The sequence below is a fragment of the Oncorhynchus clarkii genome, unplaced genomic scaffold, assembly GCF_045791955.1.
Source record: "Oncorhynchus clarkii lewisi isolate Uvic-CL-2024 unplaced genomic scaffold, UVic_Ocla_1.0 unplaced_contig_7861_pilon_pilon, whole genome shotgun sequence".
Taxonomy (NCBI): Eukaryota; Metazoa; Chordata; class Actinopteri; order Salmoniformes; family Salmonidae; genus Oncorhynchus; species Oncorhynchus clarkii.
Window position 1 is genome coordinate 534 of NW_027261113.1, and position 112097 is coordinate 112630.

The 112097-nt window shown below is 44.1% G+C and overlaps 4 protein-coding genes and 1 pseudogene across 5 annotated transcripts; 2 read left to right on the plus strand and 3 right to left on the minus strand.

The window, feature by feature from the left end:
- Positions 1–5869: 5869 nt before the first annotated feature.
- On the plus strand, positions 5870–17195 carry LOC139404897 (2-hydroxyacyl-CoA lyase 1-like). Its single transcript, XM_071147438.1, has 17 exons — positions 5870–6136; positions 6470–6574; positions 6677–6717; positions 7322–7402; positions 7566–7638; positions 7826–7903; positions 8072–8166; positions 8473–8585; positions 9415–9550; positions 10107–10212; positions 13935–14018; positions 14870–14971; positions 15056–15210; positions 15853–16011; positions 16155–16262; positions 16416–16602; positions 16720–17195. The coding sequence occupies exons 1-17, from the start codon at positions 6086–6088 to the stop codon at positions 16750–16752; spliced, it is 1707 nt and encodes a 568-aa protein (XP_071003539.1). The 5' UTR covers positions 5870–6085; the 3' UTR covers positions 16753–17195.
- A 5757-nt stretch (positions 17196–22952) lies between these two features.
- LOC139404902 (acetylcholinesterase collagenic tail peptide-like) lies at positions 22953–43688 on the minus strand. The gene is made up of 16 exons (XM_071147445.1): positions 43452–43688; positions 40857–40975; positions 39671–39787; positions 37445–37489; positions 37240–37266; positions 29595–29666; positions 29036–29098; positions 28911–28937; positions 28671–28751; positions 28327–28407; positions 26121–26217; positions 24866–25002; positions 24611–24730; positions 24329–24455; positions 23952–24054; positions 22953–23801 (listed from the first exon to the last, which is right to left on the minus strand). Exons 1-16 carry the CDS (start codon positions 43546–43548, stop codon positions 23732–23734), a joined length of 1383 nt encoding a protein of 460 aa, XP_071003546.1. The 5' UTR covers positions 43549–43688; the 3' UTR covers positions 22953–23731.
- Positions 43689–44644: 956 nt separating this feature from the next.
- On the minus strand, positions 44645–57077 carry LOC139404898 (pleckstrin homology domain-containing family A member 8-like). Its single transcript, XM_071147439.1, has 13 exons — positions 56897–57077; positions 56511–56627; positions 55789–55944; positions 54161–54273; positions 53792–53950; positions 52648–52679; positions 52039–52175; positions 51166–51499; positions 49569–49654; positions 48834–48892; positions 47868–48069; positions 47672–47733; positions 44645–46105 (listed from the first exon to the last, which is right to left on the minus strand). The coding sequence occupies exons 1-13, from the start codon at positions 56934–56936 to the stop codon at positions 45908–45910; spliced, it is 1695 nt and encodes a 564-aa protein (XP_071003540.1). The 5' UTR covers positions 56937–57077; the 3' UTR covers positions 44645–45907.
- A 408-nt stretch (positions 57078–57485) lies between these two features.
- Positions 57486–59257, plus strand: LOC139404903 (peptidyl-prolyl cis-trans isomerase FKBP14-like; annotated as a pseudogene).
- Positions 59258–67361: 8104 nt separating this feature from the next.
- LOC139404901 (beta-chimaerin-like) lies at positions 67362–111118 on the minus strand. Of its 2 annotated transcripts, XM_071147443.1 has the most exons (13): positions 110636–111118; positions 99128–99166; positions 95943–95998; positions 94090–94121; positions 93424–93537; positions 93049–93322; positions 83445–83534; positions 78463–78547; positions 71495–71668; positions 68980–69057; positions 68611–68748; positions 68322–68427; positions 67362–68205 (listed from the first exon to the last, which is right to left on the minus strand). In XM_071147443.1, exons 1-13 carry the CDS (start codon positions 110682–110684, stop codon positions 68034–68036), a joined length of 1407 nt encoding a protein of 468 aa, XP_071003544.1. In that variant the 5' UTR covers positions 110685–111118; the 3' UTR covers positions 67362–68033. The 2 variants fall into 2 exon arrangements, with proteins under 2 accessions (XP_071003544.1, XP_071003545.1); XM_071147444.1 differs by lacking the exons at positions 95943–95998; positions 99128–99166; positions 110636–111118 and adding an exon at positions 95545–95650 and having other exon boundaries at positions 67784–68205.
- Between the last annotated feature and the right edge of the window lie 979 nt (positions 111119–112097).

Genomic DNA, 112097 nt, shown 5'->3' on the forward strand with positions numbered 1-112097 from the left:
GGGAGCTTGAGGCCATATTGGGTCCTCTGGCTGGACAGGTTATAGTCATCATCATAGATAGCATCTTTAAGGCTAAAGCCAACGGAGGAAACAAGGGACGAGCGACCAGCCCCTTGACCTATTTTCTCACTGCCATTTCGGCAGAAATACAAAGCCTAGTTGTTCAGAGATCGGCTAGCAGACCGTCCACCAGACTGTCCAACAACAACCCACTGCTGAACATTTCCAAGTCAAAGGTCTTAAGATCAGTTCTGCTCAAAATGGCAGAACTCTTTGGCCAAGGTCCAAGTGAAACCTGTCTAGTTCCAGTAATCCAGAGTCAGTCCGACAACTCTGTTTGCGACTGGACTCTGAATGCAGGCACCGTTCATCCAAGTCAATTTCTGTCCCACAACAGAATGTCAGAAGTGTCATCCGATGTTGTGGATCTTGTACTTGAGGTTTTTGGGATAACAGGATTTTTGGATAGCAGGAGCTCGTCAAGGCCACAGAGTGCCTGCTCCTACAACTCAGCTAGTGGAGCAATAGATATGAGAGCTCTTGCTGGGGACTTGGTCAGACAGGTGTCTGTCAAACTCAGACCCTTTGTCTCTGAGAGTCAACTCTCCACCATGTCCATGACAGATCTGTCATCTATTTCTGACTCCACCTTGAAGCAGTTGTGTTGTAGCTCTGCTGTTGCTGCAGCAACGGTCTGTCAAGCAATCAAAATGGAGCTCGAGAACCAGAGACCAACCGACCTGTCAGCCAGAGACCTACTATCGTCTCTGGTACAGAGCATTGAGGACATGGATATTTCTGACATCCTCCAGGGCCCGTCGGCCATTTTGGAGGAGGCTGCTATGATTAAGCACCCAGAGATCTCCACCTCGACAATATACAGGTCTCTGCTTCTCGACTCATCTCTCGCCTCCTCTAACATGGTCACTGAGAGCATTATCTTCAACAGCCCACCCCCATCAGAGGAGAATGTGAGTATTCAGAATGTGCTCCCTGTTGATAAAGTTGACATCCTCCATGGTCAACCAGTGGAGGGATATATCGTCAAAGCTGAGCAATGCATCACTCAGGTCATTCAGGATGCAGCTGTGACATATACTAGCGTGCTGGATAAAACCGACACTTGTGGGAAACTGTCGGAAGTTCTGTCTGTCTGCGTTTCCGCTGAGAATATTGAGGATGCATCCTCTGATCTATTTGGTGGAATTATTTCCGACCTGCATGAGGTATCTGAGGTCAATAAGACCTCCATGCGTACGAAATCAGGTCGCAAAATGTTCTGGATGGAAGTGAGTTCAGGTTCCCAGAAGATTTATACCAAAACCCTGGACAAACTGAGGAAGCTTTTCACCTCTCACCTTCTCACTGAGGGAAAAAATACTCCTGTGCAAATTGAGTTCTATGACACTGGACTACTTGTAACTGAGACCACTGTGGAGGTATCTCCTGTACAGAAGACAGACAGTAATACCTCTTCAATGTCCTCAGCCCACCAGCTCACCCTCGACACCTGCACTAAAGGGGTCATCAAACAGGTGATCTCGGTGCTGAGGGTGGAGACTTCAAAGGAAGTCAAATGCGAGAGCATGTCAAATGCATCCTTCGACTTCAACCAGAAGTTGGACTCTATAATTTCGAAATTGGAGAGCCTCACCATTTCGAGTGACGTGACGTCAGCCAAGATTGCCAGGCTCACGCGATCTCGTAGTGCAGCCAGCAGATCCTCTAACATTTCCATCCAGAGCTTTCACAGTGCTGAGTTCCAAGCTACGGCCAAACTGATTGTGCGTGAGGCCATTCTCAGAGCTGCTAGCGAAGCCAACTGTTCTTTGTCACAGAGCATGACTAGCAGCACCTTCTCACACCATGTGGTTTCTACAACTGAAGATATAGTGAATATGATCATGCAAGACCTTGGAAGTCTATCCCGGTACACAGTGGAGGACGCAGACTCCTTCCCACTAGGAGAGAAAAAGCTGCAGTCCCAGCTCAATCCCAGAGTTGTCTTTGACACCTTATTGGATGCTGCTCAAACCATGTACCACAGAGTAAAGGATAGACTGAACGTCTTTTTGTCTTTTCCACCCGTGTCAGTCACCACAGCCAAAGATGTGCTGGACTCCACCCCTGTGGAGACACTCAGATGCTCAAAGTCCCCTGACACTGCTCTTGTTAAGGACAGGAGCCGCACTCCGTCTGTGAGAAGTGAGAAGCCATTTTCAAAAGTCAGTTTGACTAAAAGGTCTAAAGCCCTTGTGTCTTCGAGTGGCTCCTCCACAGACCACCATGTAATTGACACATGCAGTGAGGATGTCACTCTGCCTACCAGGAGTATGTCAGTTGTGAGCGACACCAGTTTGAAGAGAACCTCTCCTCTCCATGGTAGTGGATTGAGTGCAAGTTGTGAACCTCTTGTGGCTCTACAAGACGGAACAGTGGCAGTCAGCCAAGAAGGCTTTAGCAAAACTGCAAAGGAGACGCTCAGCTTGATCCTAAATGTGATCAAGTGCAGATTGGCCAACTCTGAGAGTTCATCTGTTGGGCAGAATGCAAGGGAGGAGCGTCTGATAACCACTAACATGTTAGACTCTCTACTGGAGAGCCTTGACCTGTTGCCTGACATGAGTGCTGCCAATGAGATCACAAGGACAGAATGCCATACCTCTAACGCAATGGACAAGACAGGTTCACAGTCAGCGCTTGTGAGTCAACAAGAAATAAACATATCTGACACCAGTCTCATAGTGAAAACTATAATGGACACATTGAAGACAGACGACCCAGAGATGACTTCAGCAGAAGAACATCTGGATAGGCTCCTGTCAATTGAAGCCCTTCAAGATGCGTCTGGCAACCTGATCGCAAAGGTCCATGGTCTCATTCAGGAGACAACCATAAGCCGCCAGCTTCAATCCACGACTGGCCACAGAAGCCTCTCTCAACCAGCGCTGCCAAAGCCAGCACTGAGGAAGCTGTCAAAGGACGATGCGTCAGAGCTCGTTTACAGCTTTGCCCAGACTTCTGTTAGCAGACTCCTGGGGCAGTGTTTGGTTAGGCCTATGCCACCCACCGCTGACAGGGTTTTGGATCAGGTCATCAAGTTGATGACAGACATGGTGATGGACAGCCTGACTGATCTGTCCAAGTCTGCAATGGAGGATGGTAAGTGAAAGTACCTCTTCATCTGCATAGGACTTCATTGTAACATGATGCTCACTACATTGCGTTTTATGATGTGAACTTTGCTGTTTGCGTCCAAAATGGCACCTTCTTCCATATTTAGTGCACTACTTTTGACCAGAGCCAGACCCTATGGGCCCAGTTCAAAAGTTGTGCACTATAAAGGGAAGAGAAGGCCTTTTGGGACACAGTGACTGATTTCCATTGTTGCGTCCTCTTCTCCCAGTTATTGTACCCAGGTCGGTCACACCAGCTTGCTCTTCTTACTCAGACACCAGCAATGCCGCAAGTGACATCACTCATGGTATTGTAGCTGACCTTAATGCTACTGAGGAATTCCCTGCCAGGGGCCTTAGCCCGGCTGATGTAAAGGCTGACGGCATGGCCCGCCTTCCCTCTGCCAGGGGGGAAGAGACTAAGAAGAACAGGAAGTGGCATTTCCTACACAAAATTGTCAAGATTCCAAAGATCAGGATTAAGGTAGAGGGCTCAGTGTCTTTAGATTACCTCTGTAAGGCAGGGCTGAAATGTACCCTACAGATTCACTAAACCCCTATTGTCTCTGCATTAGAACAATGCTGTTGTCATTGTCTTTAGGAGGTTGAGTGAGGCCGCTGTAATACAATCCTAATACACATGGGAGAGAGAGTCAATGCATGTGTTCCAAATTGCACCCTATTCCCTATATAGTGCACTACTTTTGACCAGAGCTCGATGGGCCCTTGTCAAAAGTAGTGCCTTAAGTAGCCAATAGGGTGCCTTTTGGGATCCATACCATATATTTTACACAGGCTCAGTTGTCCTGATGTGTTTTGTCAACAGCTGTTCAAGACAAAGGGGGAACCAAAGAGCCACCCTGAACAGGATTCTCTGCCTACCAAACGTCTCAGAGAGACTCGTATTTCACAGGGTAAGTGATAAGCATCGATAATGTCATATTGATGTATCACCCTATGGCCAGCTTGTTAAAACGGTGACTACAGATACAGGCGGACAGACAGATACGCACATTCATTTTCTGATTATGAAATATTATTTTCACAGATGCTGAGTGTGAGGTTCCATCCACTTCCCCACCCAAAGAGGACCTGACAACCACACTGGCCCCTGCTCCCCAGGAGTCCCAGTCCCGTAAACGCCCTCTCATAGTCAGGGTGTTACGAGCTATCTCCAGAGCCGTCTCCAAACCATTCAGAGAAGCTTTTGGGAAGAAGAATTAGCCAAATGCCAGATTTTATTACTATTTTAATCAGAGCCTTTATTTAATAAAACATTACTGCATTGATTTCTGTCTATAGTCGTCTTACTGTTTGTGCAAGATAATGGTACTTCAAACCACATCGTCAAACGTAGTTATAGTGAAGCACTGTTTATGATTATTGATTGTGGAAATCACATTTTAATACAGAAAAGATGTCGTTACATAAAGACAGACATATAGGAGAAAACTCTGTCGACTATTCACATGATCAAGACACAACTAAAGCCATGAATGGATCATATTATTATACCTTTATTTCAACAAGGAACACAGACTGAGACCAAGGTTTCTTTTACAGCTGGGCCCTGCGTAGACATGTTACACATTCAGTTTAGCTACAATGATTAAGAAACTACACAAGAAACAAGACCATCACAGATAACACAAAAATACAGCAGCAGATTATTACGTTTGCACACAGGTTATTCCCCTAACAACACAATAACTTGCATTACCCGAAAGTTACAAGCAATACAGAAATAAAAATCCTCCAATAATTATTTAAAATGGGCAACAGGGGGACAAGAGTCTCAAATTTAAGTTTAGTCTGCAGGCTTTTCCATTGGCAAGGAGCGTAACAGGAAAAGGCAGCCATACCCAACTCTGTGGAAATCGCATGGACCTCAAGTGTAATCCATGCTTGAGACCTGGTTTTAGGAATTCTAATTCTAATATTGATGAGTGATGATAAATAAGATGGTAGTTTATTTAGAAGTGCTTCATAGACAAACACGAGAACATATTCTCGTCTCATGGACAGCGAAGTCCAACCCACATTTTGATACAAAACACAGTGGTGAGTTCTGTAGCTAGCGTCCGTAATAAACCTAAGTACTCAATGATAAATAGCATCCAGCGATGTAAGTGTGAATGCCATAGCATGCATGTAGATAATATCCCCATAATCTATAACAGACATAAAAGTAGCTTGCACAATTTGTCTTCTATTTGTACAGGACAAACATGTCCTGTCTCTAAAGAGGAAGCCTAGCTTGATTTTTAGCCGTTTATAAAGTTCGTCAATATGCATTTTAATAGGCAGTTCATCATCCAACCATATCCCTAAGTATTTATATGCAGAGACCTGATTCATTCGAGAACCATGTAAGCTCTTGTAAGTGCAAGTGTATTTTCAACCAACTTTTTGAACCTATTAAAAATCATAAAATGTGTTTTCTTTGTTTCTTGTTTTAAATGTACATTTTATTTTAACAATTTTAAAACAAGATGAACAGAGAACAGTTGTTACACTTTCTACTCAAGTCATACACTCATAATTACTTAATTGAGTTAAGTATAAGTGCAGTTATAAACACATAATGAGACCTTGTTTTGTATTTCTTGCAATAAAAAAAGAAAAAGGCTACTAGGTCATACATATTCATAACTACTATCGTACGGCTCATGTGATTGGCCCTGAACCCGGAAGTCGTATAAACGGGTCATGCTTTGGGCAGCAGTGCCAGAAGTCGTTCCGTCACTCAAATTTGCACTCTGTGGAGTAAGTGGCTATCGAAATATCTATCGATTGTCGCTACTCATATAATGCATTTTGTAATGCGGACAAAAACCAATGATTTGCAAGAGATCTAAAAACGACGTATAAGCTATTGAGTATCACTAACAGATTTCTGGACAGTAATAATGGAAGATGTGACAGGCGCTCAGCTCATTGCTGAGGCACTAAAAGCTCAGGTGAGATATGTGCAATTTATATAAAAGAGTATTACACTGTATAACGGTATTGCTACGGTTTGGTAAATAATATATTCGTCGCTGATCATGTCCTTGGCAGTGACAATGTAGCACTAGGAGTTGTGAAAGTGTGTCAAAGGTCATTGCACTGGTATAGCGAACTATTCATATTTGTGTAGCAAAACATTTAGATGTTTATGTGGATGTTTGTTAACATATGGAATGGCATATGTTAACACCCCTGTTGATGTATGCCAAAGTGTGTGTCAATGCAAAGAACATCTACACTACACTGTAACAATTCATACTGTATCCACATGTATCTCTCTGCAGAATGTAGAGTATATGTTTGGAATAGTTGGTGTTCCAGTCATTGAAGTGGCTATGGCAGCTCAAGCCTCAGGAATCAAGTATGTGGGAATGCGCAATGAACAAGCCGTAAGCCACCTTTTATTTTTAGGAATCTTCCCATGACATTTTTTTATGTGAATTGGTTGTGGGTACACCAGTAATACTGATGTGGTGTGTGTCATCCAACAGGCTTGCTATGCTGCGTCTGCTGTTGGTTACCTCACTGGACGGTAGGAGGATTGTCATTATAAGAGAGCTCTAGAGATACTGTCTCTCCTCTCTGAAATCCCTGACCTATCTCCATACATTGTTAATGTGGGAAGCAACCCATCTGCCTAGGGAGACTACTCTCTCCATACAATACTAAACCATGGGATATTAACTAGCCATACACAGACTTGTGTGTGAGGGTCAGTTTCATAGCTGTTTTACATTGCTAATTCTGTCTGTCTCAGTTTGTTTTCCTGTCTTACTGCCTGTTCCTCTCTGTCTGCTTATCTTCCTGTCTTACTGCCTGTTCCTCTCTGTCTGCTTATCTTCCTGTTTGTCTGCCTGTTCCTCTCTGTCTGCTTATCTTCCTGTTTGTCTGCCTGTTCCTCTCTGTCTGCTTATCTTCCTGTTTGTCTGCCTGTCTGTCTGTTCCTCTCTGTCTGCTTATCTTCCTGTTTGTCTGCCTGTCTGCCTGTTCCTCTCTGTCTGCTTATCTTCCTGTTTGTCTGCCTGTCTGCCTGTTCCTCTCTGTCTGCTTATCTTCCTGTTTGTCTGCCTGTCTGCCTGTTCATCTCTGTCTGCTTATCTTCCTGTTTGTCTGCCTGTCTGTCTGTTCCTCTCCAGTCCAGGGGCGTGTCTGGTTGTGTCTGGACCGGGACTCATCCATGCTCTTGGTGGAATGGCCAACGCTAACATGAACTGCTGGTATGTTAGAACTCTACAAACAGAAGGCCCTTCTACTCATGTTCAGTGGTCCTTCCTTTCAAAAGAAGGGATGCTATCCCTACACTGCAAAAAATGATCTGAGGACTCCAAACTATCTCCGCTTGTCAGTTGATGTCATTGTGTGATACCACTCTCTCTGTAGGCCTGTGATTGTTATTGGAGGCTCCTCCGATCAAAACCAGGAGACCACTGGGGCGTTTCAAGAGTTTCCACAGGTACTAATTCAACCATGAGGTTTCTGACTATTGAACATTAGGGGGTGGTTTCCCGGACACAGATTAAGCTTAGTCATGGCCTAAAAAGCAAACTCAATAGAGAATCTCTGTCCAGGAAACTGGTCCTAGTAGTTTAATTGCTGAAAGAAGACATAATTTGTTATTTGTGGTCCTCTTTCTCCGTCAGGTGGAGGCGTGCAGACTGTACAGTAAGTTCTCAGCTAGGCCCAGCAGTCTGGATATGATCTCCTCAGTGGTAGAGAAGGTATACAGTCTCCTCTGACTCCCTATGTTTAGTCCTCTTCATATCATTTGGTATCACCTGCAATTGTTTTCTGAACTCTAATTTTCCAGCTTAGCAAGGTAACTTAAGTTCTTCAGAAGAACACCGCCTTAATTGATAGTGAATGGAAGGGTATTTGGTCTGTCTTAGGCAGTACGCACTAGCATGTATGGACGTCCCGGTGCTGTATACGTAGACATATCTGGGGACATGGTCAATGCTAAAGTGGACAGGAGCAGAGTCAGGTTGGTGGCTATCACTGTCTCTCATCCATTTAAAATGTATACTAATGTGTTACTGTTGAATATGTATACCTCTGACTTCACATCACCATTTAGATTTTATTTTGTTCTACCTTTTAACGTCTGAAGTGAACAAGAAATTACCAGATTTTGTTAAATTAGTTAGAAAATATAGCACTATATCAAAGTATTCTCATCAGAGAATAGCAATAAGCCTAGATAGACCTTCATGATTTATTTACCTATGCAATGAAGTTGATAGGTAACATGTTTAATGTTTGACCAATTCTTTCCTATTTCCTTTGTCAGAGAGGTGCCCTGTTGTCCACCTCCTCCAGTGAGTATGGCTGACCATATGGCGATCACAGAAGCACTGGCTGTTCTAAAAGGAGCCAAACGGCCTTTACTTATCATTGGGAAAGGTAGGTCAAACAGCCTTTACTCATCATTGGGAAAGGTAGGCCAAACAGCCTTTACTCATCATTGGGAAAGGTAGGCCAAACAGCCTTTACTTATCATTGGGAAAGGTAGGCCAAACAGCCTTTACTTATCATTGGGAAAGTTAGGCAATGCTTTTTAATAGCCAAACCCAGAACTGACATCTTGTGGAATTGCGTCAGGTACTTGATTCAGTTCTGTGGGGAGATATTAAGAGAAAGATACAAAGATACAAACATGACTCTTCACCCCCCCCCCCTAAACAGAAACTTTCTGCAAGTTTCAGGCAAGTTTATGGGCCAAATGTCCCCATCCCCTTCTGACATTGAAAAGATGCGAGCACCTGTGAAATCGTGATTTGTCCAAATGATCAGTAGTGAAATATCAGCGTACCAGAACAGAGTTCCTCGTTAGTGGAAGGTAGCCTAGTGGTTAGAGCGTTGGACCACTAACCGAAAGGTTGCTGGATCAAATCTCCCGAGCTGACAAGATAAAAATCTGTCGTTCTGTCCCTGAGCAAGGCACTGTTCCCCGGGTGCCGAAGACGTGGATGTGGATTAAGGCAGCCCCCGCACCTTTCTGATTCAGAGGGTTACATACGGAAGACACATTTCAGTTGAAGGCATTCAATTGTACAACTGACTAGGTCTCCCCTTTCCCCAGTTCTACCTGTCAGAGAGGCATGTTTGTTCTACATGTTATATTTTTATCTGAACGTTGCACAACGTTGTGTTCAGCTGAATGCATCCCAGCTGGGAAGGTCAGTCTGTTGATATCAGTGTGGCGGTGCCCTCTGTCTGTTTCCCTCTGCAGGTGCAGCCCATGGAAGAGCAGAGGGGGCTCTGAGGGAGCTGGTGGAGGGGTGTGGCCTGCCCTTCCTACCCACCCCCATGGGTAAAGGGGTGCTGCCTGACGACCACCCCAACTGTGTTGCTGCTGCCCGCTCCAGGTCAGCCACTCCTTCTCTCAGCTGGCATCATATTCATGTACAGACCTTTGACTGTATAAGTAGGACCAGGATGAACAGACCAGGAGAACTCTGGGCCTTCCTGAAATCCCCATCTATAACTAGTCTCTTTTCATCACATTTTGTTTAATCTGATTGTGTTCTTTTCCCTGCTCTCTTCCTCTCTTCCTAACCCTCTTCATCCCCTCTTTCTATCCTCCTCCTCTTTTCTTAACCCTCCTCCTTCTCGCTTTCTATCCACCTCTCTTCCTATCCTCCTCCACCTCTCTTCCTATCCTCCTCCTCCTCTCTTCCTATCCTCCTCCACCTCTCTTCCTATCCTCCTCCACCTCTCTTCCTATCCTCCTCCACCTCTCTTCCTATCCTCCTCCTCCTCTCTTCCTATCCTCCTCCTCCTCTCTTCCTATCCTCCTCCTCCTCTCTTCCTATCCTCCTCCTCCTCTCTTCCTATCCTCCTCCTCTCTTCCTAACCCTCCTCCTCCTATACTCCTCCTCTCTTCCCATCCTCCTGGTTCTATGGTCTTGGTGTGGACTGCAGAGCTCTGCTCCAGTCTGATGTTGTGGTCCTACTTGGTGCCAGGCTCAACTGGATCCTGCACTTTGGCCTTCCCCCCAGGTTTGACCCCCATGTAAAGGTCATCCAGGTAGGTCAAAGTTCACCAGTAGGGTTGCTTTTTAAATGTTATTTTCAGGATTCCAGATTGTCTGCTTATTACGTCAGATTTTCTGATTTCTGGAATCTTCCAACAGGGATTTCTGAGAATTTTGGGAAAGTTGCCATAATTTTGCAACCCTAGTCACAGGTCATGTCGTAGTGTACTGCAGTTCATTGTAATCAGGTATAAATGTCTTTGAGTCAGTCTATTGGATTTAGTCTATTACCTATATAGCTTCTCTATAAGTCTCTTGTGGTCTCTCTAAATAATGTCATGGCTGTCATAGTGCTGTACAGTACATCTGTAAGGTGGTGTGGTAAATGGCCAATATACCACGGCTAAGGGCTGTTCTTATGTACGATGCAACGCAGAGTGCCTGGATACAGGCCTTATCCCGTGATATATTGGCCATATACCTTAAACCCCAGAGGTCCCTTATTGCTATTATAAATTGGTTACCACCACATTCTAACAGTGAAAATATTTTTGGGGTCATACCCATGTTAAACGGTCTTTTATACGCCGGGTGGTTTGAGCCCTGAATGCTGATTGGCTAACAGCCGTGGTTTATCAGACTGTTTACCATGGGTATGACAAAACATATATTTTTACTACTCTAATTATGTTGTTAACCAGATTATAATAGCAATAAGGCACCTCAGGGGTTTGTGGTTATGGCCAATATACCATGGCTAAGGCCTGTATGGTATATTGGCCGTATACCACACCCCCTTGGGCCATATTGCTTAAATATACAGTACCTCGGCTTTAACCCAATCAGCATTCAGTACTCAAATCACTCGGTTTATAAAAGGGAACGCTATATACATACACACACACACACATGCATACATACAGTGGCAAGAAAAAGTATGTGAACCCTTTGGAAAAACCTGGATCTCTGCATAAATTGGTCAAACTTTGATCTGATCTTCATCTAGGTCACAACAACAGACAAACACAGTCTGCTTAAACTTATAACACACAAACAATGATACATTTTCATGTCTTTATTGAACACACTTTCAGTTAAAGCTTGGTCGCACATGGGTCTTCCAAATGGACAATGACCCCAAGTATACTTCCAAAGTTGAGGCAAAATGGCTTAAGGACGACAAAGTCAAGGTATTGGAGTGGCCATCACAAAGCCCTGACCTCAATCCTATAGAAAATTTGTGGGCAGAACTGAAAAAGTGTGTGCGAGCAAGGAGGCCTACAAACCTGACTCGGTTACACCAGCTCTGTCAGGCGGAATGGGCCAAAATTCACCCAACTTATTGTGGGAAGCTTGTGGATGCAATGTTTGACCCAAGTTAAACAATTTAAAGGCAATGCTACCAAATACTAATTGAGTGTATGTAAACTTCTGACCCACTGGGAATGTGATGAAAGAAATAAAAGCTGAAATAAATAATTCTCTCTACTATTATTCTGCCATTTCACATTCTTAAAATAAAGTGGTGATCCTAACTGACCTTAGACAGGGATTTTTACTAGTATTTAATGTCAGGAATTGTGAAAAACTCGGCAATAAAAATAAACGTCCCTTTTTCAGGACCCTGTCTTTCAAAGATAATTCTTAAATATCCAAATAACTTCATAGATCTTCATTGTAAAGGGTTTAAACACTGTTTCCCATGCTTGTTTAATGAACAATAAGACACTAACAGCTTACAGACAGTAGGCAATTAAGGTCACAGTTATGAAAACTTAGGACACTAAAGAGGCCTTTCTACTAACTGAAAAACACCAAAAGAACGATGCCTAGGGTCCCTGCTCATCTGCGTGAACGTGCCTTAGGCATGCTTCAAGGAGGCATGAGGACGACAGATGTGGCTAGGGCAATAAATTGCAATGTCAGTACTGTGAAGACGCCTAAGACAACGCTACAGGGAGACAGGATGGACAGCTGATCGTCCGCGCAGTGGCAGACCAAGTGTAACAACACCTGCACAGGATCGGTACATCCGAACATCACACCTGCGGGACAGGTACAGGATGGCAACAACAACTGCCCGAGTTACACCAGGAACGCACCAATCCCTCCATCAATGCTCAGACTGTCCGCAATAGGCTGAGAGAAGCTGGACTAAGGGCTTGTAGGCCTGTTATAAGGCAAGTCCTCACCAGACATCACCGGCAACAACGTCGCCTATGGGCACAAACCCACCATCGCTGGACCAGACAGGACTCGCAAAAAGTGCTCTTCACTGACGAGTCGCGATTTTGTCTCACCAGGGGTGATGGTCGGATTCGCGTTTATCGTTGAAGGAATGAGCGTTACACCGAGGCCTATACCCTGGAGTGGGATCGATTTGGAGGTGAAGGGTCCGTCATGGTCTGTGGCGGTGTGTCACAGCATCATCGGACTGAGCTTGTTGTCATTGCAGGCAATCTCAACTCTGTGCGTTACAGGGAAGACATCCTCCTCCCTCATGTGGTACCCTTCCTGCAGGCTCATCCTGACCTGACCCTCCATCATGACAATGCCACCAGCCATACTGCTCATTCGATGCGTGATTTCCTGCAAGACAGGAATGTCAGTGTTCTGCCATGGCCAGCGAAGAGCCCAGATCTCAATCCCATTGAGCACGTCTGGGACCTATTGGATTGGAGGGTGAAGGCTAGGGCCATTACCCCCAAAAATCTCAGGGAACTTGCAGGTGCCTTGGTGGAAGAATGGGGTAAAATCTCACAGCAAGAAATTGCAAATCTGGTGCAGTCCATGAGGAGGAGATGCACTGCAGTACTTAATGCAGCTGGTGGCCACACCAGATACTGACTGTTACTTTTGATTTTGACCCCCCCATTGTTCAGGGACACATTATTCAATTTCTGTTAGTCACATGTCTGTGGAACTTGTTCAGTTTATGTCTCAGTTGTTGAATCTTGTTATGTTCATACAAATATTTACACATGTTAAGTTTGCTGAAAATTAAAGGCAGTTGACAGTGAGAGGACATTTCTTTTTTTGCTGAGAATATTTTTGTGTGTGTGTATATATTTATATATATATATGTATATATTTATATATATATATGTATATATTTATATATATATATGTATATATTTATATATATATATTTATATATATATATATATATATATATTTATATATATATATATTTTTATATATATATATATTTATATATATATATATATTTATATTTATATATATATATATATATATATTTATATATTTATATATATATATATATATATTTACATTTATATATATATATATATATTTATTTATATATATATAAATATATACACACACACAAAAATATTCTTTATTTATTATTTATTTTATATATAATATAATATATACTTGACAACGTTCTTTTTTTTTTTTTTTTTTTTTTTCAATTTCATTTAACACAACCGATAAGTAAGTGTACCAGTTCGTTTTTATTTAGTTTTCTTTCCTATTTATATATATATATATTATATATTTATATGTGTGTGTGTGTTAGCCTTATCATTATGTGGTGGAACCTGGTTATTTCTGTTGTGTTTGGCCGGTCTTCCAGCTGCTGTTACATGTGTCGTGCACGGTGCTCTTCCTGTCATGTGTTGCGCACGGTGCTCTTCCTGTCATGTGTCGCGTACGGTGCTCTTCCTGTCATGTGTCGCGCACGGTGCTCTTCCTGTCATGTGTCGTTGCTGGTATGTTGTAGTAACGTTCCACATACTTTATTTATGTCAAGGTTGATCTATGTGCAGAGGAGATGGGGAACAACATGCAACCTGCTGCGGCTCTCCTAGGGGACGTCAATGCTATTGTCAAGCAGGTAACACAACTCAGTCCTGGGGGATATCAATGCTATTGTCAAGCAGGTAACACAACTCAGTCCTGGGGGATGTCAATGCTACTGTCAAGCAGGTAACACAACTCAGTCCTGGGGGATATCAATGCTATTGTCAAGCAGGTAACACAACTCAGTCCTGGGGGATATCAATGCTATTGTCAAGCAGGTAACACAACTCAGTCCTGGGGGATATCAATGCTATTGTCAAGCAGGTAACACAACTCAGTCCTGGGGGATATCAATGCTATTGTCAAGCAGGTAACACAACTCAGTCCTGGGGGATATCAATGCTATTGTCAAGCAGGTAACACATCACAGGCATCTAATATGTGCCCCATATCTGTATGTTACTGTATTGCTGGGTCCTGGTGGTCTGTAGTGTCTTGTCAAGTCACATTTTATTTACAGTGCATTTAACAAGTCTCAATACACATTTTTTTAAAGAAACAAGCATTGATTATCCTGTCTGTAACAACTATTTGATTTTCAGCAAAGTATAAATAGAATTAAATTGGTAAAGATGTAGGATCTTATTTGAACCAGTTTGCTACAGCAGGAAAATAATCCTGCAGCAACAGGAATGTGAATTATTATGTGGATTATAATAATTTGACATTTTCTGTAGGGGTTGATACATTTCTCATAGGGGAAAATCAAGTCTGAAATGTATAAGAGTAAACACTTCAGAAGCCTTTTTAAACCTCAAATATACAACACATTTTACATGTCCTGCATTGCAGGAAAGTTCTCCTGCTACAGGGTGCTCAAATTAAGATCGTACATCTGTACTTGATTCAGTTTGCTTAGTTTCTACTCCTCATCTTAACTTTCAGATCCTAGAGTATGTTCGTAAAGATGGCTGGAAGTATCCAGCTGATACAGAATGGTGGACCACATTGAAAGAGAAGATGGCTGCTAACGCAACAATGACAAAGGTGTGTTGGTGTGTGCGTCCATGACCTGTGACCTAAGCAAGCTAGCCTATCTACCACCCCTGATTTGATTGTGTTTCTCTCCAGGCATTAGCTCTTCAGTCAACAACACCCATGAACTACTACCAAGTGTTCCACCACATCTCCCAGCTGCTGCCCCACGACTGTGTCATCGTGAGTGAGGGGGCCAACACCATGGACATTGGGCGTACCATGTTGAACAACTACCTTCCTCGACACAGGCAAGGCATGCTGCCTCACACAAGTCTTTCCCTGTAGGCAAGTAGGAATTAGTTGTTGTTGTCCAGGAACCTGACAGGTTGACTGGATGACTTCTCAATGTAGTGCTGCCTGACAGGTTGACTGGATGACTTCTCAATGTAGTGCTGCCTGGCAGGCTGACTAGATGACTCCTCAATATAGTGCTGCCTGACAGGTTGACCTCTCAATATAGTGCTGCCTGGCAGGCTGACTAGATGACTTCTCAATGTAGTGCTGCCTGACAGGTTGACTGGATGATTATTCAATGTTGTGCTGCCTGACAGGTTGACTGGATGATTATTCATTGTAGTGCTGCCTGACAGGTTGACTGGATGATTATTCAATGTTGTGCTGCCTGACAGGTTGACTGGATGATTATTCAATGTAGTGCTGCCTGACAGGATGACTTCTCAATATAGTGCTGCCTGACAGGTTGACTTCTCAATGTAGTGCTGCCTGACAGGTTGACTAGATGGACTCTCTTAGTATCTTACCCCCCCAGATATTGTTCCTTGCTTCCTACTTAACACACACGCAAACAAAGATACCTTTTTTTACACACTCTGAGCTCTTATTAACACAGCCGTGTGTGTGTGTGTGTGTGTGTGTGTGTGTGTGTGCAGGTTGGATGCTGGCACCTTTGGGACGATGGGGGTGGGTCTGGGCTTTGCCATCGCGGCTGCAACAGTGCAGAGGAACCAGAACACAGGCCAGAGAGTGGTGTGTGTGGAGGGCGACAGTGCCTTTGGATTCTCTGGGATGGAGGTAGAGACCATGTGCAGGTTGGTACAGTCAAGGTCTCTCTCACATAGCAAAATGTGGTTGTAGTAATCAATGGTCTGGTGCATAGGATAATTAAAGTGTCAACACCCTAACCTAGTCATTGATGCTTTCCCTCGTTATTGATGCTTTCCCCTCTGACCAGGTATAAACTCCCGGTGGTCATCATCGTGGTCAACAACAACGGGATCTACAGCGGCGTGGATGCAGAGACGTGGGAAATGATGGGGAAGATGGGAGATCTCACCACTGTGTGAGTACAGAGGGGTTTGGGTTTAAAGGTCAATTTGGGACTGGGCCTACTCTGACTGGTCAGGATTACCAAGGTCAGGATTACCTCTAGTGATGGTATGTTGGTCATCTTGTCCTCGGTTCTCCCCCCTCGGTTCTCCCCTCTCCTCTCCAGAGCCCCCCCTGTGACCCTGCTGCCTGAAGCCCGCTATGATGAGGTCATGAACGCCTTCGGAGGACGAGGGTTCCTGGTGCGGACAGAGGAGGAGCTGCGTAGTGCCTTACAGCTCAGCCTCAGTGACTGGGAGAGACCTAGTCTCCTCAACGTCCTCATAGACCCCTCCTCAGACAGGAAGCAACAGGTAACTACAGGACAAATCTGACATGACACCCCGTTCCCTGGTCTATACCAGGCAAATTCAAATCTGGACGTCAAAGCCAGTTCGACTGACTGTCCATGGTCTGTCTCTGTCTCTTAGGAGTTTCCATGGCTAACTCGTTCCAACCTGTAGGCCAGTGAGGAAGACCTGCTTCCTTCTGCCACCTGATGGACAAATTGGGTACATCCCAAATGGCAACCTCTTCTCTATAAGTTTCATTATCTATGGGCCCTGGTTAAAAGTAGTGCACTAAATAGGGAATATGGTGCCATTTGGGATGCAGCCCTTGTCAGTGAAGTTTCTCTCTATAACGTGGTGTTTGGAGACAATGACAGCTCCTCTCTCGACCATGAGAAGGCTGCATGTGTTTTTGTATCTAAAAAATAATCATGTTTCTATGAAATGTTTTAATCAAGTCACATTTACTACACGGTAGTATTACATTTTCGATTTTGGAAATTTATACCATGATTAAGATGAGAAAATGTGAGAAAATGTCAGGTATAATATTTGTCTTTGGCTTGTTTACTATATTTGTACAAGTGTCCTTGAAAATAAACTTTGTTGCAGACAAACTGAAAGATATTAGTAGTTATTTTAGAAAATTCTAAGTGAATTCAATGTCTTTCAGAGCAGTAGACTAGAGGACTCTTTGCCACTTCCTTTTGAAGTAAAGGAAATGATTCTGTGTCCTGTTCATCTCTCCAGTCCCTCAGTCAGTGTGCCTTGTCCCCAACAGTACCCAGGTAACTGCTGATATTACAAAGTCCTCCAGCTCAAAATAAGCTCATGTGTAGCATGTGGTCAACGCAACTCCTTCCTCAAACTAACCTCTTACCCCTCTTCAGGGTTCCTCTGCCAAGGAAACATCATGGCTGACATTAGTTAATGAGAAATGTGTGCAATGTCAGTCTGTGTGACATTGGGTTGGAATCAGTGGAGGCTCCTCGGGAGGAAGGGGAGGACCATCCTCCTCAGTGAATTTCATAAACATAAAAACAGTGAAACATTAAAGTGAACCTTTTTAGATAAAACTAAATATATTAATGTCGCCAAATAATCTATTAAAATACAGTGTTGCAATGAAGGTCGACAGTAGCAATAACAGCACTCTGTAGGGTAGTACTATGGTGTCGCTGGAGGACAGCTAGCTTCCTCCTCTGGGTACATTGACTTCAATATAAAACCTAGGAGGGTCGTGGTTCTCACCCCCTTCCAAAAATGTACACATATTCCAGAGGACTTCCTTCAACCTATCGGAGCTCTTGCAGCATTAACTGACATGTTGTTGACCCAATCAAAGGATCAGATAATGAATCTAGTACTGAAAGCATAAGCTACAGCTAGCTAGCACTGCAGTGCATAGCATGTGGTGAGTAGTTGACCCAAAGAGAAAGACAATAATTGAAGCTAAACAAAGGAATTTATTTTAAAAATTAAGCGAGAGAGAGCTAGCTATATATTTTTTTCCACTTTCACTTTGCTAGCTAGTTTAGCCTACTCAAACACCTGGCTCAAACAGAGAGGGATGCTATGTTACCTAGCTAGCTGGCTAAGGCTATCCAACACTGGAACTCTTCCAAGTCACGGTAAGCTTTTGGTTTTATGAATTTATTGCCACTGGGGCCGCCAGTGTAACTGCTTGCTGACTATACACTGTAGTGCAATATTGTAGCGGGTTTACTAACGTGTTAGTTCTAGTAGCCATGTTGACTTGATGTGAGCTAATATGGTGACAACGATGTAGGCTGTGTAGCGGTTATGATATGAAGGTTTGGCTTGGAATGTTTTTTTTTCGCCTGACAGCTGATGTGTTGTGCACTGAAGTCCACAAGTGAAGGGAAAGGTGAGAGGAGGAGAGCGCGTAGATGCAAGAAGGAATTAGCCAATGATCAAAGTCACACTGTGTGTGTGGCTGCTATGGAAGTGAACTGTGTTTGTGTGAGTGGGTGTATTCATTCCACCTACTCTGTTAAAAAACATTTCTTAAACAGAAGCAAATAGAACAAAAAGGGATAAACATACCTGAATTTCTCCAATAGAAACTCTTGTTTGCAACTGTTGGGCTAATGATTACACCCTAGATCAGCTCGATGCAGGCAAGAGTGTGCAAGGCGGTATTGAATGTGTCACTGTCTGTCACCTTGATTACTGAAATTTCTCTCGACCTGTGCACCTACATTGTAAACTTTCACTCATAGGCTAGGTTGTAGCATCCTCATGATGGCTATAGGGAAAACGTGAGTATCCTAAACCTATCAATGTTACATTGAGATAGGTGAACGGAATATGAATGACAGTCATCCAATATGCTGTAATAGGAAAAAAAATCATCCCTCATCTTAAACAGTACCGACCTCCACTGGTTGGAATAAGGCCTGTGTGTGTGTGCGCGTGCGTGCATGCATGCATTTCCAATGTGTGGCTGTGTCCCTGCCTGACCAGCAGCACCCTGCATGCCTGTCATTCCTCTCTATAGGTCAGGGATTTCCACTGGGACTGGGAGGACAGCTGGGTCCCTGCCTGCTTCCTGCCCTGAGGCCTCCCCAGCCCAGCGTCCTCCCCAGCCCAGCGTCACCCCCCACGCCCTCCTCCCCTTACAACCGTAACTAAACTCCACCCCAACCTGCACTCAAATAACACATTTTCTATTTTGTGAGGGAAACATGATGTATTCACCTTATTTGTTGAATATGTAACAATTATTTACTTAACAAACAAAGATATTTCTGTCCTGCTAATGCTGTGTTTTATGGTCTCCACTCTAGCACCCTGCAGCTAGTCTGGGTGTTGAGGACATGGGTTCTACGAGAGAGCTTGAACCTGACAAAAAAAAAATATATATATATTTTTTTTACCTTTATTAAACTAGGCAAGTAGGTTAAGAACAAATTCTTATTTTCAATGATGGCCTAGGAACAGTGGGTTAACTGCCTGTTCAGGGGCAGAACGACAGATTTGTACCTTGTCAGCTCTGGGATTTGAACTTGCTACCTTCCGGACTTGTGTTGGTGATAAAAACCTAAAAGCTAGCATTCTATAGACAAGATGTGGTCTGTGTGACTCGAGAGAGAGAGAGAGAGAGAGCCTGGAAGAATTAAGAATAATGTTGTCTCATCTTCCTGGCATCTGGGAAACTAAGTAAAATACCATCCTGTGTAGATAACCAAGGTGGCTTATGGGAAGGTTAGAAGTGACTGACTAAGCAATCTTGGTATCAGCTATATAAAAACTGTGCTTTGTCTGTAAAGGCTAGACTCTCAGCCTAACAGTCAGTCAAGACTGGTGGGCTGACGGTCTCATTATTGCAATAATTAATTTATGTTAAATAAAGATGATTGTTTGAAGAAATGACTAAGACCAAGTCTCTCTCAGTACTGAATTTCCACAACACTTTTCTGTGGGAACGAAAGGCCAGTGACTGTGTTCATTATTTCATGACCTGCCACCACTCCTGTCTCACTCAGGCATCCTGATGGGTCAGAGGTCAAAGCCCCCCCCCCCTCCCAGGATAAACTGATGAAGGTCACCCAGACTGTCCCTCTCAAATTATATTTTAGGGTCACACAGAGCACAAAATGGCCTCTGTATTATTTTATCAACTTCAGAACTCTTCATTAAGATAATAGAATGGGCTGCATTTCTAAAGGCATCTACAGAGAGACATCTGTACTCTGCCCACAAATCACATTGGTCTGGTTAGGGAACCCAGAGTGGTAGGACAAAGAAAAGCAGAAGTAAGCTTTTACTTGGGCATCTCTGCAGGCAAATGAACCTTAATGAAATCATGGAGTGAAATATGACATGGTAATTGAGTTACGGAGAGGGGAGGGCAGAACGGCAACCAACTCTTACCTACTCCTGTCCTGTACCCATGGCTCCCTGCCACAACCTGAGCCCTCAATCTTCTGCCTCACGCACGCACGCACGCACAGAGCTCATTCTGAGAGATCATACAATTCCTTTGTTTGCTTTTCAGATGATTAGGGCATTTACAAAATAGTCCCAGAATAATGATACTGCTCGTGAGGTAGACCATCAGGCTGACTATAGAACACTAGGCCAAATCCGGGAGAGTTGATGACAATTCTAGCTGTGGTGTGTTCAGTTCAAGACTCTGTCTCTCTGAGGATATTTATGCCCTGCCAATACATGAAATAGTACAGACAGTCACAGCACTTTGTCAGCAGCTGCCTGCTGACAGAGTCTTTTCTCTGCTTGATGCAGGTCCACTGCTGTGTAATGTGTTCTCTTCCTTCCTGAGAGAACGTCAACAGAATTTCCGTAACTGTCAGTCTGCTCCCCACCACACACCAACCATCCAATCACTGTCAACGACAGAGGAGACTCCTCTACTCGGGGATGCTGACAAACCCCTGACTCCCAGCCCCATGTCAGACCAACCAGATGCCCTGACACTAACTAGAGAGTATTGACTCTGGTCAAAAATGTGTATGCAACCATTAAAAAAAAAAAGTGGATTTGAACATTTGATGTGAGTTCCTTGGCTGAGTAAATAGCTTGTAGCAGTCAACAGCTTCCATTTTCTCATCTTTATTTTGTTCTCAATAATGCATGTCTGTGTCAAACATGTCTTAATTATGAAATCAGAGGAGTTTTGAAATCCTGATATGCGAGCGCATTCACCACCACCACCAAGCATTGTGTAATGTTATCACATGCTACCAGTGTACCTACAGCATACAGTACACTCATATTAGCCAAACAAATGGATATTTCACGTGTTTATACACGGTGCAATGGATAATACATTTATACCTGTCATATAAAAGTTGACGTAATATTCAGTCCTTACAGTTATACAGTTACATTAACAAGAACCATCAATATTTCTTTAAAAGCATATACCTTGTCGAGAGTTGACTAATATTTACTTACAGCATGTAGGCTTCATTCACAGCCTCCTTTGGCAAATCGGTTGCATTTTAAACTTGTAAATTACAGTACCACTAACATGCAGATGTAACATTTAGAACAGTCTTGAAATGACATATTTTCATACTTCCACTTTTACGTGAGCAACAATATTTTCCTAAGTGTGGGTGAGGTTAAAGGTCGGCCTCCGTTGGCACGGCGACCTATAGCTTGTGGTAAAGAACAGCTTATCCTGAAACGTTCTCTTAAACTACTGAGGGAATACAGGAAGTACTGCAGACTACAACCATAGTGTTCAGTTCTCCACTGAGTGGTGCAGTAGTTCTGCTCCAGTTATATACCAGGCAGGCTGGAGGTATCAAGAGGAGTGCTGCTATAAATACGAGACAGGAAGATGTCCAGAGCTTTCTAACTGATGCACCGTAGACTGTCATAAGGTTTCCCACCCTAACTATCGGAATTCACTTCCTACCAATTAGCAGCTAAACAAGCTTCCTGTTCTGCAATGAGGAAATGATTTAAGAACATGTAGTAGTAGCAGTAATAATAACAGTTTGCCTGCCTTCACGTGTCATATCTCCCTGCGGACAGTAGTTCACTGAGGTCCTCCTCTTTACCTGGAGGACTGATGGCACGAGTCATCAACATGTACAGTAAGCACATCTGAGTGAGGAGGGGGACAGTGTAACAGTCAGTGTGCAGCATAGACTCATTGGTCTCATCTGTGTTCTACAGTGGATATGAGGGAGGATTTCTCTGAAAACATTATGTTAGAGGTTCCTGAGTTAAACCGTGGAAATGTCAATCTAAACTAAAGCAAAGCTTGACCTTGCCCACAATGTCCACATTCTGAACGGCCCTCTTCAACTACAGTACAGTGCCATCAAAAGCTAATAGAGCGCACGGGCCTGGCTGTCCAAATGGCACACTATCCCCTATATAGTGCACTACTTTTAACCAGGGCCCATAGGACTCTTGTCACAAGTAGTGTACTACATAGGGAATAGGGTGTCATTTGGGACAACAGCTGTTCAGTTCTACCAGAAGGTGAGGGTTCCCGGTCTATCAGCTTGGCTGCTATTTCCACAGGCAGTCATCTTGCCTTAATGCTACTACTGTACAGTACATAGCTTTACTGTTCTTCTGAAGAGGATCTGACCAAGGCTTCAGATCTGCCTCTACAGTACAGACTGACCAAGGCTTAAGATCTGCCTCTTCAGTACAGACTGACCAAGGTTTAAGATCTGCCTCTACAGTACAGACTGACCAAGGCTTAAGATCTGCCTCTACAGTACAGACTGACCAAGGCTTAAGATCTGCCTCTACAGTACAGACTGACCAAGGTTTAAGATCTGCCTCTTCAGTACAGACTGACCAAGGCTTAAGATCTGCCTCTTCAGTACAGACTGACCAAGGCTTAAGATCTGCCTCTTCAGTACAGACTGACCAAGGCTCTCAGAATCCTCCTGAATACTGTATCATTATAACATGCCCCTGCTGTCCTGATTAGTACAATTATAACATACAATATACTCCCTACGTACAATTGGATACCTACTATATATACACAGTACGAAGCTCATGACAACGATAGTAAGTATTGTGATTGGTTAAATGCCTAGGTAATGACATCTGTGGCCATGGTCTCACAGCAATCTCAGCCTCATGCAAATGCTACAGTACATGACGTCATTGACGTTGCAGTAAAATACACAGCACCCTACTTCTGATTGTTCAGACCTGGTTCTCTCTTCTTTAACAGTTCTACGTCGAGGTAAATATGGCTTCCGGCTCCACCCACGAGTCTCTCACTTTCTCAGAGCTTTCCCATTGGCTGTCTCTCCCTTCCTGGCTGTCTCTCATTTGACCGCCTCTCGTTCAGCGGCTGGTCCTATCAGTTGGGCAGAGCCTCTTCAGTCTTGAGTTGAGTTTTATTTAAGACAAAGTGAAATTGTCCAGTGCGAATGGATGAGGGGGCGTTTTACTGGCCCCGGCTCCCCTCCTCGGGAGCTACATGGCTTCAGCAGCGATACAACAGAGTTAGTGTGTGTAGTTTTAGTTATTTTGTCAGGCTTAGTCCAGTTTGTCAACACTTCCTTTTTGAGTCTCTTGTTTGCAGTGTTGTTGTTGATCTTTTATTTGCATTACCGTCATCCTGTTCAGTACCAAGGCAAACAAGACAAGAAGGATCCCACTGCTGTGTCCAGGGTCCTCCTCATGTGAAATACTTGCAGTTTGTAGAGTCAATGACACAGTACGGAGTGCATCTGAGACGACCATAAGACCTGGGAATCAAGGAGAATTAGAACCCTCTGTCAACTAATCATGACAATGGCAGACAGTTACTGCTTCATAGGGAACACAAAGTTATGAGGTTACCTACAGTAAGATATGGAAAGCAGACAATAATGGATCAAGCCAGTAAGCCTACTAACCCTGGGAGATATGAGTTGCATGTCTGATAGCCAAAGTCCTTTCCATCACATTCCTCGGCCCCGTCGTAGCGATAACCATCTCCACAGTAAGCATGTTTACACTCTGAGGAGGAAGGGATGGAGAGAGAAACAGAGGGGGAGAAAAATAGAGACACGCGGAGAGAGAAAGACACAGAGAGACAGGGGGAGATCAATAGCCATTCAAACCAGACCGGTGCTTCTGTATGTCATCAATAGCATTATCATTTAACAAGTGCATTTATCCAAATCAACTTCCCATGCGGTAACTGAACCCACAACTCCAGGCTCCAACAAACAGAACCATCAGCAGAACCAAACCACGAATCTGGTTCATCCACTCTGATAACATGACTTACTGACGCAGCCGTCGGTGACAATCCTATTCCCGTCGTCACATTCCTCCCCATTGGGAATCTGAACGATCCCGTCGCCACAGTAACCCTCCTGTTCCGGAGCGTTCTCCGTAGACTGGAACGGCGTCAGCTGGAAGAAAGAAGTCTTTTACAGAGATTAGAAACTAAAACTAACAAAATGAAATAAAACTGTAATTTAAAGACGAACCTTGCCAGGCTGTAAGGCTGTATACTGTAAGCACTTAGACATATCCCGTTTAGAAGATAGTGTATCAAGTGAGGTACCTGAATGGGCAGCCATCCGCTGGTGTCTTTGAAGTAAAGCGATCTCTGGTCTTTCCGGAAGGCTAGGGCATTGTCCGTATGAAGACGATCTAGTTCTTCTTGATTGTTTACCACAAATATCTGTATGAGAAACAACAAAATACATTCTGGGTGAGACACAATAAAGACTAATTTGGCCTATTAAGTGCCTTAGCTGAGGCAAGTTTCTGATTCGCAATAAATGTTGATCATGTGTTACTTGTGTTGCCTGCTCACCGCCGGCACTTTGGCGTAGTCGCTCCTGGAACTATGTTCATCAAACTGTGGACTCTTCACACTAATGGAGTTACAGCTGCAAGGTCCAGGAAGACCTGGTAGCCCCCTCTCACCTTTCGTTCCAACCACGTAGAGTCCTGAACAAGAAATAAACATTTAGATCATATATTATCAATGTAGGCATATGTACAAAAAGTGATGTACACATGAAACCATCTCTATATCACAGAGTACCACATTCAGAGACAGCCATGAGCGAGGTCACAGGGACTATATGTTATAAATACCTCTGCTGAAATGCACTATCCTGGCCCCCTCGTCTATCTATGAAGTTGGTAAAGCAATCAACTTAATTTGCGCAGACACCTGAACAAGACACCGGCTGTCACAGTTTAATTACATGGTGACATAATGTTTGTAAATATGTAAGGAGCTTCTTGGCCCACTATGAATTTGTTTTAAGGACATGATGTCATGGCTTTAGCATCCGTCCCATCCCAGATCCCCCCGCCACCCCCCTCATGGTATCTGTTACACCTCAGGAGGGGGAGAGAGGGGCGGTGATCAGGTTCCTCTGAAGCTAAATAAGCTCTCTGGTGTTACCTCCTGCTGTGTTTTAATGTCTGCTTCCTTTCGCTGATGCTGCACGGGGGGCTGCCTGCCTGAAGCTTCTCACACCCATCCCTGAAGCTTCTCAGACCCATACCTGAAGCTTCTCACACCCATCCCTGAAGCTTCTCAGACCCATACCTGAAGCTTCTCACACCCATCCCTGAAGCTTCTCAGACCCATCCCTGAAGCTTCTCACACTCATACCTGAAGCTTCTCACACTCATCCCTGAAGATTCTCACACCCATCCCTGAAGCTTCTCACACCCATCCCTGAAGCTTCTCACACCCATCCCTGAAGCTTCTCACACTGACAGGACCTCATATTAAACCTCAAAATGTACTTTCCAGTGAGATTCTCCATTTTGCCTTTCTTTTAATTACAGGACAATATTTTAATAATCTAGGTCTGAGAAACTAGCCTTCAGAGTCCAGAAAATGGGCAGAGCCTCCAACAAAGAACATACCAATCACTCTAAATCTGACTCGATGTTCTTCCCTGGAATTCATCCAGGTACACACTCAGCCTGCATATCACAGACTGGCAACAGATTAGCATGTTAGCCCAGCCACACTCCCTAGCCCTACAGCGGTCTCTAAAGAAGCGAAGCTCAGATGGGAGAGCTGATGGAGGTAGAGTCCTTACCTGAGGCTGGGAGACCTGGGGGACCAGGGTGGCCTGGGGGCCCCTGAGGACCTGCTGGACCTAGAGGGCCGATAATCCCATTGTCGCCCTTCCCTCCCTGTTTAATCAGACAAGAAAAATACCACATGTAAAAACATCGACAGACAAACATATGGTAAACCTTTAGTGGTCGAAACATGTCACCACATCATAGTGATTTGAAGTTACAGTATGTTGCTCAAAGAGGGCAGCAGGTAGCATAGTGGTTAGAGCGTTGGACTAGTAATCGAAAGGTTGCTAGATCAAATCCCCGAAACATGTCACCACATCATAGTGATTTGAAGTTACAGTATGTTGCTCAAAGAGGGCAGCAGGTAGCATAGTGGTTAGAGCGTTGGACTAGTAATCGAAAGGTTGCTAGATCAAATCCCCGAGCTGACAAGGTCAAAATCTGTTGTTCTGCCCCTGAACAAGGCAGTTAACCCACTGTTTCTAGGCTGTCATTGAAAATAAGAATTTGTTCTTAACTGACTTCCCTAGTTAAATAAAGGTAAAAAAACTTTTTTAAATCACAGCTTCTAACAGCATATGATATTAAGTAATTAAGATCCAAGTAAGATCCTAATACAGTATATCTCTCACCTGTTTAATAAACAAAACACCTCTTTAATACAGCATCTCTCACCTGTTTAATACAGTATCTCTCTCACCTGTTTAATACAGTATCTCTCACCTGTTTAATACAGCATCTCTCACCTGTTTAATACAGCATCTCTCACCTGTTTAATACAGCATCTCTCACCTGTTTAATACAGCATCTCTCACCTGTTTAATACAGCATCTCTCACCTGTTTAATACAGCATCTCTCACCTGTTTAATACAGCATCTCTCACCTGTTTAATACAGCATCTCTCACCTGTTTAATACAGCATCTCTCACCTGTTTAATACAGCATCTCTCACCTGTTTAATACAGCATCTCTCACCTGTTTAATACAGTATCTCTCTCACCTGTTTAATACAGTATCTCTCTCACCTGTTTAATACAGTATCTCTCACCTGTTTAATACAGCATCTCTCTCACCTGTTTAATACAGCATCTCTCTCACCTGTTTAATACAGCATCTCTCTCACCTGTTTAATACAGTATATCTCTCACCTGTTTAATACAGTATATCTCTCACCTGTTTAATACAGTATATCTCACCTGTTTAATACAGTATATCTCACCTGTTTACTAATCAGGTATATCTCTCACCTGTTTTCTACAGTAACTCTCTCACCTGTTTAATACAGTATCTCTCTCACCTGTTTAATACAGTTTCTCTCACCTGTTTACTAATAAATAATATCTCTCACCTGTTTACTAATCAGGTATATCTCTCACCTGTTTACTAATAAAGTATATCTCTCACCTGTTTACTAATAAATTATATCTCTCACCTGTTTACTAATAAAGTATATCTCTCACCTGTTTACTAATCAGGTATATCTCTCACCTGTTTACTAATCAGGTATATCTCTCACCTGTTTACTAATAAAGTATATCTCTCACCTGTTTACTAATAAAGTATATCTCTCACCTGTTTACTAATAAAGTATATCTCTCACCTGTTTACTAATCAGGTATATCTCTCACCTGTTTACTAATAAGATATATCTCTCACCTGTTTACTAATAAAGTATATCTCTCACCTGTTTACTAATAAAGTATATCTCTCACCTGTTTACTAATAAAGTATATCTCTCATCTGTTTACTAATCAGGTATATATCCCATCTGTTTACTAATCAGGTATATATCCCATCTGTTTACTAATAAAGTATATCTCTCACCTGTTTAATGATAAGATATATCTCTCACCTGTTTAATGATAAGATATATCTCTCACCTGTTTACTAATAAAGTATATCTCTCATCTGTTTACTAATAAAGTATATCTCTCACCTGTTTACTAATAAAGTATATCTCTCACCTGTTTACTAATCAGGTATATATCCCATCTGTTTACTAATCAGGTATATATCCCATCTGTTTACTAATAAAGTATATCTCTCACCTGTTTAATGATAAGATATATCTCTCACCTGTTTAATGATAAGATATATCTCTCACCTGTTTACTAATAAAGTATATCTCTCATCTGTTTACTAATAAAGTATATCTCTCACCTGTTTACTAATAAAGTATATCTCTCACCTGTTTACTAATCAGATATATCTCTCACCTGTTTGCCCCTCTTTCCTGGTCTGCCCGTCGGTCCTCTATTCCCTGAGATTCCAGGTTCTCCCTTTGGACCCATTTCCCCCTGAGGACATAAACCACAGCACTCCATCAACAACAACATATGCCGGTACGTCATATAAATAACTGTGGTCCAGTTTAGAATTGTGTTCTTCAGTTATTATGGAGGGCCAGTTGATTCTGGTTCTATCCTGTTGTTCAATGAGCCTCCACTACACGTCACCCTACAATGACCTCCTCCTGCTCCTTCTCCCCTTCCTCCAGCTCCTCCACATCAACCCCAGCAGCCGATAAACATCAGATCATGTTACAAGATGTATGTCTCACTTTCTGTCCAAGCATTCCAGGGAAGCCCATTGTGCCCTTGTCTCCCTTCATCCCTCTCTCACTACGGTCACCACGGGAACCCTGATGAGACAGACAGGAGACAAAACAACTGTAAACAAAACATCCATAAACACACTGAAAACACACACGTTGTTGAACCAACCCAGAGGAACTAAAATATGGTTTGTAATGTAATAGAATAAAAGAAAGCAGTCAAAAACATTTGAAGTAATCACCCACCTTTTCTCCTTTGTATCCAGGTAAACCCTAGGAAGGAAGATCAGAAGTCTGAAGTATAGAAATTATGAATAACATGATGGTTGAAATCAGACAATTTTCTCAGTAAAGGATGAAGGTTCACAGACCTTAGGTCCAAGAGGTCCTCTTGCTCCAGGTATTCCCATCAATCCACCATCTCCCTTCTCCCCCTGCCAGACACAAACGCACGCACGCGTGCACACACACACACACACACACACACGGCTCTGACAACACAGTCTTCATCTACCTTTACAAATAATATCATACAGATGTGGTATCTTAATTTTGATCACTCTGTCGCAGAGAATTTTCCTGCACCATAGGAAATTCAAATGAGCCTCATGATTTACATAAATTCACTGAAAACCCACAGTTCTCTTTCCCTTACTAGATTTTACTGCTAATATATAACCTGCTGTGGCCTATCAAAACTACAGTCCATTCTCATTAGAAATGATCACTTAAAAAAAAAAAATCAAATCCTCCTGCTGCAAGATTATTTTACTCCTGCGACGAAACTGGTCAAATTAAGATCTAACACCTGTAGGTACAGGAACACACATATCTTATTGCATAATTTGTGTTCTATCATTTTTTTTCCATACTATGATACGGTATAATATCATATTGACATTTGGGCACCATGAAATAGGACTTACTCACCTTGGGCCCATTTGGTCCTGGCCACCCGGCTGGTCCCTGGCGCCCCGGGAGACCTGGAGGCCCCGTCCGACCCTGGTGGGCCACAACATAATTTCTTTAGCACAGGGTTCCCAAATTGTTTTTTTTGCGTGGGTGACCCCTTATGTGATAGCAAATTCATCAGGGACAACCTCATAATATCAGAACACAAGTCCTACTTCAGAGTGGACTATAACTAGCATAGAAGCAGTTTTACTATGACTTCAAGTCTTGGGTTCCAGGAAATACATCTTTAAAGGCCCCTTTTAGCGTCAGAGAAGAAATGCTCATTACCTGGAATTCTACACATTTTGCCTTTGGGCATAGAGGCCATTTTGCCATTTTAAAGTTGATTTCTTGCAATTCTAGTACCAGTGTAAATTTCGCCAACAACAACTACAGTGGGGCAAAAAAGTATTTAGTCAGCCCCAATTGTGCAAGTTCTCCCACTTAAAAAGATGAGAGGCCTGTAATTTTCATCATAGGTACACTTCAAATATGACAGACAAAATGAGAAAAAATAATCCAGAAAATCACATTGTAGGATTTTTAATGAATTTATTTGTAAATGATGGTGGGAAATAAGTATTTGGTCAATAACAAAAGTTTCTCAATACTTTGTTATATACCTTTTGTTGACAATGACAGAGGTCAAACGTTTTCTGTAAGTCTTCACAAGGTTTTCACACACTGTTGCTGGTATTTTGGCCCATTGCTCCATGCAGATCTCCTCTAGAGCAGTGATGATTTGGGGCTGTTGCTGGGCAACACGGACTTTCAACTCCCTTCAAAGATTTTCTATGGGGTTGAGATCTGGACTCCTTCGTTGCCCGGGCGGTGTGTTTGGGATCATTGTCATGCTGAAAGACCCAGCCACGTTTCATCTTCAATGCCCTTGCTGATGGAAGGAGGTTTTCACTCAAAATCTCACGATACATGGCCCCATTCATTCTTTCCTTTACACGGATCAGTCGTCCTGGTCCCTTTGCAGAAAAACAGCCCTAAAGCATGATGTTTCCACCCCCATGCTTCACAGTAGGTATGGTGTTCTTTGGATGCAACTCAGCATTCTTTTTCCTCCAAACACGACGAGTTGAGTTTTTACCAAAAAGTTATATTTTGGTTTCATCTGACCATATGACATTCTCCCAATCTTCTTCTGGATCATCCAAATGCTCTCTAGCAAACTTCAGACAGGCCTGGACATGTACTGGCTTAAGCAGGGGGACACGTCTGGCACTGCAGGATTTGAGTCCCTGGCGGCGTAGTGTGTTACTGATGGTAGGCTTTGTTACTTTGGTCCCAGCTCTCTGCAGGTCATTCACTAGGTCCCCCCGTGTGGTTCTGGGATTTTTTCTCACCGTTCTTGTGATCATTTTGACCCCACGGGGTGAGATCTTGCGTGGAGCCTCAGATCGAGGGAGATTATCAGTGGTCTTGTATGTCTTCCATTTCCTAATAATTGCTCCCACAGTTGATTTCTTCAAACCAAGCTGATTACCTATTGCAGATTCAGTCTTCCCAGCCTGGTGTAGGTCTACAATTTTGTAGCTTTTTGGTCTTGGCCATAGTGGAGTTTGGAGTGTGACTGTTTGTGGTTGTGGACAGGTGTATTTTATACTGATAACAAGTTCAAACAGGTGCCATTAATACAGGTAACGAGTGGAGGACAGAGGAGCCTCTCAAAGAAGAATATACAGGTCTGTGAGAGCCAGAAATCTTGCTTGTTTGTAGGTGACCAAATACTTATTTTCCACCATAATTTGCAAATAAATTCATTAAAAATCCTACAATGTGATTTTCTGGATTTTTTTTCTCATTTTGTCTGTCATAGTTGAAGTGTACCTATGATGAAAATTACAGGCTTCTCTCATATTTTTAAGTGGGGGAACTTGCACAATTGGTGGCTGACTAAATACTTTTTTGCCCCACTGTATGCCAAAAAAATACTTGACAACTTATTTTTCCTGACTAAAGCTATGATAATGAGATGCTCTGGAAAAAAACGATAACTGTAACCTGATTTTAGTTGATAAAAATGTGACCAGATGAGAATTCCACACGAGACTAATGGACATTTCATTTGACATGAAGCTCCTTTTCATCCGTTTTGTCCAATCAGAAGTCAGGATATTTCATGCAACCCTCTCATTGGCAGAGTTGACATCTTTCAGTTGCGCGATCTGATTTAGCTGATCTGTCCGACTCTCCCACAAAGCTCCCAGGTGGTCTCTTCAGTCCATCTTTTGAACTGATGTGAAGCCAAGACACTTCACTTGTAACTAACCTCAACCAGAAACAATCATGTTTATTATCTTTCTTACTTTCATGTAGGGAAGTTCTGTTTTGATATCATCAGAAGCTCTATTTTCCCATACAATAATATTTCTGGAAAGCTAAAATTCTCCCCTTCAATGAAACAATTGTTATTTACCCCTTCAACAGTCACGATGGGGAGAAAATCAGAGCTGTACATTTTATTTACCTGTAGCCCAGCCTTTATGGTTAATTATGGCTGGCTTTGGTTACAATCTGCCACAATATCAATGTGGCTAAATTATACCAGGGACAGTAGGCCTAGTGGGACAAGGCCACCTGAATGTAATCTACACCTTCATTAGGTTGATACACACTGAGCATACCAAACATTAAGAACACCTTCCTAATATTGAGTTGCATCCCCTTTTGCCCTCAGAACAGTCTCAATTTGTCGGGGTATGGAGTCTACAAGGTGTCCAAAGTGTTCCACAGGGATGCAGGCCCATGTTGACTCCTATGTTTCCCACAGTTGTGTCAAGTTGGCTGGATATCCTCTGCGTGGTGGACCATTCTTGATACACACAGGAAACTGTTGAGAGTGAAAAACCCAGCAGCATTGCAGTTCTTGACACAAACCGGTGCGCCTTGCTCCTACTACCATACCCCATTCAAAGGCACTTAAATCTATTGTCTTGCCCATTCACCCTCTGAATGGCACACATACAAAATCCATGTCCCAATTGTCTCAAGGCTTAAAAATACTTATTTAACCTGTTTCCTCCCCTTCATCTACACTGACTGAAGTGGATTTAACAAATTACATCAATAAGGGATCATAGCGTTCACCTGGATTCACCTGGTCAGTCTACGTTATGGAAATAACACTCTCTTCAAACAATAGCATGGTATTATTTCACTGTAATAGCTACTGTAAATTGGACAGTGCAGTTAGATTAACAAGAATTTAAGCTTTCTGCCAATATCAGATATGTCTATGTTCTGGGAAATGTTCTTGTTACTTACAACCTCAGGCTAATGTGACTAGCCTACGTTAGCTCAACCTTCCGGAGGGGGACTCACCAATCCTGTAGAGGTTATGGAAAGAGCATAATGTTTTGTCCACTCAGTGTAAATTGTTATTATGTTGTTTGAGTGTCATTTCTATATAGCCGACACTTTCTCTTTCTGAACTTCTGACAAGAGTGGAATGGATGTGGCTTCGTGAAAATGACCACATGAGCAGCTGCCTCTCACCGCTCACAGCTCTAACAGAGTTACATCTCTGACACCGCCAAAACATCAGCTATGCGGGTGTCGGATATCGCCTGTTAACACTTAATCTGATTAAATCTAGGTCTAAGACTAAAACAGGAGACCAAATTAGTTCTACCCATTTTGCCATGGACACAGAGAAAATGTGAAAATAAATTACAGTGCCATTATGTTCAAAACAACATTTTGGGGAATACAAGAAGAATTTAGTTAAAGAAATGTATAATTGATGGAGAACTGTGGATATCTATATACCGATGAACCTCCCAGTCCCAGGCTGTGCATCTAAGGTTTAACAGAAATTGTGGTTGAATAATATATTGTATTGTATTGCACCCTCTAGTCTAAACACTTTTCACAGATCCCTTCTGCAAAATGTGTTTAATCGGTTGTTGGTAGCAATATTAATACAAAATATATTGTATTAATGAATGTATTATTATTGTTAAAAAAATAAGAATCATGCCGCAGACCCCCTGCAGTACCTCCACTTTGGAAATGCCTGATTTAGCAGATTTTTTACAGTTATCACACAATAATGGTTGGAGCAGACTTTTTACAGTTATCACACAGTAATGGTTGGAGCAGACTTTTTACAGTTGTCACACAGTAATGGTTGGAGCAGACTTTTTACAGTTATCACACAGTAATGGTTGGAGCAGACTTTTTACAGTTATCACACCGTACTGGTTGGAGCAGACTTTTTACAGTTATCACACAGTAATGGTTGGAGCAGACTTTTTACAGTTATCACACAGTAATGGTTGGAGCAGACTTTTTAAATATATTTTTTTACCCCTTTTTCTCCCCAATTTCGTGGTATCCAATTGTTGTAGTAGCTACTATCTTGTCTCATTGCTACAACTCCCGTACGGCCTCGGGAGAGACGAAGGCTGAATGTCATGCGTCCTCCGATACCCAACCAGCCGTACTGCTTCTTAATACAGCGCGCATCCAACCCGGAAGCCAGCCGCACCAATGTGTCGGAGGCTACACCGTGCACCTGGCAACCTTGGCTAGTGCGCACTGCGCCCGGCCCGCCACAGGAGTCGCTGGTGCGCGATGAGACAAGGAGATCCCTACCGACCAATCCCTCCCTAACCCGGACGACGCTAGGCCAATTGTGCGTCGCCCCACAGACCTCCCGGTCGCGGCCGGTTACGACAGAGCCTGGGCGCGAACCCAGGGACTCTGATGGCACAGCTGGCGCTGCAGTACAGCACCCTTAACCACTGCGCCACCCGGGAGGCCGGAGCAGACTTTTTACAGTTATCCCACAGTAATGGTTGGAGCAGACTTTGTGGAATGGTATCAAATACATCAAACACATGGTTTCCATGGTTTCCAGGTGTTTGATGCCATTCCATTTGTGGCGTTCCGGACGTTATTATGAGCCGTCCTCCCCTCAGCAGCCTCCTGTGTACGGTACATAGGGTATGTGTGGGAATAGCTGAGCCATATCAGAACTGTTAGAACACAACTTTAAGCAGACCAGAAGTTCTGAACTGACTAGAAAACACAGGGCATGAAGACTGCCGTATACAAAGAAATGACCAGCTGACCTGGCATCATTTAAATAAAGAAAACAAGTATTGAATGAATCAGCAGCTATCCATGTAAGCTGTGTAGTGTACAGTATAATAATTCCATGTGTAATATCATAGACGTAGCATATAGCAGGAGTTACAAACATGATTGTTCTGAATAGTTACAGAGAATTCCATAAGCCGATCGGGATGTTGACATGACAACCTGTGTTCTGTATTTACCCTGGTCCGCCATGTGGAGAGAGAGAAGGACTTTAACAAGGTCTGTCACTCTGTCCGCTTTAATTAAATGATAGGCCGTATATATAGAACAGGAAGGCCCTCTGCTTGTGGGAAATAAAATGATTTATGGTCTGGCTCGAGCACTAAGCTAAATTGCACTGCAATGCTGCTGCTGTACACAGCCAGCCCTGCAGCTCAGACAGAGCAGGGCAGTGACTGAGGACACGTTCCAAATGGCACCCTATTCTCTATATAGCGCACTACTTTTGACCATGGGTCCTGGTCAAAAGTAGTCAACTATAAAGGGAATAGGGTGCCATTTGGGACGCATTATGAAGCTCTCCCAACGGAACTGTTTTAATACATAACTGCAGCCACCAATTGATTAAGACCACACTTCTCTTCTGACAGGTCTCACTCTTCCCCTGTCCCTCCGACAATCTTCTATTTTCTATGCTATACATCTCTATGTGAAGGTGCTGTAACGCTGCACCCTCCTGAACAGGGCCCAGTGAATCTGGATAGGTTTCAGGAGCTAACAGGGTGACCATAAGTTCCCCATCTGTTAGAGGAGACATGGGACGGGGTGGGAGGTTTATCCACTCTCCTCTACAACTCAGCAGAATGATTCTATGCATCTTCTATCTCAGCGGCTCTCTCTGTGTCCTAGCTGTACTGGCATCGTGTCAAGGTTGTGCTGCTTGTCTTTCTCTCTCTGTGTCCTAGCTGTCCTGGCATTGTGTAAAGGTTGTGCTGCTTGTCTTGCTCTCTCTGTGTCCTAGCTGTCCTGGCATCGTGTCAAGGTTGTGCTGCTTGTCTTTCTCTCTCTGTGTCCTAGCTGTCCTGGCATCGTGTAAAGGTTGTGCTGCTTGTCTTGCTCTCTCTGTGTCCCAGCTGTTCTGGCATCGTGTACAGGTTGTGCTTCTTGTCTTTCTCTCTCTGTGTCCTAGCTGTCCTGGCATCGTGTCAAGGTTGTGCTGCTTGTCTTTCTCTCTCTGTGTCCTAGCTGTCCTGGCATTGTGTCAAGGTGGTGCTGCTTGTCTTGCTCTCTCTGTGTCCCAGCTGTTCTGGCATCGTGTACAGGTTGTGCTTCTTGTCTTTCTCTCTCTGTGTCCTAGCTGTCCTGGCATCGTGTCAAGGTTGTGCTGCTTGTGTTTCTCTCTCTGTGTCCCAGCTGTCCTGGCATCGTGTAAAGGTTGTGCTGCTTGTCTTTCTCTCTCTGTGTCCTAGCTATCCTGGCATCGTATCAAGGTTGTGCTGCTTGTCTTTCTCTCTCTGTGTCCTAGCTGTCCTGGCATCGTGTCAAGGTTGTGCTGCTTGTCTTGCTCTCTCTGTGTCCCAGCTGTTCTGGCATCGTGTACAGATTGTGCTGCTTGTCTTTCTCTCTCTGTGTCCTAGCTGTCCTGGCATCGTGTCAAGGTTGTGCTGCTTGTCTTTCTCTCTCTGTGTCCTAGCTGTCCTGGCATTGTGTAAAGGTTGTGCTGCTTGTCTTGCTCTCTCTGTGTCCTAGCTGTCCTGGCATCGTGTCAAGGTTGTGCTGCTTGTCTTGCTCACTCTGTGTCCCAGCTGTTCTGGCATCGTGTACAGGTTGTGCTTCTTGTCTTTCTCTCTCTGTGTCCTAGCTGTCCTGGCATCGTGTCAAGGTTGTGCTGCTTGTCTTTCTCTCTCTGTGTCCTAGCTGTCCTGGCATCGTGTAAAGGTTGTGCTTCTTGTCTTGCTCTCTCTGTGTCCTAGCTGTCCTGGCATCGTGTCAAGGTGGTGCTGCTTGTCTTGCTCTCTCTGTGTCCTAGCTGTCCTGGCATCGTGTAAAGGTTGTGCTGCTTGTCTTTCTCTCTCTCTGTATCCTAGCTGTCCTGGCATCGTGTCAAGGTTGTGCTGCTTGTCTTTCTCTCTCTGTGTCCTAGCTGTCCTGGCATCGTGTAAAGGTTGTGCTTCTTGTCTTGCTCTCTCTGTGTCCTAGCTGTCCTGGCATCGTGTCAAGGTGGTGCTGCTTGTCTTGCTCTCTCTGTGTCCTAGCTGTCCTGGCATCGTGTAAAGGTTGTGCTGCTTGTCTTTCTCTCTCTCTGTATCCTAGCTGTCCTGGCATCGTGTCAAGGTTGTGCTGCTTGTCTTGCTCTCTCTGTGTCCTAGCTGTCCTGGCATCGTGTACAGGTTGTGCTGCTTGTCTTTCTCTGAATGTCATAATGCTCATAACCAGGCAGCGGGCGGACAGACGGGCGGCGGGGACGTGAGTTACAGCCCACCAGACAGACTGAGGAGGGACTGGATCTCATTTTTCAGCAAATCCACTTAGCAGAGCTAATAGAATGATCAATGGGTGCTCTCACCTTTTGTCCAGGTCGTCCCAGTTCTCCCTGGCAACAAGATCGTTGGATGGAGGTGGAGAGAGAGAGCAAAGAAGAGAGACAAAGAGACAGAGAGAGATATAACTGCTGATTTTTTATACAAGGCCTTTCCGCTTCGTATAATGGTAGTTTTCAATCATTCACTAAACATCTAATGCAAAAACAACTGTTTATAAATTACACTTACCTTTTCACCTTTTGGTCCCGTCAGACCTGGTAGCCCAGCTGGACCCTGTAGAAGGTCAACAATAATCAGATATCTAACCAATCAGAACATGGGCTTTTTCTGTCTTTATGCCATCAACTGATTATTTACAATCCTTGTAATATTCTAAATATTATTTCCCTTCACAATGTCATGTTAATGAGTAGGTACAGGATCCATACGGACACCAAATGTGTTTGTTGTTAGCTTCCTTAGCAGTCAGCTAACTCCGGTGCCATACTGTATAGGCTAAACTGTGTATGAATACAGATGTGAAAAACAAATCTGAAGAGTTTACCAATCATGCTCTCCTCTCCCTGACAGAATGCCATCTAGGCAAGTGGCCATTTATAGGACTCTGGAATTACTATAGGATCTTCTGCATTACAACACCACCACCACCCTCCACACAGCAACACCACCACCACCCTCCACACAGCCACACCACCACCCACCCTCCACACAGCAACAACACCACCACCCACCCTCCACACAGCAACACCACCACCACCCACCCTCCACACAGCAACACCATCACCACCCACCCTCCACACAGCAACACCACCACCACCCACCCTCCACACAGCAACACCACCACCACCCTCCACACAGCAACACCACCACCACCCTCCACACAGCAACACCACCACCACCCTCCACACAGCAACACCACCACCACCCTCCACACTGCAACAACACCACCCACCCTCCACACAGCCACACCACCACCCACCCTCCACACAGCCACAACACCACCCACCCTCCACACAGCAACAACACCACCACCCACCCTCCACACAGCCACCCACCCTCCACACAGCAACACCACCACCCACCCTCCACACAGCAATAACACCACCCCCCACCCTCCACACAGCAACAACACCACCCCCACCCTCCACACAGCAACAACACCACCACCCACCCTCCACACAGCAACAACACCACCACCCACCCTCCACACAATAACACCACCACCACCCTCCACACAATAACACCACCACCACCCTCCACACAGTACCATCACCACCCACCCTCCACATAGCAACACCCCCACCCACCCTCCACACAGCAACAACACCACCACCCACCCTCCACACAATAACACACCACCCACCCTCCACACAGCAACACCACCACCCACCAACCCTCCACACAGCACCACCACCCACCCACCCTCCACACAGCAACATCACCACCCACCCTCCACACAGCAACACCACCACCCACCCTCCACACAGCAACAACACCACCACCCACCCTCCACACAGCAACACCACCCACCCTGGTGGGAGATACAGGAATTGACTCCCTCCACTCAATATGTCTTTCCATGCAGACTGTTTGGGTTGTTTCTAAGAATGGTGTGTGGAGGGACGGAGAGTCGTGGCAGTCAGTGGAAAAAGTCTATTTGCGTCGTGTCTAAATGTGGAGCATTAATGTGTTGCAGAGCTCCATGTAATCCCCATTCCTGTCCCCGTCCCCGTCTCCGTCTCCGTCCCCATCTCCGTCCCAGTCTCCGTCCCTGTCTCCGTCCCTGTCCCTGTCCCCGTCTCTGTCCCCGTCTCTGTCCCCGTCTCCGTCCCTGTCTCTGTCCCTGTCCCTCTCTCCGTCCCCATCTCCGTCCCTGTCTCTGTCCCTGTCTCTGTCCCTGTCTCTGTCCCTGTCTCTGTCCCTGTCCCCGTCTCTGTCCCTGTCCCTCTCTCCGTCCCCATCTCCGTCCCTGTCTCTGTCCCTGTCTCTGTCCCTGTCTCTGTCCCTGTCTCTGTCCCTGTCTCTGTCCCTGTCCCCGTCTCTGTCCCTGTCTCTGTCCCCGTCCCCGTCTCCGTCCCCGTCTCCGTCCCCGTCTCCGTCCCTGTCCCCATCTCCGTCCCCGTCCCTGTCCCTAGCTCTAGAGGAACAAGAGGAAGGAAGGAGAAGGAACTCACATGGGTCTCAGATGGTAAAGAGCTGATAGAGGTCTATAGAGGACTTAGCCAACCCCCCAACACCTGTCTACCACCATTACTGACAAGTAAGGAAGCTCAGGCAACTAACCATTGTCTCCACCTGATAAACCCTGATTAAATACTCTTCCAAATATCTGCATTATAACCGTATTATAACTGTATGGGCCATTATCGGGCTTAAAAAATATATATTGAATTGATGAAGCCAGTGGGATGACAACATTAACAGAGACATTTGGGGGTGGATAGGTTTACCTACCTGAGGACCGGGGGGTCCGTTGGGGCCAGGGGGTCCTGGGACACAGCTGGGCCCTTTCAGCTCCGTCCCTGTATCTGGATCTGGTCTGTGATCACCTCCCTTACTGGTCTCCTCATTCTAAACCAATCAAACAAAAACACTCTTCCATTCAATCAGTGCTCTATTTTATAATAAAATGATCAGTAGCTGTTTGTGGTACTGAAGTACAATTACAGTGCAGTTAAGATTGTGGATCACTTATGCTCACTACTTGCCAATCAAAATGACAGCTGTGTGTCATGTCATCTGTCAATTTGAATTTGAGATTCTACACAATTATTCAGTGTCAACTCCTGCTCATCACCCCTCTTGAGTTTACAGTCCAGGCTCGAGACTGAGGGTTGTATCTCTGGGAAAGGGAAGGGGGATACCTAGTCAGTTGTACAACTGAATGCATTCAACTGAAATGTGTCTTCTGCATTTAATCCAACCCCTCTGAATTAGAGAATTAGAGAGGTGCAGGGGGCTGCCTTGATCAACATCCACGTCATCGGCGTCCGGGGAACAGCAGCTGCCTTGCTCAGGGCCAGAACGACAGAGGACCCTCTAACAGGATAGACAGAGTTGTATCTCTGAGAGGACCCTCTAACAGGATAGACAGAGTTGTATCTCTGAGAGGACCCTCTAACAGACAGAGTTGTATCTCTGAGAGGACCCTCTAACAGGATAGACAGAGTTGTATCTCTGAGAGGACCCTCTAACAGACAGAGTTGTATCTCTGAGAGGACCCTCTAACAGGATATACAGAGTCGTATCTCTGAGAGGACCATCTAACAGACATAGTTGTATCTCTGAGAGGACCCTCTATGGTCGTATCACCTCATCAACCCTGATCTGCAGTCAGCACTGTTGGGAGACCAGTTAATCCATTGCTTCCTGCACACACCTACTCTATCATCAGAAATCCCTACTGCTCTTAGTCAGTGGCGGAGGAGGGCAAGAGTGAGTCTAAGTCAGAAATGACACACTGTTCCCTATACATTATAGTCCACTACTTTTGACCACAGCCCTATCAAATGTAGTACGCTAAATAGGGAATAGGGTGCCATTTGGAACGTAGCCAGGGAGTGAGGGTTGGACAGCACCCAAGGACAAATAAACAATCATACACCTGTCAAATGGGCAAGTCACATGACTTTGGACTCACATGACCACCGGGGTGCCACAGTGAGGGAGGAGGAGGGAATAGGGGGGGCGGGGGTGGACTCAGTAAACAGCAGGGGTTGAATTTCCTCTGCTGGTCCACGGCAGGTTGTTGTTGGAGAGCTGAGGAAAGTAGTGGACAGTATGGTAAGTCAGTCACATGGGAAATAAATACACACCGACCCTGCAGAGGATGCCCTTGTAATAGACATATTTCATTTGTTTGTCATGTTGACATCAGTGGGAAATTAAATGAATAGAGTCCGTGTCAAAACTAGTTGAAGGGGCTTAAAGAAAACTCAATGTTGGCTTATTTCTAACAGCATCAGAGTGGATGGTAAGGTGTGTAATAGAATCTGTATGTTACTGCATCCTGCAGAGGCAGAGAACAAACCCCTCACTAACAAGCCACGAAGGAAAAGCTCCTGCATAGGGGCATTGGCAAAGAAGTGGTGTTGCAGCTGCCAAGTTAAAATCCACTCAATCAGCAGATCCTCCCCTTCACAAAAATCTGTAAATGTATCCAAATGTACAGTTGTGGCCAAAAGTTTTGAGAATGACACAAATATTAATTTTCAAAGGCTGCTGCCTCATTTTGAATGATGGCAATTTGCATATACTCCAGAATGTTATGAAGAGTGATCAGATGAATTGCAATTAATTGCAAAGTGCCATGCAAATGAACTGAATCCCCAAAAAACATTTCCACTGCATTTCAGCCCTGCCACAAAAGGATCAGCTGACATCATGTCAGCGATTCTCTCGTTAACGCAGGTGTGAGTGTTGACGAGGACAAGGCTGGAGATCTCTGTCATGCTGATTGAGTTCAAATAACAGACTGGAAGCTTAAAAAGGAGGGTGGTGCTTAGAATAATTGCTCTTCCTCTGTCAATCATGGTTACCTGCAAGGAAACACGTGCCGTCATCATTGCTTTGCACAAAAAGGGCTTCACAGGCAAGGTTATGGTTGCCAGTAAGATTGCACCTAAATCAACCATTTATCGGATCATCAAGAACTTCAAGGAGAGCGGTTCAATTGTTGTGAAGAAGGCTACAGGGCGCCCAAGACATTCCAGCAAGCGCCAGGACCGTCTCCTAAAGTTGATTCAGCTGCGGGATCGGGGCACCACCAGTACAGAGCTTGCTCAGGAAGGGCAGCAGGCAGGTGTGAGTGCATCTGCATGCACAGTGAGGCGTAGACTTTTGGGGGATGGCCTGGTGTCAAGAAGGGCAGCAAAGAACCCACTTCTCTCCAGGAAAAACATAAGGGACAGACTGATATTCTGCAAAAGGTACAGGGATTGGACTGCTGAGGACTGGGGTAAAGTCATTTTCTCTGATGAATCCCCTATCCGATTGTTTGGGGCATCCAGGAAAAAAGCTTGTCCGGAGAAGACAAGGTGAGCGCTACCATCAGTCCTGTGTCATGCCAACAGTAAAGCATCCTGAGACCATTCATGTGTGGGGTTGCTTCTCAGCCAAGGGAGTGGGCTCACTCACAAATTTGCCTAAGAACACAGCCATGAATAAAGAATGGTAACAACACATCCCCCGAGAGCAACTTCTCCCAACGATCCAGGAATAGTTTGGTAACGAACAATGCCTTTTCCAGGATGATGGAGCACCTTGCCATAAGGCAAAAGTGATAACTAAGTGGCTCGGGGAACAAAACATAGATATTTTCAGTTCATGGCCAGGAAACTCCCCAGACCTTAATCCCATTGAGAACTTGTGGTCAATCCTCAAGAGACGGGTGGACAAACAAAAACCCACAAATTCTGACAAACTCCAAGCATTGATTATGCAAGAATGGGCTGCCATCAGTCAGGATGTGGCCACGAAGTTAATTGACAGCATGCCAGGGCGGATTGCAGAGGTCTTGAAAAAGAAGGGTCAAAACTGCAAATATTGACTCTTTGCATCAACTTCATGTAATTGTCAATAAAAGCCATTGACACTTATGAAATGCTTGTAATTATACGTCAGTATTCCATAGTAACATCTGACAAAAATATCTAAAGACACTGAAGCAGCAAACTTTGTGGAAATTAATATTTGTGTCATTCTCAAAACTTTTGGCCAAGACTGTACAGTCTGGTAGGTTGTTGACAACACTAGACGCTAGAACTGGTATCTACATAGATATACAACAACAAGTAAAATAGCTCTACAAATCTAACACGTAATAACTAGAATCCAATAAGAACAGCAGAATATTCCGACTGGGAGCTGTAACATGATACGTGGAGTCATCCACACCGGAGAGAGCTGCTCCTGGCTCTGACTGAATACACATATGAAGCACCATGCGCCTCCCTGTCAGGAACTGTCCACAGACGCTATTTATAGAGACATTTCCATTCTGACAGCATTTCATATTTCATAAATGAAGGGAAAATACACAGGAACACACACTTCTTCAAAGTGCAAAGACAATCAGGATAAGACACGACATGGGGTTTACCCAGGGTCGGACTGCAGCTTGTCAAAACCGTGCATGACATATTCCTGCACGCACACACACATACACACATATAAACACACACACATGCATGAGTATGCGCATGTACACACACACACACACGGCTGGCTCGCTTACCTGCTGGGAATGAGAGAATATTGTCCAGGAAAGAGGACTGAGACAAGACATAACAAAACAATAGTGGAAGATAGAGTCCAAATGTGATAAGGATCATGCTGCTGTCAATACAATGCCCTCTGTCTCCAACTTGGGTTTACTGAGGAGACACAGCAAAACGACTCCACTCTCACTCTCTGACTCTCTCTTGCCTACTGCCCTCAACAGCCCGCTCTCTCCTCTCTCAGTATCCCTGCGTCTTTAGGAGGGGAGTGCCTGCCAACCATTGCCCATTAAATCTCCTGCCTCAGTGAGCGCTAAATTTACAGGAGGCATCGTGTCAGCTGCTCTTTGTGACAATATTACAATCTTACTACTGCAAGGGATGCCTTTCTGAATCCTTTCCCCTCTCCTCTCATAAGGAAACAAGACGACACAACGACGACACAACATACTACATGGCTGGAATGTCATTGGAAAGACAAAGACCATACATACTATGTGGTCACTTCACAACTGTAGACAAATAAACAGAACACAATTTCACAAGGTATCTGATCGTGTACATGTTGCACAAGACAAGGAAAAATAAACACGGTTCTGTCATGAATGCAAATCGCAAAGCACCTGTGTCGGGTTGTCACCGTAAAAAATATAGAATCTAAAACACCACAACATCGGTCTCTAGGATATATCAATTAGACCCCCATCTATTTATCAGCCTCTGCCGCAACATTAATGGTCAGGCATTTATAAAGAGGCACTTGGATCGTGGGCTGGCAGGGGATCAATATAGACGCCAGTATCAATTTAAATAAATGAATGTAAAAGTTTTGAATTATATTTGCCATTTTCCCAATTAGAGCAATCAGTTGTTTGCATGTGTAGGTGATTGCCATGACTTGAATTTTACGTTCAGTTTTATCACCCCAAATGAAGTGAACAAATGAATTACTCTTACAAATGAACATAACCTTGTTTGACAATTATTTCTCACTGATATGAAAGGTCCTTATGCTTCCAAAACCATGCTCTCAACAAACTCAAGTGTCAGGACTCTTAAGAAAACCCCATGGAGAAGATGCCTTTCTCCAATGACTTCTGTGTAATGGAGAGTCATAATCAAGGGCTAGGAAGAGGGGATTTCACAGGGTTGTAATGGAAACTGAAATGCCCTAGGTAGAAATAACATCCAAATGACCAAAACATAGCCATTCACGATTTCATCAAGTTTAATACATATGTAAAAATGCCATCTTATGTACATTCGTATAAAATGTGTTCTGAAATTGTGAGATACAAAAACATTAGCATTAACACTAGAAATTATTCACAACAAGGAATCAGCCTATTGCACATCGGTCAGATATTCCTGCTTTGTCCAAATGGTTCAGTGCATCTATAACAAGACTGAATTAATGTCCAGAACTAAGAGGCCAAAGTTAGACTGCCTCTATGATGATCCCCGTTGTATTATTCTTAACCCACAACATCAGTCACAGAGAGGAAAGTCAGCTAATAGAAGACAATAACAATCTATCCACCATGATTGTTAATACATTTTGAATCAAGGCCTTGCTATACATTCCACTTCAGTTGGCACCTCAGTCGAACCCTATACATTAAAACATGGACATTTCCCATCCATATAGAACATGGTTTATTCCATAAGTTACTCATAAAGACTACATTTCAATGATTACGATAATGAGGAAAATAATAGTTCATGTTAATGTCACTTGGTAAACAATACATTTGTAGATGAGACAATGTGAGAGAATGAGAATGGTTCTGGAGGGAGGGAGGTGGGTTCTGGAGGGAGGAGGTGGGTTCTGCAGGGAGGAGGTTGGTTCTGGAGGGAGGAGGTTGGTTCTGGAGGGAGGGAGGAGGTGGGTTCTGGAGGGAGGGAGGAGGTGGGTTCTGGAGGGAGGGGGTTGGAGGAGGTGGGTTGGTGGTGGTACGCAGGTCATCCATGTAGATACAGTATATTGGTGTAGGAGTTCAGCAGGGATCAATACTAACACCGCTACATTATACTCTTCAGTGTTGTATGCAGTTCATTACATGCAGCCTATGTAGGCTGTCAAATAATGCTGTCAATAATAACAATATCAGCCTCAATTTAAAGTAAAAGTCCATATTTGTGCAATCTCAGCCACCAATGGCGCAGCTGTTCATAATGGAAGTGACTTCCAGGAGGGAAAAGAGCCTGAGTCTAAAGTACTGTACACTACATCAAGTACACCAGAGCCACTGCTCTGCTGCGGCGGCTCAGACCGGGCTCTCCTCTTCTACCTCCTCCACTTCCTCCTCCTCCTTCGTCACTGTATCCCAGATGGTCTGAGTCTGAGGGCTCTCTTCCTCCTCTGGTGTCCCTCTCAGGCCACCAGTTGGGATCTCGTCTCCTCCTCTCAGACCACCAGTTGGGATCTCGTCTCCTCCTCTCAGACCACCAGTTGGGATCTCGTCTCCTCCTCTCAGACCACCTCATCTGACTCCAGGTTGTATTCTTCATACAGGGCATCCAGGATGGCCAGTTGTTTCTCCATGGCAGGCAGGTAGACCCCCAGGTCCCGGTGCATGCCTGTGTTGAATCCTTCTTTCAGTTCCTCCCCCTCTCTGGACACCAGAGCCGCCGCAAAGCTGCTGTATGATGGCGCTGCTCGGAGGGCCAGCTGGGAACGGAGAGACGAAGTGTCACTAAGTCTCTTTTTTTGTCCATTAAAATAACATTGTTTATGTTGTAAATGACTATTGTAGCTGGAAACGGCAGATTTGTTTAATGGAATATCTACATAGGCCCATTATCAGCAACCATCACTCCTGTGTTCCAACGGCACGTTGTGTTAGCTAATCCAAGTTTATAATTTTAAAAGGCTAATTGATCATTAGAAAACCCTTTTGCAATTATGTTAGCACAGCTGAAAACTGTTGTGCGGATTTGAAGAAGCAATAAAAAAACGGACCTACTTTAAACTAGTTGAGTATCTGGAGCATCAACATTTGTGGGTTCGATTATAGTCTCAAAATGGCCAGAAACAAATAACTATTCTTAAACTCATCAGTTTCTTGGCAATTTCTCGCATGGAATAGCGTTCATTTCTCAGAACAAGAATAGACTGAAGATCTCGTACAACCACGCTGTGGACGTCCTGGGCTGGTGTGGTTATACGTGGTCTGCGATTGTGAGGCCGGTTGGACGCCAAATTCTCAAAAATGATGGAGGGGGCTTATGGTAGAGAAATTAAGATTAAATTCTCTGGCAACAGCTCTGGTAGACATTCCTGTAGTCAGTATGCCAATTGCACGCTCCCTCAACTTGAGACATCTGTGGCATTGTGTTTGACAAAACTGCACATTTTAGTGGCCTTTCATTGTCCCCAGCACAAGGTGCCCTTGTGTAATGATCATCCTGTTTAATCAGCTTCTTGATATGCCACATCTGTCAGGTGGATGGATTATCTTGGCAAGGGAGAAATGCTCACTATCAGGGATGTAAACAAATTTGGGCACAAAATTTCAGAGAAATAAGCTTTCGTGCCTATGAAAAATTTCAGGAAACTTTACATGTTGCATTTATATTTTTGTTCAGGATAATATTATTTCAGTTTGTGTGTGATATAGGGGTTATATACACATTATAAAGAAAACCTTTTTTATAAACAATGGAATCGCTGCCATGTTGATCTGAGCCTTGCTGTTAGAGAACATTAGTGTCTGACTTTCAGCTGTCGCAAATGCACCTCCCCCCGACTCCAGTCCTTGACAGTTGGTTGTTTTAGAATTACCACTCAAACGCGCCCAATATCTGCAGTGCTGCTCCTCGTCTTGCGGAGTCTCCCTTTAAATTATAAAGTCCATCTCAATGTGATCCGCAAGATTCAGAAGCTTGAAAACCCCATTAGAAAAAAAATCCTTAAACCCCATTTGTCTCCCAAAAAAAAACTACATTTTAGTTTTTATTTCAGTTTGTTTTGGAGTCAAAGATAAGTTTCAGTATAGCTTTTCAAACAGGTTTGTTAATTATTTTATTTCCGTTTACTAAATAGTTTTTGTTCCTTGATTAGTTTGTTTCAGTTGACTATAATAGCCTTAGTGCACGCACGCACAGACACACGCACGCACAGACACATGCCCGCCCGCCCGCCAAAGTGGGCCTAATCTTATGATGGGATACTTTTTCCAACTATAAACTGCTTCCTTAAAAAGAGCTTGAAGACTGATTATCAAGCATTACTCACAGCAAATACACCTCGCACAACCCATCCATGATACTGTCGCAGACTCCGTCCATAAGCATTACCTGAGTGGACGAGGGAGGGGAGTGTGTTAGGAATAGAGGACATTACGTAATACACTATATGACATCAAACCAAAAGAGGACTATCACCTAACCATTAACCGTGTGTGTGTACCAGTGTTGCGATGCTGACTCACCCAGCGCTCCGGGGATATCCCTTTCCCCAGAGTTGACCAGGGACAGGAACTCCTTGAGGAACTTGAGTCCTCGTTTGAGCCACAGCAGGGCCTCGGTGGCTGAGTTGCGGACTCGGGCCACGCCGGTCTGCACCTCGTGGAGCACTATGGTCTGCAGTGTGGGGAAGCTGCCCGGGTCCGACGACAGCTTCTGGTGGATCTTCTACAGACAGCCACACAGAGAGACAGAAGAACTTGTCGTCATAAAGACAATGTCTGATGACCAAACGGCACCCTATTCCCTTTATAGTACACTATATGTGCGCCCTGGTCAAAAGTAGTGCACTACATAGGGAATAGGGCGCTGTTTGTCACGCAGCCCCAGCAGTTCTTATAGGTTTCTAAATCTGGTTGGTCGTGTCGTGTTGTCACTTAGCAGGTTTACTTGTTCCATGACAACACTGGAAACCATAGCTTGTTATTTCTTGGTGGCGGTAGAGTAAAATAATTCTGTTAAAGCTCTGCTAGTGAAATGTTCCAGTGCTTTATACACACAGCACTGCCTAATGACAATATATCACTTTCACCTTCCAGCACAGAAATTGTTAGAACAGTATTTGTTTAGTGTGTATTCTGCCCAACTGAAGAGTTCACAGGGCGGGTTAAGGACCCTATTCCCTCTGTAGTGCACTACTTCTGTACTGCGCTACTGTATATAGGGAATAGGGTGCCATTTGGGACAGATCCAGTGGGTGTAAAAGTCCATTTGGTCCCATTGTAACTGCATGGATGGAGGAGAGTCCCTCTTGTGGTCATTTAGAGAACTGTTGATACCAGACAGGTTTATACAACATCTGCACCCAGAATGTTATGCTGATTTGAGCAGCTTTTTAAAAAGGTAGGCTTTAGTAAACTTAATCTAACTTTAATTTCCTGTAATGTAAAAATCTAACATTGTTCTAAACCCGAGACAGCCTTTCCTCTTACCTTGATGTTGCCTGTAAAATCCATTTTTACTGGACCAAATACTGTGGATCCTAGTTTGTCTGAGGAGAGAGAGTCCAATGTCACTTCAATGCTGGTAATTTTTGTTACACTATTGTTTGTCCTTGTGGGGTGGTTTCACGGACACATATTAAGGCTAGTCCTGGACTAAAAAAAAAAACTGTTTGACAGAGAATCTCCATTAAATGCTTTTGAGTCAAGAATGTGTGTTAATCTGTGTCCGGGACACCCCCCCCCTGGCGTTTTATTCCCCAGTAACCATTACAAATTGATGTAGACTTCAATAGAAGAGTAAATTGACAAAACAACTTAGTATAACATGGAAGAGATCGTAAGCCTGGAGGATCCAGAACAATGTGTGTAACATACAATTACATACCCGTAGCTCTCTATAGTTTATCACAGTGACATGCATTACGGTCGGATCACACGAACAATGGACAGAGGGCTGTTGTATGACTTCAAGATGGATTACACACTCCAGACTCACATTCACACACCCTCCCTCCCAGGAAACCCACCCACTTGATTAGTAAGATCAATTAGATGCAGACGAGGAGAACAGTATGAGAGGAGACTGAAGAAAGGAAACATGAACAGAACATGCACCACCACCAGGTGGAAAAGATTATTTACAACATGTTTCAGAAAAGATGGTATGATTGAAAAAAAAAAAAAAAGATGAAGAGACAGAGAGGAGTGAAGTGACCGTCCTACCTAATACAGGCACTATTGCATAGCATGAGTCCAAAAAGGCTTGTGTAGGAATACCACTGTCACCGTCCAGTCTTATATCACTAAATCTAAAGAGAAGTCAGAGAGATTCAAACAAGGGGAGATATTAGTGAGGTCCAGCATCGACAACCTTTATTTCATTCAATCAAACCAAAACAGAAAAGAAACAGATACAACCAAAGCCAAAGACAGCCTCCACACAAGACCATGCTGTCAGGCTATTGGGTGATTTGATACTTGTTTTGAGTTCTCTAACTTAGATACACCTGTATAATAAATAGTTCTAATGTATCAAAAGCATATCTGCTATGTTCCCCAACCTCTACGGCGTTGTTCTAAGGATTTCGTTTTCACTAGTTCTGTGTTGGATGTTTACTGCACTTAAACACGTTAACACTGCTTACATTGTCTCTCCCAGTCATTGGAATACTGTAATATCACAAGTGAACATCACGGTTATGATCATTCAATTCACGGTTATGATCGTTACAATCTTATCTTAATGCTGAATAACACTGTTAAAAAGGGGCTTTCAAATGTCATCAAAATGAAAATGAAAAGAAAGAGTGAAATGATTACCAAAAAAAAAACAACCCCAAAATCAGATGAGGGCATCTCTGTAATAGTCATGTGATCAACCGAGAACACACCAGTGTAAAACTTGTTATATGTTCAATTGGGTTTAAAAAGTCAACAAAAAATTGCTCTGTTTTAACCTAGTCAGTCATTAACAGCAACAGAGTTGGCAAGAGCACAAAGATCTGGGACCAGGCTAGTTCTCCCTTTTTGTTTTCGTACAGGCATGGAAAAATGACCTTTGCCCTTTCATACCCAAAGCATTAGCATTGGGCCTAAACAGTATATATCAGAGTAGCACAATTTGCAGCATAATCTGAACACACTAAATACATGAATCTCAATAATAAATACCTCATTGTGGAATCAACATCATTACAGTACCTAGAATAATTATAGGAAATATGGGGATTAATCCATTAGTGTATGTGTTGGCCCTTGTTCTGTCTAGTTACTGCTTGTGAAATATTAGCATTGGCCGCAGTAGTAAAACACCTACACTCTGGGGTGAAGTTTTCCCCGAGTTACAGATCTATCATCAGCTTCCCCTCCCACAATGCAACAAGTGAAATCTAGGCAAGCCTAAATATCTTATGTAGACTTTTCCTTCTTTTTTTCCCCCGTACCAGGCTAATTGTGCATATTCTAACCAAAAACATGCTTAATACAAGTCATTTCTCTTATTTCAAGATATTTAGCTAAATATTTTACCTTAATACAATGATGTCTATGCGTTCAATATGAAGGAAGATGGAGGTAGTTTCGTGAGCCAATGCTAACTAGCTTAGCGCAAAGAAAATGTCTTCTGCATCAGCTAGCATGCTAGCAGATACCCAAGACTTCCAGTCTTTGAGCTAACGCTACATTGCCAAAATCCCAAACTATCCCTTTAACCATTAGTGGGGGAAATGCAAAACTGACCACAGATCAGCATTCTAGGGTCAACTTCACCCTACACCGTAAGGTCTACAGTATGTGTCCCTCCTGCGGTGTGTCCCCATACCTGTGACTCATCGTACTGAAGAATGTGTCCACCTGCTCTGTCTCCTCCTCTTCTCCCTGTGGCTGGGCAGGCTGCTCCTCCTCCAGCTTGGCTTCCTCTTGGTCAGTGACAGCTTCCTGTTGGTTCTGGGTCACTTCCTGTTTCTCTTCTTCTTGGGCGTTGCTCATTTCCTGCTCCACCTCTTTGAATTCCTCCTCCTCCTCCTCCTCTTCCTGCTGTGCTGGTTGTTCGGTGTGTTCTGGGTCAGGGTTTGTGTGGGTGGTTTGGGTAGTGGCCTCCTCTTCCACTGCAGACTCCTCTGGGCCCTGGGGGTCCCCACCGACTGGGCTATTTTCTGTATGGCACAGAGAGACACACAACATGTTCACAAATGTTCTGTTCCAGTTGGCATGTATGAGCCATAGCAACTAGCATGTGAAACCCATTCAAGCAGAAATTGTCAATGTCATTTCAAGGAGAACTCTAAACCACTACCTTAAAAGTATCTAGGTGTGCCATATTGTGAAAGAAGCACTTTCTGAGTTCCACATTTATCAAGTGCCAGTGATACATCTAGCTTCGTACATTGGGGTCCGTTATTTTAATCAATGTTAAGATAAATATAATAAATCATTGTCTCCCATCTAGAAGACATTGCCAACTTCAGCTGGTCCTCTTTCTACAGAACTCTAGAAGACATTGTCAACTTCAGCTGCTCCTCTTTCTACAGAACTCTAGAAGACATTGCCAACTTCAGCTGGTCCTCTTTCTACAGGACTCCTGCATGGTGAGCAGTAAAAGGTCTCATGCTTTGGAGGTGAGTCTGGTTCACATACAGGGTGTGTGTGTGTATACATGTACATTTGAAAGGGCAAGTGTATTTAAATGAGAGACCTGTTGGGGGTGTTTGGGTGGTTCTCTCAGGGAGCGTGTCTGGTCCGTCTCGTTGGTCTGGTCCCTCTGCTCCAGAGTCAAGGCTCTGGTTGTCATGTGTTACAGATCCTCCTGAGATTTCTTTACACTCCCTGTGTCTGGAGAAAAAGACAATTAAGCCCCCCCCCACATCCCATAGAACAAGACAATAACCCCCTACATCCCAGAGAACAAGACAATAACCCCCCACATCACAGAGAACAAGACAATAACCCCCTACATCCCAGAGAACAAGACAATAACCCCCTACATCCCAGAGAACAAGACAATAACCCCCTACATCCCAGAGAACAAGACAATAACCCCCTACATCCCAGAGAACAAGCCAATAACCCCCTACATCCCAGAGAACAAGACAATAACCCCCCACATCCCGGAGAACAAGCCAATAATCCCCCACATCCCGGCCACAGAGTTATCATGGATACATATCTAATGCTGTAGTTTCATGCAGTTAGTGGACATGTAGCAGTTCATTGAAGATGGAGATAAGGGAGTGCTGGTGTAAAGGTTGAGACCGTGAGGAAAAAGTTAGCTTCAAACCAAACTTCTGAAAAGAGAGCCACCTACTTTTCCTGATTTGATCGATTGACAGGTTTGACCTGTGGAACAACAAAAAAATTGCACATTAGCCAAAGACAGAGCAGTATGAAGATAAAACGTTGGCTGGCTAAGCTCATGTGTAGAATCCCTGTCGTCTTGCACCAAACTGAGGCCGTCAAATCAAACGGTAGTCCTTCAAACGGTAGTCCTCCCGGGTGGCGCAGGGGTCTAGTGCACTACATGTGCCACCAGAGACTCTGGGTTCGAGCCCAGGCTCTGTCGCAGCCGGCCGCAACCGGGAGGTCCATGGGGCGACGCACAATTGGCCTAGTGTCGTCCGGGTTAGGAAGGGTTTGGCCGGTAGGGATATCCCGGTCTCATCGCGCACGGTGTTCTCCGACACATTGGTGAGGCTGGCTTCCGGGTTGGATGCGCGCTGTGTTAAGAAGCAGTGCGGCTTGGTTGGGTTGTGTTTCGGAGGACGCATGGCTTTCGACCTTCGTCTCTCCACGAGCCCGTACGGAGTTGTAGCGATGAGACAAGATAGTAACTACTAACAATTGGACACCACGAAAAGGGGGGTAACATTAAAAAAATACTTAAGATATTGGCTCCAATCTAGGTTGAGCCTTTAGATTGAGAAAATTAACAACTAAATAATCTTTTTCCACTTCTCTCAGACTTATAAAACGTGTTTCCACTCACTACCAAATATGGTGGTGAGAGGAAGCCCAGTGGCCGGCAGTGGTGAGAGGAAGCCCAGTGGCCGGCAGTGGGTGAAGATGGAACCAGATGGATTTTGGCCAACATTCTGCAAATTTTCTCATCAATTAAACATTTGATCGCAATCTACATGCACCACCTTCATGTTACAAACAGAGTGGACTAAGTTTTGTAGACTTTACCATTTGCCAAAGTTTTAAAATTGTTGTTACTTAGTAGTGCAAATTCAAATTGAGTTGTTGCACATGCTCACTCCATGGTAGGCGCAAATATGCAAAGGAATGCTAGAACGCACCAATAGGATCTCGCTAGTTCGTGCTTGGCTCTGCCCACCTCCTTGCTTGTTCTGCCCAATATGACAATTTTTTTCTCATTTGAAACGACGGGCTGTGGTCTATCTTGGTTTAGTTATAAAAAACCTTTGGCATCTCTCTGTGTACGCCGGTACCTTCTGGGGTTTGATGGTTGCCACGGGAGGTGACCCGGGTGGGGTCTTTGTGGCCTGGTCTGAGCTGAAGGTGCGGTTGGCGATCAGCATGCACTCCTCCAACGTCTTGATGAAGGTGGTGCATGTAGATTTCACCATGGTGCCAGGGTTCTCCCCAGCCTGAAACAGACACACAGATATACACAACCATCAACTCCTAAGCAGATTGCTTATCCCTTGCTTGTGCTGTAAAAGTGACTGGCCATTTGCATTGCAACATAATCCACTGGCGATTCAAACAGAGCATACATACTGAACTCAGTGAGAAAAGGTTCTGGTTGCACAGAGAGTAAATAGTCCATTGAAACCTCACCCCGCCCTCTGTCTTACCTCCTCAGTCTCCTCACTGTCCTTGATCTGGTTAACTTGCTGGAAGAGAAGGTCACAGTACAGCCTCAACTCTGACATCTTGGTCTTAAGAGCCTCTGTGTTCTCCTGGTGCTCTGAGGGAGAGAGAGAGAGACACGATGTCGCTTCTTGAAAATATCCTTGGTTGTGTTAGGTGAATATTTAAGATGAATAAAGATCATTCTCTGCATACATTTACCTCTCTATAATACACAATGTCCAGTGTTCTGTTGGTGGCTCTCTATAATACACAATGTCCAGTTGGTGGCTCTCTATAATAAACAATGTCCAGTTGGTGGCTCTCTATAATACACAATGTCCAGTGTTCTGTTGGTGGCTCTCTATAATACACAATGTCCCGTGTTCTGTTGGTGGCTCTCTATAATACACAATGTCCAGTGTTCTGTTGGTGGCTCTCTATAATACACAATGTCCAGTGTTCTGCTGGTGGCTCTCTATAATACACAATGTCCAGTGTTCTGCTGGTGGCCCTCTATAATACACAATGTCCAGTGTTCTGTTGGTGGCTCTCTATAATACACAATGTCCAGTGTTCTGTTGGTGGCTCTCTATAATACACAATGTCCAGTTGGTGGCTCTCTATAATACACAATGTCCCGTGTTCTGTTGGTGGCTCTCTATAATACACAATGTCCAGTGTTCTGTTGGTGGCTCTCTATAATACACAATGTCCAGTTGGTGACTCTCGGGTTGATGGTCACTAGACTGGATGCTGTATGTTACGGATTAAACTCATATCTGTTGATAGTGAATGACACCAGTGTCTGAAACACTGTGATCCTGTAGAAGCTGACAGTCACTGCCTTTTGTTTTTAACTTCATACAAGCCTTCTGGGCTGGTGTTTACAAAGCAGTCTGCTGATTAGGATTTAGTCTCAGAGAAGGCCAGGTAGACATTTTCTCTGCTGCTGTGCTGGAGGCGTCTCCCTGTTATAACTTGTAATAAACAGGATTGGCTAACGGAGACTGCTCTTCTCTTTTGTTCACCTGGAAATTAATTTTACTAGTTACGTCCCAAATGACACCCTATTCCCTATTTAGTGCACTACTTTTGACCAGGGTCAATAGGCAAGTAGTGCACTATATGGGAATAGATGCCATTTGGGATGCGGAGGTTCTCACGTACTTGCTGTAGATCATCAACTAGTCAGCAGCGGGACCATTTTTTTATTGAGCTGGGCCGGAACATAATTAAAAATCATTTGTAGTATATTTGACAAAAACATAATCATTTCAAACCTTGCTTACATTTATACGATCACGTCTCTATTATGTGGGAATACTTTGGAACAGATTTTACAGTCTCACGTCCAACAAATAAACACCTTGTTTTGTTTTTTTTTTTGCTCAGAAAACTTGGGTGATTTTATTTGTCCCTCCCTCGGGCCACCAGTTGAGGAATATAAACACATTCATTTCATGAAGTCAGTTGGATAGCTTTTAACAGGTACACCTACATGTCCATGGTAGGCACCAGGCTACAACAGGTAAAACCAAGCCAAATACCCACACAGCAGCATGAAATCGTGTTTCAGTCAAGTTATTGTGTTTTCAGACTTGTGTGGAGTAACCCAAAGCTATCACCTTACCTTTCTCTCTCTTGGTTCGGTTGTCTGTGAGGCAGGCCTTTGCAGATCCCAATGCGACCAGCCATTTCTGCCTCTCCGCTGCGTTGATTGCTCTGAGATAGAAGTACTGTTCTCCAGGGATGGTCAGGTCAACCCGTGTGAAGTCAGAGGAGTGGACTAGTAGGGAGAGATGGTGGAAGAGAGAGAAAGACAGAAAGTGGGTAAACCCCAGTTAACAGCAGACTCAAGGGTGTAGGACAGTGGTTCCCAACCTTTTTTTGGTTACTGTACCACCAACTGAATTTAGCTCTGCCCGGAGTACCCCCTCATGTGCCATTTACCAGTAGGCCTATGGGCTCATGAGTCTTCTCAAGTACTCCTGTGGATAGGCCAAGTACCCCAGGTTGGGAACCACTGGGGTAGGAGACATTTTGGCAATCATATGTGGTTGTTAAGTTGTCTATAGTTTGTCTGCCTTTGTATATTCCACTTAATTTGTACACTAGAGTGCACGATATGTTGGGTCATGGGTCACATGTATATAGGCACACAGGTAAGCAGGAAGTGGGAAAGAGTTTTTCAAATGGAAGGTTTGGGGACAACAACAATATAGACTAAGCTTCAGATTGACTCTTCAGTAGGGTGTAGCCCTATCTAGTTCAAAGGACTGCAACAGTTAGCATGTTGTCATAATACAGGCCACTGTGTCTGTACCAAGCCAATAATAGCTACCAAGTACCAACCTTGTATTTCACACACTGAGATTTTGATGCTTCCCTTGCATCCTTTCCAGGAGTCCTCTTGCGAGTCATAGTAGGACAAAGTCCCTCCTTCCAGTACAAACCAGCGAGGCTGCCAACCTGGAAAAAAGGATGTTGATAACTATGACCACTGTGAAAAACAACATTCACTATTCATTGTAACCTGTAGTTGCCAGCTATCTAGCTAACAGAGCAATACACATGACTCAGTGCCATCCAATTACAATTAGCTAACTAGCTAGCTAAGGTTAGATCATGTTGTTTTTCTGGTTGATTACCTGTCCAGCTAGTTGTTAGCTAGCTAGCTAACAATCTGATTCAAAGCTGACTTATTCAGAAGCTCAGTTAGCTGCTTAGTTTCTTCTTACCACTTATGTAATTTGTCCACTTGAATAGGATTCCCTCCATTCTTCATCTGTTTCTGAGGTTCATTACTTGTTTACTAGAACAAGACGCCGGCCACAGCTGATCCTGGAGACTCAATTTCATTCCCAAGTAAGATTTTCGGAAATAAAGGACCCGTTTCATTTGGATACGACAGAAAAGTACGTAAATCATACATGAATGGGGTTCCATGTGATCGCGTGAGATCCCGCCCAGTTCTATGACGTCAAAGGATTTGCGTTTAAGGCCCTGTGGACGTGACAATGTGGGAGGAACTATGTATGTCCTCCAATGAACAGAAACTATTTAGAAATTGGGTGCGGCCTCCAAAAATTCTCTCCAATCGCAAAAAAGATGGTCTCACAAGTGAACATTTTGCAAGTACCCCTGTCAGTTTGACTGCCACGTAGCTATCAATTGGGCTAGACTCCATACAAGTTTGCTGCACACTTGTTAGTCAGGCCTAGTCGGCTTAGTTGTGTACTCTGGTGTGATTAATCTATCTATCCAACCAGAAACCACTGAAATGTTACTTTTATATTTTTGCCAATTTTTTTCGTGCTTTTTATATATATGAATGGCGCTAAACTACCCGAACCAGTGGTGAAAATTGAGGTTTTGCATAAACCCTTTGCCTGCTTTCAGAAGTCGAAATATGGAGACATACTTCTTGTGCACTTGGAGGGATTTCTGGAGAGCAATGGCACCATGTTTCATTCCAGGTGACTTGTTGAAACCGATATGAAATGCTCTGTTGATTGGATAAGGTTCCGTTGCCTGTTGCTGCAATCTTAGTCTACTAACCAATGGTCAACCAGTCCATCATACTCAAGGGTTGAATTGAGATCTTGAAGTTGGCACAAAAAAAAACCAGTTGCCCACCAAATGAATCCCCTTAATCATACTCCCATAACACCTGCATGTTTGTCGACATTGACAATCGATGTGTTTGTTTTTCTGAGTAACCGTTTGGTTAAAGGGACAGTCCAATCAAAAATTATATTTTGGTATTTTGTCAATTAGTCCACCATTAATACAATCCTAAAAATAGTGCATGCCAGAACTGTGTTTTTGCGTGTGAACCAGAGGAGGCTGGTGAGAGAAGCTATAGGAGGATGGGCTCATTTTAATGGCTGGAATGAACGGTATCAAGTATATGGAAACTACATGTTTGACTCCGTTCCATGAATTCCCTTCCAGCTATGACAATGAGCCCATCCTCCCATTGCTCCTCCCACCAGCTGCCACTGGTGTGAAATCGTCCTTTAATTTAGTGGTTACTGATTTTTCTTTAAGAACACTATGATGGATCTGTGTGACTCTTGTCAGCTGTAACCACAGGGACAAGAAGCCAGTGTGGTTCACCCTGGGGATCTGAGAGGTGATCAATGGTTGGGATAAGGGGCTGAAGAACATGTGTCCAGGAGGGAGGAGGGAGCTCATTAGCCCCCCCAGCTCTGGCCTATGGCAAAGAGGGAAAAGGTATTGCACATGTATTAACCTATGACTACCAGTAGCCTAGTGCTTACCTAACCCTTCATACCCAATTACAGAACATTAGCCTGATCATTAGTGTGAACGTTAGTGTGATCTCCTAAAGCACTGAAATCCATAATTACTTTAATTCGCTAGGTGATTATTTTGTGTCAAGGGTCAATGTCATCGGATGCACCACAAATGGGACAATGCTTTACTTTTGACTAGAGCGCTCTGGATGAAATAAGTCCACTAGGGAATAGGATGGCATTTGGGAAACAGCCATCGTGTTATATTGTTCACGTGTATTTTGTCAGGTAAAATCCCCCTGAGAGGACGTTGATCTTTGACATTGAGATCATGGAGATTCGGAACGGTCCCAGGTCCCATGAGTCGTTCCAGGAAATGGATCGAAACGATGACTGGAGGCTCTCCAAACCAGATGTAGGCATCAGAGGACTCTACACACGGCAGGGATTAGTGGACCCTCCAGTCACAAGCTACATGTGACTCATGTTTTTGCGAGGCAGAGGATCCCTGGTTCGAGCTCAGTAAGGGACAGGGTACCTAAGGAAGGAAGTGATACTGTTAAGCAAGCTACAGCGATACTGTTACACCAGGATAAACTCAATCAAGCCCAGTATTTGAACCCAGGTCTAGTGATTGTTAATCTCCTGTAGGCAGATTATTTTACTTCTGGGTTACAGAGATGAGGTGTTTGTTAATGTGAGGGTTTTATGTTTTCTCTGTGACAGGTGAAGGAAGAAAGAGTTTGAAAGACATGGCTACCCTACACGCGTCATGAGGCGATGGTGCAGGACTTATTCATATCTTCTAGAGAGTTTACCTACAAACATAATGAGCTGTAGAAGTCTGAAATGGTTTACAGTAGGTCAAGCGACTGTCTGTGTCGTTAGCCCAGGTATAAACCAGCCTTTACTCCTATTAACATGACATTTTAACTGTTTAATCGGTCATGAACGTACAATTAAAGTGTTCTGAGGAGCGCTCAGGATTTACTGCTTTATATTTATGTGATATGGGTATTTTTCTGGGTTTTGCGGGTATGAAAATGCCATTTTTTAATGTTTTTATTTTACTAGGCAAGTCAGTGACTTGAACAAATTCTTATTTACAATGACGGTCTACCGGGGAATAGTGGGTTAACTGCCTTGTTCAGGGGCAGAACAATAGATTTGATCCAGCAACCTTTCGGTTACTGGCCTAACACTCTAACCACTAGGCTACCTGCCTCCCCAACTGCCTTGAAGACGTATCATAGAGAACACTAAATCCATCCACTGCATTTCTACCCAATGTGACCCATGTACAGTTATTCACATTCATTTCAATGATTTTCTGTATAGATACATATTTTTGTGTTAGTCTTTAGTTCAAGTACAAGGTTGATGGTGAATGATGGGGTCACCAGTTTGTAAAGTATCATACAGTATTCATAAGAATATCTGTATTTGTCAGCCACTGAAATAAAATGCCTTTTCATAAATCTCTCAGGAGAGTCATGTACTCCCCACACCCCATGGCAAACATGGCCAAGTTGCAACTGTGCCACCAAGGCCTAGAGAGGCACTGATAGTAGAGTACAGGATGAACAGTAGAGGGCGCTCTTTCTTCTGTTTTCATACCAATACCCAAAGTCCAGAACAACTCCTTTGCTTACTTGGAGAGAACAGTTGAAGTGAAAAGCTCACAGAAGCCATTCCATCACAAATATTTGTCCCCCTTTTTCACACCATCTGTAACACGGGTGAATAAGCAGATTACATAGAGCAGCGGGGAATACAGTATGTACTTCTGCATGAATCTGAGTTGAAAAATAATTAACCAGATCATTCCTTTATACTGTACATTTCACTTAAATAAGGTCGTCAGTCAGCCATTATCCAGTTCCGGCACTGTCATTATCAGGTCATGGCACTGTCATTAGCAACCATTATCAGGTCCTGGCACTGTCATTAGCAGCCATTATCAGGTCCTGGCACTGTCATTAGCAGCCCTTATCAGATCCTGGCACTGTCATTAGCAACCATTATCAGGTCCTGGCACTGTCATTAGCAACCATTATCAGGTCCTGGGACTGTCATTAGCAACCATTATCAGGTCCTGGCACTGTCATTAGCAACCATTATCCATTCCCGGCACTGTCATTAGCAACCATTATCAGATCCTGGCACTGTCATTAGCAGCCATTATCAGGTCCTGGCACTGTCATTAGCAACCATTATCAGATCCTGGCACTGTCATTAGCAGCCATTATCAGGTCCCGGCACTGTCATTAGAAGCCATTATCAGGTAGCAACCATTAATGCACTGTCATTAGCAACCATTATCAGATCCTGGCACTGTCATTAGCAACCATTATCAGATCCTGGCACTGTCATTAGAAGCCATTATCAGGTCCTGGCACTGTCATTAGCAGCCATTATCAGGTCCTGGCACTGTCATTAGCAGCCATTATCAGGTCCTGGAACTGTCATTAGCAACCATGCCGTTCACATGAACCATAATGAGTTACAGTAGCTACCTCGAATCCAGTAAGGAGGAACTGGTCATTCGGATCTATCAATAATTTATTGTAATAAGCCAAGGTAATTCTGTTTCTAATAATGGTGCTCTAAAAGGCAAGAATGTATGATTTAAAAATAACCCCAGTAGCCCCAGGGAAGCTGCTGTCTAAACATTTCACCACACCCAGAGGCCTAGCAATAGAACAATGACAATGGCTACATCTATTGTGTGGTTCGAGGTCATGCATCCATTGATCTTCTAGAAACCAGGATAAACCAGAATCTTGAAAATTCTAAATGTGTATAGACATCTAGATGAATTTAGATTTCTAGATATATTTATACTTCTAGGTGTATTTAGACTTCTAGGTGTATTTAGACTTCTAGATGTATTTAGACTTCTAGGTGTATTTAGACTTCTAGGTGTATTTAGACTTCTAGGTGTATTTAGACTTCTAGATGTATTTAGACTTTTAGGTGAATTTAGACTTCTAGGTGTATTTAGACTTCTAGGTGTATTTAGACTTAGACTTTTAGGTGTATTTAGACTTCTAGATGTATTTAGACTTCTAGGTGTATTTAGACTTCTAGGTGTATTTAGACTTCTAGATGTATTTAGACTTTTAGGTGAATTTAGACTTCTAGGTGTATTTAGACTTCTATGTGTATTTAGACTTCTAGGTGTATTTAGACTTCTAGGTGTATTTAGACTTTTAGATGTATTTAGACTTTTAGACTTTTAGATGTATTTAGACTTTTAGGTGTATTTAGACTTCTAGATGTATTTACTTTTAGACTTCTAGGTGTATTTAGACTTCTAGGTGTATTTAGACTTCTAGGTGTATTTAGACTTTTAGGTGTATTTAGACTTCTAGGTGTATTTAGACTTTTAGGTGTATTTAGACTTCTAGGTGTATTTAGACTTCTAGGTGTATTTAGACTTTTAGACTTAGACTTTTAGGTGTATTTAGACTTCTAGATGTATTTAGACTTCTAGGTGTATTTAGACTTCTAGGTGTATTTAGACTTCTAGGTGTATTTAGACTTCTAGGTGTATTTAGACTTCTAGGTGTATTTAGACTTGTAGGTGTATTTAGACTTCTAGGTGTATTTAGACTTTAGATTTATTTAGACTTTTAGATGTATTTAGACTTTTAGACTTCTAGGTGTATTTAGACTTCTAGGTGAATTTAGACTTCTAGGTGAATTTAGACTTCTAGGTGTATTTAGACTTCTAGGTGTATTTAGAATTTTAGATGTATTTAGACTTTTAGACTTCTAGGTGTATTTAGACTTCTAGGTGTATTTAGACTTTTAGATGTATTTAGACTTCCATCCTAATATGTATATATTTCTTAATTCCAATTCTTTTACTTTTTAGATGTGTGTATTGTTTTGGATTGTTAGATATTACTGTTGGAACTAGGAACATATCCATTTTGCTATACCCGCAATAACATTTGCAAATATGTATGTGTGACAAATAACATTTTATTTTATTTGAGATGTATTTAGACATTAAGATGTATTTAGCTTTCTTCACCATATCTGTTATTAAGTGAAAATAAAACACAAAGTAAACCAAATAGCATATTTACACATTTATTTACAACATTGTAGATGTTTTTTCTTCATATACATCTCTGAAGTAAACTTTTAGCAGACTGGTAACAATGATGACAGAAGGCATAGTCCATTCAAAACAGATATTTTGAGATCGTGACTAAATAGTAAATATATTATCCACAATAAATATGTAACAAAGGTGTATTAACGTCATATGTAACTCCTGAGTGAGTGTGTGTCTGTGTGTGTGTGTGTGCGTACATTGCAGTACAAAATATATGTTTATTTTTTACATTTAAAGTATTATGTGATGTAAACAACTAAATGTAATCTTACAATCTCCTGAACACTAGCTAATGTACATGCTGGCATATCCTTCATTCACATCCTCTGTAACAGTTCATTACTGCAGTGGTTCCCAACCAGTGGTACTAAGACCCCTGGGTGTACCTGGTCTATCCACAGGGGTACTTGAGAAGACTCATGAGACCATAGGTTTACTGGTAAAATACACATGAGCGGGTACTCTAGGCAGAGCAAAATTCAGTTGGTGGTACAGTAACCAAAAAATGGTTAGGAACCACTGCATTAGTGCATACTAGACCTTAGGTAGCCTAGTACAGTATGAACAGAATCAGATTAATCCAACATGATCTAAATAAAGTTTGGTTGTATGTGAGTCCTTCATATCAAACCACCTCAAGTCCTTCATATCAAACCACCTCAAGTCCTTCATGTCAAACCACCTCATGTCCTTCATATCAAACCACCTGAAGTCCTTCATATCAAACCACCTCAAGTCCTTCATATCAAACCACCTCAAGTCCTTCATATCAAACCACCTCAAGTCCTTCATATCAAACCACCTCAAGTCCTTCATATCAAACCACCTCATGTCCTTCATATCAAACCACCTCAAGTCCTTCATATCAAACCACCTCAAGTCCTTCATATCAAACCACCTCAAGTCCTTCATATCAAACCACCTCAAGTCCTTCATATCAAACCACCTCAAGTCCTTCATATCAAACCACCTCAAGTCCTTCATATCAAACCACCTCAAGTCCTTCATATTAAACCACCTCAAGTCCTTCATATCAAACCACCTCAAGTCCTTCATATCAAACCACCTCAAGTCCTTCATATCAACCACCCACCATATCAAACCATCTGTCCATATCAAACCACCTCATGTCCTTCATATCAAACCACCTCAAGTCCGTCATATCAAACAAACACACAAAAACCAATTTAAACAAATGACAAAATAAGTAATTGACCCTGGCTGGATATATTTGTAACATTAGATACCATGTGCTTTAGGCTGTGTGTGTATGAAATATGAAAACATACTTGAAAATTGATATTGTAGGAGACCTTAACCCACACCTAGTGAAGTGGGATGGTGCCTGTGAGCCCATTTGAGAGGCGTGTACACATGAGAGAGACTTGGTATAGAGAAGTGTGGGGACACTCTCCTGAAGGAAGGTGGTAATATTGTAACCTTAACCCAGAACTCCTGGCATTAAGGTCTTGGCTTGACAGTTACCGGACCCTGGTTTGAATCCCGGACGGAGCTACTTCCCGAATTCACTATAAAATGATTATGAAATCATTCTTTACAATTATTTGATACTTCATAACTATTCCGTATCCATGCTTCATTGGCCTAGACATATTATGAATTAGGTGTATACCTAATATATTAACCTGGTGATAGGCGCAATTGATGAACATGATGAAAGTTATATCTTTAAAAAATGCCTCAAAATATATTCATATTTCATCATCAATGCTCCATGCTCCATAACAGGTTGCGGTCTGGCAGGTATAATGATCATGATGTAGCCTGGACTACTTAGCAACAGCAGTCGCAGCAACACTTCCACTGAAGTTGTTATTGTCAGGTATGGTCCCCCGTACTCTTCTGTTCTCCTTAAAACGTCCAGAACGTGAAACTTTGAGATTCCGTCTACAGGTTTTCTCATTGAACATTGGCTCAAACTCTGCATCGTCAAAGGCTTCGGCATCTGGGAAGGTTTCCTTTCCCTTTGAGTCCGGGGTAGATTTGGAGGAGATAGGAGACATCTTCTCCCCAGAAGGTTGGGTCTCACCAGATTCTTGGGTTGTTGGAATACTCTTCCTTGTCACAAATGCTCTCCACCAAGGGTATTTCACAGGCGCTGCCATATCTGGACCATTAAGTTTCACCTGCAAGATGCATTAGTGTATGTCAATATAGACAAACTGGTGTTGAGAAAAAATAATCAATCATGCCATAAAAATTCTATCAATAATAGAAAATATAGGAAGTCATGTTCATATAGCTGTCATGTAAACATGCTATACGTTTGTGATCAGCCATGATGGATAATATGTCATACACCTGCCATCAACTCACCTGTATGTTTTCAGCCCTCTGGTGTCTCCTTTAGTATCTCCAAGGGGGTTCAACGTGAGGTTAGTCCTCGGCTGAGGACAACATGACCCGCACACAGACCTTCTAAGACCGTGTAGATTCCAAGTTGTTTACAGCTGCATCCACTTGGAAGACTCAATCTACAACATCCAATCAAGGCTAGAATCTACACGAAGGCCAATGTTTTAAGTAGAAAAACGACTGTAAATAACTGACTTCTGATGTATTCCTTGTCACTGAGAGGCAACAAATGTTACAGGTATCGGAATACAGCTGTCTATATCGCCTACAAACAAAACCCCACCCATGCACACCTGATTGGTGCACGTAAACTGGGAGAGAAGTTACCTCCCTGGAAGCCTGCAGGAAGAATACCTGACCTGACAGCCAGAGTAACACAGTATCTGAGAACTAGACACACAGAAGAAACAATACATGCAAAGTCCTCCACACCCTTACATTTAGAAACAGGGTGACTAATCATGCTGAGTCCCAAATTGGCACCCTATTCCCCACATAGGGCACTACTGTTGACCACAGTCCTATGGAACCTGTTCAAAAGTAGTGCACTATATAGGGAATAGGGTGCCATTTGAGACACATTCCATGTGTGTACCCTCAGGTACAGGGCGTCCACCATTGTTGCTCTCTTCAGCACCAGCGCTATTGAGCCATCGTTGTCCTATTGAAGGTGTGGTAGAGTACGTGTGTGTTGTCGTTGCATTGCACCATGACGCAGACATTGCTTTGAGCAATTGAATTGTAGCCTATCCTAAACGTACACATAAAAGATGGAGCAAAATGTCATTTTACATCCTTTTAATAAATCAGCATTTGATAAATTACAATCTTAATTGCACCCATCACAAAAATACTTTTAATAAAATGGATTCGTAGAAAGGATTTCAATTATTATCAATAATGGAAAACAGAGATGGTGTAAACTCTGTCGCCGTGACGTTGTTTGGAGAAGGCGAGCTCCACATCACCTATAGCTGCTCCAGGCAGTTTTATAGTCTGAACATTTACACTTCATGTTTCCTGACTTTAGTATGTGTCAAATAGTGGCAGAACACTACGAGGTCTAGTCCTTACCCATACTAGATGTTTGGCAGTCTACGAGTAGCTATTACTGAACAAAAATATAAACGCAACATGTAGTGTTGGTTTCATGAGCTGAAATAAGATCCCAGTAAGATCCCCAATAAGATCCCAAATGTTCCATACACACAAAAAGCTTATTTCTCTAAAATGTTGTGCACACATTTATTTACATCCCTGTGAGTATTTTTCCTTAGTCAGGATAATCCAACCACCAGACAGGTGTGGCATATCAAGAAGCTGGTTAAACAGCATGATCATTACACAGGTGCACCTTGTGCTGGGGATTATAAAAGTTCACTCTAAAATGTACAGTTTTGTCACAACACAATGCCACAGATATCTCAAGTTTTGAGGGAGCGTGCAATTGGCAAGCTGACTGCAGGAATGTCCACCAGAGAATTGAATGTTCATTTCTCTACCATAAGCAGGCATATTTTTAGAGAATTTGGCAGTATGTCCAACTGACCTCACAACCACGTGTAACCACGTCATCCCAGGACCTCCACATCCAGCTTCTTTACCTGCGGGATTGTCTGAGACCAGCCACCCGGACAGCTGATAGAACTGAGGAGTATTTCTGTCTGTAATAAAGCCCTTGTGTGGGGAAAAAAACAAATTCTGATTGGGCAGGGGAGCACCCATGGGTAGGCCTGGGAGGACATAGGCCCACCCAGTCTTATGAAATCCATAGATAAGGGCCTAATTCAGTTATTGCGACTGATTTCCTTATTTGCACTGTAACTCAGTAAATTCTGTTGAAATTGTTGTATGCTGCGTTAATATTTTTGTTCAGTGTGTGTATATACATATATTACCCCATGGTATTCCACTAAAGTATGAATATTAATATATATATTATATTAATTCATTTAAAAGAATGAGAAGTTCGATTCAAAAGTTCTGTAAACATTTAGGCTCACACACATTTCACCCAAACCATATACTACTATAACTCGGCCTATTTTTATAGTACCAGCAAACCGTTGCAGATGGAACTTCAACCGTGCCACTCAAAATATGTTTCTAAGCATTTCCTTACAAGTTTAACCTGCTCTGTTTACCAATTCCTTTAGGGTTTTGTTGTTTTTTGACAATGGAACACATCGCAGATCCTTGACAACCTATCAGTTTCAGGGTGAAAAAAAGCACATGATGCTGAAAACATAAAGAAATCTTCACAAAATAAATTGATCAGCACAGTGCTTCATACATAGACCATCCATCCATATCTCACCCTACAGGATCACACAGTTACTGAGTCATGAGACTCATTGACCAAGAAGCACACAACGAACACACTTGAGCAGACAATCACTATACAGACAGACATCAACCAAGAAGAATGTGTTAGTGTGATGATGCTAGATTTATGGAAACATGTTTTTATTGTCACAGACACCGGAAAACGGGCAGTGAAATGTGTTGTTTTACAGGGTCAGCCATGGTAGTACAGCGACCCTGGAGCAAATTAGGGTTAAGTGCCTTGCTCAAAGGCACATTGACTGATTTTTAACCTTGTCGGCTCGGGTATTCAAACCAGCAACCTTCGTTTACTGGCCCAACACTACTTGACTCCATGAAAGGTGTGTGGAAATGTTGGAATCAATGGCTTTTTCTAAAATGGCACCCTACTCACTATATAGTGTACACTACTGTTAACCAGAGCCCTATGGGGCCTGTTCAGAAGTAATGAAAATAGGGTGCCATTTGGGACGTATCCAGTACCTTGTCCCTCTTAAGGAGAATATGTCAGGATGTGACAACCTTTGACCTTTTACTGTAACAAGACATGATGTCTGACTGACGTACCACAGACTCAACTTCAACACTCATGCTTATGGGAGAGAAGTAATGGAAGCTAAAATCTGACCACAATAGAAACATTTGGGAATTTTGACACTTCATATGATGACAGACATGATGGCTTGAGATTCCTCTGGTATGGAATAAATCAAACATCCTATTCCTGCCCAGCAACAGACAGGGCTCCAGCCCATCCTGCCCAGCAACAGACAGGGCTCCAGTCCTTCAAAACAAGACGTCTTCATGCTCTATCAGGAGCTGTATGATGAGTTTCTGATGCCTCATGTCGTTCAGAGTGGCCAGGGCGTTCTGTTCAGGCGGCTGCATTAACGTCGGACCAAACACAATCCCCAGGTTCTCAGAATTCATGAAATTGTCCTTTTCAAACATGGTGACCCTGTGAGAAAGATGATTATTATATTAGTCAGAAAGGTGAGAAACAACATATGTGTATGTAAGACTACATCACTGATTCAACCCCATGAAGATCAGATGCAGTGTGTGTTTCATCACTTCTTGAGATGCATCATCAGGTAGCGTAGGGTCTCGTAGTGGGCTGGCGGGAGCTGGAGCAGTCCCTCGTGGATGGCCTCCAGTCTGGTGTCTGGGTTGGGGATTTCTACCAGGAGGAAGTACTACTGTTAGTTACATTCACCTGATAAATAGCCGTGCCACAGACCTGAACATTTTCCTTAGCTCCCCAAGCTAGTGCCTAGCCTTTAGCTCAGTACACAGTCAGTCATTGCGCTGGAGACCCAAGGTGCATTGAGCTAATTGTGGGAATAAGTATGGGCGTACGTACTTGCAGCTTGTATGAATTTGGAGTACACGTGGAATGTGATGACTGGAATGGGCAGGTCTCTCAGATAGAGCTTCAGAGCTCCAGCGATGATGTTGATGTCGTTGTACACATTGGCACTGATGTCTGCCTTCTCGCCATCTGCAGAGATGACACACCAGGCACATTATGTACCGACCAGACTGCATTATATTCACTACAATTACCACAATGCAACATAATTGCCCTTTACACCTCACATAACGACATCCGGCAGTCTGATACGGCTTTCCTGTGCTCATGTGCTTTTCATTTGAACCTATGGACTTTCATGTCTCATAACCTTAAACCAGACCTAAGCCCGGAGGCAAAGGAAATTAAGTTAACACAAACCTCGGTCAAAGGCGAGCCTCACGTCCTCAATGTGTTCTGAGAAGCCAGACACTCTGTAGAGGCCCTCAGACTGCAGACCTGCAAGCAGCAACACAGAGAGTCGATTTTCTCTACTCTCTATACCCTCTTTCACCCCATGCAGTCTCTACTAAATAAACTCAACAAGCTCTTTGGATCAACAAAATTATTCAACAAGGGTGGCCTTTATTTCAACCAATGGAGCCTCGAGGCAGATTACAGTACTTTGGGGAAATGACATATTTTGATTAAAATGTTGATTAAGTCTATTATATACAGTGCCTTGCGAAAGTATTCGGCCCCCTTGAACTTTGCGACCTTTTGCCACATTTCAGGCTTTAAACATAAAGATATAAAACTGTATTTTTTTGTGAAGAATCAACAACAAGTGGGACACAATCATGAAGTGGAACGACATTTATTGGATATTTCAAACTTTAACAAATCTTTAACAAAAACTGAAAAATTGGGCATGCAAAATTATTCAGCCCCTTTACTTTCAGTGCAGCAAACTCTCTCCAGAAGTTCAGTGAGGATCTCTGAATGATCCAATGTTGACCTAAATGACTAATGATGATAAACACAATCCACCTGTGTGTAATCAAGTCTCAGTATAAATGCGCCTGCACTGTGATAGTCTCAGAGGTCCGTTAAAAGCGCAGAGAGCATCATGAAGAACAAGGAACACACCAGGCAGGTCCGAGATACTGTTGTGAAGAAGTTTAAAGCCGGATTTGGATACAAAAGATTTCCCAAGCTTTAAACATCCCAAGGAGCACTGTGCAAGCGATAATATTGAAATGGAAGGAGTATCAGACCACTGCAAATCTACCAAGACCTGGCCGTCCCTCTAAACTTTCAGCTCATACAAGGAGAAGACTGATCAGAGATGCAGCCAAGAGGCCCATGATCACTCTGGATGAACTGCAGAGATCTACAGCTGAGGTGGGAGACTCTGTCCATAGGACAACAATCAGTCGTATATTGCACAAATCTGGCCTTTATGGAAGAGTGGCAAGAAGAAAGCCATTTCTTAAAGATATCCATAAAAAGTGTCGTTTAAAGTTTGCCACAAGCCACCTGGGAGACACACCAAACATGTGGAAGAAGGTGCTCTGGTCAGATGAAACCAAAATTGAACTTTTTGGCAACAATGCAAAACGTTATGTTTGGCGTAAAAGCAACACAACTGAACACACCATCCCCACTGTCAAACATGGTGGTGGCAGCATCATGGTTTGGGCCTGCTTTTCTTCAGCAGGGACAGGGAAGATGGTTAAAATTGATGGGAAGATGGATGGAGCCAAATACAGGACCATTCTGGAAGAAAACCTGATGGAGTCTGCAAAAGACCTGAGACTAGGACGGAGGTTTGTCTTCCAACAAGACAATGATCCAAAACATAAAGCAAAATCTACAATGGAATGGTTCAAAAATAAACATATCCAGGTGTTAGAATGGCCAAGTCAAAGTCCAGACCTGAATCCAAATGCTCTCCATCCAACCTCACTGAGCTCGAGCTGTTTTGCAAGGAGGAATGGGAAAAAATGTCAGTCTCTCGATGTGCAAAACTGATAGAGACATACCCCAAGCGACTTACAGCTGTAATCGCAGCAAAAGGTGGCGCTACAAAGTATTAACTTAAGGGGGCTGAATAATTTTGCACGCCCAATTTTTCAGTTTTTGATTTGTTAAAAAAGTTTGAAATATCCAATAAATGTCGTTCCACTTCATGATTGTGTCCCACTTGTTGTTGATTCTTCACAAAAAAATACAGTTTTATATCTTTATGTTTGAAGCCTGAAATGTGGCAAAAGGTCGCAAAGTTCAAGGGGGCCGAATACTTTCGCAAGGCACTGTATATTTTAGAAATAACACATCCAGTTGAAATAACCCTTTTGAGAGTAGTTCAACACAGTTCAAATGGACAATTTTCTTTCACTAAATGTAGCAATCTCTACCTGGAACAGCATAAAGAGGACTGGCCACCTCTCAGAGCCTGGTTCCTTCCTAGGTTCCTGCCTTTTTAGGGAGTATTTCCTAGCCACCGTGCTTCTACATCTGCATTGCTTGTTGTTTGGGGTTTTATGCTGGGTTTCTGTATAAGCACTTTGACATCTGCTGATGTAAAAATGGATTTATAAATACATTTGATTGATTGAATTTGATGCTAATTTAAAAGATTGGTTTACACAGCACATAATTTAGGTAGTCTCCTTAACCCCGGTCCAAGAGAGCCAATACATTTTAGTAATTTAGCAGATGCTTTTATCCAGAGCAACTTACAGTTGTGGGTGCATACATTAAAGTACTGGTCCCCCGTGAGAATCGAACCCACAACCCTGGCGTTGCTAGTGCCATTCTCTACCAACTGAGCCACACAAGACCGTATCACAGACATCCATTTTCATCTTGAAATTTGAATATTCTTTCAGTTTAGCTAACAACATGCAGGGTGCACCTGGATTAAATGTCACAGAAACATTCTAAATGGTACCTCGTAGTTCTATCTCCTTGATACACATGTCCACCACCATGGGCCGTGTGGTGTTGTGGGCCTTGACCAGGGTAGTGAGGTCACAGCTGAACACCTTCTTAATCCTGTGCAGGTCTGGCTGACAGTCGCTGGGCACCAGCTTGGAACACTGCTTGTGTACGTTCAGCCCACAGTCTGGAAACCACAGGTCAGAGAGGTGGTCAGTCAGTGTTAAAATACACACACACACACACAGAAAGGATTTATTCCAATCTTATAATCTGACATGATTATGGTCGACTTCTTCTAAAACAACATGTAACACATTACAGAGGGGTTAGAGATAACAAGTAGTACAGTGATTATCCCAATCTCAGAGAGAAAGCCCAGCCAGCTACGGTAAGACCAGGCTGCTTCAATATGCCATGGTGGGCCACGTCACAGCAGAGGGTCTTGGACAGCTGAGGGTGAGAGAGCAGAGCACCACCTCTCTGTGTGGCATCACTGTCCCAGTCTGGCCTGCACGCACACACACACCGTGACGAAGAGAGCAAGCTGCCTCTCTGGGAGATGCCACAGGAATGTAACCTAGGTTGAGGTTTCTCTGACTCAATAAGAACATCCAGCTAAATCATTCATCACTGATAGTTGCGTTGTTACTACCAAGAAATACCCAGCATTATTGCTGGTCCGCTGACTGGGGTTCCTTATTCTCAGATACAGACAGATTAAAAATAGAGAAAAAAAACAGAAAGAGACTGTCAGACAGAAAAAGATGGAGAAAGAGATGGACAGACAAAGAGATAGGGAGGAAGAAGACAAGCTAAGCATGCCAGATAAGAAGGAAGAGAGAGGAAACACAGAGAGAGCGAGAGAGTTGGGGATAGGGAGGAAGAGAGAGAGAACAGAGAGAGAGATGGGAATAGGGAGGAAGAGAAAGAGAACAGAGAGAAGAGAGATGAGGACAGGGAGAAAGAGAGACAATGAGGATAGAAAGCCAGTCATCAGTTGTGTATCTCTGTGTGTTAGAGGACTGCTTCAGATACAACTGGAAGTACTAAAGAAGTCTCTTCTGATTCACATAGGGCACAGGGCTGTCTGATGACACCAGTGTTTGCCTGGGGCTTATAAGCATGGCTAATATCTGAACAACAAACCATCTGTCTACAGAGAAAAACAGCAACGTTAGTCCTCCTTTCAACACATCCATGTCAGGATTGTATCCAGGCCATAATAGAACCCTGTGTCTATCGCAGAGAGTTTAGGGACTTTCCAAACCTACTTGTCTACTGGTCAACTAGCCTCAATTGTGCCAAAGTCTTGCTAAGTTGTAAATGTTTGTAATGTATTTATATTGTGTGTCTGAACCCTATACTTCACTGCACCAGTGAAGAGAGAGAGAGAGAGCCTAGTGGTTAGAGCGTTGGGCCAGTAACCGAAAGGTTGCTGGAACGAATCCTTGAGCTGACAAGGTAAATAAATCTGTCATTCTGCCCCTGAACAAGGCAGTTAATCCACTGTTCCCCAGTAGGCCGTCATTGTAAATAAGAAATTGTTCTAAACTGGCTTGCCTCGTTAAATAAAATAATACAGTCTGATCTGTTTTTCAGCCAACAAACATTTCAACAAGTTCACTAGGATACAACATTATTGATCAGTAGAATTGTTAGGTGGTGTTCATAAATACTAGGGTTGCAAAGGGTGGTTCATTTACTGGAAACTTTCAAGTTATCACAAGACATCTAGTGGTGCTTTTGGGGTATTTCAGATAATTACAGATACCTGTGATAATCTCTGGCCCTCTGTGTGTCCTTATTACCTGTAAAAAATATATAAACACATTTCTATTTTACCTTTATTTAACTAGGCAAGTCAGTTAAGACTTATTTTGTTCTGCCTTGTTCAGGGGCAGAACAACAGATTTGTACCTTGTCAGCTCGGGGATTTGAACTTGCAACCTTTCGGTTACTAGTCCAATGCTCTAACCACTATGCTACCCTGCCGCAAACAGAATGACAACGCTGTTGATCCTAAATAAACCAGCAACTTAGTGAATACCATTGGTACCATATTAAGGTTTCAGTGTGACATACAGTACCAGTCAAAAGTCTGGACACACCTACTGTACTCTTTACAAGGTTTTTAGTTTTACTATTTTCTACATTGTAGAATAATAGTGACGACATCAAACTATGAAATGCATATGGAATCATGTAGTAACCAAAAAAGTGTTAAATAAATAAAAATATATTTTGTATTTTATTTGAGATTATTCAAAGTTTCCACCCTTTGCCTTGATGACTCTTGGCATTCTCTCAACCTGCTTCATGAGGAATGCTTTTCCAACAGTCTTGAAGGAGTTTCCACGTGTGCTAAGCACTTGTTTCCTTCACTCTGCGGTCCAACTCATTCCAAACCATCTCAATTGGGTTGAGGTCAGGTGATTGTGGAGGCCAGATCATCTGATGCAGCACTCCATCACTCTCCTTCTTGGTCAAATAGCCCTTACACAGCCTGGAGGTGTGTTTTGGGTCGTTGTCCTGTTGAAAGACAAATGATAGTTCCACTAAGCGCAAACCAGATGGGATGGAGTATCGCTGCAGAATGCTGTGGTAGCCACGCTGAGGCCCAACGCTGCGCCTTGAATTCTAAATAAATCACAGACAGTGTCACCAGAAAAACACTCCCACACCTCCTCCTCCATGCTTCATGGTGGGAACCACACATGCGGAGATCATCAGTTTACCTACTCTGCATCTCACAAAGACAAAATCTCAAATGTTGGACACGTCAGACCAAAGGACAGATTTCCACCAGTCTAATGTCCATTGCTTGTGTTTCTTGGCCCAAACAGGGTCTCTTCTTATTAGTGTTGTCCTTTAGTAGTGGATACTTTGCAGCAATTCAGCCTAATTCACACAGTCTCTTCTGAACGGTTGATGTTGAGATGTGTCTGTCTGTTAATTGAACTCTGAAGCATTTATTTGGGCTGCAATCTGAGGTGCCATCAACTAATGAACTTATCCTCTGCAGCAGAGGTACCTCTGGGTCTTCCTTTCCTGTGGCGGTCCTCATGAGAGCCAGTTTCATCATAGTGCTTGATGGTTTTTGTGACTGCACTTGAAGAAACTTTCAAAGTTCTTAAAATGTTCCTGATTGACTGACCTTAAATTAACGATGGACTGTCTTTTCTCTGCTTATTTGAGCTGTTCTCCCCATAATATGGACTTGGTCTTTTACCAAATAGGGCTGTCTTCTGCATAGCACCCATACCTTGTCACAGCAGATTGGCTCAAATGCATTAAAGAAAGAAATTCACACCTGTTCATTGAAATGCATTCAAGGTGACTACCTCATGAAGCTGGTTGAAAGAATGCCAAGAGTGTGCAAAGCTGTCATCAAGGCAAAGGGTGGCTACTTTGAAGAATCTCAAATACCTTCAGATTTGTTTAGCACTTTTTTTGGTTACTACATGATTCCATGTGTGTTATTTCATAGTTTTGATGTCTTCACTATTATTCTACAGTGTAGAAAATAGTAAAAAGAAAGAAAACTGGTGGCAGTTGTGACAAAAGTTAATAGTAAATAGAGTGTCACAGTTCATGGAAAATAATGCCATTGTTGATTAGATGCTTTTTGCATTATTATGCTGTTCTCTCTTCAACCATATGGTCTATCCTACTAGAAACTCATGGACAATATGGTAACTTACCAGTAGCTTTGCAACCCTAAATATTACCCTAAATATCATTTTATCTGGCAGGAAGCTCCAAGGACAGCTACAGTACATGTGTCCCTTTTCACTCAATTTAACTTCAGGATTGGAATGATATGAACAGTATTGTAACGGACATATTCCATCTCTCCTTATCCCAGTCTGCTGTCCCCACATGATTCAAGATGGCCACGATTGTTCCAGTACCCAAGAAGACAAAGGTAACTGAACTAAATGACTATTCATGATGACAGACTACTTCTGTCATCATGAAGTGCTTTGCGAGACTAGTCAAGGATCATATCATCTCCACCTTAGCTGTCACCCTAGACCCACTTCAATTTGCTTACTGCCCCAATAGGTCCACAGGCGATGCAATCACCATCACACTGCACACTGCCCTAACCCATCTGGACAAGAGGATTACCTATGTAAGAATACTGTTCATTGACTATAGCTCAGCAATCAACACCATAGTACCCTCCAAGCTCATCATTAAGCTTGAGGCCCTGGATCTCAACCCCGCCCTGTGCAATTGGGTCCTGGACATCCTGATGGGCCGCCCCCAGGTGGAAAGGAAATAACATCTCCACTTCGCTGAACGTCAACAATGGGGCCCCACAAGGGTGCGTGCTCAGCCCCCTCCTGTACTCCCTGTTCACCCATGACTGCAATCCACGCCTCCAACTCAATCATCAAGTTTGCAGACCACACAACAGTAGTAGGCTTGATCACCAACGATGACGAGACAGCCTACAGGGAGGAGGTGAGGGCACTCGGAGTATGGTGTCAGTTAAACAACCTCTCACTCAACATCAACAAAACAAAGAAGATGATCGTGGACTTCAGGAAACAGCAGAGGGAGCACCCCCCTATCCACATCAATGGGACAGCAGTGGAGTAGGTGGAAAGTTACGTTCCTCGGTATACACATCACAGAAACTGAAATGGTCCATCCACACAGACAGTGTGGTGAAGGGGCAACAGCACCTCTTCAACCTCAAGAGACTGAAGAAATTCAGCTTGTCACCAAAAGCACTCAAACTTTTACAGATGCACAATTGAGAGCAACCTGTCGGGCTGTATTACCGCCTGGTACAGCAACTGCACCGCCCTCAACCGCAAGGCTCTCCAGAGGGTGGTGCGGTCTGCACAACGCATCACCGGTGGCAAACTACCTGCCCTCCAGGACACCTACAGCACCTGATGTCACAGGAAGGCCAAAAAGATCATCAAGGACAACAACCACCCGAGCCACTGCCTGTTCACCCTGCTACCATCCAGAAGGCGAGGTCAGTACAGGTGCATCAAAGCTGGGACCGAGAGACTGAAAAACAGCTTCTATCTCAAGGCCATCAGACTTTTAAAAACAGCCACTAACACAGAGGCTGCTGCCTACATACAGACTCAATCATTGGCCACTTTAATAAATGGATCACTAATCACTAAGAATGCCACTTTAATAATGTTTACATATCTTGCATTCCTCGTTAACATTACTCATATTCCCGATTTTATACATTCTATTGCATCTTGCCTATGCCACTATCATTGCTCATCCATATATTTATATATTCTTATTCCATTATTTTACTTAGATGTGTGTATTAGGTAGTTGTGGAATTTTTAGATTACCATGTTAGATATTGCTGCACTGTCAGAACTAGAAGCACAAGCATTTCGCTACACTCGCATCTGCTAACCATGTGTATGTGACCAATAAAATTTGATTTGACAGCACAGCCAGCCAGCACAGCCAGCCTTGTTGCAGTTTTGTGGATACAGTATTTGGATGTCCTTGCTTGACTGGGTGTGTCCCATTGATACACCTTCTAAGCTCTCTGTGAGCGTCTGTCTTGTTTATAAATAGTTGACAGCCATAGTCACAGGGGGAACTGGTTTGTCCCAGGTGTCACTGAGGAATGCTAAATTACTACATTTCACAGGCCTTATCCAACCATTGATTTACATGGAACAGACCACATTTCACAGGCCTCATCCAACCATTTATTTATATGGAACAGACCACATTTCACAGGCCTCATCCAACCATTGATTTACATGGAACAGACCACATTTCACAGGCCTCATCCAACCATTGATTTACATAGAACAGACCACATTTCACAGGCCTCATCCAACCATTGATTTACATGGAACAGACCCCATTTCCTGGACTCTACATTCCATGACATGATCCAGGCTTAGACGTAATATTGTAATACCCTTTTTATTGTCATAGCATTTAAAAATAAAGACATTATTAGGCATTTCAAGTTTGATATCTCATGTGTTACAATTAGTCACATGACATTAGTCACATGACATTAGTCACATGACATTAGTCACATGACATTAGTCACATGACATGAAACCCAACCGGACAGAGACGTCCAATCAGTTCAATTTGATTGATATTTGATCAAACGTGAATTCTTGAAATAAATCAAAACTTGGAAGTCATATTGTTTATTTGTGGTAAACATAAAATGAGACAAAGCCTGGTTACATGGATGATTTATTGAACATGTTAACAGGACCCCGAGGGTCTGATCAGGGATGTTAACAGGGCCCCGAGGGTCTGATCAGGGATGTTAACAGGGCCCCAAGGGTCTGATCAGGGATGTTAACAGGGCCCAGAGGGTCTGATCAGGGATGTTAACAGGGCCCCGAGGGTCTGATCAGGGATGTTAACAGGGCCCCGAGGGTCTGATCAAGGATGTTAACAGGACTCCGAGGGTCTGATCAGGGATGTTAACAGGACTCCGAGGGTCTGATCAGGGATGTTAACAGGGCCCCGAGGGTCTGATCAGGGATGTTAACAGGGCCCCGAGGGTCTGATCAAGGATGTTAACAGGACTCCGAGGGTCTGATCAGGGATGTTAACAGGACTCCGAGGGTCTGATCAGGGATGTTAACAGGACTCCGAGGGTCTGATCAGGGATGTTAACAGGACTCCAAGGGTCTGATCAGGGATGTTAACAGGACTCCAAGGGTCTGATCAGGGATGTTAACAGGACTCCAAGGGTCTGATCAGGGATTGGAGTTATTTTCTTTAGGCTTTCATCCCAAATTGCATCCTATTCCCTGTAAAATTGCATCCTATTCCCTGTAAAACTTTAGATCAGAACCCTATGAGCCCTACACACGTGGACTACATAGGGAATAGGGTGATATTTGGGATGGTACTCTAATGTAATGAAGTACCCATGAAAGGTCAGTGATGGTAGCTAGGTCAGCAGTGTTGGGATGTCTGAATGGAAGAGGAGGGTACCTGAGCAGTGGACCCCTTGGGCTATGAGGCCCCACATGAAGTTGGCGCAATACTCGCACCAGTGAGGCCCTCGGAAAGTATGAACCTATGGAAGGGTGAGACAACACAGCAACAGATTAGAGTCTGGAAGACACACACGCCACACCTTCTCGCTCTCACTGAACAAACATAACTCTAAATCACACACGCACACAGTAAACAAACATAACTCTAAATCACACATACCTCACTGAACAAACATAACTCTAAAATCACACACACATATACGCAAACAGACAAACACACAAGATCTGTGAATTTTCTAATTCATTGTATTTCTGGAGGTGAGTAGGACCCAGGGCAGGTTAGACGGTTACTGTCAGATGGTTACTGTAGGTGAGTGGGACCCAGGTCAGATGGTTACTGTAGGTGAGTGGGACCCAGGTCAGATGGTTACTGTAGGTAAGTGGGACCCAGGTCAGATGGTTACTGTAGGTGAGTGGGCCCCAGGGCAGGTCAGATGGTTACTGTAGGCGAGTAGGACCCAGGGCAGGTCAGATGGTTACTGTAGGCGAGTAGGCCCCAGGGCAGGTCAGATGGTTACTGTAGGCGAGTAGGCCCCAATACGCTGCTCTGGGTCGGACGTGGACGTCCTACGGGCTGCTCTGGGTCGGACGTGGCTTACTGTCCTATGGGCTGCTCTGGGTCGGACGTGGCTTACTGTCCTATAGGCTGCTCTGGGTCGGACGTGGCTTACTGTGCTATAGGTTGCTCTGGCTTGGGAAGTAACTATTACACCATGTCAAAATAGAGGGATACTTGTTTACCTGGATGTGCCACAGCTCTTCACACTGTGCTTAGTAATGACAGAGGAATGTCTCTTCAGTAAGGCAGAGAATACTTGTTTGGGTCCCAAATGGCACCCTATACCCTATATAGTGCACTACTTTGCCCTGGTGAAACTAGTCCTCTATCTAGGGAATAGGGTGCCCTGGTCTCTGGTCAGCCCTGGTCTCTGGTCCCGGTCTACAGTGGAAGGGAGGGAGGGACCCCAAGCCCAGTCTACAGTGGGAGGGAGGGAGGGACCCCAAGCCCAGTCTACAGTGGGAGGGAGGGAGGGACCCCAAGCCCAGTCTACAGTGGGAGGGAGGGACCCCATGCCCAGTCTACAGTGGGAGGGAAGAAGGGACCCCATGCCCAGTCTACAGTGGGAGGGAAGAAGGGACCCCAAGCCCAATGAGTGACTGTGTATACAAGTCAGATTAAAAGGATTTACAAAGTGTCTGGCATCTGTTCCTGCCCGGGCTGCTGGATACATGCAAACATGTTCACACACACGCAAGGCTGCACCGACCACTTCACTAAAGAGTTATTAGGTTACGTTAGATTGATAGAAGAGTACAGATAAGGGCTCTTGACAGGTGCTGAGCAGCCGGGTGGTTTGTTGTTCCATTCTGAAATGGGACCAGACACTGGGCTGGAGAGCTGGAGGTTAGGAGGCCATTCTACCCTGCAGGCTCACTGAAACCTGAGACACAATGGCAGGAATGTATTCAGGTGCCCATGAGGAGAGATCGCTTTCTCTCTCTCAATTCAATTTAAGGGCTTTATTGGCATGGGAAACGTATGTTAACATTGTCAAAGCAAGTGAAATAGATAATAAACAAAAGTGAAATAAACAATAAGAAATTAACAGTAAGCATTACACTCACAAAAGTTCCAAAATAATAAGACATTACAAATGTCATATTATGTGCAAAAATGTCAAGTACAAAAGGGAAAATAAATAAACAGAAATATGGGTTATATTTATACTTTACTGGTTGTCCTTTTATTGTGGCAACAGGTCACAAATACTGCTGTTGTGATGGCACACTGGTATTTCACCCAATAGATATGGGAGTTTATCAAAATTGGATTTGTTTTCTAATTCTTTGTGAGTTTGTGTAATCGGAGGGAAATGTGTCACTCTAATATGGTCATACATTGGGCAGGAGGTTAGGAAGTGCATCTCAGTTTCCACCTCATATTCTGGGCAGTGAGCACATAGCCTGTCTTCTCTTGAGAGCCATGTCTGCCTTCGGCAGCCTTTCTCAATAGCAAGGCTATGCTCACTGAATCTGTACATTGTCAAAGATCTCCTACATTCTGGGTCAGTTACTGTGGTCAGGTATTCTGCCACTGCGTCCTCTCCGTTTAGGGCCAAGTAGCATTCTAGTTTGCCCTGTTGTTTTTGTTAATTCTTTCCAATGTATCAAAAAATTATATTTTTGTTTTATGATTTGGTTGAGTCTAATTGTGTTGCTGTCCTGGGGCTCTGTGGGGTCTGCAAACAGAGCCCCAGGACCAGCTTGCTTGTTATCGACGGTTTGGGAATCACTTCCTTTTAGGTGGTTGTAGAACTTAATGGCTCTTTTCTGGATTTTGATAATTAGCAGATATCGGCCTAATTCTGCTCTACATGCATTATTTGGTGTTTTACATTGTACACAGAGGATATTTGTGTTTGTCCCATTTAGTGAATTCTTGGTTGGTGAGCGGACCCCAGACCTCACAACCATAAAGGGCAATGGGTTCTATAACTGATTTAAGTATTTTTTAGCCAGATCCTAATTGGTATGTCAAAATTTTATTTCCTTTTGGTGGCATAGAAGGCTTTGTGGAAGCTACCTGTGGCGCTGATGTTAAGGCCGAGGTACCTATCATTTTTGTGCTCTTGGGAAACGGTGTCTAGATGGAATTTGTGGTCCTGGCAACCGGACCTTTATTGCAACACCATTATTTTAGTCTTAAATTATTATTATTTTACCCCTTTTTCTCCCGAATTTCATGGTATCCAATTAGTTACAGTCTTGTCTCATCGCTGCAACTCCCGTACGGACTCAGGAGAGGCGAAGGTCGAGAGCCATGCGTCCTCCAAAACACAACCCAACCAAGCCGCACTGCTTCTTGACACAATGCACATCCAACCCGGAAGCCAGCTGCACCAATCCCTGCCGGCCAAACCCTCCCTAACCCGGACGACACTGGGCCAATTGTGCGCCACCCCATGGGCCTACCGGTCGCGGCCGGCTGCGACAGAGCCTGGGCTCGAACCCAGAATCTCTGGTGGCACAGCGATGCAGTGCCTTAGACCACTGCGCCAACCGGGAGGCCATTATTTTAGTCTCACTGAGATTTACTGTCAGGGCCCAGGTCTGACCGAATCTGTGCAGAAGATCTAGGTGCTGCTGTAGGCCCTCCTTGGTTGGTGACAGAAGCACCAGATCATCAGCAAACACTAGACATTTGACTTCAGATTCTAGTAGGGTGAGGCCGGGTGCTGCAGACTGCTCTAGAGCCCTCGTCAATTCGTTGATATGTTGAAGAAGGTGGGGGGCTTAAGATGCATCCCTGTCTCACCCCCCAGCCCTGTGGAAAGAAAATGTGTGTGTTTTGCCAATTTTAACCGTGTACATGTATGTTTTTCCCCCAACACCAATTTCCATAGCAGACCCTAATCCCAAACTGGATTTGTTTGTTTGTTTGTTTGTTTGTTTGTTTGTTTGTTAGGGTGTGCAGCGTGAATACATGGTCTGTTTTATGATCATTTGGTAAAAAGCCAATTTGACATGCTCAGTACATTGTTTTCTCTGAGAAAAATCACTGAGTCTGCTGTTAATGATAATGCAGAGGATTTTCCAAAGGTTGCTGTTGACACATATCCCACAGTAGTTATTAGGGTCAAATTTGTCTCCACTTCTGTGGATTGGGGTGATCAGTCCTTGATTACAAATATTGGGGAAGATGACTGAGCTAAGGATGATGTTAAAGAGTTTAAGCCAATTGGAATTTGTGGATTGTATATTTTATCATTTCATTGAGGAGACCATCAACACCACAGACCTTTTTGGGTTGGAGGGTTTGTATTTTGTCCTGTAGTTCATTCAATGTAATTGGATAATCTAGTGGGTTCTGGTAGTCTTGTATGGTTGATTCTAAAATGTGTATTTGATCAGGTTTCTGCTGTTTGTTCTTTCTTGTAGGGCCATAAAGATTGGAGAAGTGGTTTACCCATTAATTTTCATTTTGGATAGATAACCCTAAACAAACAGAGTTTTCTAAGAGTCTATGGATTCTTCAATTACATTGAGCTGATTTCAGACGTGCTGTTCCTTCTTTTTCCGTATTGTATGTCTGTATTGTTTTAGTGATTCACCATAGTGAAGGCTGAGGTTCTGGGTCTCTATGTTTTTGGTTGGAAAGGTTTCTCAATTTCTTTCTTAGGATTTTGCTTTCTTCATGAAATAATTTGTCATTGTTAATTTTCTCTGGTTTTCTGTTTGAAATGTTTAGATTTGATGAAGCTGAGAGGTCAAGAATACTGGTTAGGTTTACTGCCAAGTTTGCGTTGGTCTCACATACCAAAATCATGTGTTGTATTCAATATTTATTTCAATATATCAACTGTATTTCTGTTTTTGAAAATCAAGATGAAACAAAGAGGTTAAAGTGCTCAAAAATCTCAGCCCATTAATGGTTTACAGCCGTTAATGGGTTAAAACATACGCCATATCCATGAAGCACAGTCGATAGATTTAGACATATGGCTGACAGCTGCACGTGCCCACAAGACAGCTTTCATCATGAAAGCACATGATGATGAATAACATCAGTCTCTGTGTTATAATGGTACCTAACTGGTAGCCAGTCTAGTGACAGGTAGGCAGCTCACTAAGCAGATAAAGAGTCATTGAAATCGGTTACTTTGTCACTTTGAGGAACGTCACTTTTAAGTTTCAGATCAACCTGACAGAACTTAATCTCCCAGAGCCTGCATGGACAAGCAGAGCTGCCTGAATCATTTCCTGAGGTGAAAGAGCTTCAAACAGAGCTTTGAACAAATAATCTACAGAGAGGCAGACCTCCTACAGAGGTCCTAAAGCAGTCGACTCTCACCCCCTCCCTCCCAGTACCTCACTACATCCTCTTTTAAAAAGGTTCAATCAAACAAACCATCTCACCTTGAAGTTGTGGATCTTGTCATAGGAGCTCTGCTTCTCGGAGGGGCAGTCTTTCAGGGTGCTGTGCCGTACCAGAGGAGAAGTGGTGATCTGTGGACAGGAAGCCAACAGTTTTAGAGGCTTCCAGAGTAACGTTTTTCTGCTCCCCAACTTGACCCTCAGGGCGAAGGACAGTAGCTCCTGCCTCTTCCGCTCCCCTCTCTTGGTCTTGTGGACCGTTACATCTCCTGGCCCTATCCCTCCTCCCGGACCCCGGCTCCCTTCCTCCACTTCCATGGCCGCTGCCGTGTGTCTGACTGTGTCCCCCTGTCCGGGTCCTAGTCCGGGCTCCCACAGAGCCTCGGTCTCCTCTGGTGAGCCGTGTGGTGAGTGCTGGAGGACGTAGCGCCCAGTGCTGGGTAACAGACGCCGGCGGCAGCCGCCCAACGAGGAGGACACGGCCGCTGTGCTCCACTCCCCTCCCTCTGTTCCTCCTACTCCTCTTCCTGCTGCTGCTGGGACCCAGGAGGGTACAGACTGACAGTCAGGATGGGGGCGGCTCTGCATCTGTTCTGAGCTCCAGCTCCAGGGAAAAGAAGCAGAGAGCAGCCAGCAGCAGTGGGCGGCCCCCAGGGCAGGAGTGTGCCTCACACAATGGCTCTCATTCACACACACCCAATAGGAGAGAGAGAAGTCCGGGGGGAGGGTCCCTTGGTTGGTGGGGAGGGGCTAGGAGGAGAGTCCCTTGGTTGGTGGGGAGGGGCTAGGTGGGTGTGTGGGGTTAGAGTGAGTGTGCGTGGGGTGAGGGGGAGCTGTCAGTACAGCTCTTCACGGCTCAGCAGCAATCTAAAGCAGGATCAATGGCTGCAGTCAAACTCTCTACAGACACAGAGAACCATGTCACACTACCTATTAGCACGTTGCCTCCCGGACATACACACTCAACTGGAGATAATACTGAACTGCCAGTAGCCCACGGTAACAAACCCCCCCACCAACAACAGTTACATAACCAAGTCCCCTCCACACAACAGGAGTCCTGGCACTATCCTTCTGGCCCAGAAGAGCCACGACATGCTCCTAGATTCCTTCCAGTCCAGTAGAAACAGATTAGTCAACTACATCTCGACCTTCATGCCTCACAATCCACTGGTGGTCTTCCTCTCCCTGCCTAGACTGCAGCCAGACTACAAACAGCCGCTATGACTCTAGCCTGCTCCCACCAATCACTCTGCTCTGCTCTTAAACCCCCCCAGCAGAACAGCACCCGACCATGATCATCCACTGGGATTGGCAGGGATTATGGCCGTAATCCCCACTCAAGGTGTAATCCCACGGTGGCCAAATCCCTGTCAGGTCCCAGGCAGAGTTCATGGTGGCCATGTCCTGACTCAATGGGGGGGCTGTTGCCGAATTTACAGCACATTTTGAGCGACTCTCCTTCTAAACATCCACTCCTTCTAAAACACTAGGAGGGCCTCATCAGAATGAGGGAATGTCAGAATTAAACTAGAACAGAGGATTTTGTAGCTGTGATGGAATGATGAAGAGCTGGAAGGGTAGAATAGTTGAGGAAGGGAATGATCCTAAGGGAGAGATAAATATATGCTTGAAGCTCACTCAGCTCAGAGACACTTCAGCTGAAATGAGAGGATAGGCAGCTTTAAAAAGGTTGTAATAGACATAGAAGCCGTTTTAAAAATATGGCTTTGGGCCTCCTGTACACCGTCCAAACTTCCGTAACGTAGACTGAGGACCATGTTGTGCTGTAGCTACAGAAGTAATGTCTTCTCATTTCTACCAGCATGTCAACTGTGCAACTAGAGGAGACAAAACATTTACTCCACACACACAAACGGATACAAAGCTCTCCCTAACCATAACCCTATCCTCATGATTCATGCTTACAAGCAAAAACAGGAAGTACCAATGACGTGCTCAATAAGGAAGTGGTTCGATGAAGTGGTTGTTAAGCTACAGGACTGTTTCACTACCATAGACTGGAATGTGTTATGGGATTCATCAGTCACCGGCTTCATTAATAAGTATCAACGACGTTGTCCCCACAGTGCCCGTACGTACATATCCCAACCAGAAGTCATGGATTACAGATAACATCCGCACTGAAAAGGCTAGGGCTGCCGCTTTCAATGAGCGGGAGGGACACTAATCAGGACACATACATCCTACTTCAACCTCTGACGAGCCATCAAACAGGCAAATGGTCAATGCACAACTTAGTATGATTCGATCTATGCCGGCACTGACGCTCTTCGGATGTGGCAGGGCTTGCAAACTATCACAGATTACAAAAGGGAAACCCAGCCGCGAGCTGCTCAATGACACGAGCCTACCAGATAAGGTAAATGCCTTCTATACTCGCTTTGAGGCAAGGAACACTGAACCATGCATGAGAGCACCAGTTGTTCCGGATGACTGCGGGATCACGCTCTCCGTAGCCAGTGGGAGTAATATCTTTAAACAAGTTAACATTCACAAGGCCCGGATTACCAGGATAAATATGGATTACCAGGACACTTACTCAGAGCATGCACTGACCAGCTGGCAAGTGTTTTCACTGACATTTTCAACCTCTGTCTGACCCAGTCTGTAATGCCTACATGTTTCAAGCAGATCACCATAGTCCCAGTGCCTAAGAATGCCAAGGTAACCTGTCTAATTGATTATCACCCCGTAGCACTCACACCTGCAGCCATGAAATGCTTTGAAAGGCTGGTCATGGCTCATAAACACTATCATCCCAGACACCCTGGACCCTCACCAATTCACAAACCTCCCTAACAGCTCCACATTGCCCTCTCCTACCTGGACAAGAGGAACACCTTAGTGCCCTCCAAGCTCATCACTAAGCTATGGACCCTGGGACTGAACACCTCCCAATGCAACTGGATCCTGGACTTCCTGACGGGCTGCCCCCAGGTGGTGAGGGTAGGCAACAACACATCCACCAAACTGACCCTCAACACGGGGACCCCTCAGAGGTGCGTACTTATTCCCCTCCTGTACTCCCTGTGGCCGCGCACGACTACAACACCATCATCATTAAGTTTGCTGATGATACCACTATGGTAGGCCTGATCCTGATAAGGAGATCAGAGAGACCTGGCAGTGTGGTACCAAGAAAACAGCCTCTCCTTCAACGTCAGCCAAGGAGCCGATGATGGACCACAGGAAACGAAGGGCCGAGCAGCCCCCATTCACATCGATGGGGCTGTAGTGGAGTGGGTCGAGAGCTTCAAGTTCCTCGGTGTCCACATCACTAAGGATCTATCATGGTCCACACACACCAACAGTCGTGAAGAGGGCACGACAATGCCTCTTCACTCTCAGGAGGTTGAAAAGATTTGGCATGGGGCCTCAGAACCTCAAAAAAGGTCTACAGCTGCACCATTGAGAACATGACTGGTTGCGTCACTGCTTGGTATCCGACCGCAAGGCGCTACAGAACATCACTGAGGCCAAACTCCCACCCATCCAGGACCTCTATACCAGGCAGTGTCAGAAGAAGGCCATAAAAATGGTCAGCCGCCCAAGTCAGACTGTTCACTCTGCTACCGCATGGCAAGCAGTACCACTGCACCAAGTCTTCAACCTCAGAATTCTTAAGACTATTAAATAGTTAGTCCAGTTAGCCATCTGCATTGACTGTTTTTCCACTAACTTAGACTCCTCACATACTGTACGCTGCTGCTACTGTCTATTATCTAGCCTGTTGCCTAGTCACTTTATTCCTAGTTATATGTACATAGCCGGTCCAGCATCACTACTCTGGACGGTTCTGACTTAGAATATATGGACAACTACAAATACCTAGGTGTCTGGTTAGACTGTAAACTCTCCTTCCAGACTCACATTAAGCATCTCCAATCCAAAATTAAGCTTCCTATTTCGCAACAAAGCATCCTTCACTCATGCTGCCAAACGTACCCTTGTAAAACTGACTATCCTACCAATCCTCAACTTTGGCGATGTAATTTACAAAATAGATTCCAACACTCTACTCAGCAAATTGGATGCAGTCTATCACATTGCCATCCGTTTTGTCACTACCCACCACTGCGACCTGTACGCTCTCGTTGGCTGGCCCTCGCTTCATACTCGTCGCCAAACCCACTGGCTCCAGGTTATCTACAAGTCTCTACTAGGTAAAGCTTATCTCAGCTCACTGATCACCATAGCAGCACCCACTCGTAGCACACGCTCCAGCAGGTATATCTCACTGGTCACCATAGCAGCACCCACTCGTAGCACACGCTCCAGCAGGTATATCTCACTGGTCACCCCCAAAGCCAATTTTTCCTTTGGCTGCCTTTCCTTACAGTTCTCTGCTGCCAATGACTGGAACGAACTACAAAAATCTCTGAAGCTGGATACTCACATCTCCCTCACTAGCTTTAAGCACCAGCTGTCAGAGCAGCTCACAGATCACTGCACATAGCCTATCTGTACATTGCCCATATGTAAATAGCCCATCCAACTACCTCATCCCCATACTGTATTTATTTATCTTGCTCCTTTGCACCCCAGTATCTCTACTTGCACATTCATCTTCTGCACATCTACCATTCCAGTGTTTAATTGGTATATTGTAATTACTTTGCCACCATGGCCTATTTATTGCCTTACCTCCCTTATCCTACCTCATTTGCACATTCAGTCAATAATACAGTAGAAAAGGTATGTTTGTTTACTCCATGTGTAACTCTGTGTTGTTGACTGTATGTTTGTTTACTCCATGTGTAACTCTGTGTTGTTGTATGTGTCGAACTGCTTTGCTTTATCTTGGCCAGGTCGCAATTGCAAATGAGAACTTGTTCTCTGGTTAAATAAAGGTGTTCTCAACTGGCCTACCTGGTTAAATAAAGGTGATCTCAACTAGCCTACCTGGTTAAATAAAGGTGATCTCAACTAGCCTACCTGGTTAAATAAAGGTGATCTCAACTAGCCTACCTGGTTAAATAAAGGTGATCTCAACTAGCCTACCTGGTTAAATAAAGGTGTTCTCAACTAGCCTACCTGGTTAAATAAAGGTGATCTCAACTAGCCTACCTGGTTAAATAAAGGTGTTCTCAACTGGCCTACCTGGTTAAATAAAGGTGTTCTCAACTAGCCTACCTGGTTAAATAAAGGTGATCTCAACTAGCCTACCTGGTTAAATAAAGGTGAAATAAAAAAATATACAAAAATTAGCTTGTACCGCTGCACATCGACTCAGTACTGGTACCTTGTGTATATAGCTAAGTTATCATTCATTACTCATTGTGTATTTATTATTACTTTTCTATTATTTAGCTTTTATTTCTCTGCATTTTTGGGAAGAGTCCGGAAGTATTTCACTGTCTACACCCGTTGTTTACAAAGCATGTATCTAAAACATTTGATTTAAAATGGCTGAACGGGTATCAGTCAGGACAGGAGAAGCTGTTTGTCACAGAGATAGACATCCTATCAAAGACCAGGAGGAGGATCTAAACTAGACGGAGCAGAGAGAAGAGTAAGGGATCTGGAGGAAGAGAGAGACAGGCGGATGAAGAAAATGTATGACACAGAAAAAGGAAGGGGGAGAGGCGGAGGGAGGGGGTATACAGTACGTATTGAGAGAGAGAGAGACTGACGGTTATGGTCTTTTTCCCTCGAGGCAGATGGCTTCTTGTCTCAGAGAAGAGTTTAGAATAAAATACAATTAAAAAAGGCCCTGGTTTCTTTTCAGCAGCCAGGCTCTGTTATTCACTGTGTTGGTGCAGCTGAGCAGACAGTGGGGAGAACAGAGGATCATGGGAAAATAGAAAATAACACTAGTGTCTTTCTTTCTGTAAGGTCAGATAACCGTCCAAACAAAAACACACCATCTCATACAATTTCATCCAAACATAGACGTGAATGGGGATGTAGTCAGTGATAAAGTCTGTTTTACTATTCAGAAAGTGTAGTGAAAGGAAAACGTACAGTGCCAATTAAAACAGGCCTGCCTGTGTCTGGAAGTATGACAGATCAACGTTGAAAGCCTTCTGCCTTTTACAAAGTATGTAGCTACTGTAGAAAATCTTTATTGTAGTAGCTCAATTATTTCCCAACGCCATCTTTATAGATCATGTTGTTTCCAACAGACTAACAGGTTGCTCAAGGACGAGGTCATTAAACTTCCAAAAACAAACAAACTACTAAAACCTCAGAATAATATCCAAGCAGGCTAACCTGACATTATAGAACTAGGACCAGAGCATGGACTAGAAATGCATTGATCACCTTCTTCCCTTCAGCACCAGTTACATTAAACCAGTAGTGAGTCTCAAACGGCTCCCTATTTCCTGCATAGTGCACTTCTTTTGACCAAAGCCCTGAGGGACCAGAGGGTATAGGGTGCCATTTGGGAAGCTGTTATAGGAGGAAACTGGCAGGAGTTTGGCCAATGTGGCAACTCCCAGCACAAGTACACAGACACATTGAGCCGTGTGAACCGAGGAGGCTGACACACAGCAGGTCACCAGACAGGTTGAGTGAGTCTCCTCCCCCCCTTCGGGAGGAATGTACACACACACACCTGAATGAGGATTTACAAGAGAGAGTAAAGACAGCATGTGATGGAGCATGTTTACTGTAGCTACTGTGTGTCTGAAAATACAGACTGATACTGGACAGAGTATTATAGTGCAGTGTTAACTAAAGTCAGTCAAGACACTGGACAGAGTATTATAGTGCAGTGTTAACTAAAGTCAGTAAAGATACAGGCTGATACTGGACAGAGTATTATAGTGCAGTGTTAACTAAAGTCAGTAAAGACACTGGACAGAGTATTATAGTACAGTGTTAACTAAAGTCAGTAAAGATACTGGACAGAGTATTATAGTGCAGTGTTAACTAAAGTCAGTAAAGATACTGGACAGAGTATTATAGTGCAGTGTTAACTAAAGTCAGTAAAGATACTGGACAGAGTATTATAGTGCAGTGTTAACTAAAGTCAGTAAAGATACTGGACAGAGTATTATAGTACAGTGTTAACTAAAGTCAGTAAAGATACAGGCTGATACTGGACAGAGTATTATAGTGCAGTGTTAACTAAAGTCAGTAAAGATAGACTGATACTGGACAGAGTATTATAGTGCAGTGTTAACTAAAGTCAGTAAAGATACAGGCCGATACTAGACAGTGTATTATAGTGCAGTGTTAACTAAAGTCAGTAAAGACACTGGACAGAGTATTATAGTACAGTGTTAACTAAAGTCAGTAAAGATACTGGACAGAGTATTATAGTGTAGTGTTAACTAAAGTCAGTAAAGATACTGGACAGAGTACTATAGTGCAGTGTTAACTAAAGTCAGTAAAGATACAGGCCATTCGAACAAGCCTGGCTCCACTCCATAGGGACATATGCTACATCCCAAATGGCAACCTATTCCCTACTTAGTATATTACTTTTGACCACAGCCCTATAGGCCCTGGTCAAAGGTAGTGCACTATAAAAGGAATAGGGTGTCATTTGGGACATAGAAGAGAGGAAACAGGAGGACTGCACTTTGACCTCCTGCTTTTTTTGGGACATGACAGACTGGCAGGTGTTTGTCCAACACTGAAAGCCTAAAATCAGGAGACCTGTCATTGGCCCAACTCATCATGGTTTCCAAGACTGTATCACAAATGGCACCTCTTTAGTGCTCTACTTTTGATCAGGACCCATAGGGCTCTGGTCAAAAGTAGAGCATTGTATAGGGAATAGGGTGTCAGTTGGGACATAACACAAGCTTGACAGATCGAAGTGTGACACTCAAAACAACACATTTTTACAGACACTCTGACATTACTGACTGACAGGCTGGCAAAACATGCTCTAGATATCCACTCACATGTCTGCTGGGAACCCCCCCCCCCCAAAATACTATACAAGGTCAGACAGTCTGTACTTGACCAGACCAAATACCCTAGTACATGTACTTTCTGTATATCAGGTCCTGTATATTTCCTGACAGAAATACAGCCCATGCTATGGAGACTCCTCCCGGAGGGGTTTAGTTTTATGTTAAGGATTCATCTCTGAACGTGTTGGAATCCGTCAGAGTCCATGAACTAATGACCAAGTTAAGAGCCTGCAGGGAGCTGCCTCCTGCAGTAAGGGCTTAAGGCTCTCTGTCCCCTTCACTCTAACTCTAGTGGACAGACAGTGACATGAATAGCACAGCGCTGGTGGGTGTTGGAAAGGAGCGGAGAGGAAACGGACGCCTTGCAACACCACTGACTCGGGCAGGACTGCCTTGTTGCTGTCAGACGACTGATGGAGACCCATGTGCGTCCCAAATGGCACCCTATTCCCCATATAGGGCATTACTTTACCAGGGAAAAAGTAGTGCACTACATAGGAAATATAGTGACATTTGGGAGGGATACTGTTTATCAGAACTAAATGATTTGTTCAATATTCCAAGAAGCACCAGGGGTGTGTGGCTGGTATTGGAGGAACAGAGCAGAATGTCAAGACAACTTCACCCAACCAAACATGGATGAAGGAAAGGCTTTGTGATTTTACCATGTTTAACAGTCAAAGACTGAAGAAAAATAACATTTCCAATCACAGCTAAGTGTGAAATGTGCTGTTGATATGCTATGGCTTGGTCCGGTTGCCACCTAGTGGTGAGATGTGGGAATTGCCAACACCCTAGAACGACACAGTAGAATGAAAGATTTTCACATCGGCTAATATAATGAGTCACAGACAGTCAATATCCTTCAGAAGTTAGTTGATGAGAACAAATGGTGTGAAATGTCTGATTAATCTATAGCCCTAGAACAGTGTCTGTCTGTTACACAATAACATCCCAGTCCTGTTGGTCATCATGACCTTTAATGAGAAGTGATGTCAGGAAGGAAACACCCCCCTACAGAGACAATAAATGTCTCTTTCTCATGAGAAACGGTTACATAATGAAAAACTCCATCCTTACTGCAGATGCTGATAGAGTAGAAGGTAATGAACATGTTTTAGGGACAGGAGTTTTTCCAGACCGTATGGCGTGACCAGGAAAAACTCTGATCTGTTACAGTCCATAGCTAAGGCCCAGAGTTGTTCCTGTTCAGGTCACAACTATAGTCAGGAAACACAACAGTAGTAGATGTAGCATGTTAATACATAGTTAACCTGGTGCTATGGGAGAGAATCACCGTCCCCAATGTCACCACCACTGTCCCCAATGTCACCACCCCCATCCCCAATGTCACCACCCCCACCACCATTCCCAATGTCACCACCACCACCACCGTCCCCAATGTCACCATCACCACCACCATCCCCAATGTCACCATCACCACCACCATCCCCAATGTCACCATCACCACCACCATCCCCAATGTCACCTTCACCACCACCGATGTCACCTTCACCACCACCGATGTCACCTTCACCACCACCGATGTCACCGTCACCACCACTCACCAGCCCCACCAATGTCACCACCACCACCATCCCCAATGTCACCACCACCCCCACCAATATCACCCCCACCATCGATGTCACCGTCACCACCACTCACCAGCCCCACCAATGTCATCACCAAAGTAACTTTCATAGCACTTTGTTACATAAAGAATGTCAAAGTGATGTACCGTAACACCTCACCTTCCTGTCCTCTCTCTGGAAGGTGACCCTATGGGGTTCAGTGCGTCTCCGGCTCAGCCGGTGCCCCATCTTGTCCTTCAGCAGGGATTTGTAGCCCAGGTGTTCATAGATGGGGTTGGTGGTCATCTTGGCGATGTACTCTGCTGCCTTGGTCTCGATGTACAGGGTGATGAGGCCATCCGTCACCAGGTCATGGACCGTCTCAAAGCGCTTCTCCCCCACAAAGTGCTTCCCGTCATAGAACAGTCTGTAGTTCAGGGTCTGGTGCCCAAACCTGGGGAGAGAAAGGTAGAGCGAGTGGGTGGGTGGGGAGAGCGTATTTGACAAGGTGTGTATATTTAGTAAGTAAATGTGTGTGTGTACTGTGTACAGTACCTTAAGGCCAAGGTGTGTGTCCCTGGCTGTCTCTGGCTCTCTCTGACAAGGTAAGCCCCCTCTGCTCCTCCCAGTAGCTCATCTGCAGACTCTCTGGATAGCATGCCATGGAACCTTGAGAGAGCCACAAGTCTCCTGTCAATGCCGGCCACAAGTCTCCTGTCAATGCCGGCCACAAGTCTCCTGTCAATGCCGGCCACAAGTCTCCTGTCAATGCCGGCCACAAGTCTCCTGTCAATGCCGGCCACAAGTCTCCTGTCAATGTCCTGTCAATGCCAGCCACAAGTCTCCTGTCAATGCCAGCCACAAGTCTCCTGTCAATGCCGGCCACAAGTCTCCTGTCAATGCCGGCCACAAGTCTCCTGTCAATGCCGGCCACAAGTCTCCTGTCTGCCGGAGTCTCCTGTCAATGCCGGCCACAACAATGCCGCCACAAGTCTCCTGTCAATGCCGTCACAAGTCTCCTGTCAATGTTGTGGCCTTGTCACGGACCACACTGGATTTAACACTAAACACACACACACACACACACAGACACACACACACACAACACCCTAAGCACATGTAAAGCTTGACGTTAATGATAAATCACACAGCTAGAGCCAGTCTCCCCAGCAGTTGTATTAGAACATGGATGAAAATCACAAAGTCAGTCTCACTACTCACTCTCTGCCGTAATATTTGGGTCTGGTCTCCATCTGTAAATCCAGAGGAGAGAGAAAAGATACATTGGCTGACAGAGACATAGTCAGTTGAAAGGTCACTTCAATGGCTTGGCCAAGAAGGATACATGTTTCATAAAGGATGTCTGTCTCTCTCTGCCTGTCTGTGTCTCTGTTGGGGAACAGATATGTATTGCTTTCTGTCTGTCTCTCTCTGCCTGTCTGTGTCTCTGTTGGGGAACAGATATTTATTGCTTTCTGTCTGTCTCTCTCTGCCTGTCTGTGTCTCTGTTGGGGAACAGATATTTATTGCTTTCTGTCTGTCTCTCTCTGCCTGTCTGTGTCTCTGTTGGGGAACAGATATGTATTGCTTTCTGTCTGTCTCTCTCTGCCTGTCTGTGTCTCTGTTGGGGAACAGATATTTATTGCTTTCTGTCTGTCTCTCTCTGCCTGTCTGTGTCTCTGTTGGGGAACAGATATGTATTGCTTTCTGTCTGTCTCTCTCTGCCTGTCTGTGTCTCTCTGCCTGTCTGTGTCTCTCTGCCTGTCTGTGTCTCTCTGCCTGTCTGTCTCTCTCTGCCTGTCTGTGTCTCTGTTGGGGAACAGATATTTATTGCTTTCGGTCTGTCTGCCTGTCTGTGTCTCTGTTGGGGAACAGATATTTATTGCTTTCTGTCTGTCTCTCTCTGCCTGTCTGTGTCTCTGTTGGGGAACAGATATGTATTGCTTTCTGTCTGTCTCTCTCTGCCTGTCTGTGTCTCTCTGCCTGTCTGTGTCTCTCTGCCTGTCTGTGTCTCTCTGCCTGTCTGTGTCTCTCTGCCTGTCTGTCTCTCTCTGCCTGTCTGTGTCTCTGTTGGGGAACAGATATTTATTGCTTTCGGTCTGTCTCTCTCTGCCTGTCTGTGTCTCTGTTGGGGAACAGATATTTATTGCTTTCTGTCTGTCTCTCTCTGCCTGTCTGTGTCTCTGTTGGGGAACAGATATTTATTGCTTTCTGTCTGTCTCTTTCTGCCTGTCTGCGTCTCTCTGCCAATTCCATTTAATTTCAATTTAAGGAGCTTTATTGGCATGGGAAACATATGTTCACATTGCCAAAGCAAAAATGAAGTGAAAGTGAAATAAACTAACGTACAGTAAACATTAAACTCAAAAGTTGTTTGTTTTTTATTTTTTTTAAATCAAATGGTATATTAAGTATATATATATACACAGTGTTGTAATGATGTGCAAATAGTTAATGTCCAAAAGGGAAATAAATATAGGTTGTATTTACAATGGTGTTTGTTCTACACTGGTTTCCCTTTTCTTGTGGCAACAGGTCACAAATCTTGCTGCTGTGATGGCACACTGTGGTATTTCACCCAGTAGATATGGGAGTTTATCAAAATTGGATTTGTTTTCAAATTCTTTGTGAGTTTGTGTAATCTGAGGGAAATGTGTCTCTCTAATATGGTCATACATTTGGCAGGAGGTTAGGAAGTGCAGCTCAGTTTCCACCTCATTTTGTGGGCAGTGTGCACATAGCCTGTCTTCTGTTGAGATCCAGGTCAGGTATTCTGCCACTGTGTACTCTCTGTTTAGGGCCAAATAGCATTCTAGTTTGCTCTGTGTGACTCTCCCTCTTTCATTCTGCCAATTGCCGGACCTCTTTACCATTCAGTACCAGATTAGAGATAAGAAAACGACAATGTGGTTAAAGATTAGTTTATCAGAATGTTCGTTACATTATCACAACAGATCAGGCATCCTATCACAAAATACTGTAGTCTATATGGTTGCCTCCCTGATTCTGAGACACTGAGAGAAGGGTAGACAATGGGGTTGTAAGCTTAATCTTTAAAGAGGTGCAGTGCTGACCTCCTGAGGGCAGGTCATCCTCTTGGGCCGAGGAGCTTCCTGCTGGAGCCGGTACACTGTTAGAGACAAACATGGACTGTCAAGTAAAAAGCATCGTATTCAGTATTAGAATGGCTGCACTGCTGAGGCCACGATATGTACGCATAGAGAGTTACACAGCCTTAAGGACGCAACACAGTCTACGGAAACTGAGCCAACAGTGGTCCGTTTCGCGTCGAGTTCCAAAAATTCAGACGGAACAAAGACTACGTAGACAACAACACAAACAGACCTCCTTCAGCTCCGTTTACGTAGACTGTAGACCGCTTCACACACACAGACACTAATTCATGCATTATTTCCCTATGGGACAATAAAGTTCAGTAACGTATTCATTCATCACTGTATGGGGTCATCAGCTGGACATACAGTCCCACTACAGTCCAGCCATCCACAATGTATTCATCTCCTTTAAATCCCATTTTCACTCCACAGCTACCAGGCCGGTCCGGATTATTTTTCAAAAATTTTGTGCACAAATTTGTTTACATCCCTGTGAGTGAGCATTCCTCCTTTGCCAAGATAATCCATCCACCTGACAAGTTACTGGCCTTGCCATATATGTTCAAGCAGATGTCTAATCATTTATTTGAGTTACACAATTATTAATAACGCCCCAATGCACTCCTCTTGCAGCTCACTGTCACATGCTACATGTACAACACTATTTTTAACCATGGAACATGTTTGTGTGCAGTGGTCCCAACAGACTTGGAAGGGGCACTAGATTCTGAGGAGTTAAAACTGTCCGTTAGGAAGTTAGAAGGTTATAGTTGCTCTAATATTGGACATGCAGCATACAGTCTCTGTATGGCCACTGACAGTATGATTCAAAGATGGCAGGCTCACTTTTAGCCGAACTCAGAGCAAAGTCAACAAGGAACAGTAGGAACACCAGGAGCTGTTAGCGAAGTCGAAGATATCCACGGGCTAATGTCTCTCAGTGGTTTATATGACAGGTCCCATACATCACCAAACCCTCTGTGTGAATGTCAATGAATATTTCACAGAGGGATACATCCCAAATGGCACCCTATTCCCTATGTAGTGCAGTACTTTAGATCAGGACCCATAGTTTACTATATAGAGAATAGGGTGCCATTTGGGACATAACTTTAGTCTAGGGCCTTAGTGCAGGATACAAACAGTGACTATTACATCTTAGTACTGAGACACAATGGGGAGACCGTATGCATCCCAAAAGTCACCCTATTCCCCTACATAGTGCACTACATTTGACCAGAACCAAGTACTACAGTAAGTAGGGTCTCATTTGAGACGCAGTCAGAGTAGCGCAGTAACATATGCAGCAGCAGCACTGAGCCAAGCTGCCATCATGGATGAAGTGTACTTAAAGACTGAGTGCTCGGTGTAAATCAGTGAAACTGTTGAAAATGGAATGGAGAAAAAACCATGTAGCGAGCGAGATTAAATCACATCTACGGTTAAGACTGCCACAGTATAATATATCACAGCTGAGCTGGGGACACAAGGCCTATTGTCTGTAATGTACCTATTCTAAGGGCTTTACTGTAGACACAGATTATACTATACTCATGTGATGCAATAAGAATGTGCATGACACTAAGTGTGTGTACCAAATTGCACCCTATTCCATACATAGTGCACTACTTTTTTATAACAGAATTATTGGTGAAGAACACAAAATTATACATGTTTACATATTTGGAGCAAAAGTAATGCATTAAATAGGGAACAGGGTGCCACTTGAGGACACACCCTAAGAATGTTGGACGAAACAGGATTAGAAGAGACAGACAGTGTCTTTGTCTTCCTCATTGTAATGTAACACAGCATTGGGAGTAGTGCCGTTTCCTCATTGTAATGTAACAGCATTGGGAGTAGTGCTGTTTCCTCATTGTAATGTAACAGCATTGGGAGTAGTGCCGTTTCCTCATTGTAATGTAACAGCATTGGGAGTAGTGTCGTTTCCTCATTGTAATCTAACACAGCATTGGGAGTAGTGTCGTTTCCTCGTTGTAATGTAACAGCATTGGGAGTAGTGCCGTTTCCTCGTTGTAATGTAACAGCATTGGGAGTAGTGTCGTTTCCTCATTGTAATGTAACAGCATTGGGAGTAGTGCCGTTTCCTCGTTGTAATGTAACAGCATTGGGAGTAGTGTCGTTTCCTCGTTGTAATATAACAGCATTGGGAGTAGTGCCGTTTCCTCATTGTAATGTAACAGCATTGGGAGTAGTGTCGTTTCCTCGTTGTAATGTAACAGCATTGGGAGTAGTGTCGTTTCCTCGTTGTAATGTAACAGCATTGGGAGTAGTGTAACAGGTTAAGTCTCTGTACTGAATCTTCCCCACAACAGACTTTCCATGCGGGAGGAGGCAGACTCCTGACTGAGTTTGTTTGTTTTAGTCAGGACAACTCACAACAACCAGCAAGACCTGGACGTCTTCCATGGACACACACACAGGTTGTCTTCCACGGACACACACACAGGTTGTCTTCCACGGACACACACACACACACACACGGGTTGTCTTCCACGGACACACAGGTTGTCTTCCACGGACACACACACACGGGTTGTCTTCCACGGACACACACACACACAGGTTGTCTTCCACGGACACACACACACAGGTTGTCTTCCACGGACACACACACACAGGTTGTCTTCCACGGACACACACAGGTTGTCTTCCACGGACACACACAGGTTGTCTTCCACGGACATGAAGACATAGTGAGCTCCAGTGGAGGCTTCTGAGGGGAGAACGGCTCATAATAATGGCTGGAATGGCGTCATGAACATGGTTGTGTAGGACACCATTCCATTCCATTCCAGACATTATTAAGAGCCGTCCTCCCCTCAGCAGCCTCCACTGGTGAGCTCTAAAAATATCTCTCAGCCAGTGTTAGAAGACTGGAGAGGAGAGAGAAGTAACAGGAAGCTGTGCTGAGGCATGGCGCGTCCCAAGAAGCCTTACTGTACACACTAACTGTAACAGAGAAGTATTTCTGCTTTAATATCCTTATATGATCACATATAAGAGTCCTTTGTAGTGACATGCAGCAGCCTGGCGGCCATGATGACTAGGCTTCTAGCGTTCCACATTCTTGGTGGACAACCAAGACTTTACAGTGGATAAACAGTACTTCAGACACTTACAGTAAGACTTCCATATGGGCGGTTGGTAATCCTCAGGATCTGAAACGACAACACAGGAGGCGGGTTAGTGGTCAGAGAGAGAAAGACAGACTCCCATATCTATTGGGGGAAATACTACAGTATCCAATCACAGCAGCAAGATGTGACCTGTTGCCACAAGAAAAAAAAGGCAACCAGTGAAGAACAAACACCATTGTAAATATATTTATGATTTATTTATTTTCCCTTTCGTACTTTAACTATTTGCACATCATTACAACACACACACACACACACACTTTTAAATGTTTTTATTATTTTGGAAATTCTGTAAATGTAATGTTTACTGTTACTTTAAAAAATATATATTATCCATTTCACTTGCTTTGGCAAACATATGTTTCCCATGCCAATAAACCATTAAATTTGACAGACAGAGACCGTTCAGAACTAGACAGAAGGGAGGTAAAGGGGTTAGACAACGGGCATATAGAACCGTTTTATTATTTCTTGGGTGAATAGTCCGTCTCTCTGCGTCCCAGTTACATTCTCTCTGAATGGATTATGAACTCATCATCACCATGGTTATTTCAGGGTTGTTTACGTCTCAGTCTAGTTATTCTGCTAGACCAGCATAATTATACACAGGGTTTATTCACACTGTGAAGCCTCTTGAGATACTCATCGCTCAGTGAGTGAATATAGTTGCCACACAACAGATCTATAGCACCTGGTGCAGCCCAGGGATATGTCCCTTCTTCACAGATAGATCCATCTTTATAAAACACCTTTAAAGGCTAGCATTATGCCATGATGATGATACACAGTATTCATTACCCAAGAAGGACAAAGCAAATTAGAAAATGTGGAAATGCAATTTCCAGCCCAATACCCATGGGATCTACTGTAACCTGAGGGGAAATGTGCTACTTTAATGGCATGGACGGTTGAGGTTTGTGTTTATTGAAGGAAAATGTAACCACAATTTCTTACTCCTTGTACTCTGTCATCATGCCCACCGTATTCCCTTGGTAACTTATAAGTTGGTACAACTTCCTCCTGCATAATATACTACCTACTATATGCACCATAAGTACCTTGACATATGCTTGTGTCCTGTAACAGTACATGACTACCGGTATCTAATTAATTTGTATGGCTATACTATGGATCTTAGGCTGGCAAGGCTGTGCATGCCAACTATCCCAGAAACGCAGAAACCTACTGAAGGCTTAAGTCCTCTGCTACCTCACAGACACTTAGTCAGGAATCATTGTGTAAATGTAGCTAGTAATACTGCAGCAGGTGGAATGATGGAATGTGTCCTTAATGCATCACATCTCTCTACTGTTCCCGGCGGAAGGATCTTACCGACAGCTGGAGTAACTGCATGTGTGAACAATGAATCACATTAAAAAAGGTCAAAGACAGAGTTCATTTAAAAAGACCCAGGGACATCTATCTAGGGGTCAATATGCCAGCCCACTATTCCCCCCCAGGGGACAGGCTGCATGCTAACTACCCTATGGCTGCCACAGGCCCACCTGAGAGAGTCAAGAAGAGCCACGTGTGTGCATGGAGGGGTGTGTCATTGTGCCCTCTCACTCTCAGTAGTGCACTATATTTATAGTCAACAACTCACTGGCAGACCAAACCTGCCTACTGTCATTGTCTGGAACCAACCAGACAATGACAGTCACAGTAAGTTTAGTCTGAGTGAGTGACTGGTCCACTGGATCACCATGTCAACCACACTGAATGTTTTGTTGTCATCATTGGCAGTTTCCATACAGTCACAGAGAGCTTTGAGGTGCATATTCAGTGTTGGATCCAAGTGGTACCCTGTTCCCATGAAGCTAGGGTTATGGTTGAACCAGGATGTGGTCATGAAGCTAGGGTTAGGGTTGAACCAGGATGTGGTCATGAAGCTAGGGTTATGGTTGAACCATGATGTGGTCATGAAGCTAGGGTTATGGTTGAACCATGATGTGGTCATGAAGCTAGGGTTATGGTTGAACCAGGATGTGGTCATGAAGCTAGGGTTATGGTTGAACCAGGATGTGGTCATGAAGCTAGGGTTATGGTTGAACCAGGATGTGGTCATGAAGCTAGGGTTATGGTTGAACCAGGATGTGGTCATGAAGCTATGGTTATCGTTGAACCATGATGTGGTCATGAAGCTAGGGTTATGGTTGAACCATGATGTGGTCATGAAGCTAGGGTTAGGGTTGAACCAGGATGTGGTCATGAAGCTAGGGTTATGGTTGAACCAGGATGTGGTCATGAAGCTAGGGTTATGGTTGAACCAGGATGTGGTCATGAAGCTATGGTTATGGTTGAACCAGGATGTGGTCATGAAGCTAGGGTTATGGTTGAACCAGGATGTGGTCATGAAGCTATGGTTATCGTTGAACCATGATGTGGTCATGAAGCTAGGGTTAGGGTTGAACCAGGATGTGGTCATGAAGCTAGGGTTAGGGTTGAACCAGGATGTGGTCATGAAGCTAGGGTTATGGTTGAACCAGGATGTGGTCATGAAGCTAGGGTTAGGGTTGAACCAGGATGTGGTCATGAAGCTAGGGTTAGGGTTGAACCAGGATGTGGTCATGAAGCTAGGGTTGGGTATAGGGAGCCATTTGGGAAGCAGACATACTGTACTCTGTCTACCGTCATACATCTAACTGATAAAACCAAATGCCTTTGTTCAAAAGATCTAGCAACCAATTCACTACACTTCCCTTATGGGCCCAGGTATAAAGTAGCACACTAGGGAGGGAATAGGGAGCCATTAGGGAAGTAACCATACTGGATGTGTCACAAAGCCTTTGTTCAATAGATCTAGAAACAGCACTCAGGAGAGAGACTTTATGGACAAACTTTCCCAACTCAAAACACGGCTTGATTCCTAGAAGGGGGAGGGGGGGGGGGGGGGGGGGGTCATTGTGCCTCTGCTCTGGTGAACAATCAAAATGAAATGATTCTACTGCGGATCATTTGGAGAATGTTCTCTTTTTAATAACTGGTTATTCTGGAAGGGTATTGTCTGGGGGGGTGAGGTCCTTCAGGGCAGGCCCAGAGCTGACACATTCTACTCTAAAAGGAGTTTAAGGTCCTATTAAATGGATGGCATAAGGGCTATGCCACATTTGGCAAAGCTCAAGATATAAGGACTTGTTATAACACGCCTAAATAACATGACATGATTGGTGGAGTGTGCTGTATGCGTAGGCCTAAGAAAGGGTTTGGGAAAGCTGAAGATAAACTGGTTTGAGACTGAATTTCAAATAGGGAAAGGTGAACTGCTGCAGCCTGTGTGTTGTGGAGGAAGAATAGTGAGAATTCCCAGAACAATCTGAGATGCCCAAAATATTTTCTGCTCACGTGGAATCTACATTTTGTTCAATCTTGCTTGAGCAGAAGTCCTCTCAGGGGAGAACGTCTTTGCTAAGCTTGATCTTTATTCATCTCTTATTCTCTTTGCTTCCAAAACAAACACCCTGAGAACACACACACACACACACACACACACCACTGTAATTATTTTATCAAATTCTTCCAATGACTGGTGAGTAACAGAGGGCAACACAATTAATATCCTGTCTGTCTCCTGAGGGGACAACCCTTACCCTCCAGCTACTGTGTGTGTGTGTGTGTGTGTGTGTGTTCTCAGGGTGTTTGTTTTGGAAGCAAAGAGAATAAGAGATGAATAAAGATCAAGCTTAGCAAAGACGTTCTCCCCTGAGAGGACTTCTGCTCAAGCAAGATTGAACAAAATGTAGATTCCACGTGAGCAGAAAATATTTTGGCCATCTCAGATTGTTCTGGGAATTCTCACATGGAAACTTCATTGGGAGGAAGGATGTTTAACATGCTTTTACATTGGTATCCTCTCACGTTGGTGTGGAATCACCCTGGAACACGCCTCTTCACAGAAAGAGACCCCACACTCCTTTCCCCATCATCACTATCCATATGGACAGCTAGGCCCAACCAAACATATGGCCACACACACAGGGATGTAGCACAGCCCCTGTGGGGAGACCATCTGTGCATCAAACTGTTCTAAAACAAGCATATCCAGACAGCAAGTGTGTGTGTGTGTGTGTGTGCACAGGTATGCACAATATGCTATGCATAGTTTGGTGGGTTATAAAACCCTTTGGACTGCATACCCATTGTGCTGGTTAGGTTAACACCAGGCCAGGCTCCATCAGTTAGGGGGAAACACAGTGTGCTGGTTAGGTTAACACCAGGCCAGGCGCCATCAGTTAGGGAGGAAATACAGTGTGCTGGTTAGGTTAACACCAGGCCAGGCTCCATCAGTTAGGGAGGAAACACAGTGTGCTGGTTAGGTTAACACCAGGCCAGGCGCCATCAGTTAGGGAGGAAACACAGTGTGCTGGTTAGGTTGTTAACACCAGGCCAGGCGCCATCAGTTAGGGAGGAAACACAGTGTGCTGGTTAGCACCAGGCCAGGCTCCATCAGTTAGGGAGGAAATACAGTGTGCTGGTTAGCACCAGGCCAGGCTCCATCAGTTAGGGAGGAAACACAGTGTGCTGGTTAGGTTAACACCAGGCCAGGCGCCATCAGTTAGGGAGGAAACACAGTGTGCTGGTTAGCACCAGGCCAGGCTCCATCAGTTAGGGAGGAAATACAGTGTGCTGGTTAGTTAAGCACCAGGCCAGGCTCCATCAGTTAGGGAGGAAACACAGTGTGCTGGTTAGGTTAACACCAGGCCAGGCTCCATCAGTTAGGGAGGAAACACAGTGTGCTGGTTAGGTTAGCACCAGGCCAGGCTCCATCAGTTAGGGAGGAAACACAGTGTGCTGGTTAGGTTAACACCAGGCCAGGCTCCATCAGTTAGGGAGGAAACACAGTGTGCTGGTTAGGTTAAGACCAGGCCAGGCTCCATCAGTTAGGTAGGAAACACAGTGTGCTGGTTAGGTTAACACCAGGCCAGGCTCCATCAGTTAGGGAGGAAACACAGTGTGCTGGTTAGGTTAGCACCAGGCCAGGCTCCATCAGTTAGGGAGGAAACACAGTGTGCTGGTTAGCACCAGGCCAGGCTCCATCAGTTAGGGAGGAAACACAGTGTGCTGGTTAGGTTAACACCAGGCCAGGCGCCATCAGTTAGGGAGGAAACACAGTGTGCTGGTTAGCACCAGGCCAGGCTCCATCAGTTAGGGAGGAAATACAGTGTGCTGGTTAGCACCAGGCCAGGCTCCATCAGTTAGGGAGGAAACACAGTGTGCTGGTTAGGTTAACACCAGGCCAGGCGCCATCAGTTAGGGAGGAAACACAGTGTGCTGGTTAGCACCAGGCCAGGCTCCATCAGTTAGGGAGGAAATACAGTGTGCTGGTTAGTTAAGCACCAGGCCAGGCTCCATCAGTTAGGGAGGAAACACAGTGTGCTGGTTAGGTTAACACCAGGCCAGGCTCCATCAGTTAGGGAGGAAACACAGTGTGCTGGTTAGGTTAACACCAGGCCAGGCTCCATCAGTTAGGGAGGAAACACAGTGTGCTGGTTAGGTTAACACCAGGCCAGGCTCCATCAGTTAGGGAGGAAACACAGTGTGCTGGTTAGGTTAGCACCAGTCCAGGCTCCATCAGTTAGGGAGGAAACACAGTGTGTTGGTTAGGTTAACACCAGGCCAGGCGCCATCAGTTAGGGAGGAAACACAGTGTGCTGGTTAGGTTAACACCAGGCCAGGCTCCATCAGTTAGGGGGGAAACACAGTGTGCTGGTTAGGTTAACACCAGGCCAGGCTCCATCAGTTAGGGAGGAAACACAGTGTGCTGGTTAGGTTAACACCAGGCCAGGCGCCATCAGTTAGGGAGGAAACACAGTGTGCTGGTTAGGTTAACACCAGGCCAGGCTCCATCAGTTAGGGAGGAAACACAGTGTGCTGGTTAGGTTAACACCAGGCCAGGCTCCATCAGTTAGGGAGGAAACACAGTGTGCTGGTTAGCACCAGGCCAGGCTCCATCAGTTAGGGAGGAAACACAGTGTGCTGGTTAGGTTAACACCAGGCCAGGCTCCATCAGTTAGGGAGGAAACACAGTGTGCTGGTTAGCATCAGGCCAGGCTCCATCAGTTAGGGAGGAAACACAGTGTACTGGTTAGCACCAGGCCAGGCTCCATCAGTTAGGGAGGAAACACAGTGTGCTGGTTAGGTTAACACCAGGCCAGGCTCCATCAGTTAGGGAGGAAACACAGTGTGCTGGTTAGGTTAACACCAGGCCAGGCGCCATCAGTTAGGGGGGAAACACAGTGTGCTGGTTAGGTTAGCACCAGGCCAGGCTCCATCAGTTAGGGAGGAAACACAGTGTGCTGGTTAGGTTAGCACCAGGCCAGGCTCCATTGTTTGGTAATGTGATTCCCTGGCTGCCACCGATGGAACCAGGGTTTCTAATTAATAATGAAGAGAGAGAAAGACAGCAGACTCATGCTGCATTAAAACAACTCGCCATCTCTTTATGGAAACATTAGGCCATTTATGTTTTCCTAAAAACAGACAACTGTTTAGTTTGTGTTTGTCACTTCGAGGGTGAGAACCTGCTAAAGTTACTACAATGTGAAAATAATATAATCCTTATCTTCTGACAGCAGTACAGTCCTGAAGCCGGACTAGTCATGACTAGTAAACAGCTTCCACTCCACATGTGAATGCCTATGTGATGCAGAACAGAGTGGGACAGAAACACCTGCAGGATAATGATGTTGAAGAACAGACGGCTCTCTTCCTTTACAAAACTGTGTCTGCGTCACAAATGGCACACTGTTTCCTATATAGTGCACTGGTGGGGCTGGGGCACTAGATAGGGAACAGGGTGCCATTTGGGATGCATCCTATGAGACACAAAACCTGCCTCTACTACTATCCAACGGTGTGGTTGCAGGGCTCGGACTGAAGACGAGATACACTCATCCTGTATCCCTCCATTTATTCCCAGACAGAGTAGGGCAGAGTGTTTGCTGAGAGCTGTGTGACTAACAGAGCACACTACTCAGCTCTCCTGTGCCAGGAATGCGGAGGAGTAGTCTCTCAGATCAGTGCACGGCACAAGCACGGCCACAAATGGGTTTTTTTTATCCAGGGGAAAGAAAAATGATTGGTGATATATTTCACAATCTCTTGTATTTTTCCATTGGAATATAATATACAGTGCAAGTCAGTGCCTGGGAAACAGCTTTTCATCAATGGTCTAATCTTCCTCCAAAACTGCATTACCCAGATTTATATTGTTGGTATTATCCTACAGCGGGATGGATAAACATTGTTGGTAACATCCTACAGTGGGATGTCTTTCTGTCCATCCTGGTAGTTTCATGAAGAATAACTTCAAAGTCTTGATTGGCTGGACCGACCTCGCTCATGTACTGTAGTTTCCTCACACAACCGCTGTGTCTCCACCGAGAGAGGACGGTCTAGTCAATTAAGGCTTGCAGACTAGAGACAGCTGAAGACAGAGGCATCACAGCAACATTTGTTTACAGCAGCAGCAGGAAAACAAGGGGATAATATGAAGCAGAACGTGTTGTGTTCACAGATTCATTTCTGAGGTTGCATCCTAAATGGCACCCTATATAGTACACTACTTATGACCAGATCCTTATGGGCCCTGATCAAAAGTAGTGCACTATATAGGGTACAGGGTGTCATTTGTGCTGCAGATGGAGTCATACGCCTCATAGAAAAGATTATTCAAAATGTCTCTGTCAGCCAGAAAGCTCTCCAGGAAGATAATGATAGCCATGTGTGACAGGCCCTCTGTCCCTGGCAGCACAGCGCCTCGTAACGTCTGGTAATTATATCGAGAGCCCAACAATAATGACAAGCCTCCACACCACAGTCAGAAAATACTTTCCCCTTAAAAAAGATGGTCAAGTGGTAATTCCAGTGCTTTTGGCAACGTACTCATGAGATAATGTCTTGTGAAGTATGAAGTCAGCACAGACAGCCTGTATCAGCCTGGAACGGATCCTTGCGTCCCAAATGGCTCCCTATTCCTTATGGCGTGCACTTCATAGATCATAGGGTACCATTTGGGACACAGACATTGTGTCTTGGCTCCCATGGGCAGCAGAGCCTTCTGGGTAATTTCTGTGGTATGGTGGTGCGGTATGGTTGGGTGGGGGATTAGAAGACACTAAATAAATACAGGCTATCATATCATATGTTCACTCTGACAACGACGACCCAGCAGCAATAGGATCAAAGGTCAGTGCTACTCCCACCCACTGAACATTCTGGAACTTTTGGTCACATTGTTATCTTAACCTGAGTCAATCATGTAGAGAATAGAAAAAGACTGATGTCACAAATGTTCAGAAGATGACCTGGAAAAAAGTGCCACAGCTGCTCAAACAAACTGAGTGTGAAACAGCAGTCGCTGGCTGTAGCCTCCTCCTGAACACACAGTATAACTGAGTGTGAAACAGCAGTCGCTGGCTGTAGCCTCCTGAACACACAGTATAACTGAGTGTGAAACAGCAGTCGCTGGCTGTAGCCTCCTCCTGAACACACAGTATAACTGAGTGTGAAACAGCAGTCGCTGGCTGTAGCCTCCTCCTGAACACACAGTATAACTGAGTGTGAAACAGCAGTCGCTGGCTGTAGCCTCCTCCTGAACACACAGTATAACTGAGTGTGAAACAGCAGTCGCTGGCTGTAGCCTCCTCCTGAACACACAGTATAACTGAGTGTGAAACAGCAGTCGCTGGCTGTAGCCTCCTCCTGAACACACAGTATAACTGAGTGTGAAACAGCAGTCGCTGGCTGTAGCCTCCTCCTGAACACACAGTATAACTGAGTGTGAAACAGCAGTCGCTGGCTGTAGCCTCCTCCTGAACACACAGTATAACTGAGTGTGAAACAGCAGTCGCTGGCTGTAGCCTCCTCCTGAACACACAGTATAACTGAGTGTGAAACAGCAGTCGCTGGCTGTAGCCTCCTCCTGAACACACAGTATAACTGAGTGTGAAACAGCAGTCGCTGGCTGAAGCCTCCTCCTGAACACACAGTATAACTGAGTGTGAAACAGCAGTCGCTGGCTGAAGCCTCCTCCTGAACACACAGTATAACAGTGTGAAACAGCAGTCGCTGGCTGAAGCCTCCTCCTGAACACACAGTATAACTGAGTGTGAAACAGCAGTCGCTGGCTGTAGCCTCCTGAACACACAGTATAACTGAGTGTGAAACAGCAGTCGCTAGCTGAAGTCTCCTCCTGAACACAGTATAACTGAGTGTGAAACAACAGTCGCTGGCTGAAGCCTCCTCCTGAACACACAGTATAACAGTGTGAAACAGCAGTCGCTGGCTGTAGCCTCCTCCTGAACACACAGTATAACTGAGTGTGAAACAGCAGTCGCTGGCTGTAGCCTCCTGAACACACAGTATAACTGAGTGTGAAACAGCAGTCGCTGGCTGTAGCCTCCTCCTGAACACACAGTATAACTGAGTGTGAAACAGCAGTCGCTGGCTGTAGCCTCCTCCTGAACACACAGTATAACTGAGTGTGAAACAGCAGTCGCTGGCTGTAGCCTCCTCCTGAACACACAGTATAACTGAGTGTGAAACAGCAGTCGCTGGCTGAAGCCTCCTCCTGAACACACAGTATAACTGAGTGTGAAACAGCAGTCGCTGGCTGTAGCCTCCTCCTGAACACACAGTATAACTGAGTGTGAAACAGCAGTCGCTGGCTGTAGCCTCCTCCTGAACACACAGTATAACTGAGTGTGAAACAGCAGTCGCTGGCTGTAGCCTCCTCCTGAACACACAGTATAACTGAGTGTGAAACAGCAGTCGCTGGCTGTAGCCTCCTCCTGAACACACAGTATAACTGAGTGTGAAACAGCAGTCGCTGGCTGAAGCCTCCTCCTGAACACACAGTATAACTGAGTGTGAAACAGCAGTCGCTGGCTGTAGCCTCCTCCTGAACACACAGTATAGATAAACATGTGTTGCCCATGTTTGTCAGGGTATAAAGTACAAACAACCCTATCACACTGTTGGGTAATGTATGTGAAAGCCACGCCAGTAACCACAGGAAGGGTGTGTGTTATATCTCAGTGGAGAAGTGGTTATTCTAGTAGTTTAATAGCCAGGAGAGGGAGTGTGTGTGTGTTATATCTCAGTGGAGAAGTGGTTATTCTAGTAGTGTAATAGCCAGGAGAGGGAGTGTGTGTGTGTTATATCTCAGTGGAGAAGTGGTTATTCTAGTAGTTTAATAGCCAGGAGAGGGAGAGTGTGTGTGTTATATCTCAGTGGAGAAGTGGTTATTCTAGTAGTGTAATAGCCAGGAGAGGGAGTGTGTGTGTGTTATATCTCAGTGGAGAAGTGGTTATTCTAGTAGTGTAATAGCCAGGAGAGGGAGAGTGTGTGTGTTATATCTCAGTGGAGAAGTGGTTATTCTAGTAGTGTAATAGCCAGGAGAGGGAGTGTGTGTGTGTTATATCTCAGTGGAGAAGTGGTTATTCTAGTAGTGTAATAGCCAGGAGAGGGAGAGTGTGTGTGTCGTGTCTGATGTTGCCACCACTATTCTACCCGGAGTCACCCTTAAAATAAAATCCACCACAGTGAAGCATGTGTTGCTTGTCTCACAAACCATCAATGAACATAGGAACAGTCAGCTGTGCAGGGCAAGGCGGTGTTTGTTAAGAAACCCAGATCATCTTCTATCGGTATCTAAAGACAATCAGAACACAGCATATATGGCATCTTGCCAACTAGTGAGTGACCAACTTCAAAATGTTTTACTGGGAATAAACAAGTATTTTTGAAATGTCACATCAAGCCTGGTCTTTGCATGATGGAAGATTTTAGATTTAGTTAGAGGGACACCATCCCTGGTGCCCCTACCAACAGAATATAGCAGTGGCCACAATGGCCAGTCAACAAGGATTATGGGGACAATTGAGAATGTAATGGTAGTTATCCAAACAAAAACATATGTACATCAATGACAACTCCAACCCTACAATCTCAGCCTGTACATTGAGAGAGGCGTTCACTTCCTATCCAAGATGATTCCTCACTGAAACCAGACGCAAGGAGGTGTGCGTTAAAATAGAATAAAAACATCCTAATTGCGAACGACAAGACTGGTATGTCACTCCATCAAGCGCTTGAAAGTGGAACGTTTATCATTCTGTTCAGCTGCGGCAGATGTGAAAGAGATCAAGAGATGAGGCATGAAATGAATTATTATCGATGCGAACGTAGACGACTGTCGTCGTGACTTATTGGGTGATGTCTGTCAATTACGCACAGATCGATATTTTTTTTAAGTTACATAATGTGTATCACAAACGAAATTCATGCATGCCAACTATGACACGGTTAACTCTCAAGTCCCTATATTAATTGCATTATGCAATAAATATTGAATAGAGAGAATAACAAGGGTGATAATATTATCATTGATAAGCCTAACAAGTAATAAAATGTTAAGGCCGAATAATTTATAGTAAATTGCTTATTATTATTTGTTTCATCAAACAAAATATTTTAATTCAGGGCTCTTACCAGAAGACACTGATGAACCCGACAGGCTTGAGTTGCTGGATGCTGCCATCCCAATCCGCTTCAGGCTCGGTCTGTTCACTCGCGGTCGGTTGAGGTGCGCTCACAGCCCGTTCCCCGTAGTCCGTCCATCTCACTATGTCACGTAGCGTAGGCTACTCTCACTCGCTGATTTGGCACGAACTAACACTGTTTATTTCACGTCCGTTTTCTAAATTGCTCCTCTTGTATGTGTAACGTTCCAGCACGCTTTCACTTCTCTCGGTTCCTTTCCCTGCGCGCCGTATGTTGCCGCATTTACTGTAGCTCCACTCACTGGCAGTGGTGTAAAAATAGTCAGACAGGATCACAGGAACAATATCAACTTTCGATCATCTTGTCTAAACGCACCACTGTACACACAATTAAAGTTTGTCAAATGTATCCACTGGAAGAGCGGCATATGCTTTCGCCATGTTGAATTAAAAACACAGTATCGTTTTCCATGTGGTGGTGCCACTTCTGGGATCGTATAAACACACTACACTGCGACGGAGCCGCCTTCTTAAAGTGGAAGTATTCAGTAGACTGAAAGACCTCTGAACTCCAGTCAATCTGAAGCAGCTCTGTTCCTCAGAGCTCTGACCTTTGATTTCAATATGATGGTGATGCTGGTGACAGAGTGGCTGGCTGCAGGGCAGGCTGCTGCTGGTTCAGTGTCCCCACTCCCCAATGCAATAATAACAACACATAACCAGAATAAAATACATATTTGAGGATGTTTAATCAGGAAATGAACATGATTACAACTGTATTCTGCTATATTGCATGTGTCCAACTCCAAACCAAGTCCATTTACACCCTTTAGACCATAGGATATTGATTTCAACAGCCTAAAAATAGGTCCTCTTTGGGCTATATTTTTATAGCACAGGAAGCCCAATTCTGTTGTTTTGTTTGAACAATCAGATCAGCTCTGAAAAAGACATTGATGTGAAAAGATCTGACGTGATTGGTCAAAAGATCAATTAGTGGAAAAAATATAACAATTGGTCTGCCAGTCTAAACGCAGCCTCTGTCAACTCACATCAGGGGCGCAGCCAGGGATTTTGGGCCCCATGAAAAGACATCACATTGGGCCCCGCCACCACAGGCCACACCAACCGTGCACAATTTCTGTAACCACACACCTCCAGAAGCATTTCTGTAACCACACACCTCCAGAACCCAATCGACCCACTCAAAGCTTTAAATAACTCTACCTTTGCAGGCTTGCAACTCTCTTGTAGTCCAATATTTACTGTTCAATATTTCCTGACAGCGAGCTGTGAAAATATAACACTGTGCAGACATGCATGCAACATTCTGCATACAGTGGAATTCACTATTTGATGCAAGACTGATATCCTCTATAAGAAATGTGCTAAAGGCCATCTTTACAGTCTAAATGTCATTATAATGGTAAAAATCTTGAATGGAAAATTCT

Coding starts and splice junctions, on each gene's coding strand:
- LOC139404898 (XM_071147439.1), bottom strand. CDS start 56,936: ATGGAGGGAATCCTATTCAAGTGGACAAATTACATAAGTG. Junction 53,951..54,160: donor ACAGTGAGGAGACTGAGGAG/GTAAGACAGAGG, acceptor TGTCTGTTTCAG/GCTGGGGAGAACCCTGGCAC. Junction 49,655..51,165: donor TTCAGTACGATGAGTCACAG/GTATGGGGACAC, acceptor ACTTCTCTTTAG/ATTTAGTGATATAAGACTGG.
- LOC139404901 (XM_071147443.1), bottom strand. CDS start 110,684: ATGGCAGCATCCAGCAACTCAAGCCTGTCGGGTTCATCAGTGTCTTCT. Junction 95,999..99,127: donor GCCCATATGGAAGTCTTACT/GTAAGTGTCTGA, acceptor TGTCTCTAACAG/TGTACCGGCTCCAGCAGGAA. Junction 93,323..93,423: donor ACACACACCTTGGCCTTAAG/GTACTGTACACA, acceptor TTCTCTCCCCAG/GTTTGGGCACCAGACCCTGA.
- LOC139404897 (XM_071147438.1), top strand. CDS start 6,086: ATGGAAGATGTGACAGGCGCTCAGCTCATTGCTGAGGCACTAAAAGCT. Junction 8,167..8,472: donor GTGGACAGGAGCAGAGTCAG/GTTGGTGGCTAT, acceptor TTCCTTTGTCAG/AGAGGTGCCCTGTTGTCCAC. Junction 14,019..14,869: donor TCAATGCTATTGTCAAGCAG/GTAACACAACTC, acceptor CTTAACTTTCAG/ATCCTAGAGTATGTTCGTAA.
- LOC139404902 (XM_071147445.1), bottom strand. CDS start 43,548: ATGATCCTTATCACATTTGGACTCTATCTTCCACTATTGTTTTGTTAT. Junction 25,003..26,120: donor CCCAGGTCTCCCAGCCTCAG/GTAAGGACTCTA, acceptor TTTCTTGTTCAG/GACTCTACGTGGTTGGAACG. Junction 24,456..24,610: donor GCGGATGGCTGCCCATTCAG/GTACCTCACTTG, acceptor TCTTTCTTCCAG/CTGACGCCGTTCCAGTCTAC.